General features: G+C 38.9%; 5 protein-coding genes across 7 annotated transcripts; 4 read left to right on the top strand and 1 right to left on the bottom strand.

Moving 5' to 3' along the window:
- The first annotated feature begins 41376 nt into the window (after positions 1–41376).
- LOC311087609 (laminin subunit alpha-3) lies at positions 41377–59195 on the top strand. The gene is made up of 31 exons (XM_084120947.1): positions 41377–41673; positions 43002–43112; positions 43196–43314; positions 44482–44562; positions 44905–44999; positions 45293–45346; positions 45441–45592; positions 46760–46870; positions 47010–47121; positions 48021–48188; positions 48306–48499; positions 48585–48701; positions 49233–49387; positions 49613–49754; positions 50954–51053; positions 51174–51290; positions 51597–51767; positions 51891–52033; positions 53122–53328; positions 53436–53584; positions 56130–56277; positions 56392–56519; positions 56685–56835; positions 56933–57043; positions 57138–57280; positions 57390–57507; positions 57630–57764; positions 57993–58123; positions 58356–58487; positions 58662–58786; positions 58883–59195. The coding sequence occupies exons 1-30, from the start codon at positions 41434–41436 to the stop codon at positions 58753–58755; spliced, it is 4029 nt and encodes a 1342-aa protein (XP_083977073.1). The 5' UTR covers positions 41377–41433; the 3' UTR covers positions 58756–58786; positions 58883–59195.
- Positions 59196–68360: 9165 nt separating this feature from the next.
- On the top strand, positions 68361–77033 carry LOC311086997 (uncharacterized protein). Its single transcript, XM_084120255.1, has 2 exons — positions 68361–68523; positions 75608–77033. The coding sequence occupies exons 1-2, from the start codon at positions 68493–68495 to the stop codon at positions 76642–76644; spliced, it is 1068 nt and encodes a 355-aa protein (XP_083976381.1). The 5' UTR covers positions 68361–68492; the 3' UTR covers positions 76645–77033.
- Positions 77034–82495: 5462 nt separating this feature from the next.
- On the top strand, positions 82496–84243 carry LOC311087616 (uncharacterized protein). Its single transcript, XM_084120950.1, has 4 exons — positions 82496–82687; positions 82857–82950; positions 83245–83332; positions 83416–84243. The coding sequence occupies exons 1-4, from the start codon at positions 82552–82554 to the stop codon at positions 83776–83778; spliced, it is 681 nt and encodes a 226-aa protein (XP_083977076.1). The 5' UTR covers positions 82496–82551; the 3' UTR covers positions 83779–84243.
- A 4844-nt stretch (positions 84244–89087) lies between these two features.
- On the top strand, positions 89088–99754 carry LOC311086502 (uncharacterized protein). Of its 2 annotated transcripts, XM_084119416.1 has the most exons (5): positions 89088–89106; positions 90417–90490; positions 92152–92356; positions 94703–97725; positions 98095–99754. In XM_084119416.1, the coding sequence occupies exons 3-4, from the start codon at positions 92272–92274 to the stop codon at positions 96328–96330; spliced, it is 1713 nt and encodes a 570-aa protein (XP_083975542.1). In that variant the 5' UTR covers positions 89088–89106; positions 90417–90490; positions 92152–92271; the 3' UTR covers positions 96331–97725; positions 98095–99754. The 2 variants fall into 2 exon arrangements, with proteins under 2 accessions (XP_083975542.1, XP_083975543.1); XM_084119417.1 differs by lacking the exon at positions 89088–89106 and having other exon boundaries at positions 90415–90490; positions 92155–92356.
- An 8681-nt stretch (positions 99755–108435) lies between these two features.
- Positions 108436–127253, bottom strand: wrnip1 (WRN helicase interacting protein 1). Of its 2 annotated transcripts, none has more exons than XR_014607294.1 (7): positions 126608–127253; positions 123528–123722; positions 120735–120967; positions 117144–117367; positions 111546–111701; positions 111344–111451; positions 108436–108905 (listed from the first exon to the last, which is right to left on the bottom strand). XR_014607294.1 is itself a non-coding variant. In XM_084120824.1 (7 exons), the coding sequence occupies exons 1-7, from the start codon at positions 127196–127198 to the stop codon at positions 108624–108626; spliced, it is 1761 nt and encodes a 586-aa protein (XP_083976950.1). In that variant the 5' UTR covers positions 127199–127253; the 3' UTR covers positions 108436–108623. The 2 variants fall into 2 exon arrangements, 1 of the variants encoding a protein (XP_083976950.1); XM_084120824.1 differs by having other exon boundaries at positions 111344–111423.
- Between the last annotated feature and the right edge of the window lie 16926 nt (positions 127254–144179).

Here is a 144179-nt window from a genome sequence, read left to right as displayed (position 1 = left end):
TATTAAACTTTTTAGACGAAGCATGCATCAGTATGTGGCAGGATGGGTTGTTACCCCTCCTAATTTTTTAATTTGAGGTTCGGCCAATGGGCTGGGACCATGGGTGTATAAGACCACGGGCTGCCAGTCGTAGGCGTGCGTCACTTTTCGGGGCCGTGACGTCACCTACGCGCCCTGCTGCTTGTGCTGGAGAATCAAATGTAAACATTTGATGCGGTAAGGAAAACATGTATGATGATATTTGTGTAACGAGATTCCTGTGGGTTTTAATCGAGTGGGTACTAATCTGTATGCTTTATGTAGTCTAAAGTTCATCCGCGCTCTCTGCCGATGAGATCTGGCTTCATGCATCGCTAGGAATTCGGGATATTAATCCCAGTGCAGCATCTGTTATTGTGAGTATGTTTGCTCGAGCCGGAAGCCATAGGGAGAATGAATGGCAGTGTAACACTTTCTGTTTTGCTTATAGGCGCGGGACAAGAGCAATGGTGGCGTTCTGGTTAATTGTTATAAGCTCTGTGCCTCATCACAGAGATGCTGGTCGCTCCGACGCTCCGTGCTTCATCATAGAGTTGCTGTTCACTCCAATGTTCCGTGCTTCATCATAGAGTTGCTGTTCGCTTCGACGCTCCGTCTCACATCATAGTTGCTGTTCTGTTTCCATCGGATTCTGTTTCTATGAGACGCTCTCAACGATTTTCACCTGTTTTCACGAGACTGAGATGTTCTTAACGGATTTTCATCTCTTTTGTGCTTCCTAAGCTGTGTCTAAGTCATATGTTTTGAGTTGTTTTTGTTTTCTTTATTTTTGTTTACTACTTTGATTTTAATGGTTGGGTATTTTTGAATTTGTATTTTGGTTTCAATTCATTTATTGTGATTATTGAATATTGGTTGTATCTAACCATTTTTTACAGTTGACCTATATTGCCAATTTATTTAATAATTTATTTAAATTGAGTATGTTTCCTTTTGTTATTTTTGATCTTAATTTGTGACGATCCGATTGGAACTGAGAAGTTGGTTCCTTCCCGGAACTGCATTGAGTACTTTGTTATTTTGTTTATGCATATCTCTACTCTCTTAACGTTTTTTTCTTTCTGGTTGTTGCCAGGACCTGGGCACCCGGGGGCAGACGAGTGACCTTTTGGTGGTGGCATCCTTCACTGTTTGTCGTGGTCTTCTCTGACCTTGGTCGCTGTGTGTGTGCTAGTGTGTGTGTGTGTGGGCACTGTGATTTGAGTGATTTCCATTAAGGGTGATATTCTGAGACTGCCCCCGTTGGTAAGCCTGGGTTCCTTTGCCACTAATGATTGAACTTACAATTGAGATGAGTGTGATTGCTGGTCAATGCCTCTTTTAATGATGACTGTTGCTTAAATAAAATACTTTTGTACGATTACTTATGTCTCTGACTCCAACGGTGATTGGGACCTGTGCGTGCCTTAGCTTAGAGATTATATTAAATTCTTGGGGTGAAATTCCCCAGGTGGCGTAGTCGGAAATTACATCAATTTGAGTCAAACCACGCCCACTTTGCCACATTTTGGCGTAGTCGGCAGGATTATTGCCAGATTGGGTCAGAGACAATAGGCTGTCTGTGGTAGATTGTGTGTTTTTGATTTCTCATTTTTGGAAACAGAACAGCAGCGTGGTGTGAGCGTAGGTGGCTCCTTCTTTGGGGTGGTAAGTCCATTTCTTTTTGTTCGAAACTGAGGAAGAATTACGGGAGTTGGGAGCTCAGTTGAAGGCTGATAGTGCCAGGATGCAGCAGCTACAGGCGCCAGTGGCTGGTGTACCCGGGGATGATGCAGCCTTGCCTGGTGCCTCCGGTGCTCCACCTGTTGTGCCTCGGCCTTCTGGTGCTAGTGCACCGGAACGTTTGGTTTTCGTGTGTCGGTGCCCAAAATTTAACTGTAAATCTGGGTTAAGTATTGATGAATGGGTCGAGGAGGCACGAATGTGCATGAGAGCACGATATAGGGGAATCGCTGAACAAGTCTTTTTATTTGACCACCTAGAGGGGGAGGCCCGAGAAGCGATTCGATATCGTCCTGAGGCGGAGCGCGGAGACCCCAGTAAAATTACTAAAGCGTTGCAAGAGCTGCAGGGTCGCTTAGTTGCATGTCCCGTTTAGGTTGCCCTTTTCCCTATCTTGTCAGATAGATAGGTGGATTTTAAGTACTGTGCGTGACCGACACGAGCTCTGTGTTGAGTCAATGCACGGGTAGGTAAGTGGCTGGTTCGGGTCTTGTAACATGTCCCGTTTAGGTTGCCCTGTTCCCTATCTTGTCAGATAGATGGGTGGATTTTGAGTACCGTGTGTGGTCGATATTAGCTCTGTGGTTTCTATTGTTACTGAGAGTTGTATCTGAAAGCTTTGGAACTATGGGGGCTGGAAAGACGTCAGCCGTGTCAGTGGTTGTAGCTGCCGGCTGGTTATGGGCCGTTAATTCCTTATGGTCATTTGGGATTGGACAAGATGGCCCTGTTCTTTCTGGTCTGTCATTAGCCCTTGAAGTTCACTGTTTTATTATTAGGCATGAGGTGCTGTTTAGATAATGGCACCTGTAATGTGATTTTAAGCATGTTGTCTTCTAGCTCCCAGGTTGATCGGGTGGTCGCCCCTCAGCGAACAGGTCGAGTTGGAGTTGGTCGGCATGGGAACTTGTACCATCCTCCCCGGGTAGTGGGAGAGTTGGGAAGCAGGGTCACAGTTGGCTCTGAGGTAACCACCGCTGGTATGTCAGTTTTGTTTAGGCCTCGGTCATCAGTGGTGTTGGTGGCTCCGTATCGAGTCCATCGTCGGGCCGCCGATGCAAAAGGGAGGAGAAGATTGTGGCAGGATGGGTTGTTACCCCTCCTAATTTTTTTATTTGATGTTCGGCCAATGGGCTGGGACCATGGGTGTATAAGACCACGGGCTGCCAGTCGTAGGCGTGCGTCACTTTTCGGGGCCGTGACGTCACCTACGCGCCCTGCTGCTTGCGCTGGAGGATCAAATGTAAACATTTGATGCGGTAAGGAAAACATGTATGATGATATTTGTGTAACGAGATTCCTGTGGGTTTTAATCGAGTGGGTACTAATCTGTATGCTTTATGTAGTCTAAAGTTCATCCGCGCTCTCTGCCGATGAGATCTGGCTTCATGCATCGCTAGGAATTCGGGATATTAATCCCAGTGCAGCATCTGTTATTGTGAGTATGTTTGCTCGAGCCGGAAGCCATAGGGAGAATGAATGGCAGTGTAACACTTTCTGTTTTGCTTATAGGCGCGGGACAAGAGCAATGGTGGCGTTCTGGTTAATTGTTATAAGCTCTGTGCCTCATCACAGAGATGCTGGTCGCTCCGACGCTCCGTGCTTCATCATAGAGTTGCTGTTCACTCCAATGTTCCGTGCTTCATCATAGAGTTGCTGTTCGCTTCGACGCTCCGTCTCACATCATAGTTGCTGTTCTGTTTCCATCGGATTCTGTTTCTATGAGACGCTCTCAACGATTTTCACCTGTTTTCACGAGACTGAGATGTTCTTAACGGATTTTCATCTCTTTTGTGCTTCCTAAGCTGTGTCTAAGTCATATGTTTTGAGTTGTTTTTGTTTTCTTTATTTTTGTTTACTACTTTGATTTTAATGGTTGGGTATTTTTGAATTTGTATTTTGGTTTCAATTCATTTATTGTGATTATTGAATATTGGTTGTATCTAACCATTTTTTACAGTTGACCTATATTGCCAATTTATTTAATAATTTATTTAAATTGAGTATGTTTCCTTTTGTTATTTTTTATTAATTTGTGACGATCCGATTGGAACTGAGAAGTTGGTTCCTTCCCGGAACTGCATTGAGTACTTTGTTATTTTGTTTATGCATATCTCTACTCTCTTAACGTTTTTTTCTTTCTGGTTGTTGCCAGGACCTGGGCACCCGGGGGCAGACGAGTGACCTTTTGGTGGTGGCATCCTTCACTGTTTGTCGTGGTCTTCTCTGACCTTGGTCGCTGTGTGTGTGCTAGTGTGTGTGTGTGTGGGCACTGTGATTTGAGTGATTTCCATTAAGGGTGATATTCTGAGACTGCCCCCGTTGGTAAGCCTGGGTTCCTTTGCCACTAATGATTGAACTTACAATTGAGATGAGTGTGATTGCTGGTCAATGCCTCTTTTAATGATGACTGTTGCTTAAATAAAATACTTTTGTACGATTACTTATGTCTCTGACTCCAACGGTGATTGGGACCTGTGCGTGCCTTAGCTTAGAGATTATATTAAATTCTTGGGGTGAAATTCCCCAGGTGGCGTAGTCGGAAATTACATCAATTTGAGTCAAACCACGCCCACTTTGCCACAAGTACAACTCACCTGTCTTCAGTCGCATTTACCGCGAACTGAAGGAGAGCAACCGGAACCGGAACACAAGTCTTAAAGGAACCACGCACCGTATTGAACAATAGTGTAAAATGACCATCTAACCATAGAAATATGACATCTCAGTTAATAGAAATCAATATTAGAAGAATAAATTCAATGAAATATTAAAAGAATAATTCCAGAATACAAAATAATGAAAGAAATTAACAAATGATAATAACACAGGGAGAGATTTTGAGTGAAATTAATAAATAAATATAACACCCGTTACACCCACATAGAAACCCACATTTCAACGATCTCGACTCTGTCCTCTGCGATAGACCGGCATGCCAGGTGACCGGGGCACTGAACTCGGCAACAATAATGCTGGAGTCAATGGTGGATGATTCGCTGCAGCAAAGTTGCACTGATCCTGGTAAGTTCTGTTTTTACATTATTTTACTTGTTCCCAGCGAGTTATGTGTTTCTTAGCTGTTTAGCGAGGTACTAATTTCTCACATCAGTGTTTGCAATGTTGCTAGCTAGGATTGTCTTTGATTTCACTGTATAAAGTATTACAGAACAGTGTATAAAGTGTAGTGGACAAAAATCTGTTTTTTGAAGCACTGTCTTCTTGTTTTTGTTTATAGAATTGTCTGCCATCAACGGCGGTGATGACAACGTTGAGTTACCGCCACCGCTAGGCTGCAGCTCTCCCGCGCCGGCGTGTAGCAGCTCTGGAGATGCATCTTCAGAACGGCATAAGACTATGGAGGCAGAATAGTCTCAATTATAATTCACACAAAAAACATGATTCACACATGCGTAGACAATTTCACATGCATGAAACCTAATTCACATACACACACAAAAAATTCACGCGTGCGTGAAAAAAATATATATACACAAAAAGCAATTCACATGCGCAAAATAAAAGTATATATTCATAAAAAAAGATTTCACAAATGCAAAACACAATTCGTAGATATACAGCTGTGCACAAAAACCTTTGAATGTTTGAAATGTACGAGTTTATCCTTGAATGCGAATGTACAAATCGTCATTCACGTGTGAATCGCCTTGGATTTGTGTGTGTGTGTTTTTGAGACTTTCCTGGCAGCGAACTCCTCCTACACAGAGCAGTCGTACTCTTTAGCCAATCAGATTTAAGCTTATCAATCGACCAATCGGTATCACGTGAGGGCGGGCCTACCGGCATGTTACGTCATCAGCTTTCGACCAAGAACCGGTTCGTGGCTGAGCAGAGGTATGTGCACTGCAGTAGATCAGTTCATTTCTGTGTTTACTGAAATTAAAGAGTTCGAGATCAGTTGAAGCAATAGTTTATGAACTATTAACTGATGTAAGCAAGTGCTGTGGTAATCAGATGTCCCATATCGTGTCAAAAATGAAGAAGAATGATACTTGTTTTGTTGTATTTTAGCCGCAGGTACAGACAGCTCTCTCAGCTTCAACAATCACGCTAATGAGTGCAAAACAATCATCTAATACCCACCCTAGCTCTCTTAGCACTGGCCTCATCGAGATTGTTCTTTAAATACTAGTGAATAGACCTATTTTAATGAGCACCCATTGTTTATTTGCCATTTGTGCAATTTGTGTATGTTGGTAAATTATTAAACGCTTGTTGTTTCCCTGCATTTTTCAGGATTACTCACCTTTGGCATGACATCTGGATAGCAGTCACACACATCTTAATTCATACTGTTTCTTTATTCTCTTTTATACTTTACTTTTTTTAATTAATGTCTTAATTGGTAACACTTTACAATAACGTTTCATTAGTTAACATGAACTAATAATGAACTGCATGTATACAGTTTTGTTAATGTTAATTTCAACATTACCTCATAAAAATCTTGTTAACATTAGTTAATGCACTGTGAACTACCAATGAACAGCTGTATTTTTAACTAACGTTAAAGGGTTAGTTCACCCAAAAATGAAAATTCTGTCAGTAATTACTCACCCTCATGTTGTTCCAACCATGTAAGTCTTTCGTTCATCTTCGGATCACACATTAAGATATTTTTGATGAAATCTGACAGAATTCTGACTCTTCCATAGGCTTTTCAGAGGGACCCAAACTCGCCGGCCCAGAATAGTTATTAAAAACATCGTTAAAATTGTCCAAGTGACTACAGTGGCACTACATTAAGTTTATCATGCGATGACAATACTTTTTGTGCGGAAAAACAACAAAAATAACGACTTTATCCAACTATTAGTGTTCCTCAATGTGGACCTCTGACGAGAGTTCACGGGAGCGCCAGGACGCATGCGCGAGAACTGAGCTTACGGAGTTCTTCTTCTACTACTACTTGTTACTGGCTGCTCACTCCTTGGGAGTATTACCGCCATCTACTGTACAGGATACAGTGCGCGTCTTCTTCGGCTTATGAACAGACCGTTTTGCGCACCCGGCAATGTCGGGACGTCATCCTGTACAGTAGATTATCATCAGTTGAATGTGTGGTGGACAGGACATGAAAATCCATCAATACTAAAAATAAATGTTTGTTCACATGTGGACTAAACAGCAGTTAATAAACTATTCATTAATAGCTTCAACTAATAGTTAATAACTTCAACTGATCTCGAACTCTTTAATTTCAGTAAACACAGAAATGAACTGATCTACTGCAGTGCACATACCTCTGCTCAGCCACGAACTGGTTCTTGGTCGAAAGCTGATGACGTAACATGCCGGTAGGCCCGCCCTCGCGTGATACCGATTGGTCGATTGATAAGCTTAAATCTGATTGGCTAAAGAGTACGACTGCTCTGTGTAGGAGGAGTTCGCTGCCAGGAAAGTCTCAAAAACACACACACACAAATCCAAGGCGATTCACACGTGAATGACGATGTGTACATTCGCATTCAAGGATAAACTCGTACATTTCAAACATTCAAAGGTTTTTGTGCACAGTTGTATTTCTACGAATTGTGTTTTGCATTTGTGAAATGTAATTTATGAATATATAATTTTATTTTGCGCATGTGAAATGCTTTTTGTGAATATATATTTTTTTTTCGCACGTGAATTTTTTTTGTGTGTACGTGAATTAGGTTTCATGCATGTGAAATTGTCTATGCATATGTGAATCATGTTTTTTGCGTGAATTATAATTGAGACTATTCTGCCTCCATATAAGACTTGGTGTGCAAATGGTCACCTTACATTATGCAAACATTGAGATGTGTATATATATACTGTATCTATTACTATCAGGTACTGAAATAATGTTTATATTTTTTCTTCATTTAACTTAATGAACATCAATACAAAATGCTTTGATATGTAATATTAATTAAATTTGATTACACTACCTAAAACAAAGCCAAAGTCTTGAAAAAACAGAAGTTAATCTGACATTAACTTGCTATATACAATATAATGTTGATGATCTATTATGGGACATGATAGTGATGTAGTATGATGAAATATAACATAGTAGTATATACCGGTCACAAATAATATTTGATCATGTAGCAGATGCATACGCGTAATTCCCTGCAGAAAACAATTATTTGCAATGCTATGACAACACATTGATGATCTGTCATCTGCTATTATTGTAGTACACAGGAAAAAGGAAGAGAGACAGTACCTCAGAACTGGTGCGATATTTGGAAAGGGCAGATGAGAGATGTGCAAGAACAGCACATCAAAGAAATGGACGATGCCTTGCGGCGGGACATGAGAGCGGACACACATTCTCTGCTTGGACTCATGGGGCGCATGGTGGCCGTAATGGAGGCACAAGCGCAAAAATGACTGCAAATAAATCACCACAGTATTTTTGGTTGTTTCTTTTTAAGTATGAGACTCTACAGTCAATTTTAATTTAATGGAAGGGTAGGTTTAGGGTAAGGTTTGGGGTTGGGTTGGGAGGTTTTTAGCTATAATTACCATGAGTGTACACGACCGGAGCAAACGTAACTTGTAAGTAAATCAAAACATCTGTGAACATTTCTTATTTGCTTTTTGAATATTGTAAGAATATCATGATGAGGAAATGTTTTAATCGTTGGGAAACGCTGTTTTTTACGCAGCGCTGTAAAGTGTGGCATTTCCCCGGTGCTTTTGAATGCCATTTTAGCGTCACTGCTTTAGTGTAATTTTAACGTCAAAGAAGGGCAATGATGTTAACATTAGATGGCATTTTTTCCTGTAAACGCAGTACTACGTTTTGATTGTGAGCTAAGTCGATTGTTGAGAACATTGGTGGCAAATGTTTCTACGATCAACTTAGGCTTACGATGCTTTTTGGGAAACGCAACCCTGGTGAATGTGATTTTATGCAGTCTGTGTTTTATTTCTATGCAAAAACTAGCCGCTTACAGGAACTTCATCCAAGACTAGGTTAAGACTAATACACATAAATGAATTTAGCAGTATATTGGTTTAAAAAAAACATATATTAAGTTTAAAAAACTTGTAGTAAATCTTAACAAACATTCTTTAATTGCAGGCTGAACTGGATGCTGCATACTAAAGAATGAGCCTCAACTCTTAAGGTAACTTCTGTTAAGTTGAAGTGGAAGATGTGTGATGTCTCCTCAGATAACAGGACACAGACTTGTCTTTCTCTTTTCCAAATCCATTGTTGGTTATACACTTACTTGTATGTTGTTGTAAAAAAAAAAATACAATAAGTGTATTGTGATTGTCAAAACATTTTAGTAACTAAACTGAATTTTATTAAGTTTAGTGACAACATGTTACAATGTTTATATGGTACAATTTCTGGTAAGCTACGGGTTTTTTTATTGCTTGACACAAATTTCACGATTTCAATTAAATTCAATTCTTGTGATTTGATTTAATATTGACTCATTTGGATAAATATTAGGTACACAAGATAGGCGTTAATTTTTCTCAAGAAAAAAAAAATCTCAAATTAAATATAATGTGTTTTTTATTATAATAACAACTTTACTTAATTAAAAATATAATAAATATGTAATATAGTACACATATTTAGCAAAATACTTTCTATAGCTCTTTTCTTCTAGCCAACTAACGTGCTATAGCCTATATTATGGTCATTAAATGGCTTTCCTTATGTGACGTAATTGTTCTCCAGCTGTTTTATTGACCCTTTCCGCGGATGAAAAACACTGATTGATCAATATGAGGAATATACATTTCGGTAAGTTGTACTGTTTCTTTCAACATTGTTCATTCGTGTTTATTTACTATTAGCTAGTAGAGATGATCGGTTCACGTGCCGCTAGCGATCTGTCAATCACATTTACAAGCGCCAAAACGGCATTGTTTGAATTTCGTAATAAAATTGACAGAATCTGAGAGCTGAGGTTTTTTTTTTATATATCATAAGTAACCTGCCCTGTGTAGTCTGTCGGTCTCAGAGTCCTCTTTGCTTCGCGATTTTTCTGTGCGTGAGAGTTGGCAGCTCTAGTATCAACTGTTCGTGATCAAGCTTACAGTCTCGGAGCCATAGGCCCAGCAAACACATTTACGCTGTGGCAACATCTGTGGCACGTTGCATTTCTGCTATGGCAACGTCGCTGTCTACGTGCTCGCAACATTGTAACAACGTAGAATTGTAAGACGCGACAGGGCTGTAGCAACGTTGTTGCGCAACATTCAGCAACTGAGAGAGACGTTCTGACAATTTTTTTTTATGCTATATAGGCCTGTAGATATTCCCCATTTAGCATTTTATGTTTTGAGGTTAATTTTTAATTAGTCAGATGTTAGATAATTATATACTTTTTAAAAATTGTTTATCCTTATTATTATTTATGGGCCTAACAGTAAATTAATTATAATCAACACCTGCAAGTGTACACTTTGAAGAGTAAAAATGACATAGAAGGTTAGCTAACTCAACTTTATTAAAAATGCAAATGGTAATCAAATTGCACTTCCAAAAGTAATACATTTTGTGAGAAAAACCCCCAAAACATATTATTCAGGGAATGGACCAGTGGCGGCTGGTGAAAAATATCTTTGGTAAGGCTGTGCCATATTCAGTCAGTTTCAATAGTTTGGTAACCATGGGAGCCATCAGGTCTTTTAGCATTGTGGCTCTTCCTCAAGACATCCGTCAAGCATCCACCCTTCTCTCCTTCAAAAACCTCTTTTTCTCTGAATATTACTCTTCAGCTCACAGTCTGTAAATTCTACCTTGTTATTGATGCCATTTGCTTGAATCCCTCTTTGTTTGTATCTTTAACCTAACTTTGCAAGTGACCTCTTGTATATTACTTTCTGACCTTGGTATATGTTCCTTTTAACATCCTTCTTATACGTACCCCCTTCTCTGCAGTCACACCTTTTTCAATAAGGGACAATATTTGCCCCCTTAAATCGATTTTTTCCAGTGCATTTTTTACTTTTACAAATACCTTTATAAAATAAATAATGCTTTAAATAAAAAAAAAGTTCAATAGAGAAATATGCAATGATGGTAAAAAACGAAGTGATGCTTTTAAATATTAAATTAAAATCGCCAGTAGGTGGCAGTAAGTCACTGTCTTTATGAGTGAGTCATCGAGTCATTCATTCATACAGTAACGAAGCAAATGGCTGTAATTATGAATGAATCATTGACTCTCACGAATTCGTTCAAAGCCGCAGATTCGTTCACAAACACTGCTGTGTGCTGCAGTTCTGCTGTGAGCTATTATTTTGTTGTAAAAAAATACTGACAATAGGCTACTGTGTTGAAAATGAACATCACTTAATATTAATACCTTTCGTTTGTTGAACTGTTGTATAAAATCAATGTCACATTTGCAATCGTGTGGATATTCGTATAATGTGATTAACATTAAACACAGGATCTCACACAGGGTTTTTGATCTAAGAGAGATTGAATCTTAAATCGATCTCTATGCACAGTCTGTGTCTTTATTTATTCTTCATGCTATTAAGTGCTAAATCCCCACTTTTGCAAAGGTACATGGTCATGAAGAGGAGGTTGATTGTGTCTTCCCTATTTTTGGGGGGGAATATTGCCTGCCACAGACTTACATTTACTTTTCAGTATTTACTAACCTCAAAGACAACTGGTGTCAGCTTGGGTGAACCATTGTGACATTTGACACAGTGTCTTGAAGATGGCACTGTCAATGTGGGGGCAGTAAACACAGACTGAGTTGTGTCCACAGACACGTATGTATGTGGTGGGTATTCCAGGAGCATCTATTATTACTGAGAGATCATCCAAATGCAGATCTTGAAGAAATAGAGGACCTTGAGGAGAAAGAACTAGAGAAGGATGATGAATCACAACCATCAAATGAGACAGCATCAGCAGTGATTCAAATGACGGAGTACTTTTTTTAGGTGCAAGAGAATTCCTGAAAATCTTCCACAAGACTTAACATTAAAGGAAATGTCAGTACCTGAAAGCTTTGTGCCTAAAGAGACACAATGCCCTTACTGCCCCGGACCATGCTACCCTGACCTCAGTGAAGCAATACTGAAGACAAAGCACGCTACCATTTATGCTTTGTTTTCTGTGCACAGAGGTATTTGTCACACTTTGTGAGTTGTAGTGGAAACATATTGTTGTTGTATATAATTATATATATTTTATTTATTTATGTATTTTTGTTCAGGTGTTGCAGTGTACATAAATAAATGCCCTATTTGTGGAACCCCAGTCAGATTCCAAGAATACGATTCTGGATTTCACAATTTCAATAACAAAGTGTTCCTCACAATCCCTTTGTGCTCACTTTCGACAACAGGTCTTTCTGTAAGTCTGTGAATTTTAGGCAACAGGATTTAATATTTACCTGAACATTCTTACATTTTGGCCTAACTACAATGTAAATTTGTCTTTACCTGCAACAGAACCACATTGCTGTCGGACGTTTTTTGCGTACATTGGGGAAACACAGTAAAGTGCACATTCCACACAACACAATAAGGAAAGCTTTTTACCACTTCTCTGCTTTGAGGAGATACACCTACAATTATTTCTGTTACCGCTGTGGCCATCATCCTCCTATTTTGATTGCTGACACCAACTGGAAAGTGGCCTTTGACTTACCAGGTAGGAATTCAGTGTACCCATTCATGAAAAAGCTGCTTTACCCTCAAAAGTTGGCAACAACAGTTTCCACTGTCTGCTCTTAAAATACTAACTCTTTCTGTGTAGTGCATCTCATGAGACGACCAGACCTGACGAACACCACTTCACAGGACACACAGGTGATCGTTTCAGCTAAATGGGAAAACCTTGAGAAGGAGATAACTGCAACAGGACTTTGTGAAGGTAAGCTGTTTAATATACTTCTTAAACATTATGCCTACTTGCTTTAAATTTGATTTACAGTTCATTCCTTCCTTCCCTCCATCCCATATGTCATTCCTTCCTCCCTACTCCCTACTTACTCACTCACTCACCCACTCACTCCCTCCCTTCCTCCCTCTCTCAGGGTCATCTCAAAACACATTTTCTAGCTCCCTGACAGATGCTGCCTTTACACCATGGATTGGACAGTACTCCAGAATATCTGGTGTCATACCAAAGACTGAGATTTTGAAATGCCTCTCCCAGAAAGACAGATTGTGGACAAAGAGGACAGATGAGGAATTTGATGAGAACAGAATTATTTTTTACCATACGCATGTTTTTCCCCATTATTATTAGCCTCGAAGAGAATATCTTAAAATGGCATGCAATGCTCTAGGTATTTCAGCAAGTGGATCACAGTCTGACCTAGCATGGTACAGAATGGACAATACATTTTTTTAATACATCTGGAGATTAAAAACACGGACATTAAGGGAAGAATATCTAAATGCAGCAGTTTAATAAAAGAAAAAAAGCTATCATACTAGCATACAGTATTCTAAAAGTCCCACAGAAGACAAAAGCACGAATGTTACCTCCATCTATCATAACCATTTTGCCCTGATTAATAATGATTCATAGACATTATTGACTGCCAGTTACTGAAAAACAATACATTTATATTTTACATTTGACTGCCAAACTATATAACTCATTGTGAAAACATATTACATGAAATTAGCAATTGATCTGCATTTTCCCCATTTTTTTTCCCCACAGGAGGGGTTCTGCATCTTGGGTGCACCCATGGTGTGGTGTACTATCAGTCACCCCAGTGGTGGCAGGAATCTGCTTGAGACCATGGAGATGCTCTCCTGAGTTTCAAATGTCCACCCACGGTCTTCATCTCTGATATAGCTGGACGTGTTGCCAGACATGTCAATAATAGGACTCATCAGAGGTTTTTACAACCACATGATGACAGGTTATGTGCTCCAACTGCAGAAAATATTCCTGCTGCATTGGGAAAAAAAAAACTTACAGTGCAGAAGGAATGGGTGAATACCCTTCAAAGCTCTATGGGCCCAAATATACATGAAGATCAAACAACTGACAGATTCGCCTGCCCTCACCCTCTGACTGGAACTAGTGAACGGTACTCCCTCTAAAAAGGCCTGAAGAGAGACTGAGGAGCATAAAACTGTTGCCAGATCTTGCCTGTATTGTTAATTCAGCTTCAGCAGAGCAAATTAACAAAGAGCTGTCACCATACCAGCAGATATTTCCTCTCCCAATTGAAGGACATTCATTACATGTTCGCCTTGCGGCTGTGTTTCCGTCTGCACAACCAGAGGATCAACAATAACTTGCAGGACATTCAAAAAATCATTGTTTCCTATAAGTGAACAAAATAAGGTACAGACTGGCTTTTTGTATGTTTAACTTAAAAAGAAAAAAATTACAGTAACAAAAACTACAACTGTAGTATTTTCTGCTTAATTTACATGCAATAAATGGCTTCTGTTTTTGAACTACAGGACAAGCTGAAACAACTTTACATTGCCTGGAGTAGAGAGAGACAAATAATTCACAGATTTTCAGCATATGCAACACTGTATATTGTGGACTTGAGAAGTGTTTGCCCCTCTTCTCTTTAAGAGGAAGACCTAAACAAGAACTTGCCTTGGTTAAATGACAATGTTCTTATGTTTGCTTTACAATGATTTATTAGGAACTCAGTACATGACTCTGCACACAGTTCATATAATATAACTAAACTCACATTCACAATGTACTCATCACATTTTTATTTTTTTTTTATATTAAAGTCTGTGTCATTTATTTAAAGGCTGTGAACTGTCGTCTTGCTCAAATTGCAGCAGAAACTCAGAATGTAAGTAACTGACTATTCAATGTCTTTGCAGATATGCAATTGTCTCGTGAGATTTGTCATGTTGCTCTGTGAATGTTAAAAACATAGTATAATTAATTTCAGTTCACTTCATGCGCAGGTTGTTGCCTTATACACAGATGTATACATTTTGTGGTACAGAGAGTGGACAAAATCAAAGCCATTTCAAGGTCACATGTGCAAGATCTTCAGGTATACTTGAGTAATTGTATAACAATAGAGGTTTTCACATATATATGTATTTCACATATATATAATTTTATAACTGTTTTAATTTCACCTGCTTTTATTTTGTGTCTATTTTCTATGCAAAGCTCTATGAATTTCTATAGTGTGATTATTATAATTCCTTTCTATGTAAAACTTTTGAATAACTGTTTGAATTTTCCTTGCTTTTATTTTGATTATTTTTATTCCTCTCTATGTAAAGCACTTTGAATTGCCATAGTGTATCAAATGTGCTATATATATATATATATATATATATATATATATATATATATATATATATATATATATATATATATATATATACACACATATAATATATATATATATATATATATATATATATATATATATATATATATATATATATATATATATATATTATATTATTTATATATATATATATATATATATATATATATATATATATTATATAAAAATAGACTTGCCTTACAAAAATGGAGTCTACTGAACTTATCTGGTTTTACAGTGTATTAATCTGATTATATAATTTATTTTATGTTTTACTTAGCTGTTATTTCATACTTCATAAGATTCGGAAGCAAAATAAGTTAGCCTTACAAACATTGCATACATTAAACATAAAATAATTTACTTCAAAAGATTGTTTTAGTCAATGACATCCACGCTTGTTTCTTCACGGGAGGCGTAACTAGTAGGTGTAACCAGGGGCGAGGCCAGAAATGTTAAAGTGGGTGGGCCTTCATAAAACAGGGTGGGCAGTGTAGTGTACGAAAACTGCACGCCAAATCACCAAAAAAAAAAAATATATATATATACAACGCAGCATAACGTTCCATAATAGCAAATAACAACATTTAATATAATAGCGAATAACAACATATATACTCACTATATGCACATATACACTGTAACAAACACAATAACAGTCATATTTTCTGTCAAGTAGGCCTATACATATTAGCCTATATGAATTATTGTTAGATTTTATTTACTAAAAATATTTTTTACATCTACCTTCCTCTACATGTCTCTGTCAATTCACGTTCAAAGGAGAGAAGAGATAAATTGTTTAGGCGTCCAGTAAGCATTGAGGACCGTAGACATGTTTTTTATGCGGGTTGTAGTGGAGAACAGTCTTTCAACACTGCATGATGTCATTGGCAAAGTAATCAGTGCTTGTATCATTTTGTTAACGTTTGGAAAGAAGTCCTCAGGACTGTTATCCAATACGTCCATAAGTGATGTGAAGCCCTGTCCAGCATCCACCTCCTTTTTTTAGTTGCTGCATGAACACTGCAAGCTCAGCATCACCAGTGTCTATGCTATAATGTTTGCATGCAACTGTTAGTGAGTCAATGTCTCCAAAAGTGTTGGCACCAGGTAAACAGCCAACAGCAGCACGCATGAAGCCATAGGGGTCGTCATGGAAACGGCTGTCCGGCTCCATGATCTGTCGATCCAACACCTCATTCCACAGATGCCTTCATCACTTTTAATGTTGCCACCTTTTCCAAGAGAGCTTGTGACTACGGAGGCAGACAGTCTAGCAGGAAGTTTCCTTCCTCGCGAGGCAGTGATGTCACATTTGTGTATGTCTTGTTTTTCCATCAGGTCTTGTGTTAATTTAAGCACTTTTTCAAAATCGTGCTTTGTGTTGTCCCTGGCACTTTTAAATTTGATTTCAGTCCCTCAATTAAATGAATGCAGTTTGTGACCGATACAGCTGGTGATTGTAAACCTTTTGTTGCAAAATTGTTTGCATCTGTTGCAAAAGAGAGTCAGTTTCTAGTTTAGTTAGACCATGGCTAGTTTCGGCAAATGTTTCTAGGATCGCATCGAGTAGTGTCAAGATCTTGGTGACTGAGCCCGACTTAGAGCCCCATCTAGTGTCCACGGATTCAACTTCTTTTAAATTTCCATAAATCGTGCATGACGGCTGCTTCCAGTCATGAAGCCATGAACAGAATTCAGTGTTTCAAAGAACATATTCACGTGTCAAGATGCTTTTGCAACACTGCTGAGAACAAGATTGAGGCGATGTGAACAACAATGTACATAAACACCATGAGGAAAAGTACGTTTAAGGATGACCTTTTGCACCTGACGTCACTGAGGCGCCGGCAAAACAAAATCCCACGCACAATTCAGGGTCCAGGTTAAGTGGTGCTAACACTTTAAGTATTTTCTCTGAAATCGCATCAGCTGTCATGTCATATGTATCCAAAAATCCAATGGCCCTTTCTTTCACAAGTCCTCCATGCAAGTATCGAATGCAAACTGCAACAAGCTCTTTTTTCGCGAGATCTTTACACTCGTCTGCCAAAATGGCATAATATGTGTTCGGTGTCGCTTACAACTCTGTTCTTCTCTTGCGCAGCAGCAAGGAAGCGGCAGACTCAAGTAAATCATTCTGAATATCTGAGCTCGTCATCGTCGCATTTTTAGGCAGCTGGTCAAAGCCCTTTTGAATTTCCTGATCATAGTTTGAAAGCAAACGGAACAATTCCAAAAAAATTTCCCTGTTTAATGCTTCCTCACTTTCTCTGTGACCAGGCTATGGGATATCTTGCTTGGCACAAAAAAGTACAATATCAAGCACAATTTTAATGTGTTCCCGATTTCTCTCCACAAAAGATGCGTTTACTTTGTCTCTGTTTAGCTGATCGTGCACTGTACCTCTGCCAGCGGGCTGTTGACTTGTTTAGCCAGTTTAGCTTGTGAATGCAGGTGTCCTTTATTGTCCTGATGCTTCAAACTGGCTTGGCTCAGGTGTTTCCAATCTTTAAATCCATCTTCTGTAAATTTTGCTTCACTTTGCTCAGGAAAGTGCCTGCAGGGCTTACAGAAAACCGCATCACTGGATGTACTGTATTCCAACCAGCCGAATCTCTCATACCATCGAGAAGAAAAACATCACAGTTTTCACAATATTACTGTGAATGGAAATCGTTGCAATTTAGGTTGCACGGGGGGCTCGTCCAGGTCAGATGGTGGGGTTGGAGGTTGACTCTGTTGGTTCATTAGATGCCCCATCTTTAATTATGGCTGACGTGCCAATCTCATTAGCAGGAGATGCAGGTTCAGCTGCAGGTGGTCTAGCTTCATTTGTAGATGGCCCAGATTCATTGGTAGACCTGGTTTCTTCGGGTAGTACACTTGAAACATCCAATTTAAGCTTCTTGAAAAATCTACTGATTGTTATTTGCGTCGCCATTTTCAAATTCAAATCTACAAACGCACGAATCGGAAAACTACAAAACTTGCATTTAATATTTCTTTTAACAAACTTTTAACTATATAAACTTAAGTGTGATAAGAAGTTTATTCTTATTCTTAGTATTGTTTTTATTAAAATTATGTATACATCTGTTTGGAAAATTGCCAACTTCTGATTGGGTGGGCCACAACTCTAAGTAGCTTCGCCACTGGGTGTAACTTGGAGTGCCATGGGACGCAGACAGACCTTTCTCCAAAAGGTGGCAATTTTATAGCTATAAAACATCATCTGTGGGGTATTTTGAGATAAAACTTCACATACACACTCTCCCCTTTAAAGACTGTGAATCGCTGAGAAAAGTCTCAATATGTGTAGTAAGCGGTGCATGAAAATAAATGCAAAACGGCCTGTATAGAACACGAAAGTGCGTTAAACTTGAAGTTGTTGAAGAAATGAAGCATATCATCTGCAGAATATTTTGCTCCACTTTTACCTGACATGATCTGTCATTAACGCTGCAGCCCAAAGGGTATAATATGCAGTCCATATTTCAAAGTGCAACGAGCCATTAAATTTCCTTTAATGGGAAAAGTGTACAGTAGGTGCATTGGAGTGTTTTAGGAATACACTAAATTAATAAAACATGAATTTCTTTCACCATTTCAAACTGACTATATGTTGTTGTCTTTATTTGTCATAATTACATATATTTACTTTTGTAACTACTTTCTATATAAAGCTGCTTTGCAACCATGAACATTTTTGAAAAGTGCTATAGAAATAAATAAATAAAATCAATTAAACAATTCCTGATATTCAAAGTGTGGTTAAGGTATGTTCTGGGCTGCGTTCAGCCCCGACAAAACGTTGCACAACGTTTTTTAAACAGAAACAGTGATGCGTTGAACACACTGTTCTGATGACGCAAGAGTTGCAACTATGGCAGCTGAGAAGGCCATTCTTTGTGTTCTTTGTGAAGAATTTTCGGAGCCTGATGAAGTCGGTATAAATATGTGTTTAATACTACAAAATATGCCTGATGTTACAGTTACTGCACTTGCCGCCCAGAACAAAAGAGAACATCCCAATCGAGTGAAGGGATTGCTGAAACTGAAATGGAAGCACCTAATTCAAACTAAAAAACATCTATTTAGCCTCACATAGGCTACTGACTTTATTTGTAGTTCATACTGTTTTAATAGCCTACCCTGTATTTTCTTTCTCATTTTTAGGAAAATCACTTAATTACCATTGTTTATTTCTATACCAAATGTCATACACTTGCAATGAAGCTAAAAATATAAACCACTACATCATTATGTTGATATCCTATATTTTTACAATAAAACTTACGACAAACATGTCTTCTAATATCCTCAGTTGTTGCGTATACCGAGCTGCACCGAACACATTTGTAAATTACTTTCCTTGAACCCATTGTGCGAGTTCACTTTAATACTGCATGCTTTATATACATGTTGCTGCTGATTGGACTGCAGTTCTGACACACCCACCAAACAAGAGAAAACGTATCTCAAACCCCGTTGCACACCGGTGCACGCCGTTTCCAGGAAACATGACGTTCAACCCGGAAACCGTAGCAAAACGTTGCGCACCGTTTTGAACTTGAACATGCCCCTGTTTAGTTCATGGACTTTTCGTTTGTATTTATTCAGTTCCTGTTTTCCTTGTGTTTTCGCATTTCAGATGTACACCATCATTATCTCACCTCATCTAGATCAGCTGTGTATCCTTCATTATCTCGTTTGTGCTTGCTTTATAAGTTGTACCTGTTCCTTCACCCCTTGTCCGATCACTGTAATGTGTGTTGCTAAGCCTGTTTGCCTGGCTTCTGGATCGTAATTAAAACTTTAGCCCTATTCGCACGGGATTAGTATTACCTGGTGACCTCTAGTAATTTGTAATAATTGCGGAGGTTGTCTGTGATCTTAATCCCGTGCGAATCGGCCATGTCTGTAATTTGTAGAGTAAAAATTCCCCCGCAAATGACCTACCATATTTCGCCGAACACCGAGGTCCTGTGATAATATTAGTCCCGTGCGAATCGGCATCTCTGTGATTTGGCGGGGTCGTATATCATTTTTAAAGGTTTTTGTTTCCTGTGCGCTTTTTTATCCATCTTTCGCGAATAATGCAGGCTGCGTTGGAGTGTTTTGATAGTATTTTGGGTGCTGGTTCATATCGCTATACACCATTCAACTATACACAATTTGCATAAAGAGAAAGCTGACAACCATCAGAAGAGCAAAAAGAATGATTAGATGGAGATGAATGACACAGCAGCATGCGGTAAGGAACATTATTCTGTTTATGACGATCTAATGAAAGGCCTATACCACAAATTTAATTTCTCGTGCTATTTATACGCCAAAAATGTTTTTTTTTTGTTTTTTGTTTTTTCGTGCATATGCTACGCACTATAAATTTTAGGATTAGGAGTGTGGAGTTTGTGCGTATTACACGTCATAAAGTGCGTATCATATGCACGCGAAAACTGTATCATATACACGCAAAAACTATTTTTGCCATATAAATGGCACGAGAAATTTAATTTGTGGTATAGATACGCACTTTCATGAGATCGGGCTGGATAAGTCCGTAAAATCAAGTAAAAATCACAGGCTTCGTTTATCCCGTGCGAATGCGCCACACGAAAATCAGATTCAATTTCACACGTGGTCCCCAGATAATACTAATCCAGTGCGAATAGGGCTTTTGTATTGGAACAAATCATATTTGTCTGCCTTCCTGCAACTCACTGTGACATCATGATTATGAATAAAAAAAAAAAATTGCAACTCAAAACACATTTCCTGTAAACTTTTATCTATACTATTTTTATACTCAACAAACTGAACTCAAATACAGTTCATTGTATCACTCATTTAATCATAACAGGTACACTGGTACAACATAATTAAATTACTGAAGTAGTACTTAAATATTTAACAAAATAAATTATTTGATTTGCAAATTGCTCATTGTTAGATTGCACTGTGGGCAAAAGTTGTGTTTTGAAATTCTGTCCTTCTGTCCTATATATATATATATATATATATATATATAAGCATGAAATCCTATTCTAGTAAATTCTTTAAGCTTATAGAGGACTATTATAGCCTTTTACAAAGTCTTGATTTTGTTTTTGGGCTTTTTGTTTTTGGGCTTGAATATTCAAAATGTGTTTTCTCATGTTCTCCATTGTTGCAGCTCCTCTCTTCTCAGTCTCAGTAACGCTCTGTTTAGTTCCTGTCTCTATGAAGCCCCTCCTTCTGAAATGCATAATGTGCTCTGATTGGTCGGCTGGATCAGTGTGTTGTGGTTGGTCGAGCACTACAATTGTGTTTAGAAAAATGTCCCGCCCCTTTCCATGTCAGCCAGTTTCAACACACTGCTAAGTAACTCTAGCCTGGGTTTCCCCATGCTGCCTTGCGTGCAGCGCGATTTTATTCACGCTGCTAGGCAGCCTGGATTCCATGGACCAGATTTTCGCCTCAGCGAGGGGACCAATCACAGAACGGGGAGGGAGCAGCAAGACGATGACGACGTCTATGCGACACATCAAAGCAGTTTGTTTATATCTATGGATCCAACATGGGTTGGTGTGTCCATATATACCTTCTACCCTCATGTTTGTCTTGCACAAACGGCAATAGTCGCTGAACGCCATCGTGTACACCTAAATCTCTGACCCATCATCTTCTTCCTCGTCGAATTTCTGTCGCTCTACATACGTCATCTGGTATAATTGAAACGATTGGCTATGAGCTACGTACAGGCGCATTTGATAGACATTCGTAGCGCCCAATAAACGGCTCTGGGCATTCGTAAACCACGCCTCAAATACAAGAAAACGAACATGTGGTTCCCAGACCACGTCTCAATGAGACGAGGTCTGATGTTAGCCAGGCTAAAGTAACTCAACCAGGCCTGCCCCTTTATTCTGTGTATGAATTATTTAAATGAGGAATATTGTGATGTGTTCATTTCCGGAAGAAAACTCAAGACTACAATGGAGGCGTTTCAGGGAGTTCAGAAACAGTGACACTGATATAGAGAATAACTGGAACTTTGCAGACCTTTTTCGTGCTCAAACAGCAATATGCATAATGCATAAAAGGTCCTTTTTCCTTTTTTTTTGTTTTGTTTGTGATAAATGGTGTCACCCTGTGCAAGCTGAAATGCTGTGTTTCATTATTGATGAGTTGAAAGAGTTCTTCCTCATATTTTGCTTATATCATGTTTAGTGTGGGCCTATCGTTTATAACAGTAAGTTTCCTCTGAGTCACCACTGAAGACTTTCAAAAGATTTTAAAGACTGACCTTGCTTTGGCAAGGAGTCCCTGAACATTTATCTCCTACAGCATATTTTCTAAAAGCTGTGTCACGCGTAGGCTACTCAATTTTCCTATAGACACAAACAGAAGAGAAAAACTCTGATGAAAAGGGCCCATAATAATTGGTATATTCACAGATAGAGCAAAATTAACAATTAAATGTTTTGCTAACACATTCTGTGAGTCTGGGGAGTTTTGTAACTCAAGGTAAGCTGGAAACATCTCGGTTACTGATGTAACCCTCATTCCCGGAAAAGGGAACAGAGATGTTACGTCCCTCCTGCCACAACCCTGAACCACTGCTGAATGTCTGGGATCCCTGTCTCGGGTTCCTCAGCAAAACATGAATGAGTGAGTTCAAGCCGTCTTTATATACCTGTATGTCTGGGTAAGAGTGGCTCTCCATGCAAATCTCACTGGCCAATATCCATTGGCCTGTTTAGTTACCATTCAAAGGTGATTAGGCTCCCAGGAGAGACCCCAATACATCAGTATCAACATATTGTCAAATGTGACTGACTGAATGGGAATCCCTGTCATTCATGATGTGGTATCTGTTAGGAGTTATTAGACAGCAATAAAGCACATGAGAAAGGAGTAGCAAACTTCTGTTCTCACACACACAGACCTGCCAACCTTTACACATTTGGGATCCTCTTACTGTTTTCTTTAAAAATGCTGGAAAGAAAAAGAAGACAGAGCCCTCAGGTTCCTCCAAGCTGCCAAAGCCTCCATCTGGTCTTACCCAGAAGCCTACAGCTTCACCCTCCACCAGCATACCAACTACAAAGCTGGCCCCACCAAAGCTGCCCACACCCCTGAATGGCTCTACCCAGTAGCCTAAAGCCACACCACTTACCAGTCTACATGAAGTTAAAGCTCCTGCACACCTTTCTGCAGAGTTTGACTTAACCCAACTTAATTGGAAGGAAAGCTGCAAAAGAAAAAAATTAAAGAAAGAATCAAGAAAGAAGAGAAAAGGGATCTGACAAAACATGTGAAGATACTTCAGTTTCTCAGCAACCCCATATTAAAGGTGTATTCACTCTTTCTGAAGAGAGCCATACCTATTTTTTGACATCGGCAACCAAATACTTAAAAAAGAAGAGCCTTGCATACATATCTTGCTTCCAACATCGGCGCTACAACTGGAAAAGGTTTTTCTTTCGTTCTGTAAGCCTGAGTATGTGATCACTATGATGAAGGAAATTGGTAAAGGTATCATGCCAACCATCACAAGGGAAAATCAGCAACCTGATGAGGAACTCTAAATTGGACATGACACTGAAACCTTTATTGAAAGCCAAGAAAAGTGGATCGAGTGGAAAATGATTTCCGCATGTATCAAACCACCAGCTCTTACGACAGCATCCTCAACAACCGTATTGATGAGGCCTGGCGAGACATTGGCCTGTTGAAGAGGGGAGGCAAGGAGGTCTTCTCCAACCTTTCAGTAGTAATGCTTGGGATATTGGTTGTCTTTCATAGCACTGCTGATTGTGAAAGGGTTTTCAGTCTTGTTATAAAACACAAGACCCAGTACAGAGCCAGCCCGAGCACTGACACGATAAGCGACTTGGTGACAGGAAAGGAGAGCATGGCTGCAAAGGGGGGACTGAAAGCTCTAAGACTCAAGCTTCAGCATTTGACCTATTTTATTCTGAAAATCTTATAGTGGCAGTTATGTCTTAATTTGTGTCAGGAGTTATAAAAATGAAAAAAGGAGTCGGTACCTTTTAATATGAATTATGAGCGTTAGCAGCATCCATTGAGGGAAAAACTCCTTTTTCTCTTATCATGAAAGACTTATCATGAAAGCGTTTTATGGCTTTTAGTTAAAAAATGTGCAGATTTTAAGAAATATTGATAGATTCTCATATGTTTACGTAAAATATCTATAGAGAGGAGTAATCAATTTTAACAGCTCAGAGAAATTCTGAGACTTTTGCCATGTTGAACTCCACAAACTGCTGAAGCCCAGACCAGATGGCTGTCATTGAGCGAAGTTGTGTGTGTCCGCCCAGTGGAACGCCCTCCGGCTTTTTTTCACGGACCAGTGGCTCGAGGCCAGATTGACCGCTGCAGAAAATATTTTTCACTCCCTTAATGATGACTCTCTTCGCCTGTACTACTATTTTCAAAGTTAAAAGGTGGTGATTACTTCACTGAAGAGCAAGGTCTTTGAAACCTACACAGATCTTCTTCTCACCTTCATGGACAGAGACTACGTTCTGCGCGCTCCATTGAATCAGATTGACATAAATGACGGCCTAAAGCTTAGACCACTAAACACCCTGTACTTGGGTGTAAAAGTGTCCAGAAGGCACCCTGACAGATGTTCATATGCGCTGTCAGAATTTTCTCCGGGTTGCCTGCGGAGAAATCAAGAAACAGTTTGACTTTGAAGATGCCCTCTTGACCCAAATCGTGTGCCTCTCCCCAGCCACTGCGACTGATGCCAAGGCATGAGTCGAGTCTCCGTCTTTTCTTCCCTTCATGAAACAAGTGCCACGGTGGATTGACATGACAGACGCGGACCGTCTCCAAGCCATCGATGACCAGTGGAGGTGATTGCCATTCGTGGCTTTAAGCGAAGATACAAAGGCAATGGATATTGATGAATTCTGGTACCATATCTCTACTTTGGAGGATTTCGAGGGGGTAACCGTGTTTAGCGAATTGGGAAAGTTTGCCCTTGATGTTCTCGTTTTCCCCCCCCTTCAAATGTGTCATGTGAACGTGTTTTTTCAAAAGTCAACCTCATCAAAACAAAGCCACAAAATTGGCTCACTACAGAAACTCCAAATGGGCTCATGCACACCTCAGAGTGTGTTAAGAATGTGTGAGGTTTTAAGCCAATGAGCGGTCCATTACGGCATCAAATATGTACCGTAAAAGGACCACCTAAACATCTGGCAACACGCAGGCTTCAGATGACAGTGACTCAGAGGTGAAGTTTGGACCTTCCCACTAAGGTACGCCTAGTTATTTATCTATTGTGGTAATTTGCAGGTCGTGTAAAATAGTTGTTGGTCAAGATAATTAGTTGTTTTCTGTACGTTAGAATTGTGTACAATAATTTTCTTCTCTGGTACGATACTTGGACATTTCCAATCTGGCAACACTGATATCATGTGACATTCCAGGAACTCATTTACATAAACAAGGCTTTCAGGGGAACAAAACATGAATGTTGCGGGTGGGAGAAGGTAACAAATATTTTTACTGGAGCAGGATTTAAAAATCCATCCCGTGCAGGTCTCTACATCAGATCACAGAAGGTTATTTAAAACACTCGACTTGCGTTATAAGCTTGAAGCAAAAACATGGTTTTAATCTCACAAATTGTGGTGTATTGGTGTGCTAAGCTAAGATGCACCTGCCACCTAACTGAGCAAATATGTTATTTTTATGAAAAATTTTGAATAGTAAAGCTCACTGAAATGTTTATTTTTTTCACTAAGGGAATTTTGTACTGTTTCAAAGAAGGAAAAGTGAGAAGTTTGATCAAAGAAATGAGGGATTAAACCAGTGGGAATTGAAAGTCAGTAGTAATTATAATTATAAAGAAGACAAAAGAAAAGAATAGTTAGAGCCACAACCAGGCCAGAGAGGTGTGAATGTGTGCAGGGAAGACTGAAACTGAATGGGGCAATTTGCACCACAAAACAATAGAGACAATACACTGAATGGATGCTTAGAAATTGACAATAAGCATCGGTTAGCATTTAAGAATCTTCTCAAAATAAAATAAAGACTTTTCAATAAACTGCCGTGTGTCTACTTTCAAATGAGACCATACTTATGCTTTTAGTGCAAAGGGTTCATGAACATCTGCAGGGGTGGAAAGGAGTTTTTCATGCCTAAACCGATGAAAAATTACCTGCGCAGTGCAATGGGACAAGAACATCTTTCTGAATTGGCACTGTTCTCCATTCTCCATTGAAAAAGCCCTTGTAAAAGAATTAGAAGGAAGAGGCTCATGGTGGTATGAGCAGGTGACAGACAAGTTTAATTCCATGAGGGAAAGAAGAGTGGACTATGAAGTCTGAAATACTGTAAAAAATGTTTTTTACAGATATAGGGAGATTTTTATTATTGATATTTAAATTTATTACTCATTATTTACTAATATTACTTAGTCTTTTGGTTTGTTGATCTGTTCCATTTTACAGAGAAGAAATATGTTGAGAGCAGACAGAAAAGGCAGTGAAGTGAGTTCAGGGTTTCAGAATTTAAAAATGTTCTAGTTATGTGGAAGGTAGAAGTAGTAAGATTACTGGTGAGTTTGAAATGGTCAGTCATTTTACATTTAAAGACATTCCATTGAAAACATTTCCTGTTGCAGAGGTTCCATATGTCTGGTCATTGATACCTCTTAGTCCGCCTGTTGTCAGGCTCCTCCAGCCTGCATCTTTGTTCAGATGTGTTCATAAACTTTTGCTTGTGTTCAGTCAAGAAAGAGATAGCAGCAGAGCTAAAGTAAGTCACATTGCTTGAGATCATATTTGATTTGATGGCTTAAATGCTGTGAAGGTTTCACTGCTGAATAGTGATCTTCTGGAGAATAACTCAATCATTTAGAATGATATTCCTGCTTTCTGCATTCTTTGTTGTATGATGCAACATTAATTTTCAAACACGAATTGTGTTAATATGTATTGTGCATCTTGTGGCTTCCTTTTTCGTTTTATGTATCTATTTTGTCAGTATTCTTTGTCTCTCTATACATTTTCTGTCTATCCAGCACTATAAATTTTTACAGCAAGTGCTATAGGGGTGTGTGATATATATAGTCTAATGATGTGAGATCTGACATTATCGAGTATGTCCATCGCTTAGCAAAAATACAAACAAAAACATGAGTGCATGCTTTTCACTGTGTGATTTGATCTATTAAAATGCAGATATAATGCTGACCAAAAATTCAAGACCTCTGTTTGAGGTTTGTCTGGAAAATAAAAATAAAAATGGACCAAAAGAAAAACAAAAACAAAAATCAAACCACAGTCTATCAGAACTAGACATTCTCAGTACAATCTGTAATTAAGACAGATTCTTACTTAACAAATAGATTCAACCAAGTATGTTTAAGGCCAGGGTTTTTTTTTTACCATGGAAACCCAGTATTAAATGATAACTGAATCAATCAGAGTAACGAGGACATCTGTTGGTTGCAGGGGGAATTGTGAGACTTGTGATTAACATGAATTCACTTTGGTTTTATAACTATGATCAAACAACATGTTGGCTGGCCTATGCTTTAGTATGATATAATCAACAATTTACCCTGTTAAAATAGTGATATGTTAGTGCAGAAGTGCATTTTGTTGAGGCTGACAGAACTAGTTGACATAATATCAAGAGCTTTCTGCCAGCTTCTCCCTGTTTCTGATGATCTCGATCTTCTTGCTGTGGTGCCTCTCCGGGGAAGCCAGGAATCGTGGTTTAACTGGAACGGTTGTAATTCTCAGAAATTCAGCATTGATCTGTAAGTTAAACAGACACAAAATTATCACAAACAGTGAGATTAAATCCTTGGCTGCAGTAAATGTCAAGTTTACTAGTGTTTACTAGTCTCTTGTCTTGGCACTGCAGTTTCCACACACTTTACTGACTTCAGCCATTAACTACTCCATTGTTTCTTGAAATCCATCAGGCAGAAGAATTAGATTCCTGGTGTCATCAGGATTCAGAATAATTGACAATTTAGCTGACCTTTTCACTGTCTTGTCAGCCCATTCAAAAGGATCTAGTAAAAGCAAGGATTAGTAGTATTAGTTATAGTACAAAGTTGACCATAACTTACATATAATTCACATTAACAAATTCTTTGATTCATTTAAATATTATTTTAGGATATTCCCAAGATTTGTCTATGTGAAACTGCTTAGGCCTTATGTTACGTTTAGCAGAGTCTCATTTTTACAGCAAATGCTGTCTTTCTCTTTCAGCATTGATATGCCATATGGCCCGAAGGAATGATACTTGCCACCAATATCTCTTGTTCAGTATAAATACAGGCACGCAAGAATTGACTTTATATGCAAAAGTATTTATTCATAAATGTTCAAAAAGTATTTTCCATTTACCTTTGTAGTACCTAGAAGGTGTACTTTTATATTTTGTGTATAGTTAACTGGTTGTCTGAATCATACTGACAAATTCCTATAATAACCGATCCCAACAAACAATTGCCTTAACATTATACACAGGTTACTATGTAATTCATACACAATTTTACAGGGAACCATTTAAGGACATGTCTAATGCTCACTACATTTTCTAAGTGCAAAGCTATTCAGCTATGAAACACATGTTAGTCTGTTGCATAGCTGTATCACATACTATGAAAAGTATGTTAGCCTATTTAATCAGAATTGAAGGACTGATTTAGGTTATGGGGACATTCTTAGAAAAGAAAGTACATTATCTGGGAATTAAATAGACATTGATAAAATAAAAAGTAGAAAATTTCTACATTCCACACTATTTTTCACACATACAAACTTCAGAGAAGGGTAGAGATCTATCTATTCATGTGCCCCAACAACCCACGCCCGAGCCCGCCACGGACCCTCTGCCGGTGGAAAGTTCTGCCAGCTGCCATGTCCGTCCTAAAGGTAGACATCCTGGAATAGCTTTTCACCCACATACCAACTCCTGGGGTCTTTTCTTCCCTGCCGATCCCGCCCATCTTAATGGACACTCTCATTTCTTCCATTCCGATTCTGCCCAGCTTAATGGACAGTCTAATTCCTCCCAGTTCCCAGAACTTCCTCCTCAGCTGGTTCTGTCTAGCATCCAGTCTCCTTCGTCTCTGCTGGTTCCGTACAGCTCTGCCTTGGTCCTCGGAAACCCTGGCTTTACCTCGGCCCTCAGAGACGAGGAATCCACCTTGGGTCCCTCGTCCCTCTGGCTCTGCTTTGGTCAGTCATCACCTCTGCTGTGCTATATGTTGAAATTATACCTTTAAAGTCCGACGTTGATTTCCATTGCATAAAAGACATTTAAATGTTGTCAGTTCAGTTTGTGAGGATGGCTGATGACATCGTGACAAGTGGCTCAAAAGTGCATTCCAAGTCTTGCTGGTACGTGGACAGTTGTTATTAGAGAGAATAACAAGGTTTTCCACATGAAAACAAAAGTTGACACTGAACAATGAACAGAAAGAACTGAGGGCTTAAATACACACAGGATAATTAACGTAACAGGAAACAGGTGCGAAACAGAAGACCACAAACTAGTAACAAGAACTCAGGAATTCAGTGACAGGGAACAATGAAAACAAAACCAAAACACAATGAAACTTAACATAACTTTTTTTATTCATTACTTTTTTCTTCCCTGAAATTAATGGGGTCATGAACTGTATTATTTTATAATAAACGTTTCCTGTTTATATTTTAATTACAGTTTAAATAAGATTTTCATCCTACTAAGAGAAACGATGTGAAGTTGATCTTTTAGTCACTGGCTTGATTTACTGATGCATAAACAGTATTGAGCGATTTTGAGAATTAATCTGTCTGAACTTGATTACACATCAGACATCACTGATCACAGATTAGGCATTGGAATAAACATGGTTACTTACGTTTTTGTGGCGTTGCTGGCAGACCCATATCATAAAAGTCTTTTTGCAAAGCCTGCGTTGAAACTACGACTGAATTACCAAATAATTCACAGTGAATTGTACCGAATACTAATGCACTGCTGAGACATTCACATTGTTGAAAAAAAAGAAAAAGCACTTTCCAAGCATTAGGATCCTTTGGAAGGTAATGGTATTGATCCTGTCATCGTCGATCTTTTCTCGTTCTCATGTAACTATTCACTTTACGCGCCAAAGACGCGGTGATGTAGCCTGGTTCTACCAGACTCTCGTACATTTCATTTTTACAGAGAGTCTGGCCTCTCTCCATTGACAAGCGTTAACTTCCTTGTAGGCGGGTACTCTGTTGAAGTTTAAAACTATTGGATCTGACCAGAGTCACTCTGAATCTGCCATAACCAATCGCTAACTTTTGGTCGTGACGTATGTCAACTCAAACTAGTGCACGATCTCAACGTCATCGTTCTCAGCCACTCCCTCTGTTCGCTGATTGGACCGGTTAAAAATTGATCGGAGAAAACCAAAGAATACACCACAATCCCAGACGGAGTTACTGAAGGAAAATGAAATTGAGCGGAAGTACGAAGGAGGGCGGAGCCAGGCTAGCGGTGATGTAGAAGTAGGCGTTGATCTTCTTCTGCAAAGGCGGTCTTTCGCTGCCCTGTGACGTCACAAGTTTCCACTTTTGAGATCCTGTCATTTTCTGGCCCTGGTTTCAATAAAAGCACCTTTTGGAATAACAAGGAAGATTTGAGTTTTTAAACTTACTGGGTATTTTTATAGTGTAACGAACTCTTAACTGTCAAAAGATCAAGGAAAATTTGAATTCTCAGTTCATGACCCCTTTAACTATAAATAACTTTGCAACTACATGTCAACACTCTCATTAGAGCAGTGGTTCTCTTTTTGTAGAGAAAAATATTTTCAAGTAGATTCATCATCTGCTTTACCTTTACCTGACACCAGCATTCTTTCACAATCTTGTCCATGCTTAATGCAGAACCATGCATCATTAATTTATATTTTTACACGACTCCCTGCAATACTCAGTTCTGATTCTTCAGTCCCGGCATCTACCGGTCTGTTATTGCATGACAACAATCACTGGGAAAAGTTCCTTTGTTTAAAAGCTGACTCATTTGTATGATTGGAGTAAGTTGGCAGTTTGTGTCCCTTTATGCTCTGATTAATATAACAAGCATACAATGCATTCATGTGTGGCAGCATTAACTGGTGGGTGCACTAAAAGGTTTAGTAAATTCATCTTAACCTACACGGTAGCATGGATCAACAGACCACGGAATAAGGTGGGCTGCTACAAAGTCACCGACTACGCCACCCCGGGGCCTATTTCCATGGAAACGCCCTTAACATAAGAGCAAGGCTCACAGGTTTGTTTCGGCTGAGTCAGGTATCAGACATGGGTCGAGTACAAAAATAAAAAACTTTTATTCTCAATCAATAAGAGTATTGCATTTTATTTAACACACAAAACACCAACCAATCAAAGAACTCAAATCACATTCACACAAATGATACACAGACGTTACCACTTTGGGTACTGGCACTCCTAGACAGGACAGCAATCATACGTGCACACTCACACCACGGCACGCCACACCTCACTGTGAGCACAGCATTCAAGCGAAGAACCCACCACCACAACACAGGGAGACGCTTATCCTCTGCAGCTGGCCGCCCCGATTCTGAAGGAAGATACAGAATGACACAAAACACACGCTAAACCAATTATATAAAGAAAACACATTAATCAAGACATACGTCTTACAACACAGTTCACCGCGTCAGTTCGGCCCATCTGATCGAGGTGCCGCGTCAGGCGACGACACATTTCTTTACTGACTGGAACAGGTCAAAAATCAATCAACAAGTTTACAAAAAAAAGAAACACCTAAAACAATGCAATCACTATAAATCACAATAAACAAAGAAATATATAAAGCAAACGACTTGAATCAAAATCACCAATAAATAAAAGAAATATACATACAGTACACAACAACAAAATCAATTCACCTAAAAACAAAATACAAAAAAAGACAAAGCCTGCAGAACCTACTGGTGACAGCTAAGTGGCTGATCTTCTGTTGCATGCTGCTTAATTCTGCTTAAGGCTTAATTCAAGTTTATTACTCACAACACATTTATACTCGATGGTGAAGGCACCACGCCACATGCCCCAAATCAACGGTCCAGCTGATCCTGCGTATTAAACACTGTGAACGCAGTCAACACATAAGCTCAGTCAAAACATACCTGTAACACGACTCACATGGCACCGAAACTGTTGCGTATTAAACGCATATCCATGGGAACGGATATAATTGAAGGCATCCCGCAAAGCTCCTCAAGTCCACCTTTTGACAACAATATACTCATGAAACCCTGCACGACAAACCAACAAATGAACAGACCACGATACAATCACGACCAACAGCTCCTACCTCGCGGACATTCACGCGAGCCGCTGGAAGTACAGTGACTCGCTCTCTGATCAAGCGAAGACGCACACACACTACGACCACTTTTATACATCACCCAATGAGCTCAATTAAAAACACCCCCTTTCTTATTAAGGGATTACCTCAGAGGTAGACAGTAGTGCTACACATTCATGGTTACATTATCTAGTGGTTCTACCATAAAACGGTATACAGTACAAAAGACACTATACAAGACAGTAAAATGTCCTGGGGATATGCATGTTCATTCATAGAAGGTTTTATATGAATGAATGGGGGCATTATGGAGTCTTTTCTATGGCCTGTGCTTTCACGTGTGGCCGCCTTCCCCCAACCTGGAATGTCTCTGAGGTCCACTTGTTGCTGGACTAGTGTTAGTGTAGCGGGACGCCGCATTGAGGTGAGAGCAAGCAACCTCTATACGATATAGCTGACTACGCCACCCTGTTAAACAGGGAAATATGAATATTAATGAATTTAACCACCTACAAAGGACACACAGGAACGCGGTTATCGAAAGAAGGGCCTGAGACGTGGATACCACAAGATACAAAAGTTTTATTTCAATCATCAAGCAGTAATCTTAAAACATTAAAAGACTTAAGGAGCAGGTTACACATACAAACATTAAAGAAACCAAACATGAAAAGGAGGCTGAGGCTTAAACTAGTTTAATGAGCACAAGACTCCTATACCACCCTGTGCACAGGTCTCACCACAACACACGCACACCAATAAGGTCAAGCATGAACGCACAGCACTCCATGACAGAATCCCACCACCGCACACGAGGGCCTATGAGCGGCCTGCCCTGAAGCCTCGGCTCCTGTAACGAGAAACAAAATTAACAAAATGGTCTCCAAATAAACAAAACAAATAACAACAACAACTGAAACTTAAATAAAGTTACAGAAGAAAAACATTTAATTAATAAACCTGAGAATCATGCATCAAACCACGCTGAGGTTAAGAATTGGGCACCAAAACTGGGTGGATATTCACTCCACTTTCATACTTCACCAGCAACCCAGCGATCACATAAACAATATATGCTGGAAAGCAGGTGTCACGTCAAGTCAAGTCATCTTCATTTATATAGCGCTTTTAACAATGTAGATTGTTTCAAAGCAGCTTTACAGAAATAAACGTATAATTTAAGGTAAGATTTTTCCAGCTAAAGTTAGTTTTGATTGATTCGCTTCTGTCACAACGATCATTTGTTATTAAATTATATATAATTTTTTATATATAATTATTATAATTTTTGATACAGAATTTTATTTTATTTTATCAATAGGTAAGGTAGGTAGGTACGCGAATTGAGTTTTCCCGACGACGCTTTATCTGTAGAGTGGTAAAGGGATCCTCCATAGGGAGAGACTAGTTGGCACTTCAGCACTGCGTTGTCATCGGGTCCAGGCGAAGGTCCTTCGTCAGATCTGGATACGGCCTGGATACGGCAGGCTGCGGGAAAACCTCGGGATAAACAAAGACACTAAAATTAGCGTAGATGCCATTCTTCTCATGATGTAACGAGTACATCAGGATTTATGGGAAGTGTTCCCGGTTCCGGCTGACCTAATCTATGCAGCCTAACATTGAATTATAGAAGTCTATAATGCATTATGTGAATGCTAGGTCAAAGAGATGTGTCTTTAATCTAGCTTTGAACTGACAGAGTGTGTCTGCTTCCCGGACAATGGTAGGAAGACTGTTCCAAAGTTTTGGTGCTAAATAGGAAAAGGATCTACCGCCAGCAGTCGATTTTGATATTCTAGGTATTATCATTACAATACATATGAACCGAGCGCACAGAGCGAGCGAGCGACGAGCGAGTTTGTCACAGGAGAAATCAGGGTAGACGACACAAACAAAAGAGATACAGCAATGGCACTGAAGAACAATAAAGTAAATGTACAAAAAGCAAAGAAAGAAAAACACAAACATGAACCGAGCGCACGCGCTAACGAGCGAGTTGTCCAGGAGAAACCAGGATCGACAAAGCAGCAGCATCACATAGTGTTGCCCCGCAGGCCTCACTGAACGCACGGTATCCGAGAACAGATTATTCCTTCATTCCATAGCGGGTCGCAAATCCAAGTCACGCACACAGAAGACTATCGCCATGCCAACAAAAGCACAGGAATGCAGGAGGGGCATATGAATAGCCGTCGCCAACAACCCCCAGCAACGAACCATCCGCCATAATGCTCAAGCGGAAGGGATGAAACAAACCGGAATGGGCGGTCCCCGGCAATGACGCACAGGCGGTGACCACACACACCAAACGGTGCATTCGAATCCCTTTTTATACACTCCCTCGTGGAATATAATTGGACACTACATTACACACAAGCATTAGATTAATTAAAAACGAAACTCTGTACGTCCCACCACAATCTACCCCCTGCTTTTGCATTGCCGACCCGACGATGAACTACTAAATGGCAACCATACCCCTCAACTCCAAGGCCTGAAAATAGTAACTACAGAGTTAAAAAACAAAGTCCGTGGAGGGTCCAGCCCTCTCGGTGCGAGGGAGGTAAGGAGTGGTATGGTGACCAGCCGTTACCCATCTTGTCCATCGTATTTAAAATTCATCTACAGAGAACAGTGGATATGCATCACCGTACTCAAATTGTCTACAGGGAACGATGGATCTGCTTCACATCCACTGAGACGACGCTGCTGCTTTGTCTCCAACACTAGATTGAAAAAGAAAAACACCAAAAAAAAAAAAACCATTCTCCATTCTCAACGTACAAATCACAGTCAAACATTCACCCAAATCAATAAGCATCCACGTCCTAGGCCCTTCTTTCGATAACCACGTTCCTGTGTGTCCTTTGTAGGTGGTTAAATTCATTAATATTCATATTTCCCTGTTTAACAGGGTGGCGTAGTCAGCTATATCGTATAGAGCAGGGGTCTCCAACACGTCGCTCGCGAGCTACCAGTAGCTCGTGGCCTGATTGGAGGTAGCTCGCCAAGGGCCGTTCACATATCGCGTCTTTTGTGCGCTCAAATTCGTTATTTCAAATAATTGAAGCGACGCGCTCATTTTTTCCAGGCGCAGCGAGTCAACATGAAGGATGGGGGTGCACCCAAACACTACGGGTGTTTTTTTCTTCTCCGTAAATAAATCTGGTAGCAGAGCTTAGCAACAGCAAGCGTTTTTCGGTGGTGGAAATCTATTAGCTATTAAAACTTCTTTGTCATTGTGGAGAGCGCATGGTGTGGAACCTTATAGCAACGACAGACGCCACAGGAAAATCGGACCGAATTTTACTATTAATAATAAAAGATAAGCTATTGTAATGTATTCAGTTGTAATGGATAATGCATTGTAAATGTCAGTAATTTATCTTTTTTGACTCATTATTTTTATAAAAATGATTTAAAGGCTGAAATATGCAAGGTTTATCTTTTTATAAAAACTTTTTTTGTCAAAACTTTATTTGAACTTGTACATGTTAGTAGATAACATGTTGCAAGACACTCCTTTAAAATCTGGCCATCATTTTTAATGTTATTATTTTAATGTTGATGCTAAGTTTATTTGTTATTTGCTGGTTTTCGACATAAAACTTGGTGAATTGATTTTATTAGTATTAGTACTTTTTGAACAGGATTCTGTGATAACCGTGATCATTTTGGTCACTATAATCATGAAATGAAATTTTCAGGCCATTTCATCTCTAGTTATCATGCACTATAAAATCAACTATTATACTGTTTTTACAGTATAATATACAAAGTACAATTCTCTATACTTTTTTTTAAATCTCTGAGTCTGTTCTTTTGACAGACATAGGCCTAACTATTTTAGGTCTAAAACAGTTTGGATAGTTGTTAATATGAGAGTTATGAGACATTATTTAAGAGATTTAAGTATTGTATTACATGAGTAGCTCTCGTCCACTTTCATTTTTAAAAAATAGCTCTCAAATGAAAAAAGGTTGGAGACCCCTGGTATAGAGGTTACTTGCTTTCACCTCAATGCGGCGTCCCGCTACATTAGCAATGGGGAGTTAAAGCTGATAATGATTAGTGGGAGAGCCGACATCTCAGAGTCTATGTGGGCCTACTTGGACCTTTGCTTGTTACGGTGTTGAGACGTCTGTTGGATTATTCATTAAATAATGAATAATTGTGTGTCTGATCAGTCCAGATGCTACACACCCCTTTAAAATGCATCTTATCACTCTGCACAATAATCTAGAAACAGCGTGAATCAACACCGGCAAATTTAGCAAAACACAAAATGTATGTCACTGCCAAAACATAGACCTAGATGAGTAGAGAAAGGCTACAGGAAAGGACAACTGAAGGCCCAAACAAAGGAAGAGGTGCAAACTCTTAAAAAAAGATATGTTCTGTGAGAAATGTGGGAAGTAAAGGCTCAGACTTGAATATACTCTGCAATAGATCGAAATTAGTTTAGAGTTTAAGAAAAGGTATTTAAAAAGTACATTTCATATATTGTAATGCACATATACAAGAAAAGTGGACAAATAAACATTTGTGTATCATCAATTATTTTAATTAATTCATTAATAGGACACCTATTTATTTGAAGAAAACAATAAATTCCAATACGAGTCATTTTGACATTTTCTCCCCTCGTCCCACCATCTCATGGCACTTTAAATTTTAACATTCACATATTAATATGTGATACAAATCACTGCTCTGAGACTTGATGAGCGATCCAAGAGCAGCCTTTATTTAGGACAATCCATAAGAATAGTCAAACACAGGTGAATGATCAAATACACACGTCAATCAAAATAATTTAAACTATGGCAAAATCCAAGAAAACAGACGGAGAAAATTGAAGACTGGAACAGGGAACTGGAATACAGGTGCTCAGAAATACCACAGCAACATTCACAAGACTACGCAAAGAAAGCAAGGGAGAACACAGCTTAAATAGGCAAACTCATCAAGCAAATGATCCACAGGTAATGAGTCCAGGCTATGTATTATGGGGAATGTAGTTCATAATGGGAGACCAAGAGAGTCTGGGCGAGTGCCCTCTGGTGGAGATCATGGGCACTCCAGCTGAAGGATGTAACAGTTATGATCAAAGGAAAGATTACAACACTTCCCAGCTGTCATCTGATATCAATAACACTGTATTTGCCATTTCATATAAAACAATAACAAATATTATATGTAAATATGTAGACTAGTTTTGCATTTAATGACATTATATATCAGTTAAAGAGATTCATATGAAAAAAAAAGTGTATTAATTATAAAGTGCAATTAATATATATTTAGATACCAATATTTTATTTTAAAGGATGCTCTAATGACAACACTATTATTTAAAAAATGAAGTAAAAAATAATGATGTATTCTTAGCAATACTTTTGTGGATTTTAGGGTTCCCCTGCCTCCAAAATCCCAGTTAACCCCTGGTTATCACTGGTATTATTGGACTGTTGGGATTTATGTAATGGTAGCATTGTATACTATATGGAATTACAAAATAAGGTTACACTTTATTTTAAGGTGTCATTGTTACAGTGTAATCATGTATTTAAGTACTGAGTAATATTAAGTAACTACATGTACTTACTATAGGGTTATGGTGGGATTAGGGTTTGGTTGAGGGTTAGTTGCATGTAATTATGCATAATTTACTGTTATTACTGTGGTAAGTACATGTAACATATGTAACAAGGACACTAAAATAAAGTGTTACCCAATATAATTAGTGTTAGCTCATGTTTGCCTATTTCAGTGCATTAGGTGAGGTTAACTATTTGATAATATTAGTAAATAATAGTAATTCTCATTTCTTTATCACAAAACGTTAAAAACTGGCACAGTTCAGAGACAAATTCTCTCTCTCTCTCTCTCTCTCTCTCTCTCTCTCTCTCTCTCTCTCTCCCCATCTGTTGTGTGTCTTATGATTACATTATGATTTAAAATGGTGATGAGTGTACTGAATACAACTTTTTCATCTTTTCATCTCTGTTATAATCTTTCCTTGTTGTTTCGGAAGATACATTTTATCACTGATAAGTGATGTATTTTAAAAAGTTGGCAGTCAAAATTAAAACATTGGAGGCCAAAGATATTCTTCATTCTTTCTGACAAGCAGCAAAAGAGAATGTGAATTACAGTATGTGTACAGTGTTTTCAACATTTGTTAAATTGCAGTGTACAGTGTTTATTATAACTGGGTAGAATCCGCAGCTCAGTACTCACTACTCAAAACTCATGAGTACTTGCAAAAAAGCTGCTCTTTAACTCTTAGATGGAGTAAAGAAAGACACAGGACCACTGGACATTACCTTCCAACGGATCCTAAAGCCAGGATAGTGGTTATTTATTTTTAAGTATGGGAATGTCGCAGTATTATTTGTTTTTATTTATTCTGTGCATTTCACTGTCGAATCTTTGTTAAATCAGTTGCATTTTGGCGTAAGCTTTGCAAACAGACTTTAACTGTAAGATATGGACCCGACAGTAATGCCACAAAATTTAAGTTACCTAATCTGTTGCCTAATCTATGATCACAACAGTGATTTCTGATATGCTTCATGTACAATCATAGCCTGACGTCGTCTTACTCAGATTCTAGTCAGAATGTGAGTCTGATACTGCTCCATTGTTGATCATCTGTCCATCATCGTATAAAGCCCGCCCTGACAATTTGATTGGTCCGAACAGCTTTTGTTCGGGCATAATAGCTCCACAACGGTAGCCTGGTTAAAACCAGACCATTCTCAGTAGTAACTGAGTTATGGTCTGGCAAAGCTTCATTAATAACTCATTTCCAAAGGGGAGTCGCTCAAATGCCTCTGGGCGCAATTGGATAGACCTAAAACCAATCAGAGCGATCGTCATCGTGTAAAGCCCGCCCCAACGTTTCTGATTGGTGCCGCGATTTCGACGGATTAGAAATGGGCTTGAATGAGCTCTTTGCCAGACTACTTGCAGAGCAAATCTAAAGTTTAGTTGTCTGGGTTTTCCCAGGCTACCACAACGGATTAAGTCCAGACCAAACTTCCCAACCTAAAAATGTTGTGGGCGGGGCTAAGTTCAGCTGACATCCAGGCACAGTCATACAATGTTTCAAAACCATTTATTGCTGTTTATGCGTCAGTAAATCAAGCCAGTGACTAAATGATCCGCTTCACATTGTTTCTCTTAGTAGCATGAAAATTGTGATTAAATTATATACAGAAAGCGATCAAAGGGCACTCCTTTTACAATCGCTGGAGCTGTCAATCAAACAGCAGGAGTTTATCAATGACTGAGTTATGGACTCTCGCCAAAACTCCCGTTTATAATCAATGATGCTGAATGTCTACACTCTTATTTACATCGTGTTTGAACTGTTAGTTATGATGAAAGCATTCGTGAGAGTGCAGAAATTGAGTTGCAATGACGAGATCACTACAATCATGTGCTCAACAGACATTTCTGTCATTGGCTACAATGCTCATCACTGCTTTGTATGCCATGGGAGTACATCTAAATATATATATATATATATATATATATATACCTAATCTGTTTGCTGGATCTGTGGTGCCCATAAAGGTAGTCAGCGCTCAAATTTCTGTGGTAACCCATAAGTCAAATATTTTTATTACAAGCATCTTGTTACATTCTTTCCCCAAGTTTCCACAACTGAAATGTATAAATTTTTATTGCTATTGAAGATATATAAGAGACTTTAAGGGCCTGTGGTTACGCAATTTTATATTATCTACAAACCAGCTAATACTTATTACCTGAAAGATATGTCTGAATAGTTTTTGTATATGATGGGAATGGTAAATGGGGTGATAAGAGATCAAAAGACATTGAATTTTTTGTATGAAATTGCATGTTAAGGTATAGTAATTATGGTCTGCCGTACTGACTTGCCCTATCACACCCAAGAGCACTAATATCACTTCATAATTTTTAAGATATCGAGTACAATATTTACCTGAATTACACACAAATGGATGTACGGTCAAGTTAGAAGAAAGTAGTAACATACGAAATGAGGTCCGGGCCTCAAATTGTGTATACTTACAATAAAATAAATCTGGATTTTATGAAATAATCCTTTCCTTTAATAAACTCAATAATCACAATCCCATTGCTACCCCAAGTTGTTTAACATGATTAATTCATGTAATTTTGAAGATAAAATATATATCATTCCACACAATATATTTTATTTTCACCAAAAAATATTTAATTTCATTTTCAAAATGAGTGGAACAATCCCATTTCGATATGCTTTAAAGTGACTTCACAACACAGCAGAATGTGTATTTCTTTTGTTGGATTGTTAAAGAATTGAAGCACTTTTCCATTGCATTTCCAGAATCCTTTCTGTAGCCATATCCTTCCCACCACACCCTAAATACATTTTGTTTTCGGGACATGCCTATAAAGGCAAGGGAAGACCTGTGAAGTCTGTAACCGGAGGGCATGTTTTCTTCTACGTACGGGGCGTGTGCTGACTTCTCTAGACTGGGTGTGGAAGAGCTGACAAAACAAACGGTTGCTGAGTCATTCTGATAACTGTGGAGCTGTGTCTTAAACACTCACGGTTTGTCATAGTTACAAACAATGATTAAACACCGACAGTGAAGAAATAGTGAAATAGCAACATAATAGCAAACAAAAGAGGTTATTGAGAGAAGATATTAATAATAAATGAATACCACAACCACTATCCCATGTTCTGATAAAGTGCTGGGGCATTTTTTCTGGGTCTTTTAGTTCATGTCTTGTTTACTTTTGAGTGAATGTGTGTAGCTGAGTTATTTCTCCAGGTGTTGAGTCCAGCACACATCTCTCCTCACTCACATACCTAAGTGTGACTCAATTTCCTTGTTCATTTGCGGCAGCGTGTCCACGACTGATTCACGTATGAGAGTTTGTCTGGGGCGTTTACTCCCTCTTTAAGAAGACCGTACCTGAGAGCAACACGAGTTATTTCACACGCATCAACCGGTCAGGAATGTCAGAGTCGATGGCATGGAGGAGTGCAGCACTGAGGGCCGTTGTGTTCGTGGCCCTGCTAGCGCTGGGGTCTGGAGGGCCCCGACCCGAACACAGGACCCCAGACCATCCTCGGAGAGAACAGGCAGAGTGGACTCAAAGAGTTCAGTATCCAGCACTAAATGATGCTCAGCGCGTTCAGTACCCTTCCATCCACGACACACAGCAGGTCCAGTTTCCTTCAGTGGATGATGCACAGGTAAAGAGGAATATTATTGTTTACAAGTATTGCTTTTTATGTATGTGTGCGGACGAAAACAGGTAATTTAAATTTGATTATGGATGATTGGTGTTTTTGTCCAAATAGCTTTCATAATTGCCAGAACAGATTTGTTTAATTTCTATAGTGTATCCAGGGGTGTGAAGTACTTATTACATGTGCGATACTTGCAACTCTTCCATTTAGAATTCCAGAGAACCAAAGTTATGACATAAAATACATCCTATTTTTTACACTGAGTTTTAAATCAAATTATGCTCTGAACGCTTATAGCCTGTGACATTCATTTCAGAGTAAATTTTATTTGGATAGTAAAGAGATATTTCAACAGTTACTAAAGCAATATGTTGTAGTTGTAGACGTTGCTGAATGTATTTAAAAGATATTTGCGGCTTTTTATCTCACAATTCTGACTTTTTTCTCACAATTCTGACTTTTTTCTCGCAATTCTAGCTTTAATCTCACAATTGCGATTTTATTTTGCAATTCTGACTTTGTTTTAAAGTTGTTATAAAGTTCAATTCTGAAGGGAAAAAAGACTTTCTCAAAATTTCTCAAAATTGTTTATACCTCGCAATTCTGACTTTGAAACACAGCAATTGCGAGTTTATATCATGCAATTGCGAGAAAAAAGTGAGTTTTTTCTGTAATTCTAGCTTTATTTTCTCGTAATTGCGAATTTATATTTAAATAAATTAATTTATTTCTTATTTCTCACATTTATAACGTTTTTCTCGCAATTACAAGTTTATATCTCACCATTCTGACTTCTTTTCTCTGAATTGTGAGATATAAACTCGAAATTGTGACTTATAAAGCCCAATTCTGAATGGAAAAAAGACTGACAGAATTTCTCAAAATAGTTTATATCTCGCAATTCAGACTTTCTAACTCGCAATTGCAAGGTAACTTGGTAGACTTTTGCACCAACTCTATCTATTGCTTTTGTGAAGCACTGTAACAATGGCCACTTTAAAAAAAGGAACGCTAATGCTGAATGACATTGGTAAAACGTGAGTTAAAAGGAATACGTTTCAGCTTTGAGTCTATAATCTTTTTGGGGTCACTGTACATAATGTAAGATACTGTTTCTCATTTGCCTAATTTCACACATTTTTTCTTTTGTGTATTGTTTTACCCGTAATTAAAAGCTTTAAAAAGGGATAATTTTCATTGGTAACAATTTATTTTACAGTGTCCTTGTTCCACGTTACATTGTATCAATAACACCTTAAAATAAAGTGCAAGCTTTTTATTTCTTTTTTCAACACCCCTTCTACAGTACATGTGTGTTTCTCTCCTATCAGGGATGTGCTGCTGGTCACTATCTAGACAGAAGAGGTCAGTTTGCTCGCTGTGTTCCCTGCTCCTGTAACGGCCACTCGAATGAGTGTGAGCAGATCACCGGCCGATGTCTAGTAAGTGCTGCACTGACCTCCAACGATGTGCTCTGTTTGCCTGTGCTCATGTACTTTTAACCCCAATGCTCTGTGTTGAACAGAACTGCCAGGATGACACTGCGGGAGAGCACTGTGAGCGCTGTAGAGTGGGATATTACTTGAATGCAGCGCAGAGAAAATGCAGGGTGTGCCAATGTCCTCTCAGCAATGAAGCCAACAAGTAAGTCTCGCATGTGTGACGGAAGAAAAGTATAATGCAAGTTGAGTTTACTTAAAAAACCTGCCTTAAAACTTATACTTCATCATGTTTGGGTAGATTACATACATTCTTCGTATTGATAAGTTGTGTGTTTGTATTGGTAACCAGAAATTGCGAGTATTCGCGTATTGACAACGTGAAATTAGTTCAGCCATCATAGAGCATTTAAGCATGCTTTTTGTAGAGGCATGCCATTTTTTTTACCAGGAATACCACAGGTGTATAGCAAAGTGAACCCCTTTAAACTTCAAAACCATTTTAGGGAATCAACATTAGTTTATGAAGTAAACTTATGGTCTCTCAAAAATGTCATATGTACTGACAATTTATCAACATATTGACCTTTTTTCTTGACAAAATGGTACTCGTAGAAAATCATTTTTAGCGTTTTATGAGTAACAAAGGCATGTGCAAATAGATTTTTATAATGAAGTTCAACAAATTGTTGTACATTAAAGAGGACCTATTCTGCTTTTTAGTGTGTAATTTTGTTGCTGTTTGAGCATGAAAAAGTTCTGCAAAGTCCCTCCAGAAGGAGTTAATCTCTACATCACTGTCAGTGTTTCTGAACTCCTGAAACGCCTCCATTGTAGTCTTGAGTTTCTTCCGGGAACGAACGCGTCACAATATTCCTCATTTAAATAATTCATACGCAGAGTAAAGGGGCGGGGCCTGGTTGAGTTAGTTAGTAGTGTGTTGAAACTGGCGGTTATGGAAAGGGGCGGGACATTTCCCAAACACACTCGAAGCGCTCGACCAATCACAACACACTGATCCAACCGACCAATCAGAGCACAGTGTGCTTTTCAGAAGGAGGGGCTTCATAGAGACAGGAACTAAACAGAGCGTTACTGACAGACTGGGAAGAGAGGAGCTGCAACAATGGGGAATATGGGGGAAATAATGTGATTTTTTTTTTTACATTCAAGCATGAAAACCTGTTCTAATAGAGCCCAAAAACAACATCAAGACTTTGTAATGGCATAATAGGTCCTCTTTTTTTTGTCAGGTTTCCTGACAGTTTTAAGTGGATATTGTGCCATATTGTAAATCTTTTTATTTAAATTTTACCTAATGATGCGCCTTCTCTTATATGATGCATTTATGATGTGGCATATCTTTCTGCAGTTTTGCACTGAGCTGCTCTGAAACACGTGGCAGATTCCAGTGTCTGTGTAAAGAGGGTCACACGGGCGAAAGATGCGAGCGGTGAGTGGTGCAGGATGAAATGCTACAACTTGAATTTCCTAAAATTGATATCCCTGTGTGCTTCACATACTCTCTGCAGTGTTTCTGTAAAAACTCAAACTCACTCATGTCATCTATGACTACTCATCATCACTGCTGAAAAGACTAGCTTTTCCAGGCTGCTTTATGCTGGTTAGACACTGGTATAAACCTGGGCATCCAGCACGGTTTCTGTACTGAAGCTGGATGTTCAGAGAAGTCAACACATTGTGAATCCAGCGCATACGATCACCTCATGACATCGGTCTGCTGCTGTATAAGAGAAGAAGCTGTAATGAAGCGTTTCTGACCATGTTTCCTCAGATGTGCCCCGGGATATTACGGTGATCCTCTGGTCTACGGTGGGCGCTGTCGTCTGTGCAACTGTCCTGGAAACTTGTGTGACTCTAAGACTGGAGGTGTGGATTTATTTGTTTAGTATATGCATTTAGCTCTTCAAGGGTGAATGTCACATTTCAACTTAAAATAATACAAAAATAGCACCATTAAGTTTTTCAAACATATGCTATATCCCTCCCACCCTCCAACACACTCATTTTCTCATTACCGTATTACAAAAATATATGCTTGTCTGCAGGAGATTTAATGTAGTAATGCAATAGTTACTAATACTTCTGTGAACACTAAATAAATATTCAATAAAATATAAATGTAAATATCTTCATTCACAACATGTCTTGTTCTTTCACAGTGTGCAGGAATTCTCTAGAGCTTCAAGACACAAACACAGAAGAACAGTGTGAAGGTAAAGGATATTACTGGCATCACAGGGTTACATTATTTTTAATATTTCCTTTTGTGTACTATGTTCTTTTGTAACGCCGTATGTCATTTTTCAGAGTGTGATAACTGTGCTCAGACATTGCTGAGCGATCTGGAAAAGCTTGATGTTGAGCTGAGAAGAATCAAAAATCAAATGGATTTAGACTCTCTCAGACCTTCATCTAAAGAACATCTGAGAAAGCTTGAAGAAGCCATTGCTGCCACAATGGTATTTCCCTGGTTTCTCCTTTTTTTATTCCTCAGTGTTCTGTCCTGTGACACAACAAAGCTGTAGTTTTTTTTTCCTAGTAAGGGCAAACTGCACATACAACAAGTGTGATCATGTTAACGTTAATTGTCTATATTACATGGCTTGGTTGAATTCTAATGTAGAATGCGGTGTGTTATTTCTTGATAACCGCTGCTAAGTATAACACACCGTTGCCATGCAAAACAGAGCGTTGCTATGGACGCAGGATTCTAACCGTAGAGACGGAACGGACTATTTTCTTTAGCAGAAGCAATACAATCGTTTTTAAATCAATAAACTCCTTTTTAAATCAATATTTTGTGTCAAATTATTGATTTATTTGGTGGGTAGCCATGTAATAAGCGGGATAATGTAGAGCGAGGCGGTTGTTATAGCGAATACAACCCCGACAGGCTGATTCAAGCTCCGCTTCGCCTGTCGGGGTTGTATTCGCTAATAACCGCCTCGCTCTACATTATCCCTTACATCACACACACACACTCATACACACTGCTGTTCTTTTCTGAAAGTTTATTGCATTAAAATAAGTAGGTGGCTCAAAGTATCATAGTGATTATCATTTACCTCAGAATCCACATCCAACTTAATGATCATGAAAAAACATGTAGTCTGGAACGTTCTGTGGGTAATTTGGTGAGTCAGCTAAATTTTCAGACATGACTGAACAGTCACAGTACTTGGAAATGTTTCTCAACCATTAAGGCAAAAGCACAGCAATTTTTTTGCAAAAGCAAATACTTTTCTTTTTTTTTTTTTTACATTTTATGACTTTTGATTTTGAAATCAAACAAGCAGAGTCAGAAAAATCCAATAACTGATGCGATGAAATAAAAATGTGTCTTACATATTTGCATTTTATAAATCTGCCCCAATTGACACATTTCAGTCATCTCTTGTATTTTTAATAGTAAAGATTTCTTCTTATTTAAACAGTAAAGTCCATTTTGAACTGCCTTTAAGATGATGGAGTGAATGACTACACTTTAATGTTTTAAAACCTTTCCCAAACTCAATAAGCATCATCTGAACAATATATGACAATATGTTTCAAAGAACATAAATTAATAATTACATGAATAGGCTAATATACACAAACTCTTTATATTCATGCTTTTTTTTTTTCAGAATCTGGTGAATACATTCAGCTTCACAGTCAACAATCAGATGCCTAAAGTTAACCAACTGGAACAAGATGTGATCAATCTGGGCGATGATATGGACAATCTAAAAGAGCAGGTAAGACTTTTCTCTGATAAACAGATTCAGATTTCATGTAGAATACTGTGTTTAAGCAAGTTAGAATTGATTTAGTGTGTCTAAATCTGTCTATTTTCATGCGGGAATCAAATAATTCACCAAGCATTTGTATGTCCAGGTCAGGAAGCGATCAGACGACTCTCAGAAAGCTCTTGCTAATGCTGAAAACAGCCACCAAAGGGCAAAAGATCTGGACACTGAGGCACAGAACCTCCTTGCAAAAATAAAAGGTAAAAACACAAACTGTTTTTTGCTAATAAGAATTGACCTGTAATTCTGTGTGATAATGAGGACAGCGGTTCAGTTAATAAACCTCAGTTTACATGGAGTTAACTTGGCAAACTGCATTAGCAGCGCTCCATTTGTGTCCTGAGTTGAAAAATCCCCCAGGTGTGCAGTTTTTATGCCAAATCGATGCGTCTCATGTAGCAGGCCTGTCCTAACAGATCCTGTAAACAATCCCATATTGCACTGACCCTATGAATGTTCCCAGCCACAGCTCCTTTATTTTAAACACCCACGGTACATGGGTAGTTGTCTTTTTTTAGATTCAAATTCAACTATTGTTTTGAAGAAAGTTTAGAATTTATATAAATTTAAAAAAAAAAAATCTTCTAAGTGCACAATAGTGATTAAAGTCCCCCTGTAGTCAATAATTGTATCCCTTAAAACTCATCTTTGATCACCAAAATTACATATTTAAATGTTTTTTTCCTTGAAGAAAATGTCTTCATGCCTTAAATTAGCCTGAATGTAACTCTAAACCCTTCCCTGATTAATACGCGGTTCTATGAATATGCAAATGAGCCCCGCCTCCACTCACTCACTCAGCTCAGAGATCCACTCGTTGACGATCACACGTTGATCTGATTGGTTACAAGGTAGTTTGTGACGTCAGAAACACCAGTGATTTCAAACCGTGTTTTTGAGACTGTCTTTGGTTCACTGCAGTTTTAAGGAGAAAATACTCAGCAATGGAGTTAACTTTACACATGGTTTGTCTTAAAGCACATTAAAAACACCACATAGACATAAAACAACATTAAAAGCTTGATTTTCACCACAAGGGGACTTTAAGTAATCAAATCTGTGATGTATTTGAAATATAAATACTTGATGTGTTGTTCAGAGCTCCTGAAACAGCTCATGGACTCCAACAGCAGTGGAGCGGCTCTTCCCTCCGCGGATTTAGCCAAACTTCTGGAACAGTCCGAGAACATGGTGAAGGAAATGGAGAGGCGAAGCTTCACGACACAGAAAGATGCAGCCAAGAAAGAGCAAGCTGAAGCAAACAAATGTATTTATCCCCTAATCAAACTACCGATGTGAATGTCTAAGCTGCTTATGCTAACATGTAGGCTAATAATTAATGCCATTGGCTACATTAATGTGTGGTTATATGTTTTCATTACAGTTCTAGAGGATGTTAAAAACATCATAAAGCAATGCGATGAGAATGAAGTGGCATCCAAGCGTGTTGATAGCCTGCTGAGCAACTATGAGGCCAAGCTGAAAGAGTTAGAGGATTTGCTCAAACAGGCTGATAATATGGTGAAGAAAGCCAGCAATCAGAATGACATCAATAGTGAAGGCCTTAGAGACATTCTGGTAAGCATCAAGAGCTTTAAAATCCTCAAAACACGTTCTATCAAGAGGGAATGATGTCCATTAAGGTTTTTTCTTTCTTTTTTAGAATCGAGTGAAAGATTTGGAGCGCGAGAGAAACACTGTTGGGACTCAGATTGCTCTTGCAGTGAACCAGCTGAAAGACACCAAGGACCTCCTGAACATGTTCAATGACAGTAAAACGGTAAACATTTCAGAAAAATGTGCTTAGTTTAAGAAACTACAGGAGATTTGGAGCTTAATTTATAATCACACTCATACACCTTTGGGTTTGGATGAATTATGAGACATGACAGATTAAAAATCATTTTAAGAAACTATCACTTGCATACAGTATGTAAAGCATTTTTGTTTTTTTGACAACTATGTTTTTTTGCATTGAGCATTTCCCCCATAATAACACAATGCTAAGAAAGTATGGATTGTCCTTGCCTTCGTTTTATTTCTGCATTTAATAATGAAAATAGAAAGTCACTGTCCACTGGCAGGTGTGGCATAAAGTTAGTTTTAGGCCATATATATATATATATATATATATATATATATATATATATATACACACACACATTTTTCATCAATATTTATATTTAATAATATTTTAAATTCATTAATTGGCTTTTTCTAACTGGTTAAGTAGTACAAGTTACAGATGAGTTATTTATCAGTTACAGTTTTAGTGATTTCACTGGTGACAAATCCTCTTGTATTCCCACAGGAGTATGAACAGCTTGCCGCGCAACTTAACGGTGCAAAGACTGAACTCAAGGATAAAGTCCAAATTATCTCACAAGCAGCAGCCAAAGAGAGAATTGTGAAACAGGCAGAAGAACATGCAGAGAACATGTACAAACTGGCCAAAGACCTCCAAGAGTAAGAGGTTTTATTAGTTTACTGACACCTGCGTAAGATCATGAGTGCCTCTCATGTGACCACAAATCTTCCCGTGTCACTCAATCAGATAAATCATGCCAAACTTTCACGCCCTTTTCACCTTCTCATTAAATTTCAGGTTTTCCTCATACATGTACATGTATATCTTCCACATGATTTTTCTCCTTGTTGATATGACTAGCAGTGATATTTTCTCTCGGACAGGGCTGTGCAGAATGTGAGTGGGCGCTCTGGTGTGCAGACCGCTCTCTCCGGGATAGAGGCGTACAAAAACATCACAGACGCTGTCAATGCTGCAGAGGAGGCTGCGAAGGAGGCCAAAGAGGCGGCAGACAAAGCGCTTAATGTAGGAGACCTTATCTAATTAGCATAAACCTCAAAGTTAGGATACATACATTGTCCCAAAAAGTATTTGGACACTTATGTCAAACTTCTGAATGCCAATGTATTATATAAAAACAGTAAATGAAGCACACTTTTCAAGCCAAGCATTTCACAGAAAGAAGTTTAAAGTCCTTCTGTAGTCAATCATTTTATACATTAAAACTCATCTTTGACCACCAAAAGTACATATTTAAAGTTTTTTTCTTGAAAAAAAAAATTTCTTCATGCCTTAAAATAGCTTGAATGTAACTCGACACCCTTGCCTCATTTAGTATGTTCTATTAATATGCAAATGAGCCCCGCCTCCACTCACTCACCCAGCTCAGAGATTCACTGGTTGACGATCACACGTTGATCTGATTGGTTACAAGGTAGTTTGTGACGTCAGAAACACCAGCGATTTCTAACCGTGTTTTTGAGACTGTCTTTGGTTCACTGCAGTTTTAAGGAGAAAATACTCAGCAATGGTGTCGACTTATGAATTTACACATGGTTTGTCTTAAAGCACATTAAAAACACCACATAGGCATATAAATAACATTAAAAGCTTGATTTTCACCACAGGGGGGACTTTAAGGGGCCGTTTACACGACACCTTTATCAACTAAAAACTGAAAACTTTGTATGCGCTTTGGCTGTTCATTTACACGACAATAGCGTTTTGGGGGCCTGAAAAAACAAACTATTGAAATCGGGTTTCAAAGTGCAAGTTTTGGAAAACGATACCGTTATCGTCCCCGTGTAAACTACAAAAACATGAATTTGTGAAAACAGTGATATCATGCGCATATGTATTATGTGTTCAGTCTTTCGGTGCGTAGCGTTTCTTTACAAAGTGACATCGCCAACTACTGGCCGGGCAGCAGAATACAGCGTTTTTAGTTGTTTTTGCGAATTTGTGTGAACGGGATCGTTTTGACAACGTTGTTGTCTATACACGAAAAACCTTTTCTGTATTTAGTACATTGTTGTCGTGTAAACGTACGTTCCCAAGTTAAAAATGTTTAAAACAAAAGATATAGTGTTGTGAAATGATAGCTGAACATGTCCATAGTTAATGTGATTAATTACATCTATGGGAACTGTAGGGAACTGACTTAATTTTGATATTTTGTCAGTAATACATTTTTAAGTGTGACTTTTGTTGATTTTTCTTTTCAGGATGTCAGTCAAGGGGACTTAATCAACAGGGCAAAAAATCTGAAAAACAATGGCAGTAACCTACTTAAAGATGCCAAAAACGCAGCTAAAGATCTTAAAGGTGACACACGTGTGAATTTAAAATAAAAACTTAATTCTACAAAGATCAACATACATATCGAACTTGACTTCATTTGATCAATCATTGGTTGCTTAAAAACTGTTATTCCGTCTTTACCAGGAGCAACCAAAGACCTGGATTATCAGAGGGATCGTTTGCAAGACGCTGAGCAGAAAAAGAAAGCACTAGAAAAGGAGCTGCTCACAGTTCAGGATGGTTTGAGAGGAATTCAGCGAGGTAAGAAAAGAGCATTGTTTGAAACAACTAAGCCCAATGCTTACACAAGACAGCTTCATATAACCCGATGCTTTTGGTAGCGGAGTTCATTGAGAAGTTTGTTTACAGAGGCTTTATGAAAGGACAGGTGCTGGCGTGTTTGATTTTCATTCATTGTATCTAATATAGTTTTCTTTGCTGGGTAAAAAACGGACATCTAGCCCAAACCAGATTAGTCTGATCAATGGACGCAGCTTAGTTGTCAACTATAGACTTTTAGGATTATGAATGTGCTTGAAAATATGTTTTCATTCTGTCTGATCACAGATGACATTGGTAAGATCATCGACGCGGCTAAGAAAGCGGTGGCAGAGGCCGATCGCAGCACAAGTGACACAATGGACCAGCTTAATGACATCAAAGCAGAAGTTGCCAACATCTCTATTAGTCCTTCAGTTTCAAATATTGACAGTGTTCTCAATGATGTGGAAACGACTGGTAAGTGCTGGTAATGTTAATGTCAACTTTAACGGGCTGTAGGTGTTGTTTTTAATCATTTTTCTTCAGCAGCTTCCACTTTTGTATTGTTCACTCACTTTCTCTGCGCTTTCCATCTGACAGTCAAAAACCTGAGCGGCTCCGTCCCGTCCCTGCTGGATAAAATAGAAGAGTTGAATTCTCAGATTGGCTCCGGGAACAATGTGTCTGAAAATATTAATAAGATAAAGGAACTGATTGAGCAAGCGCGTGAGGCTGCTAACAGAGTAAGACTATTTCTTTTTATATCCTACACATTGAAATAGCTACAATTAAATTGACATAAAATAGGCTGCAGTATTTTCCAACCACATTTGAATTTAATTAGTTGAGAAATTCTTTAGACTTTAAGCAGACAATCTACTAATACTCTAATGACTGATAGTTGGGATGCACCGATATGAAAATTTTGGCCGATACCAATAACCGATAATTCTTTATATTTGAAAAAGCCAATAACCGATAAACCGATATTGCCCAATAAATCTAAATATGAATTTGTATATAATTGTTTAGATGATTGATTCTGATTACAAAAACAAAGCACACAATGTCCCAAGCACACAACTATAATGTTCTCATTATAGTTTTATGTAGTCAATTTGACGGACCTGCGTTGCACAAGTTGCACTTTTGAAGCGATTCCAAATCATATTTCAAGCAATTCAAAACCATCATGACCAACAGTGTGCAGCTGAAGGAAAATCCATTATTTATCGGCTTTAATATTGGCCAAATTTTCTCATTGAGCCGATAACATTAAAAAAGAACACATATCAACCATACCAATATGGTGGCCGATATATCGTGCATCCCTAACTGAGAGTTGACAGGTAGTTACAAAGTTAGTAGAATGTATGTTGGGAAGCATCAACATAAAGTGTTACCAAACAACAAGAGAAATAGATTAAAACGAAGATGCTGTCGTATTTTTTTTCTCCTTAGCTTATATACATTCCTTTTAAAATTGAACCTTGATTTGCTCTATAAATGCAGTTATTTCTTCGATGGTTCAGAAAGTAATACAGGATAAGAGTTTAATCTCCCTTACAGACCAAATCTGAATCTGAACTTCAGCTGCCTTCAGCAATACATCAGGAAAACCTCATGTGGTTTACTAACTCATGGAGTGTTTCACTATTGTCAGGGTTGTAGACATATATTTGACAAGAATGAACCTTCGAAAGATTGTACTGTCTAAAGGTTATAAGACCTGTCTAGTTTTCATGACCCATAACTCATGATTTATTTTGTTTCAATAGAAAGCTTTAGCATAATGTTGCATGGTCCTCTTCATGTCTTAAATGTGTTGCAGATTGTCGTCCCTATGAAATTCTCTGGTAATGGATATGTGGAGATGCGTCCCCCAAGAGACTTGGATGACCTGCGGGCGTACACCTCTCTCACCCTCTCCCTCCAGAGACCCGAGAACCCCGTTCGAGGGGACGGCACCAGGCGTCGTCGCCGTCAGACCCGGAAGGGCAAAGACGATCTGTTTGTGCTTTACCTCGGAAAAAAAGACGTGAGTGTGATCACCTGTCCTGTCAATTGTGTGAGGATACAAGCTCATTTTAGCTCGAGCCTACTAATTGTTACTCTCATTAATGCATTACCTGAATGTTCTCACAGGCATCTGGAGACTTCATCGGCATGGCTCTTCGAGATAATATCCTGCATGTCATTTATAAGCTCAATGGAGTGGAGAATGACATCGAGACAACCATCATCACTGAGTCCTCATCTAGCCTGGCTTCCTTTGACAAAATCGACCTTTACAGGTATAGTAACATGCGGTATCAATTAAAAAAGAACCATTGGTATTTATTCTGTTTGTTTCTTTTAGGCAGAAACAATTATTACAAATAGGAACGTTTTCATAGTTCCTATAACTATTGGAGGAAGTACCCACTTATTGGCGTGTTCGCACCGCAGGAACTGGGAGGGATTTTAGTTCTAGGAACTCCTTTTGGGGGAACTACATTAGCTCCTACTTCAGAGTAGGGTCTAAACCATGCAGCACAATAGGAGCTACCAGGGATGTAAGTGTACGTTAGTTGGCCGAAAGCATGTCGTACGAAAAACCGGCAGTAAAACACACACCAGTTTACATATGCTTACTCCACAAACTAACATACAGAGAGTTATCAGCACAGAAACATACAGAAAGCTAATGTTAACTGCATTCCCCTTTTTCTGCAGCATTGTGTTCGTTTCTCAGCCTCGATGAAATGTGGAGGTTTCGTCTCTTAGCCCTCCTTTTTGTTCTTTCAATCGCATCCCATTCCCGTTTATCATTAAACCCACTACAGATCAAAAACACATCTCCGATCATGGCATCCTACATCCTCCAGGTGTTGAACGACACGTTTAAATGACGTCGTTGTCGGCAAGCTTACGTCACTTCAGACTTCCTACTAGCGGTGCGAATGCAACCAGGAAAATAGCCATAGGGGAAAATTTAGTTCTTGGGGGACCCAGTGCAAAAGGCCCTTAAATGAATCTGTTATTATGTCCTACAGTGTCTATCAGGTTTTACTTATGCATCTCCAAAAAAATTCAAATACAATCAAAGCAATGTGCTGAATGCATAATAATCAAACATTATGAGTTTGATGTTGAGTCACAAATAGCTGCCATTAAGTATGTTCTAGTTTTGTGTCTATTTAAAGGTGCATTGCGCAACATTTCATGTTAAAAATACCCGTTTTTCTAACCCATACATGCTTAAACAATTGCCTGATGGGCTGAATGAGCCCTTCTCTGATCACTGCGATTGCCTCTATAATCCTGTACAGTAAAATAAATAAGAGGGATTCGGGACGGAATTTGAGACTGGGCGTGACGTCATGCGCGTTCACGCTCTAATGTCTGTCTGGCAGGTTTGTGTATTCGCCGCGACGTCGCCATTCTCCGTATCAGCGAAGACAACTCGAGCGACAAAACTTTAGTCAACTTTCGACAAAAGTAAAAGATGGATTCAAAGAGACCGGCTTGTAGTTCATTCCAAACCCCAACGCAAACTCCACGTAAGACAAAGAAAAGAAAACTTTTGTCTAGTGCCACAGGCGTCGGAATAAGACGAGAGTCAACATCGGGAAGGCTTTCAACAAATGGAGAGATCTCCGGTCTGCACACACTAGGAAGCGCCCGCGCCCTCAGATCACTTGGACGTGGCTTTGTACAAAAGGTAAAAACTATATAAATACTGTTCGTTGGAATCTCCGGTCTGCTCTAGGGCTCAAACGGGATCCTCAGTTGGCTTTTTTCTTGATAAAACGGTAAGATATAGCCCAGTCTCTAATGTCTGATACGGCAAATCTATGACAACAAATGATGTAATAATCTATGAATATTACCTTGAGACATTTGAGTGTACTTTGTTGACCAACTGTGTATGGTATGATTATTATTTTGAGCTTTTACAAAGTAATAACAAAGTAATAACTTATATTGTTCATGAACGTGTTTCCATAATAATACAATCATAAGTGGATACAGTAAACACATAAAACAGTTCAACATGGAGATAGATGGAAACAAAAACCGAAGTTTTCTACTACCCCCGTTTTCCCCTCACACATAAGTGTGTAATTTACTCAAATGCCTTTCCTTTCACATATTTAAAATGACTTGCAGATTTATAACTTTATTACCCCTGAAGACATTATGACTGTAAACAAAAGATTTGTGCGGCTGATGCTCATTTGGTTATGAACAGCTCGTGCTCGTGCAAGCGTGCGTGTGCGTGTGGTCCATGAGCGTACACACCTCTGGTTGCAGTTTAGCTTGTCGCCAGAGGGGGCATAGTTCTGCAAAAACTCAGAGACTTGCGCAATGCACCTTTAAAGGAATAAAATATGTTGATTTGTCCTTTCATATGTTCATATGCCATATGTTTATACAAGTTACAACTAAAAATACCATTACAGCTGAAATGTTGTACTTGCATTATATTGGTAACACTTGATAAGTCAATGGGTTCCCATTAGTTAACATTAGTTAATTAGCATTAACTAACAATAAAAAGTATATTTGTTGCAGTATTTATTCATCTTTGTTAATGTTAGTTGATAAAAGACAACTGTTCATTGTTAGTTCATGGTCCATTACATAATATAAAGTATTTTTTATTTAATAATGTATTAGTAGCCTAAATGTTGAAATTAACATTAACTATGTTTATTATATGCTTTGGAACCATTTTCCAGTTATTTTTTACTAAAGTAGTTTACTAATGTTAACAAGCGGAACCTTATTGTACAGGTTTACCATTATTTTTTATCTACTATATGCACCTGTTTTTTTTATTTGTTGCCTACCTAGAATTTATCAAGATGCACAAGTCGTTCATGCACAGCAGTTCAAGCCTGTGCAGATGAATGAAAAGCTGGGAGAGCTGACGCATAACCTGCTAGATCTCAGTCCAGATAACATGGTCTTCTATGTAGGAGGTTATCCAGATGACTTCACAGTAAATGCCTTTTTTTCTCCTAGTGTCAATGGATTTTGTGTGATGATCTCTTTAATTCTTGGTTCATTTTTAATACGTTTATTTATTAAGTCCATTTGTCTTTGCCTTTTTTAGCCACCAGACTCACTCAACTATGGCAAATACATTGGCTGCATTGAGTTCTCCACCTTTAATGACAAATTTATCAGTCTGTACAACTTTAAGAATGCGGTTAATATCAACACAGAAACCCCTTGCAAGAGGTAAGCTCTCAACGTGTGAATGGTTTGATGCTTATGTACTAATAATTAATAATATATTAACAATAACACCAGTCATGTTCATCACATCACTACATTTGCATGTACAGCAGGCAGCACTTTCTAAAAATGAAAGAAAAAAATCTGCTTCTCTTTTTGTTTGCTCAGACAAAACACGCTGTCAGATTCAGAATACTTTCAAGGCACTGGTTATGCCAAAGTCCTGATTGAAAAATTCCTCAACGTTCAAGTGATCAACCAGAGAGTGCGAACCCGAGCTAAGGATGCTCTTTTGTGGTATTTTGGAGATGAGAATGATGTAAGAATTTGTTCATACCTACTGAACCTTTTTCTGTTGTGTCTTTTATACCAGTTTTGAGACCTATTATTTATTTATTTTCTTCATACCCTATCAGGACTTTTACTACAGTGTCTCTCTTGAGAGAGGTTACATTGTTCTACGTGGCCGGAACAAAGATAATATTTTGGAGCCCGTCATAAGTGAAGATAAACCAAGCCTTTTTACGGTAAGGAAGAATGAGGCTGACTTTTTCTCTAAGGTACTGGACATAATCATGGCAGAAAAAAAAATAACTCGCACTTTTTTCTTCCATATTACAGGATACAGATGTGAGAGCCTACATTATTGCTGGGAAGGAGTTTAGGGTCCGAATAGGGAACACCGAGGTCAAAAGGACAGACGTCATTCCACAAAGGTTCAAGCACGCGTACATCGGTGGCATACCTAATGCTCTGCGTGAGAGGTCTGTCTCTTCATGTCTTCTCTTTAACCTGTTTTGATTAACCAAGTGATTCAGACCTTTTCTAAACAATCATATGATGGTTTACTAATTCTGAATTATTGTACCCTAGATACAACATCACTATCCCTCCTCTGAAAGGGTGTGTGAAAATCGGCACTGCTGGTGGTGCAACACCAGTCTTTCTGGAAAAAGTGGGGATTGGCAAAGGCTGCTCTAATGACTCACTGGTAATCAAGTTAATATTTTATTATTTGCATTGTGCATTTAAAAGAATAATGCTTGATTTCGGCAAATGAAACACAGAAAGGTATAATTTATTAACCATAATCTATTTTCACCTCTTTTCCAGATGTTCAGGAACGCTGAATTCAGCCTCGGCAGTGCATTGGACAAACTCCATGAAGACTTCAGCTTAGACGATTTGAACCTTTCACTGGGCTTCAAGAGTACAAAAGACGGTGTCCTGCTGCAGAACAGCAATAATGTACATCCCTTCCACAGTTACACACACTATATGGTCAGATACATCTGACACGAACAAAACTTTGGCCAGTGGCATAAACATAGCCATTATGTGTCTAAAGAACTAGTCTGACTAACTGGGCAATCAGGCTTACTTTTCCTTACATTTCATTAGCAATTTACAGACTGTAGTAAAATATCAACCTCTCATCGTGTTTTTAACATTGGCTCTGTGATTTTTCTGTGGTAGAATAATAACATTGAACTTTCCATGGAGAAAGGATATGTGGTCCTGAAATTCCAAGGCAACATGTGGAAATCTACTAAACAGTACCAGGATGGCAAATGGCATTATCTCACTGTTTTCGGACAGGGTCAACAGTAAGATTCATTTGATTTTGAAATCAATTTTTGTGATATACCAAAATCGGTATGGAAACCTAGCTATTGTAACTTTTGTAAGGAGGGTTTGCGTTCTATAAATTATATTCTGACACCTCTGCTATGAGAAGTGTGACGATAGCCAAATGAATGGTTCCTGTGTGGCTATAGATACTGATAAACATGAGTCTCTTAAATTGTAAATAAGCCTTATTTTTCACCTTTGTTTTAGAACTGAACTTCGTATTGATGAAAATGATGTTGGACAGAGAGCGAGGGACTCTTCATCCGGCCTGTATTCCTCAAGCGTTCTCCTGGGCAAGGGCGCCTTTGAGGGCTGCATCTCCAACCTTTATCTTAGGAGGTCACTATTTCTAACATTTATTCAACCTATTATTTCTGCACTGGAAGGTTTCCCCACTTGCCTAAATTTCTTTCTAAATTCACTTGCATAAACATTACATTATCTCTGGGTTTATAGCAGTAAAAATGTGTAATGTGTCAGCTCTTACATTTTTGTGTGTGTGTGTGTTTGCAGACCTGAATCTCTTTATAGAGCAGAGGACCTGAGTACTTACTCTTCCACCGGAGACGTGCTGTTGAACACATGCAGTGCCACACAATATATGTAGTAGCTCCGAACCATGGCGTAGCTGTTAGTAGGTTGGTTTATTTTTATCACCATTAAAACAGCATTTCAACATTGTGTTTTGTCTTAACAGCAAACTCAGTGTTCTGTTTTGTGTTTTTTGTATCCAGAGATGAAGAGTACCTGACACAAACATTTTACAGGGAGATATTTGGAACCAGCGCTGTTATTTTGTCAGCACAGTCAGGCTACCTTAACCGTCTACTACGCTGTTGTTATTTTCATAATTAAATACATTTTAATTGCATATCTGTTGTAGTGCTTAATGTCATGGTGCCATGAATGATACAAAAAAAATTATTGTAAAAGAATACAATTAAAATCTTGTGATATTGGAAACCGTAGTTGTGTTATTGAGAGGATGCAGCTCATCTAAATGCTGATTGTGCTGCTGATATGAATAAAAATACATTCATAAAATTTAATTGCGTACTTCAGTATTATTCAAAACAATATTTCTTCTTTTGTCTTAACATTTTAATGAATGAGTGAATGAGTAAGTTTCCCACCAAGGTGACATTAATGTAGGTAATGTTAGTCTCCAAAAACTTTCTTTGCTGTTACCTGTGAAGTTTAGATATAGACTACAAACCCTACACACTTTACACAGGGGTGTGAACATGAAATCAGACCAGATGAGAATTACACCTCACCGTAAAACTGTAAGAGATGAACCGACAGTGTCATTTTTTTTAGATCAGTATTTGTTCAGCAACTAAATATTGACACAGATCCTGACAAAATTCTTTCTGTGGGATGAATTTTATCATTCATAATGAATTTTATTATTTTTATGTCAGGTGATTCAGAGTATGCTGATAACTTGAATTGATCTTGCACTGGAATTTTTTTGTCAAATGTTTCTTCACAATTTTGACAAATAATGTTTTTAAGAAGCTTCTTAGTTTCAATTCAATATAGTTTTATTATTTACAAGTTAACTAGTTTACATATAAAGTACTAATATATAAGAAACAAGACAAAACAACATCAAAAGTAAATCGTTTATAAGCGCTGTCTGTCAGAGGCTTCAAAGGCATGGCATCTAACACCGGAGAGGCTGTTTCTAAGAATCAGCGTCTGCCTTCATCTTCTCCTTTCAGCCTTTTATAGACCTTCTGAATTCTTGAGGTCGTCATCTTCGGAAATCCCCTCATAATTCATTATCTTTATCCAATCCGAAGTCTTGAACTGTCATAAGTTCTGGACATCCCTTTCGGACCTGTCTATATAAAGCCTTTGGCCTCTTCATCCTTCTTCTTCTGACTTTTTCTTATTTGTTGCATTCTGTGTGTCGTCCGCAACACATCTGACGGTAATGCTTGCATTATTCTTCTTTCTTTAGCAAAGCTCTTTCTATTACATGTTTTGTTACTCACTATGCTTTTTAATAAATGCTTAAAACATTATCATTAAACATTAAAACATGTTTTTCTTTATAAACCACTTTCTCAATAAACCCTTTTATAATAACAATTTCATTGTTTTCTTTATAAACCATTTTCTTAATAAACAAGTTTCAAGTGTGGTTGATTACAATACAGAAGTGTTCTGCAGACAAAAAGGCATACTTGTAACAGGACAATTGCATATTTTCCACAACAGTACTCAGACCGCCTCCCGAAATGGTCTCGGTTTGGTTCGCTTTAAAGGGGTCTGAGATCGTTTGGTGTGTTCACATATGGTCCAAAAATCATGCAAACTACGCTCAGACCCCTGAAAAGGACCAAGTGTGAAAACACCCTAAGAAGAGGAAGGTTTGTTTTCAACCAACCTCTGATGTTATTGTTGTGGTTTTCCTTGTGCTGGTCATGATGTCTCATACTTTTGACCATTAGTCTTGGGTTAACTGCCTTTAGCTAGGCTCATCTTTACAATCTTGCATGGCCATAAAAGTACTTAGCTAGGGGTTAGTTAGCTCAGACTGAATGGAGTTGTCTGATTTAGGTTCCTACATGTTGATCAGGAGTTTCTATGAAATTCTGCTTCTTGATAAGTCTGAAAGATTCATTTGGGTCCGGTTCATTCTCAAATCCTACAAGGGGCTGTCGCAGGCTAATGTCATTGTCGAGTTTGATACACGTACTTCAGACATCGTCATGCCAGAGGCATTCCCGAAAGTGTCTTTGGACGCAGTGTCTTGTTCCCCTTTCGCAGGGAACCATAGGTAAATGTGTAACCTGAGACGATATCCCTTGAGCTAATTTGCTACATATGCCTGCTGACCATCGCTGTTTTCCTGAAATGTTATGATCTCTATACACGTGGAACTAAGTAGTAAGAAGACTTCGTCAACTTGGACTAAATCCATGTCTCTATGAACTGCCTAGTAGGGATGGCTCGATACTACAATTTTGGCTTCGGTACGATACCAGAATCTAATACCTCGGTATCGATACTAAATCGATACCACAGGTGACCAATAACCAGCCTCAAGTTAAATGAATTGAAACAATTTTATTAAAAAAACACTACTTGAAACTCTGCTGCACCAAATGTACAAACCAAAAGTATCAAAAAAACCTACAGCCAGGGAACATACAGTAGGTAAAATTTTGAAAAGATACTATTAAAATAGTTTAATATCTTCATATCTTGTCAGTCTTTACTCCTTATCACATGGTGCAAAAAAACAAAAACGTATCAATGTAACAAACCAAAAAAACCTAGACGGAACATAGGTTCAATTTTGATTTTGCAGAAAGAAATTCTTCCTGCTCTGCCTGAGTTGAATCCATCACTGATTGTATATTAGAGAGATCAGCTGTGGCAGCTTTTTGCAGTAGTACTTCTGTCACTTCCTTCTCCCTAGTTACAAATGTGTTCTTAAATCTAGGATCAAAGAAGGTGGCTGAATTAAGAAGTATTTGTAAATTTTCATTGCTGTATCTCATTTCCAGATCTTTCCTGATCTCTGTTTTCATGTTGCAGGTTAGCACTGAGTCTGTATCACTGTCCTGTACATGTGAAAGTATCTTCCACATCACAGGGATGACAGAAGAAAGTGTTGTCTCTTTTTCTCCACACAGGGCATCAGTAAAGGCACTTAGTGGGCCCAGGACCTCTCGCACTGTCTCCACTGTGGTGATGTCTGTGTCAGAAGGCATTAGGCACCACTTATTTCTGTTTTCTGCTAAAGCAGCACAGATGGCTTGTTGCTGTTCACAGAAACGGTCCACCATGTCAAATGTAGAACCCCAGCGTGTAGGTTCATCGTGAACCAGCTTGTGGTCTGGGAGGTAAAGGAGCTGTTGCTTTTCTTTTAAAAGCCTTGTCATTTTGTTCGATCTAGAAAATGCACATATAGTCTTTCTGAGCCTGGACAGACACGATGCCACACGGTCCAGACTTGTAGCCTTGTTCACTGCCAGATGTAGGTTGTGGCCAAAGCAAGGAACCCAGTGGTAAGAATTCTCCTTAAATGCTTTGATGTTTGAGGATGCATTATCTGTTGTGATTCCACTCAGGCGTGTCATATCCAGTTTCCATGTTTGAGTTATTGTTTCTTCAAGGACCTCCCTGATGTTCTCTCCTGTGTGATCTGAAAGCATTGCAGCACATCCCAGACACCAGGACTGCATTTCCCAAGAGTCACTAATGAACTGAATTGTAACAGCCATATATGCGTCTACTGTTCGACTCGTCCAAAGGTCTGTAGTACAAGCAAAGTAAGGCTGGTTGGACAGTTGTGATTCAAGCACAGACCTTGTTTCGTTGTACAAAGTGGGAATCTCTTTCTCAGAAAAGTATTTTCTCCTTGGCATCTCATATCTTCTGTCAAGCTGTTCCACAAGGTTTCTGAACCCGGTTTTATCAACAATAGAAATGGGAATTTGGTCCATGCAAATAAACTCTGCAACAGCTCTGTTAAGTCGTTTTGCTTCTTTGGAGTGGCTTTCATATTTCCTTGTTGTTGCTAGCACTTCTGAAATAGTAGAGCCAGCCTACTAAAGCTCTTTATTCATTCAAATTCAATTAATATATTATTGTTTGAAAGTGCAAAAATTATGAGACCTAAACTTCATTCATTGGTTCTAGCGTGTCATGCAAGCACATTTGAGCTTTCGTGTTTACCGTATCTTATTTCATTGATAAGCAGTTATGTAGGCTATGTGCGCTGATCAGTGTTGTGAATAAAAGTCTAAATAAATCAGTTGAATGATGGACTCACCTGTCGATCTCTGAACTCCTTGAATAAGTCAGGATGAGCTAGAGACAAATGCTTTGCCAGATTTGAAGTGTTGCCTCCCGTTGCGACACATGATTTCAAACAGCGTTTGCATAGTGGTGCATTCACGTCTGTAGCTTCACCTTTTTCATTACCTCTGTAGGCAAAATAATGCCATATTTCACTCCTACTACCTTCTTTATTGATTAATTGCGGGCATGTAGAATTAGCTCGATCAGTTCGATCCATCTTGTTTCTCCGTTGTCACTTTTTGCCGGTTTCAAGTGACCCGCGTCTGTTTGGGTAGCGCACTGCCGCCTAGCGGTGAACTTCGAAACTGCAGCGCATCAAATACCGAATTGAGCAAAATTATGATATTGTACCGTTTGAAATATAATATATACCGGTATTTTTGCAGTACCGGTATACCGCGCATCCCTGCTGCCTAGGTGGTGATACCTTCGATAGCTGCGCCAATAGCGTCCAGCCTCAAGTCACTGGGGTTATAATATCTAACCCAAGGCGGCTTGATAACAAGAAGTTAATAGCCAAATGCCTTATCATCTAATTAGTGATGAGTAGAGCTTGACTCTGGTCTGTGAAGAGACATTAGGGGTGTAGATTAACTTATTTTCTTCCATTTGCTTTTCTGTTTCTAGCTAGAGAGGTTTCTAGAGATTAAGTGAGAATGGACGAACGAGATTCCAACTGTCCCTACCTGCTATCTGGTGAAACCACAGCCAAGAAAACAAACTTGGCAGAGTCAGCGGGAAAAGAAGATCCTGCTGAGCTTGACTGTAGTCTGGCACTGTGAAGAGACATGAGGGCTTTAGATTACCTGCCATCTGTCCCTACATGCTATTTAGCGAAACCACAGCCAAGGGAACGGCTTGGCAGAATCTGCTGGGAAAGAAGACCCTCTTGAACTTGACTAGTCTGTGAAGAGACATGAGGGCTGTAGATTAGCTACGCTAATTATTTTCCATTTGCTTTTCTGTTTCTACCTCTGGAGATTTCTAGAGATTATGCCAGCTCCAGTTTGAATCCAGCCTCTTATGAAGATTTCAGATGACCCAACACATGTGAAGAGATGATGCCAACCTCTGCAAGGACTTAAGATGACGCCAACTCTGAATTAACATACAAAATTGCCTTTTTTTTGTGTGTGTGAATTGAAATTTCTGTCTGTATAAAGTAATTTTTAAAATAATTAGTTGCATTGTGCAAGTTATCATTTGGAAAAATGGCAGTATATATACTTTATACATAATATAATTCTTGTGTTTCTGTTGTTTCCACGCAGATTCCAGCAGTTTCTCTCCTTTTACCTCTAACACTCTTAGCCATCTAACACTTCCATCACTCATCAGTGGCTTCCCCACTTCTCCTACCACGCCTCCTACTACTTCTGTACCTTCTTTGTCTACCTATCCACTTTTTCACTAGAGAGCCAACTCTGTACCTCATTGACTTACCAGCAATGAAGTTGAGCTACCAAAATCTCTAGCTGAGCTGGGGGCTAGGGTACAGATGGCCGTGGACAAAAGCCAAGCAATTGACCAAGCAGTTTTATTTGCAATTTGATCAGGCAAAAGTGGTAAGAAAATGGGCAACTCTGGAAGATGCATTTAAGAAAATTAAAGACAATAACAAATCAACAGTACAAGGTGTCATCAAATGAAACTTCTACTCTGAGATGGAAGAACTGATTGGAAGTAAACATGACATCGACTTCCCAGTAATAGGTGATGCTATGAATGTCCAAATAAAGAAACCGGAGGCACTCAGAAAGGATTCTTCAAGGCCCTCTTCTCCCTGGCCAAGTGATGTGTCTCCACAACATTCCTCCTTCAGCAGCAGGCCACCATCTCCTGAATTTGAATGCAAATCTTCTGATGCTTCAGCCATCAGTTGCCACAAGAAGAAAAGATTGTTGGTCAGCATGAACTCCTCAATTTTCTCAAGGAATTTGAGGAAGCAACCCAGAGGCGCTATGATGAAATAATGACGTAGATGACTGCATCACAGAAAACTTTATACAACCTTGTACAAACATTTCTGGAGAAGTAATAGAACATGTATCTGTAATGTGGCCAAAATGCATGTGATTTTATCTGCATAAAATAAAAAAAAAGCTTAGTGTTTGTGTTCCTTTGTTATAAAGGTTTAACTGAGCACTTTTTATGAATCGTGAATCGTCACTTTTAATAGTAAAAACGTAGTAAAAGATTTTGAGAGAGAGAGTTCCACATGTAATACTATCTATTTCATATTCAAACATGTCAGCCAATCACAGCAGTGGGCGTTAACTCTAAAGTCTCACAGCGACCAATCACAGTAGTGGCCTTTTACTCTAAAGTCTCACAAAGACACGCCCCTTCAAACAGAGCGTTCAAATCAGAGGCTAAAATAAAAATGCTTTTTATTTCTAAATTATTTATTCAATTGTTGATGTAAAAATCATACTAACATTATAAGGGCACCGCAGGAAACATTATAAAATAATTAAATCCAGTTCATGAACCCTTTAACCTGAAATGTTATTGTTTATTGTGGTATTTTATGTAGGGATGTCCCGATCAGGTTTTTTTGTCCTCGAGTCCGAGTCATTTGATTTTGAGTATCTACCGATACCGAGTCCCGATCCGATACTTCTATAATACATAAAAAAAGAATAAAGAAGAGCGAAAACACAGATCCAGGATGTTCCTTATTTTTTATTTAATTCACCTTATTTTAACATTCAACAACTCTGTTAACAAACAGAGCACTTCTGTGAGGTAGCTTGAACAATCAAGTAATAAATAACATAAATTCTTCACTTTTGGACTTTAGTGCAACAGTAAATATAAAAAAGTCTAATATATAAACAAATAGCACCTCAACTTAAAATATCCGGTAGGCATGTAAACAAATAAAAAATAAAAGTGCCACAGTGTTTGCAAAGCCAGTAATATGCTTTTAGGAACTGCACTCCTAACTCTTACGCCGGTTTCACACTGCACGCGTGCAGTGCGTATTTTTTTCGCCGCCCATGTTAACAGATTAGAGCATTCACACCGCACGCAGAGGTGGCGCGGCAGTGCGTAGCAGAGCAGAAGCAGCAGTGCCGCGATCGTTTCGGCGCCGAGTCTATTTTTGCTGCGCTGCTTACGCTGAATTAAAGTGACAATGCATTGATCATGGCCAAAATACACCGCAGTTTTATCCAAAAAGTGCATTGATGATTATCTATTGTGTTTTAAACAGTCAATCAAATGACCAACAGCAATTTAAAAAGAAAACAAATGTCCAAAAACAAACTTGTTGCCAGAACAATAAAAACAAAGATGAACCAAAAGTTATATGAAATTATTAATAAAATAAGCTTCTTGACAAGTCTTTTCTCTTAAATGTATTTGAAAACGAAATAAAGCAATGCCAACTTATCCATTATAGAGTACTCTGTCTGTACACAACCCGCGGTTCAGCCGCGCATGACAAACACACATTGTCAGTGTGAAAGCAAAACGCGCGTGTCCTGCTCCTGCTCACCATACGCACTGCTCCTGCGCTGCTTACGCTCTGCTAATGCGTGCAGTGTGAAACCAGCGTAACTCTGTGCCACCGCATAACTATAGATGGGTTAAAAAATAATGAGAATATATATACATATATATCCGAGTTCTGATCGGGAGGTAACGTCCGATTCCGATCGAGTCTGAAAACACGTGATCGGGCCCGATTTCCGATCATGTGATCGGATCGGGACATCCCTAATTTTATATGCTGCTGCTTAGTTATAGGTCTTAGATTTTAATGTTTTATTTTGTCCAGTTTAATTCTTTGTCATTGTTACCGGGACCTCATTTCTTCGTTTCATTCCTCTCATGTTCTTATGTTATTGAATGTTAATCAAAATCCTTGAATCCTTAAATCCACATGCACTCGTCCTTCCCAAAGGCCTGCGTGACTACGACCCTCCCACGGCTGATTTTCATGTTCCTTTGCACGTCATCATCGGTAAGTGCACCATTATCACACTTGGGCGTAATGATAAAGGGATAGTCACCAGAGAGAGATATGCTGAATCACCTAGTAGGCAACTTGTATCTTTTGCTGCCAGTTAAGAAGCATCCTTGGTCATTCACAATGCCCTGTAGTAGAAGAGATTAAGAAAGCTTTTCCTATTGAGATAATTCACCTTCACCTTCTCAATTAATTATTGCCATATAGAAAAAAAAACTTTTTACATGTCACATTTTACATGAATATGAAAAAAATACATTTAAATAATGCAGATCTTCACATATAGGCCTAATGCAGAATTTTACATATAATGTTCCCATTTTATATAAAAATATGAAATAAATAAAAATCTGAATAACGTTGAGGCAAATAAATAAAAAGGAACATCCCTCCAAAACCACTTAACCAAAAAATTAGTAATATTACTATTATATATTTTTCGAAAATGTGTTCTTCTGTCTGGGGTCGAGCAGCTGTCAGGGGGTTAAAGGGGGTGTTTTACAACACACTTATTTTATTTTATATTATATTTATCATCACATTTTATTTTTGCCATGGTATCATAAATGGGGCGCATCTTTGTCAATTTTTGTTACCACAGTGTTAGGGGATGGACTGACAAAATGGCAACAGTAAATCCACATTTGGGTGCCTGGATTTCAGCTATTGCACTGATTTAAGATCAGCCAAAGTTTGCAGTTGACAGACTGGTTTAATGGCTGACAGCAACGTGTTCTATAGTAAGAGGTTTTACCTGGCAAACATCATTCATCAATATTTTTGTAATTTCATCAAATATTTGTCTTGATTATGCGTTGATTTTGTCTTTCATTTCGCAACATTTAAAGTTGAAATGTTTCATTAATTTTGCTTTGCAAACGAAAAACCTGAAACTGCAGTCTAAATTCAGATTAGTCAGTGTGAAAGTCAGTGTCAAATATTATGACCAGTCATTGTTTAATTTAGATTTACATTTAAAAAAGAACAGATTTATTTAGATTTGTTTAAGATTAAAATTAAAACAGAACACAACACCTACAATTAAGTAGGCTAGGCTACAACACATGTTGAATGGCTTGATCTAAACAGACGATTAAAAATTACAAACATGACACTTGTAAATAAAATTACTTTATATTTATAATTGAAATATATATAATATAGTTTTGTTTCAATCGTATGAGGAATTAATTCTGCCTTGAATCATTGAACCTTTTTTTTTGCTGTTACACGACTTTAACCAGCAGATGTCCTCAGCTCAGCGTGCGGAGTTTTGATAAGATGAAACTTGTCAAAATTTGAGCAGGGTTTTTGAGACGATAAAATCTGTAGATGGCGGTAAAGCACTGTATGGCGTTCAACCTGACAGAAAATACTAGAGGAAGAGGAGCTACTTACACTAGTTCGCTCACACACACACACACACATACAGTAAACAACAGTTATATCGGGGATACGGGACTACATGGCGCTCATCCTCTGCGCCAGTCACTTAAACACGTCTTTAGTCGTTTTGTCAATCAATAACACTAACTATAACAACTATGGACGGCGAGGAAGAAAGCAAGATTATAGGTAATGCTTGTAAATATTCAGTGAAATTTGTTGTAGTTGCGTTTGTCTATACAGCGTCTGTATAGTGAGTAATCATTTCCAAAATAAGTTAGTTAGTTAAATGAAACTATTACTACATTTACCTGAACACTGTCGTACAGGCTCTTTCAAGGAAAAACAAAACACTTTAAAATGCACGTGTTAGCAGTGCATGCTGGAGCAATAGCAATACTTCACTGCCAAATCATAATAAACCAGAGGCAGCCAGAGCTTTGATATGTTGCCAGATTGGGTCGAGCCAAATCTCACCATAACCCGCCCACTCCAAGAAAAACTGGCCAAAACATTAACTGCCAAAATAAAAGATTATATTTCCATGTCAATCAAGAATGATAAGGACCATTCTTATCTCCGTAAAACAAATAATGACAAAATAAATGGAAATAAATCAATTTCCCAGGAAAACAGATCAAAATAGGGCAAATACTTTAAAGAGAATGGCCAGATTGAAACTTTTAAAACTACAATGAATCAGCAGATGCAAAACACATGCATCATTTTCAATGTCAACAGTAAGAATAAGCCAATTTAACAACAAAAAGTGCCCATTATAAGTGAATGGAAAAAACAATATAATTAATAGGCATTTCACACAGGTTAATGCACCCTCTACAGCCAAAATGTGCCATTCATTGATACATAGGCCTACTGCTCAGTTATTATGAATGTTGAAACGGTTGTGCTGCTTTATATATATATATATATATAATTATATGTAATTATTATTAATTTTGGAACCTGTGCTACTTTTTTTCAGGATTCATTGATGAATAAAAAGTAAAAAAAGAACAACATTTATTTAAAATAGTAATATTTTCTCTTTTATTATTATTATTATTATGCTTGCTGAATAAAAGTATTAATTTCTTTAAAAAAAAAAAAATAAAAAAAAATTGGCACAATATACACTACCATTCAAAAGTTTGGGGTAAGTATTTTATTTATTTTTTACTTTATTTTTTTTTTTAAATAAATGCTGTTCTTTTTAACTTTTTATTCATCAGTGAATCCTGAAAATTTTATATATATATATATATATATATATATATATATATATATTAGGGGTGTGACGAGACGCTTACTCCACGAGACGAGAGACGAGACACGAGATTGGGTTCACGAGAACGAGACAAGACGAGATTTTTACACAATTTTTAAGAAATCCTCAATGATGAAATATATGAATGGAAAATAGTCTTTTATTCAACTGAAAATCACAAAATGCAAAACAATTTAGGTGCATTTTGAAATCAACTTGTAATGAATGTTATTTTACTTCTATTTTAATGAATTCTATGCAGTAAAGGACATGCAAACACTGCAAAATGTTTTGCTATAAACTCTACCGTCTGGCTTCTCCCCTGTACGATTTCACATGAGAAATCTAACTCCTTTCCACAAATCGAACATAAAAAAAATAAAACAGTATAAATAAAATAAATATAAATAACTGAAATAACACTTTAAATGCAAACAGTGTGTATCCATAATCAAAGTACTGCTCTCTCAAAACTACAAGTTCAAACAGAAACAATTTTTTTTCTTCAAGCATGAAAAAGAGATAAATTAACTACACAGAACAGCCTAAGATTATGGTCATGTTCTTTTTCAAGAATATAAGCATGTCGACGATTTCTGGCAGCAGTTGAGACCTTTGGGCAGTAACTTAACTAGGGCTGCACGATATGAGGAAAAGCTGCAATGTGCGATAACATTGTTTAATATTGCGATGTCGATATGACTTGTGATATGTGAATGTTAGCTATACTGTTCCCATGTCTTAGTGCTTTAATAGGTTCTTTGCGCGATAGGTCAAATGTTTATTACCTGCCTGTTTCAGATTACACTATTTTAGCGCGATTTTGGCACGATCCGTTTCGTGGAGATTCGTAAAGGACAACGGGCGTCGGGACGCAAGATTCGATCGTTTCATTTCTTATAGTGTGTCATAGTGGGCGACAACCTACGCGTCTGCGATGCTTCACGACATCACGACAGAAAGACTAGCATGTTTAATTTTAACGGTCCTCCACGACGGGTTGAGTGTGAGCGAGAGTGAGTGTGCGCGAGTGAGTGAGAGTGCGAGCAACAGTGAGTGTGCGTGTGTGCGCGCGCGAGTGAGTGAGTGAGCGAGCGAGGGACAGTGAGTGTGTGTGTGTGCGCGGAGTGTGTGTGTGATTGGCCCGGCACACAAATGATTTAAAAGTGGCAGGGGCATCTTCAATACTAATTTCACCCTCACGCTCCATCACGCTGACATCACAACAACTCACGAGACAAAGTTTCACCTCGACGAGAAATCTCGTCGCGTTTTAATCTCGCGAGATCTCGTAACACGAGATCTCGTCACACCCCTAATATATATATATATATATGTGGAAATATTAATTGTGATAATCTGAATCATGGAGAGGATGTGTGTAAGATGTATGATCTAGTTGTGGCTGGATTAAAAGACTCAAGTAAACCTTTTTGTAAAAGAAGTTTTAAACAACAAAATGCCCGATCTGGATGGAATGAGCATGTAAGGGACCATCACCAGCAGGCTAAAGTGGCCTTTATAAATTGGGTTGCTGCGGGTAAACCAAGGACCGGACCTGTATTTGAGCATAAAAAACAGATGGATAAGCAATTTAAATGTGCTGTACGGTACATAAAAAGGACGGAGCATAATTTGAGGGCTGACTCCTTGCGAAAACTGTTGCAAAATAATGTGCAAGACTTTTGGAAAGAAATTCAGGTTGTGAATGCTGCCAAAGTTCCTCTGCCCTTTAGGGTTGAGGGAGTTACAGGGCCTGATAATGTTGTGGAGCTGTGGAGAAAGCATTACAGTGATTTATTCAATTGTGTAGAAAGTAAAAACTTCAGTATTGGTGATGTCTCCCCTGACAATGTGAGTTTCACTATTGAGGAGGTAACTAAAGCCATTAGGAAACTATCAATGGGTAAATCTTGTGGCTTGGATCAAATCACAGCGGAGCATTTAAAATTTGCCAGTCATAGAGTTGTGGTATTACTTGCTTTATGTTTTACTGCAATGTTAACGCATGGTATATTGCCCAGCTCTATGCTGTCTGTTGTACTTGCACCTGTAGTGAAGGATAAAACAGGGAAAATCTCCAGTATTGACAATTACAGGCCAGTTGCATTGGCTTGTGTCATATCAAAGGTTTTTGAAATTGTACTCCTGGATAGATTTCAGAAATATGTTGTCACCACTGATGAGCAGTTTGGTTTTAAAAGTCAACATGGAACTGATATGTGCATCTATGCCATGAAAGAGGCTGTGAGGAAGTACGGAGGGCAGAACTCCACTGTGTTTCTGTGCTTCTTGGATGCCTCCAAAGCGTTTGATCGCATCAACCATGGCAAACTGTTTGAAAAACTGCAACAGCGAGGGGTTCCTCCCTACCTAATCCGGATCCTAGGTTTTTGGTACACACATCAAACAATGCAGGTTAGATGGGGTAGTGTGTTATCAAGACCTTTTTCTGTGACTAATGGGGTGAGGCAGGGTGGGATTCTGTCACCCATGCTTTTTAACCTTTACATGGATGATCTCTCCCGAACATTGAAAAACTGTAAGACCGGCTGCATGATAGGGGAAAGACTATTAAACCATCTACTTTATGCTGATGACCTGGTCATTATGTCACCCTGCTCTGCAGGCCTCCAGCAATTGCTTGATGTGTGTACTGAATATGGTGAACGATATGACATCAAGTTTAACCCGAAAAAGACTGTTGTGATGATTGTGAGGACTAGAGAGCAGCGTAAGGCTGTATTTCCCATTTGTCAGGAGGGGATTTGTCAGTTGTGGAAAAAGTGAAGTACCTCGGTCACATTATAAGGAGTGACCTCTCTGATAATGATGACATCCAGAGGCAGTACTGTAAATTGTATGCACAAGCTAATATGCTGGCACGGAAATTTGGAATGTGTACAGAAAATGTAAAAATAGTCTTGTTTAAAGCCTACTGCACACCACTCTACACTGCCCACCTGTGGTGTTGCTACACAAAAGCTGTATTTCACAAGTTACAAGTAGCATACAATGATGCTCTTAGGATTCTTTTGAAAGTCCCTCGCTGGACCAGTGCCAGCCAGTTGTTTGTGCAGAATGATGTGACCACACTAAATGCTGTAATAAGAAATGTTGTTTATAAATTTATGATGAGACTCATGGACTTGCAAAATGAAATTATGATTGTTTTTATATGGCCTGACCAGAGCAGTACTAGGTACAGCTCGCTGCTTTGGAGGCACTGGAGAAATTGTTTATATGGATTATAGTAATCCTTTGTTTTTTTTTATTTGTCTGTCTGTCTCTTTTACATGTTTTTTTATGGACCTTTTTGAGTCTGAAATAAAGAAAATTATATATATATATATATATGATCCTGAAAATTCAGCTTTGCATCACAGAAATAAATGATAATTTAAAGTATAATAAATTGAAAACCAATTATTTTAAATTGTAATAATATATCACATCCATCCATCCATCTTCTTCCGCTTATCCGGGGCCGGGTCGCGGGGGCAGCAGTCTAAGCAGAGATGCCCAGACTTCCCTCTCCCTAGACACTTCCTCCAGCTCTTCCGGGGGGACACCGAGGCGTTCCCAGGCCAGCCGGGAGACATAGTCTCTCCAGCGTGTCCTAGGTCTTCCCCGGGGTCTCCTCCCAGTGGGACGCGCCCGGAACACCTTCCCGGGAAGGCGTCCAGGAGGCATCCGGAACAGATGCCCGAGCCACCTCAGCTGACCCCTCTCGATGTGGAGGAGCAGCGGCTCTACTCTGAGCTCCTCCCGAGTGACCGAGCTTCTCACCCTATCTCTAAGGGATCGCCCAGCCACCCTGTGGAGAAAGCTCATTTCGGCCGCCTGTATCCGGGATCTTGTCCTTTCGGTCATGACCCAAAGCTCATGACCATAGGTGAGAGTAGGAACGTAGATTGACCGGTAAATCGAGAGTTTTGCCTTGCGGCTCAGCTCTTTCTTTACCACGACAGACCGGTACATCGACCGCATTACTGCAGAAGCTGCACCGATCCGTCTGTCAATCTCTCGTTCCATCCTTCCCTCACTCGTGAACAAAACCCCAAGATACTTAAACTCCTCCACTTGAGGCAGGAACTCTCCACCAACCTGAAGTGGGCAAGCCACCCTTTTCCGACTGAGGACCATGGCCTCGGATTTGGAGGTGCTGATTCTCATCCCAGCCGCTTCACACTCGGCTGCAAACCGTCCCAGTGCATGCTGACGGTCCTGGTTTGATGAGGCCAACACGACAACATCATCTGCAAAGAGCAGAGACGAAATCGTGTTGTCACCAAACCTGACACCCTCCGGCCCCTGGCTGCGCCTAGAAATTCTGTCCATAAAAATTATGAACAGAACCGGCGACAAAGGGCAGCCCTGCCGGAGTCCAACACGCACCAGGAACAAGTCTGACTTACTGCCGGCAATGCGAACCAAGCTCCTGCTTCGGTCGTACAGGGACCGGACAGCCCTTAGTAAAGGACCCCGGACCCCATACTCCCGGAGCACCCTCCACAGGCCGCCGCGAGAGACACAGTCGAATGCCTTCTCCAAATCCACAAAGCACATGTGGACTGGTTGGGCAAACTCCCATGAACCCTCCAGCACCCTGTAGAGGGTATAGAGCTGATCCAGTGTTCCACGGCCCGGACGAAAACCACACTGTTCCTCCTGAATCCGAGGTTCTACTATCGGCCGTATTCTCCTCTCCAGTACCCTGGCATAGACTTTCCCAGGGAGGCTGAGAAGTGTGATCCCCCTGTAGTTGGAACACACCCTCCGGTCCCCCTTCTTAAAAAGAGGGACCACCACCCCGGTCTGCCATCCCAGAGGCACTGTCCCCGACCGCCACGCAATGCTGCAGAGGCGTGTCAGCCAAGACAGCCCCACAACATCCAGAGACTTGAGGTACTCAGGGCGGATCTCATCCACCCCCGGTGCCTTGCCACCGAGGAGTTTCTTGACTACCTCGGTGACTTCAGCTTGGGTGATGGACGAGTCCACCTCTGAGCCCTCAGCCTCTGCTTCCTCAATGGAAGACGTGACGGCGGGATTGAGGAGATCCTCGAAGTATTCCCTCCACCGTCCAACGACATCCCCAGTTGAGGTCAACAGCTTCCCACCTCTACTGTAGACAGCGTTGGTAGGGCACTGCTTCCCTCTCCTGAGGTGCCGGACGGTTTGCCAGAATCTCTTCGAGGCCAGCCGATAGTCCTTCTCCATGGCCTCACCGAATTCCTCCCAGGCCCGAGTTTTTGCCTCCACAACCACCCGGGCTGCAGTTCGCTTGGCCTGCCGGTACCCGTCAGCTGCCTCAGGAGTCCCGCAAGCCAACCATATATCACAATATTACATTTTTTTTTTTCTGTATTTTTGATCAAATAAATGCAGGCTTGATGAGCAGAAGAAACTTCTTTCAAAAACATTAAAAATAGTAATGTTTCCAAACTTTTGGCCTGTACTGTATATAGCACAGATATAGCACAACCGTTTCAACATTTATAATAACTGAGTAACATATAATCATATTAGAATGATTACAACTTTTTATTAATCAAAGAATCCTGAAAAATTATTACAGGTTATTAAAAACAACAACAACAACAACAAACAACTATTAAGCAGAACCACTGTTTCCAACATTGATAATACATCATCATATTGATTTCTGAAGGATCATGTGACACTGAAGACTGGAGTAATGATGCTGAAAATTCAGCTTTAAAGTATATAAAATACAAAACCATTGTTTTAAATGGTAATAATATTTCACAATATTATTATTATTATTTTTTAAATAATAATTTTTTAAAACATTAAAAATAGAAATGTTTCCTAACTTTTGACCGGTACTGTAAATAAAATAAAATAAAAAAAACTTTCATATTGCATTGTGTATCGGCACTTAATTCATTTTTTGCATGGAACTTTTATTTCTTTTTCACCTTTTATGGTTTCTTTGATTTTATTTAATTTTTTTAACAATTTTATATAATTTAACTTCAGATCTGATGAAAGTGAAAGAAGAAAGTGAAGAACTGACTGAAGTGGAGGAGATGCGTCAATATCAGGAACCAAAAAACCTTCACGAAACCGTAGCCAACGATTCTTTCATCTGCCCTCAGTGCGGAAAGAGCTTCACAAAGAAAGCACAGCTGAAGGATCACACGAGAATTCACGTTGGAGTCAGGCCTTTCACGTGCCATCACTGTGGAAAGAGCTTCAAACAAAAAACAAACCTTAAGAATCACGTACGGATTCACACTGGAGAGAAGCCTTTCATGTGCCATCAGTGTGGAAGGAGCTTCACACAGAAAGGGCAGCTTAAAACCCACTTGATAGTCCACTCCGGTGAGAGGCCTTTCAGTTGCCTACAGTGTGGAAAGAGTTTTTCACATAAAAAAACCCTTAAGGATCACATAAGAAGTCACACTGGTGAGCGGTTATTCACATGCCCTCAGTGTGGAAAGAGTTTCATGCGTAAAGGCGTCCTTAAGAATCACCTGCGAATTCATTCTGGAGAGAAGCCCTTCATCTGTCTTCATTGTGGGAAGAGTTTCACCAAAGCAGAATATCTCAGAATTCATCAGCACACTCATTCAGAAGAACGGCCGTTTGACTGTGATCAGTGTGGGAAAAAATTTCTTTCAGCATTACAGCTCAAAAGACACTTGAAAATTCATGCAGATGAGAAGTCTTGCCCGTGTTCTTTCTGTGGGAAAACTTTTCCAATGATTGAGTATTTGAAAAAGCATGAGAAAATGCATACCGGTGTGAAAGCTCATGTGTGTTCTGAGTGTGGAAATGTGTTTTCCACAATCACTTTCTTGAAAGAGCACCAAAGAACCCACACTGGAGAGAAACCTTACACGTGTTCTCACTGCGGAAGGCGTTTCACTCATTCGAGTACTTTTAAAAGACATGAGAGACTGCATACTGGAGAGAAGCCGCACCGCTGCCCTTTATGCATGAGGAGTTTCACTGCATCAAGTACTTTACTGAGACACAGAAAAATATGTTGCCACAAGCTGATGTCACAGTGACCAAAGCAAATATCAGGGCTTGATCAGATTGAAAGGGCTGGTTTATTCCTTTTCTGATCTGATCGAGAGGACATGTAAACACTTGATCGGGTTGAAAACTGAAACTGAAAGGACTGCGTATGTGCAATGTCGTAAAAATAGCGTAATGATGTATGACGCTCATTGTCTCCAAATTATGACCAGAAATGGATAAATATTAAAGGACATTTTGCAGGGTTTTTTTTTTTTTTTTACAAAATTAATATAGAACCTTGTATGAAAATACCATATGAAAAGTTAATGCAGGATTTAAAATGTTTTACCAGACATGAAAGCACAAATTTAGTAGAAAAAGTGACAGTTTCCTTGACTGTTATCCAGCAGCTCTTGAATAAAGTTATTGTCCAACTAAAGTTTTTGATTGATTCACTTCCGTTGCAAAGATCATTAGTGGGGGCCGCTAACATGACACCGTTTTAACTGAAAACAGAAAACTTTTAATGTGTTCTGGCCGAGAATGCAAACTTTGAAATAGGTTCCAAGGTGCAAGTTTTGACATATTTTTTTGAAAAACGTTATCATCTCTGTGTAAACTTCAAAACGTGAATCTGTGAAATGGTGACGGCGTGCACATGCATATTACGTGTTTAGTCTATAGTTATGAATATATAGTTTGAATATATATGTGTGCAGGTGCGTAGTCTTTCTTTACAAATTGACATCGCCAAATTACTTGTCTGGCATGCATAATACAGAATTTTTAGTCGTTTCCACGGATCCATGCGAACTGGAATCACTTTGACAATGCTTTATCTGTACAGAGGTGAAGGGAAGGAGGCCTTCACAGTGGAGAGTTTAGTTGACACTTCAGGACTGCGTTGTTGTCATGTCCAGGCGCACTCTTCATCAGATCTGGATATGGCTTGGATCCAGAGGACTGCGGTAAACCTCGGGATAAACAGAGAGACTAATATTAGCGTAGACGCCATTCTTCTTATCAGGGGTTATGGGAAGTGTTCCTGGTTCCGGCTGACCTAATTTATGCAGCCTAACATTTTACATGAATTTGAATTTAATTATAGAAGTTGATAATGTGTTATGTGTATGCTGGGTTAAAGAGATGTGTTTTTAGTCTAGATTTAAACTGACAGAGTGTGTCTGCTTCCCGGACACTTTTCCAAAGTTTAGGTGCTAAATAGGAGAAGGATCTACCGCCAGCAGTCGATTTTGATATTCTAGGTATTATCAACTGGCCAGAATTTTGAGATCGCAATAGACAAAGGACTAATGCGTTTAGAGCTCGCTCAAGTACTGCGGAGCTAATCCATTTAGTGCTTTGTGTGCACTATAATCAGCAATATTTTAAAATGTTTACGATGTTTAATAGGGAGCCGATGCAGTGTTGACAGAACCGGGCTAGTATGGTCATACTTCCCGGTTCTGGTAAGAATTCTAGCTGCGTTTTGGACCAGCTGTAGTTTGTTTATTAAGCGTGCAGGGCAACCACCCATAAGAATGTGTTTTTGCAAAATGGATTTAAATACAATCTTCAATTCCCGCGCTATATGCAGATTTAATGGAGTGCATGTCACCGAAAGCAACAGATATGAGCTGCATTTTATTGATCATCAGCTAAAATTTCTAAATCAAAGACCGCAATAAGAGAGAGCGGCAACAGCCCTGGTAAGATCATTTAGTTTCTTTACTTTTAATGATGATGATTGTGTGTTAAGCGTCTGCGGCTTACTTTCACTTTGATTTGCGATAGTTTGCACATTGGCTTAATGAAATAGATGCTCAGCTTCTCATCTGCGGTGATGCATGTTGCATTAGCGTCGCCATATCTGGCTATAACATTACATATAGACTATAACACACTCTCACACGTTTATTTTTTTAGCATTTTTGGGAGGAGTAAAATTTACATATGTGGTTTCAATAACCAGATGCATTTACACTTTCGTCTGGAATGTGGCCCAGAACTCCTCCTGAAGTGGTTTGAGTGATCGGATTCAAATCCGTCTCAAATGCATTTCGGAGGGCATTTACACCTGGTCTTTTCACGATCGGATAGCTATCGGATCACAGAAAACGCATGAAGTGGCCAGGTGTAAACAGCCCCTATGTGTTGGGATTTATCTGACTTCTGTGATGTGAGACAGCTAGCAGACGGTCGGTTTAGCCAGTCTGTCTGCTTCCTGACCTGAGCCCCAGTTAGTCAAGGATCAACTCTGAGACTATGTGGTAAAGTAGCAACCGCATCACCAACGCCGGTGCTACACTCAGCTACACTTTACCAGCACAGTCTTATTCCTTACAAGAAAAAATAAGTTCAGTCCTTCAGTCCCTGCAGCACTGACTTTCCTCAGCTGTCACCATGGCCTCGCATTTCCCACATAAGCACCTATGAAACGAAAATGTGTATCTGGAAAATGTTTATCTCTCCCTCTCTTATGTTGATGAGAAACTGCTATATATGTTAACGTTAGTGTGGACGGATATTAACGAGTGTGACATACAAAGTTTATTAGTTTCTGTTATTGGTAAGTATCAGTACTCCTAGATGACCAATACTAGCTTTGTATTGGTCAATTATACTACCAATATAATCTGTACAATACTGTGATCTGAGCATAGTGTTACATATCGTCAGCTAACGTGTATCTATAAACTAACGCTGGTCTCTCACCAAGACATCTGCCCTGTTCTCCACTTGTTCTCCTCACACCACAACTCAATTTGTCTCCTCGGACCGTTGTTTTATCTAATCCTGACCTGTCCCTGGTCTCTTGGCTGCATAGCAGGCTCATAATTGTATGGCTGTGGTCCATCCTACGAGTAAACATTTACAATTTCCTCAGCGTCCGAACTGTCATTGTGACCCATCGCTTTCCTATTGTTTAAATTTGCTGCAGTCACTTCCGTTACTTCTCTTCCGATTTGGCATTTTTCAGATGCGGAAGTAAAATGTTCTCACAAAAATGACTCCAGAAGCATTATTAGCGTATTTATAAGTAAATATTTAAAGAAAATCTAGTTTCTACATTATTTTTCTATACATTGACTCACTGGGGGCTCTAACCTGCAATATGCCCTTTACAGTGAGGACAATAAGTATTTGAACACCCTGCTATTTTGCAAGTTCTCCCACTTGGAAATCATGGAGGGGTCTGAAATTGTCATCGTAGGTGCATGTCCACTGTGAGAGACATAATCTAAAAAAATCCAGAAATCACAATATATGATTTTTTAACTATTTATTTGTATAATACAGCTGCAAATAAGTATTTGAACACCTGTCTATCAGCTAGAATTCTGACCCTCAAAGACCTGTTAGTCTGCCTTTAAAATGTCCACCTCCACTCCATTTATTATCCTAAATTAGATGCACCTGTTTGAGGTCGTTAGCTGCATAAAGACACCTGTCCACCCCATACAATCAGTAAGAATCCAACTACTAACATGGCCAAGACCAAAGAGCTGTCCAAAGACACTAGAGACAAAATTGTACACCTCCACAAGGCTGGAAAGGGCTACGGGGAAATTGCCAAGCAGCTTGGTGAAAAAAGGTCCACTGTTGGAGCAATCATTAGAAAATGGAAGAAGCTAAACATGACTGTCAATCTCCCTCGGACTGGGGCTCCATGCAAGATCTCACCTCGTGGGGTCTCAATGATCCTAAGAAAGGTGAGAAATCAGCCCAGAACTACACGGGAGGAGCTGGTCAATGACCTGAAAAGAGCTGGGACCACCGTTTCCAAGGTTACTGTTGGTAATACACTAAGACGTCATGGTTTGAAATCATGCATGGCACGGAAGGTTCCCCTGCTTAAACCAGCACATGTCAAGGCCCGTCTTAAGTTTGCCAATGACCATTTGGATGATCCAGAGGAGTCATGGGAGAAAGTCATGTGGTCAGATGAGACCAAAATAGAACTTTTTGGTCATAATTCCACTAAACGTGTTTGGAGGAAGAAGAATGATGAGTACCATCCCAAGAACACCATCCCTACTGTGAAGCATGGGGGTGGTAGCATCATGCTTTGGGGGTGTTTTTCTGCACATGGGACAGGGCGACTGCACTGTATTAAGGAGAGGATGACCGGGGCCATGTATTGCGAGATTTTGGGGAACAACCTCCTTCCCTCAGTTAGAGCATTGAAGATGGGTCGAGGCTGGGTCTTCCAACATGACAATGACCCGAAGCACACAGCCAGGATAACCAAGGAGTGGCTCTGTAATAAACATATCAAGGTTCTGGCGTGGCCTAGCCAGTCTCCAGACCTAAACCCAATAGAGAATCTTTGGAGGGAGCTCAAACTCCGTGTTTCTCAGCGACAGCCCAGAAACCTGACTGATCTAGAGAAGATCTGTGTGGAGGAGTGGGCCAAAATCCCTCCTGCAGTGTGTGCAAACCTGGTGAAAAACTACAGGAAACGTTTGACCTCTGTAATTGCAAACAAAGGCTACTGTACCAAATATTAACATTGATTTTCTCAGGTGTTCAAATACTTATTTGCAGCTGTATCATACAAATAAATAGTTAAAAAATCATATATTGTGATTTATGGATTTTTTTTTTTTTAGATTATGTCTCTCACAGTGGACATGCACCTACGATGACAATTTCTGACCCCTCCATGATTTCCAAGTGGGAGAACTTGCAAAATAGCAGGGTGTTCAAATACTTATTTTCCTCACTGTAAGTCCACTGTTTAAAACAAGTAAAGAACTTGATTTGCAGCTTGATTTGCAGCTTGTGTGACATATAAACATCAACCCGATCACTTGTTTTAGCGTTCATGTATACATTACATTCAGATTCATCAGTCGGAATGATTTCAGTCTGATTGAAACAAAAGTTGTGTATGTAAACATAGGCAGTGTGACGTGCTTTAAATTGTGCCCAAAATTCTATAACATCCCTGTGAAAGTCAGACACTACCAATCTACCCCATTTAGATATGTTTAGAAACTAACATACAAACTTTCATTCACCCTGCTCATAAAAAAACATGCATGGTTTTACATGTGGATACAGTGGCCTTCTTCACAAATACACAGATATTGTAATAGCTGTAATGCAAAGCAGAATCAAGAACTTTGAAATCTGAGTCTGAAGTCTGAATCTCCATTATCTATGCAACAAGCTATCAGTTACACTCATGTCATTATGGTCCAATGATTTTTGACTGTAAGAACTCCCAGCTCAGTCCTACTGCCAGAATAGTTTAGGTTGTCCCTATATGAATGAAATAGTGTACATCACACTTTATAATCTTTTTCTGACTTTTAATATTTCAGTGTTCCTGTTCAACCTACACTTCACTTTCTAGGCAAATTGCTGTAGCATTTCATTAAAAAACATGAGGCAACAATGTGGTAGTGTCCCAATGGGGGACCATTTCGTAAATTGTTCCAGTCCTTTTGACCATGAGAAATTCTTGCCCATTCATCCACCAGTTTGGGGAACCACTTCTTTAACAGATGTTGTTGGACAGAGTTTCTCACCTCTGGCCCTCAAGGTTCGCTTTCCTCCAGAGTTTCGCTCCAACACTAATCAAACACTCAAATGGAAGGCTGTGTCCTTGTAAAGCTGCATATCTCTCCTGCAACATCATCAGGCGCCACCAAAGGCCATCTCAATTTGAAGGATTCTTGGAAAGGAGCTTTCATTTCGCGTCCTTCGTTCAACTTTTGAAGGATGCATTAGCTGCGTCCCAATTCAGAGGCTGCATTCGAAGGCCGATTGCATCACTGTGGCGTGATGAAGGCTTTCCCTATTTGAAGGCTCGTTCGAATGCGACCTATAAATGTGTCATTATCTGTATCCCAGTTTGAAGGCCGCATCCCTCTAAGGCTGCATTTGAAGGCTGATTGCGTCACACCAGCACAATAAAGGCTGTCCCAATTCAAAGGCACCTTCAAATGCTTCCTTCTTTCCCCGGGCCGCAAAGGATAGAATTCATTATTATAGGATTCATTGCGCCGGTGTTGACAGGATTTTTTTTAAAGCAAATGGCGGGTGATAGTTCCCTGGCGGCTGAAGAATACACTTATAAATGTAAGTATTGTGTTTTAATTAACTCAAATAGTTAGTGAAACAAGTGTTAAAAGCCAGTGGTCTTTCTTTCTTAAAAACGTGAACTTAAATAAAAAATGTTACCACTGCGCGACTTCATTTGTTAGGTGGTCTGAGGCTAAACTTGTTCTAACATTTCTTTTTATTTTAGGGAGCAAGGAGCAGACAGCTCAATTTATTAAAATGAGGGCCGAAAATGATTATTTATTTACCGGGGCCAAAAACTCAGCCAGCGTGGCTTGGAGGTAAGGCCTGTTTCCACTAGGCTCTCTTGTGTATTATAACAAGAACCCCTCACCCTATTCAAAGCTCACAACAATAAGACAACCAGTATAAGGCAACAGTCTTTCACTTTTTTTTTTTTTTGTAGTGCTGTCATGCAATACATGTCTACAAATGTTTTAACCAAACTTGAGGATCCAGAAATATGATTTCTGGAGTATTTTGTATGCATGTCCTGCTGTTACATTTTCATCTGTTTAAGATTACACCCTTGTCTTAATATTTTTCACAAGTGTTTCCTTTTTCTCTTATTTTAGGACAATACTGGAGAAAATGGGCCTGCTGGGGAAGGTCACTTCCTTTCAGGCCAAAAAGAAATGGGAGAACTTAAAAAGAAAATACAAAGTATGCAAATTAATAGACACATCTTTGCTGAAATTTGTTGTGCTGTTGTTGTAAACAGGTGTGGTTTATTTGATCTGCCTTAGGATTGCAAGTGTCCTGGGACAGTTGAGGGAGTGAGTGGGAAATCCACTGCTGAAACGTGGCCGTGGTTTGTCCTCATGGATGAGGTGTTGGGACAGAGGCATCCCAACAACCCCCCTGTCCTCATTACCTCTATCCCTGAGGACACATCAGGGCCGAGTTCAGTAATGGATGACCAATATGAGGAGGAGCCAGAGCCAGCACCAACACCAGCCAAGAGGAAAAGAGACCGAGAGGATGAGCTGATCGAGCTAATCAGGGAGGACATGAAGTTTCAGAGAGAGACAGAGGAGAGGAGAGCACAGGAGCGCAGGGAGAGAATGGACAGACTGTTTTCTCTTCTTGAGAGAATGGTTGAGAAATAACAATTTTATTATACAAGTTACAATTTGTAAATGAAACAAATTGTTCTATACAACGGTTTTACAACTATTTGCAACATAGCTTGCGTTTAAGATCAGAAAAACAAAATAAATTTTAAATTAACAGTATGGAAGAAAACAACATTTCTGTACACTTTTATAAAGCTGAGCAGGGATAATCTGGTGGAGCTGCTGGGCATGGATGGGCTCAGGGTGCCAGTGTGACATCATCTGGGATGAGTGCAAATTTCCACTGTGTTGTCTACCAACAGGTTTGCTTCTTGCAGAAGCTCAAACGTGCTGCATAACACGAGAATGAACCTCATTGGTTCTCGCTGAAGCTCAAACGTGCTGCGTAACACGAGAATGAACCTCATTGTTTCTCGCTGAAGCTCAAACGTGCTGCGTAACATGAGAATGAACCTCATTGTTTCTCGCTGAAGCTCAAATGTGCTGCATAACACGAGAATGAACCTCATTGGTTCTCGCTGAAGCTCAAACGTGCTGCGTAACACGAGAATGAACCTCATTGGTTCTCGCTGAAGCTCAAACGTGCTGCGTAACACGAGATTGAACCTCATTGGTTCTTGCTGAAGCTCAAACGTGCTGCGTAACACGAGATTGAACCTCATTGTTTTTCGCTGAAGCTCAAACGTGCTGCGTAACACGAGAATGAACCTCATTGTTTCTCGCTGAAGCTCAAACGTGCTGCGTAACACGAGAATGAACCTCATTGGTTCTCGCTGAAGCTCAAACGTGCTGCGTAACACGAGAATGAACCTCATTGTTTTTCGCTGAAGCTCAAACGTGCTGCGTAACACGAGAATGAACCTCATTGGTTCTTGCAGAAGCTCAAACGTGCTGCGTAACACGAGAATGAACCTCATTGTTTTTCGCTGAAGCTCAAACGTGCTGCGTAACACGAGAATGAACCTCATTGGTTCTCGCTGAAGCTCAAACGTGCTGCGTAACACGAGAATGAACCTCATTGGTTCTCGCTGAAGCTTAAACGTGCTGCGTAACACGAGAATGAACCTCATTGGTTCTTGCAGAAGCTCAAACGTGCTGCGTAACACGAGAATGAACCTCATTGGTTCTCGCTGAAGCTCAAACGTGCTGCGTAACACGAGAATGAACCTCATTGGTTCTCGCTGAAGCTCAAACGTGCTGCGTAACACGAGAATGAACCTCATTGGTTCTCGCTGAAGCTCAAACGTGCTGCGTAACACGAGAATGAACCTCATTGGTTCTCGCTGAAGCTCAAACGTGCTGCGTAACACGAGAATGAACCTCATTGGTTCTCGCTGAAGCTCAAACGTGCTGCGTAACACGAGAATGAACCTCATTGGTTCTCGCTGAAGCTCAAACGTGCTGCGTAACACGAGAATGAACCTCATTGTTTTTCGCTGAAGCTCAAACGTGCTGCGTAACACGAGAATGAACCTCATTGGTTCTTGCAGAAGCTCAAACGTGCTGCGTAACACGAGAATGAACCTCATTGTTTTTCGCTGAAGCTCAAACGTGCTGCGTAACACGAGAATGAACCTCATTGGTTCTCGCTGAAGCTCAAACGTGCTGCGTAACACGAGATTGAACCTCATTGGTTCTTGCTGAAGCTCAAACGTGCTGCGTAACACGAGATTGAACCTCATTGTTTTTCGCTGAAGCTCAAACGTGCTGCGTAACACGAGAATGAACCTCATTGTTTCTCGCTGAAGCTCAAACGTGCTGCGTAACACGAGAATGAACCTCATTGGTTCTCGCTGAAGCTCAAACGTGCTGCGTAACACGAGATTGAACCTCATTGGTTCTTGCTGAAGCTCAAACGTGCTGCGTAACACGAGATTGAACCTCATTGTTTTTCGCTGAAGCTCAAACGTGCTGCGTAACACGAGAATGAACCTCATTGTTTCTCGCTGAAGCTCAAACGTGCTGCGTAACACGAGAATGAACCTCATTGGTTCTCGCAGAAGCTCAAACGTGCTGCGTAACACGAGAATGAACCTCATTGGTTCTCGCTGAAGCTCAAACGTGCTGCGTAACACGAGAATGAACCTCATTGTTTTTCGCTGAAGCTCAAACGTGCTGCGTAACACGAGAATGAACCTCATTGGTTCTTGCAGAAGCTCAAACGTGCTGCGTAACACGAGAATGAACCTCATTGTTTTTCGCTGAAGCTCAAACGTGCTGCGTAACACGAGAATGAACCTCATTGGTTCTCGCTGAAGCTCAAACGTGCTGCGTAACACGAGATTGAACCTCATTGGTTCTTGCTGAAGCTCAAACGTGCTGCGTAACACGAGATTGAACCTCATTGTTTTTCGCTGAAGCTCAAACGTGCTGCGTAACACGAGAATGAACCTCATTGGTTCTCGCAGAAGCTCAAACGTGCTGCGTAACACGAGATTGAACCTCATTGGTTCTTGCTGAAGCTCAAACGTGCTGCGTAACACGAGATTGAACCTCATTGTTTTTCGCTGAAGCTCAAACGTGCTGCGTAACACGAGAATGAACCTCATTGTTTCTCGCTGAAGCTCAAACGTGCTGCGTAACACGAGATTGAACCTCATTGTTTTTCGCTGAAGCTCAAACGTGCTGCGTAACACGAGAATGAACCTCATTGGTTCTCGCTGAACCTCAAACGTGCTGCGTAACACGAGAATGAACCTCATTGGTTCTCGCTGAAGCTCAAACGTGCTGCGTAACACGAGAATGAACCTCATTGGTTCTCGCTGAAGCTCAAACGTGCTGCGTAACGCTTATTTGTGGATGTTAACTGAATCCACCAGCAACAGCTATGCTGTTTACTTCTGAATATTATATTTCATTCTGGTGCACTTAACGTTATCACTACTGTGTACTGTGTCTACATAGTAGCCTATGCTATTCACCAACTAAACATATCCTATTCAATGCGTTCACAGTCTCTTTCACGGGCATCATTTGTAGTAGCCTATTGTTTGCTATTAGTAAACTGTTTGCTCAAGCATTAGCGTTTTACAAATAAAAATGTCACTGAACTTTTGCTGTGTAATTGTAACAATGAGCACTCAAACACATCAAACCAACAATTACTAAAAACACACACAAAAACTGATTTTGCACAGGCATTTTGCATAATACACCGACCAATTGTCATCTGGCACAACAAGTTCAAATTTCATTGGACAATGAAGTGGAGCGGCAATTTTCCAGTCATTCAGAAATCATTTGAAAATTACAGACGAATTTACATTTATGAAGCGATCTGAATCTGCGTCGTTGAAACAATGGATGTTAACTGACTACAAAGCACTGCACAAAACCAGCACAAAAAGTCGCTTTAATCGTAAGTAGTATTCAAGTCACTTGTATTTAGCCTATGTAAGTTATATTGATACACCGTTTACCATTTGAAAACTATCATAGTTGGTTAAATGAAGCCCAGGCGCCACCTACAGGCCTATTATGTGAAGTGTAGGCTGACAACAACACGCAAAATGGTTATGTGAAAGGACTTTATTATATTAACATTTTTGATAATTATGCAGAAAAATACAGAAAACAATTATTATATATAATTTATTACTGTGATGCAAAGCTGAATTCTCATCATCATTACTTCAGTGTCACATGATCCTTCAGAAATCATTCTAATATGCTGATTTATTATCAATGTTGGAAACAGTTGTACTGCTTAATGTTTTTGTGATACTTTTTTTAGGATTCATTGATGAATACAAAGTTAAAAAGAACAGCATTTAATTAAAATAGAAATTATTTTATAATTCTTTACTATCACTTTTTAGCAATTTAACACATCCTTGCTGAATAAAAGTATTACTTTTTTAAATAAATAAATAAATAAAATTACTGACCCCAGCCTTTTGAACAGTAGTGGATATTGGTACAACATTTTTCTATTTGAAATAAATGCTGTTCTTTTTGTAACTTTTTAAACTCAGAATCCTGAAAAAAGTATCAAAGGTTATAAGTATATTAAAATAGAAAACCATTATTTTAGATTGTAGTAATATTTCACACTATTACTGTTTTCTTCTGTATTTTTTATTTTTTTTTAAATGCGGCCTTGATGAGCATAAGAGGCTTCTTTCAAAAACATTAAAAATAGTAATGTTTCCTAACTTTTGAACTTATGCCCCTTTTTTACATTTGAGCCCCTGGCCTTGAGGATCTCTGCACGTCCCTGACGAACATGCGATGCAAGAGTGGCTGTCTCTTTATCATAGACATAGCCCTGTTTCATCGTGACTTTAACGATATAATTATCAATCTAAGTGAAATCTAAGAGTGTGATTTGTGATGTTAACTGGACCCAGCCTATATTGATATACTAATATAAATGTTTTCAATCAATATTCATTAGGATAATCGCTTGAAACCCTCTGGGAATAAACAAGCTGATCCAGTTGGGTGTGTATGAAAAACAGTCCAGTGGTTTGGCCAGGCTTTGTGGACAATGCCAATCAAAGTTAGCCAGAACTGATTGCTGGGAGCAATGCTCAGTTTTCACTGAATTAATAATTTTGGCACAGATATGTTTTTTTTTTTTTAGGATTTTCTTTCCTTTTACACTTTTACAGTCATGAATATACACACCTTCATAAATTAATCTCCAGGACTTGTAGAGAGTCCAGTCTACATTCAAAACTACTGTATTAATGAGAATAATTAGAGAAAAACAGCATACCTTAATGCTAAAATGCAAATCTTAATTTTCTTAGAGTTATAAGCTTTGAAATTAAATGTAGAGATTCAGAGCTTGCATTAAATGTTTTGGCGTAAGGTTTTCACTTTGAATTTTTTACAAAATGAAATGAACAATCCCACATCTGGCAGTACTACTAAATTCTTATAGTTATATTGTTTGTCATTTGTAAAAATGTTTATTTTTTATTTTTATTTTATGATTACTTGCATTATTGTCTCTAGCTAATCAAACTATTCAAAAGCCCAGTCACAATTAACAATATAAAAATAATAATAGAAAATTAATGAAACACATACATAATAAATAACACAGGATAGCAGTGTATTTTCCTCCCCTTCTCTCTGAGCTCATTCCATTGTAATTGCATTGCATTGTTTAGTAAATTTGACAGAGTGTGGGTGAAATTCAGATAACAACCATTTTGCATTTCACCAAAACAGATTGTATTTGATTTTTATATTATATATTTATTTTTATAGATATTTTTATTTTAATGTTTTGATTTGAGTCACTGATAGTTTATATATGTTTTGAGGACACGGACTTTTATTTCGCCCCTGTACGCGTTTAGGTCATGGCGTGACGTCACGGTCACGTGGCTGCGCCTCGGCTGCGAGAAGGTTTGTAATGTATTTAGGGCTTCATTTAATGTCTATTGACAAACATAACGCGTTCATAAACCGTTAGAAGTCGTATAAATGCGCTCCAACAACATCATATTACTGACTTAATACTGTCATTGAAAACATTTAGCGTTGAATGATGACATGAATGGACATTATTTTCATTGAATGTAATACAGCAATGCTTCATTCATTCGAAGAGCTGCCTCTTATTTTCATAAATTGCACATTTATGAATTTTACGTTCCTTTCTTTATTGATGATCATATTGATGCATTCCTGTTTTTACATGAAGGTTGATATGATGAATTTGTGCATCTGTCATCACATTACGTCAAAATCTTGGATGGAAAAAGACATGAAATCTGTAATATGATCACTGAATGATAAGCTGCTTGTCATCAAGTCCATCGTTAATGTATGATCTCGTTTCAGTTCATAATTCAAAAGTTTTTAATTTAAATCAGTTTAATTTAAACTTTAGTAAAGTTTTATTATATTATTAGTTATTTCTATTCGGGGTTGGTTTTCCCCCTGATACACAAACAGTTTTGGATGAATTGTCCTTTATATATATTTTAAACACTTTTTTTTTTACAAAATATGAATTTTGCATTGGAGGTGAATATTTTGCATCTGGTGGGTTTGCTGCCAAAAAGCACTTTTTTTAGTTTCATCTGACCACAGAACTGAGGGACATTTGTACTCCAGTCGTGTCTGACAACTGAATATGCTGGAGTTTGTTTTTGGATGAGAGCAAAACCCTCACACTTGTGGTGATGTTGGTGCGGTTTGATACACGTTTTAAGGCGTTCTGACTCAACTAATCTCTGCATTTCTCCAGCTGTGATCCTTGGAGAGTCTTTGGCCACTTTGACTTTCCTCCTCACTGTGCATTAGGACGATACACACACGTCCTCTTCCTGGAAGATTTACAACAGTTCCTGTTGATGGGAACTAATTAATTATTGCCCAACAAGCTCAACAATCTTTTGCTGCACATCAGAACTCTATTATGTGGTTTTACTCATTGTGATGAGATGATTAAGGGAATTTGGTCTTTGTGTTTCCTCATATGTATACTCCTTTGAAACAAGAAGTCACGACTGGATAATTTAATGTTCCTAGTCACCCTGGTGTGCTAAAATGCATGTCAATTCTACTCTAATTTGGCATTTTGGACACTTGATACAGAGTTTCACACTCTATTGCTCTGTGTAGTGAGTATGCTCGGTTTGAATCTACATTTTGCTCTCTTACTTTATCAAATAAGTATAACAAAATATCTTTGTGTTTATTCGCATCAGTTTCCACCATGATATCGAGGAGTTCCACTGTGATATCTGAAGATATGGTGTATTGCAAGAAATCATATAAAGATGTGAGTATTTTCTCCTTATTTCTTCTCGAGCCATGTTTCCAAAGTTGCGCATGTATCTCTCTAGACATGTTTCCAGTCATTTAAGACAGTTCTAGGAGGGAATTATACCGAACTACTCTGACGAAGCATTTCAGATGCTGTGGAATGAGATTGGCCCGCTAGTTGGTCCAGTTTTGCCTTCCCATTGCAAAGTCGCTTTTTTGATGCGCATCGAGGATTTTATTCGGTAAATGTGTTTCCATCGTAGTTTATGTGCATGTTTTCTTATCAGTTAAAACATTTGACTCGGTTGAGCGCATATGTTTGTTTTTTTTGAACAAGGTCTGTTTATTCAAGATTTTACAACATACCAAAAAACCCAAAAGAAAACTGAAACGTACAGTATACAACAAAACCCCAACACAACCCATCCCTCTACCCATCAGACAAAAATTATTGGATATATACAATCGGCAAAAAAAAAAAAAAAAATGTAGAAAAAGAAACATAAATATACATACATACATACACACAAAATAGATAAATCAATTTTGGGACTGCATTCTCTACTTGATTTTTTCAACAAATGTCAAGAAGGGTTGCCAGATTGCATAGAATCTCTGGACAGACCCTTGAAGAGAGTTTTTTTTTTTTTCTAGTTTAAGATACTGCTTAATCTCCTTAATTATTTATATAGTGCAACTGAGTTGTGGAAAAATACAGGAAAATGGTCGCAGTCTGGAGCCCTGTAATGTACAGTACTACAATACACTGCAAATATAATAATATAGCCTAAGTATAAATAACATCTAACACTATTTACACTTGTGATTCAAGAAAATACTCTTGACTTAGTGCAGATAGCCTCTGCTATTTCTTATTTTATTTATTTTGTCCACAAAAAAAGGGAATACACCAATGAAGTGTGATGCAGCCAGTTTCACTGTATACACCAATGAGCCAAAACATCAAGACAACCTCCTAACATGTTGTTGGTCCTCCACATGCTGTAAAAACAGTGCAGTCCCACTGAGGCGTGTCGCCAGTTTGTGGTTTGTCCCTCCTCGGACCTGTTGATAAATTCTCGCTACTTCTGACCGGGAGCAACACACAAGTCTTTCCGTTTCAGAAATACTCCGACTCAGTCGCCTTGCCATAACAATTTGCCCGTTGTCAAAGTCACTCAGATCTTTAATCCTGCCCATTTCTCCTGCATCCAGCAGGTTGATTTGGAGAACTGATTGTTTGCTTTCCATCAAATCTACCCAGATCTTAATATGTGGCCGTGTTAGGAAATCATCAATGATATTCGCTTCACCTGTGACTGGTCATAATGTTCTGGCTCATCAGTGTGTATTATATACAGTGGAGAAAATAATTGTTTGATCCCCTGCTGATTTTGTACATTTGCCCACTTACAAAGAAATAAAGGGTCAGTAATTTGTATGGTAGGTTTATTTTAACGGATAGAGACAGAATATCAACGAATCATCAGGGGATCAAATAATTATTTTCTCCACTGTATTATAACTCAAACCTGTGAAAATGTTTACTGTTGTGATGCAAGAGGCTTTAAGAGATGAATTTGGCACCTGGGATTTTTGAAACCTTTTCTTTATCAGTGTGCACAATGTTTAAATGAGAATGTATGAATTGTTTTTTCTTTTTTCTTTTCTTCACAGCAGTTCACTGATAAATGCTTGGAAGTATTCCGTCATTCTACAAGTAAAACGCATATAAAGAAGCAGTAGGAATTACCTCAGATGTAACTATAGGAATCTACATGACATGCTATTGTAATCATGGAGTTTATTAAAGTGGAAATTGAGGACAAGAGTGAACAAGAACCATCCAGAGTGGAAAATGAAAATATTGAGGAACAAAGAGGTTGGTATCCATTCTTGATTCTTCTTTAAAGTTGTCATATCATGGAGAATCCAATTGTCTTTCATCTTTTGAGATGAAAGTTAATTATACACTATGCGATCTTATGGTGGAACATTTTTTAATCAATTATTGATTATTATTATTTAATCCATTAATTGAATATTCCACATCTTCCCCTGTGCTGCCCTTCAAACTACTATATGTCAGTAGCCTCGTTTTTATTACCCTTCAAATTGCACAAATTGAAATTGCGAATTGAAAAGACTGCCAATGAAAACAAATCAATTTCCCCAAAACTCCCATATATCGCAACAAAGTTTTTAAGCTTGTATGAGGTGGTTTTTCTGGCAATTCGAAAAAGGAGACAGTAAAACTGCAAAACAGTTTTTTCACATTTGCAGGTCACCTGCCGTACGTAAAAGTTTATCATTCTTTAAAGAAGGCGCAGTATGTTTGGACGGAAGACGAGACAGAGTTCTTTATTAAATTCATAAAAGACAAACATATTACAGGAATACTGGACTCTAAACAACAAAGAAATGCCACAATTTATCAAGATCTCGAAGCAGATATATGAGGGAGAAACACCCAGAAACTCCTCATATGTGCCGCTCTCAAGTATAAGAGTCTTTCCTTGCCATTAATACTTGGATACACGCCTACGTCTCCTTCTATTAATAATAATGGCTAGTTGCTGGGATATATGTGAACCTACCAATATCCGTTGCCATGATTTTTGGAATGACTTGTCGCGAGAGGAATAAATTATGTTTTAGTCGCATAAAAAAAGTCGTTTTTTATCGACATTTAGAACATCCCACAAAAGTTTTGTGCAAATCTGTAATGGAAGCCCGGCTACTGGCGCTCAACCTGGTGTTTTTACTGTACAATTATACAAATCTGAAAACATTTGTGCATACGCAAACTAATCTTTTTTTGCATATTACACACATTTTTATTATAAAATCTACGCAAAGGTTTATACATGAGGCCCCTGGTCTAAACAAACAAATTACATCTTGGTCACATTTTCATGTATTGTAACTTTTTTTTTAAAGGGGACCTATTATGCAAAATTCACTTTTGCATGTTGTTTGGACATAAATGTGTGTTGGCAGTGTGTGTACACAACCACCCAATAGTGATGAAAATCCACTCACTCCTTTTTTATTAATCCCCATAAATCATCAGCAGTGTCTCCAAACGACCTGTTTTCAGAATGCTGTTTTAGTGACGTCACTACAGCACAGGCCCCGCCCACGATTGTTGACAGACACTGCCGTTCTAACATAGACCCGCCCTGATCGAGTTCACAGCTGCTGCACTGACGAGAATGTCTCCCAAGCGTTGTAGGTGTTGTGTGGCTGGATGTATAATCCACATAGCTCTCTCTATTTACTCCCGAAATCTGAGGCAGCCGCTGAAGACGAGGTGGAATTATTTTGTTTTTAAAGAAAATGCTCCCTCAACTCTACCGAAATTCGTTTATGTACTTCTTATACTGTGTTTACTCAGCTCTTACGGTGATTTTCTGAAGTAAAACTTGCGCTTCATCTTTTGTGTGATGTACTAAACTCATCAGTATATTTTTGATCATCATTCGGACCTGGTCCGAAACAGCAGACTTGTAGGCTATTAATAGTGGATACATACAAGCAGATGACAAATACGTTATAACCGTAATTAAACTACTAAACTATACCTGTTCCATCTCCATACAGCACTCTGACTCTGTAGGCATTATTGTCTGACTCCGGGTCGAAATGAACACCGTTACTGAGAGTTTCTGATATTATCATCATTCCGTGAAATGAAATTGTCCTGAGAGACTGAGCGCGAGCTCATGAAGCTCCACCCCCTGTGCCGTGCAGCAGCAGCTTATTTGCATTTAAGGGGCACACACTAAAACAGCACATTTTTCTGAGCACCAAAAAGTGACAATTTAAACATGCTGTAAAAAATGATCTGTTGGGTATTTTGAGCTAAAACTTCACATACACACTCTGGGGACATCAGAGACTTATTTTACATCTTGTGAAAAGGGGCATAATAGGTCTCCTTTAAAATGTTGCAAACGACTGAGCATAACTGTAGTCTGCAACCAAACTCTTGGTGTGGAGGGCCAAGGTTTTAAGTTAAGTTCGTACCCTGAACTGACCTGTAATTTTCAGATCTTGATGACCTTGAGTAGATTGTTCAGGTCTGTTTGATTAACTAAACTGAAAGCTGAAGAGTCCTGACTTAAAGAAACTTGACCACTGTTGCTTTCTGAAAAAGTGTTTTAACTTTATTTCACGGTTGTCCCTCTTTAACTGAATATATAACAGTTTAATATGTTCATTTTAGACCTGATGGGAGTGAAAGAGGAAAGGCAATATCAGAATGAAGGGGAGGAGGAACATCAGTTTCAAAAAACGCATAATTTTATAACTGGAGAAAACTCTAGTTGCTCAGTGTTTGCCAACAGTTTCTCACAAAAAAGAATAGAAGCCACAACGTCTTTCTCGTGCCATCAGTGTGGAAGTATGTTCACACAAAAAGGAAGCCTCAAGATTCATTTAAGAATTCACACCGGTGAGAAGCCTTTCACATGCCTTCAGTGTGGCAAGAGTTTCACGCGGAAAGGAAATCTTAAGGATCACATACGAGTTCACTCTGGAGAGAAGCCTTTCACATGCCCTCAATGTGGAAAGAGTTTCACACGTGAGAGATACTGTAAGGATCACATGAGAGTTCACACTGGAGAGAGTCGTTTTGCATGCCCTCAGTGTGGAAAGAGTTTCACGTGTAAAGACCATCTTAAAGACCACATACGGATTCACACAGGAGAGAAGCCTTACGTGTGCCATCAGTGTGGAAAGAGGTTCTCACGTATAGGAAACCTTAAGGATCACATGAAAATTCATGCTGGAGAGAAACCTTTCATTTGCCCTCAATGCGGTAAAAGTTTCAGGCGTAAAGGAAATCTCAAAGGTCACATACGAGTTCACTCTGGAGAGAAGCCTTTCACATGCCCTCAATGTGGAAAGAGTTTCACACGTGAAGGATACTGTAAGGATCACATGAGAGTTCACACCGGAGAGAGTCGTTTTGCATGCCCTCAGTGTGGAAAGAGCTTCACATGTAAGGAAAATCTCAAAGACCACATACGGATTCACACAGGAGAGAAGCCCTACTCATGCCATCAGTGTGGAAAAAGGTTCTCACGTAAAGGAAACCTTAAGTATCACATGAGAATTCATGCTGGAGAAATGGCTTTCACTTGCCCTCAGGATGGAAAGAGCTTTACTCATGAGGGACACGTTAAAGATCACATGAAAGTTAACTCTGGAAAGAAGCCTTTTGCATGTCTTCAATGTGGAAAGAGATTCACACGTAAAGGATATTTTAAAGATCACATGAGAGTTCACTCCGGCGCAAGCCCTTTCACATGCTCTCAGTGTGGAAAGAGTTTCACACAGAAAGGACACCTTAATGCTCACACACGGAGTCACACTGGAGAGAAACCCTTCACATGCTGTCAGTGTGGGAAGGGTTTTACCCGGGCAGCATATCTCAGAAATCATCTGCGTTCTCACTCGGGAGAAAAGCCGTTTAACTGTGATCAGTGCAGTCAAAAATTTATTCTGCCGAGACATTTGAAGACCCATCTTAAAATTCATACAAACGAGAGGACCTACTTGTGTTCCTTTTGTGGCAAGACATTTTTATGGCTTAGTAATTTTACTCATCATCAGAAAATGCATACTGGTGTGAAAGCTCACTTGTGCACTGTGTGTGGTAAAGCTTTTACTAGAGCTGGCGGCTTGAAAATACACAAAAGAATCCATACTGGAGAAAAACCATACGCATGTACACATTGTGGAAAGGGTTTTACTGAGTCTGGAAAGCTGAAACAACATGAGCAAGTGCATATTGGAGATGCGCCTCTCCTCCATGTGGAGAGAGTTTTGCACAGTCACTTACTCTGCTGACGTATATATATATATATATATATATATATATATATATATATATATATATATATATATACTGTATATATATATATAAAAATCATTGCTCCAAGTTGTCACTGTAACAAAAGTTTATTCGTCTTTGGTTTGTTTTCAGTTCCACCGTCACTCCTTAGATTTACTTTTTAGATGTTCACTTCTTAGTAAAAAAAAGTTTCAGATCATGTGACGTTGAGGTATGTAAGAAAATAGCTGTTTCTGTGAAATGCTAAATAAGGTAAATGTTGAATTTGCATGGTAGCGTTTGTCATGAATCTAAACTTGCAATGAGATTGTTAGAAGAATAGAAGAGTGTTGTGTTGTAAGAAGCGTAACCAGTCAACAACTGTGGAGATAGCATAGATATATTTTGCAACCAAGACAAGTAATGTGCATTTACAGTGAGCTGATTGTATGTCTAAATTAATAAAGAATGTTGTGAACTTGAAATATTGTTAACATCTACTTAAACAAGATTCACTAAAACCTTGAGATTGTAAGTGCATCAAAATCACTCAAGTTTTTTGCTCTTTGCTTCTTAAATTCTTGAGGTGAAACTGGTGAATTAACTGAAAATTGGGTATTGATTGTGATGCACAATAAAGACAATTCTTGATTGAAACTGAGAATGTTGGGCATGTTAACCTTGCAGTAGCCCCAAAAATAAAATCTATGAGTTCCCTGTTATTACTCAACACAGGATCCATCCCAAAGCATGCACACAAAGTTGCATCAACCCTCATCATGGCTACCCCAGATTTTCCTTTGGCAGCAGTTCCAGTTCCAGAAGCCAGGCATGCAGAGATGGTCTTATTACTGGGAGATGCGAGGGTCTGTGGCTCTAACGTAGGAGGAAGCGTGCTTGTGGAATGAGCTTTACTGAGCAGAAAAAAGAACACAAATTGAGCTATTAGCTGCAGATTATTGGGCTGCGTTTACACTTGGCATTAACATGCGACCTGTATACGGATGTTGTCCACATACACATTGAAAAGACAAGTGTAAACGCGCTTCAGATCGGAGTGTTGTCCGATCAGCGTGTCCTGGTTCGGAGGTAGACGAGGACGCATTGTGATCGGATCTCAGTGTAATGTAAACGCAATCCAGCCATCGTGACTGCATTCACAGGTGGACGTCACACAAGACGAAATCCACATTACGAGAGAACCTGGCTCCAATGCCACAGAAAAATTAAACATTTAAAGACGAGCTACAAAAAAGCTAAAGATGCTAACAACCACAGCGGGAACGGAAGGACAACTTGTCCTTTTTTTGACGAGCTGGATTCTGTACAGTGTGACGGACCCACTACACAGCCACTGGTTACTTTTGATTCAGCTGTGCCAGTGGACGAGGAAGGAGATAATGAAGACGAAGGTAAGTGTAAAACAGAGTTAAGCAGGAATGTTTTGCTAGCGTGTTAGCTGACCATATTGCTAGCAGGCTACATTTCTGCTCAAGCATAATGTTTCGGTTACAATGTAATGTACTGATTCATTGTGCACACATTTTATCAAGTGAGCACAGTAACTATTAAATCTATAAATTACGAGCCTTAATTACACAACAGCAGAAATTCTGCATTAGTTACTAATTTGCATAAAAGTACAGATGACAGCTAGTATGCTCTCTTTACCTTCTCGATGAAGTTCTTGTATATTCATAATAAAGCTAACTTATATACATGAATTTTTCTCTTGAATGCAATGCTAAGAAATTACAAAACTGATGTATTTGCTTCTGCAGCCACTGGTGAAGGGTCTGCGGAGTCATTCGACTGCAGAACCACTGAAGACACTCCTGACACTGGCTCTACAGAGGCGAGACACCAAACTGGACCAAGTGGAAGACGTTGGTCCCTCAGGATTAAACATGCATAAGTCAAATGTTAATATAAGCTTTGCATAACCACTCATTGTTTAGTGTAACCTACTATGTTATTACAGTTTTTCTTTTCAAAATATATATAGATAGTACAGGAGTGCTTTGTTTTATCAATTGTGGGGCAAACATTCTTCCATATATTTGGGACAAATTTCTATAGAAATAATTTTAGATATAATAATTTACGTCTCAGAAATATGTGGTGCAGAGAGCATACAAGTTGTCATCTGTATTTTTTGTTTGTTTGTTTTTGTGCAAATTTGTACCCAATTCAGAACGTAGGTTACTGTGCAGTTACATCTTCAGCTTTTTTTTTTTTTAGCTCATCTTGAAATGTTTAATTTTTCTTTGGCAGTGAAGGCAGGTTCTCTTGTAAACGTGTTTACACATACGCTCAGCAACACCTTCATATTTTCTTTGGTTTCTGTAGCTACTTTACAGTTTAGCTGAGTTACATGGAACTTTTGATACCAAGTGACTTTTGCAAACAAGTTGCCCTTGGCATTTGCTTATAACTAGCATCTTCAGAAAACACATATATATTTAAGCTTGTGTGTACATGCATATAACGTTCTTTTGTGTTTATCTGAAAGGTGCACGTCTCAGTGTGAAAAGAAAGCGAACGAGAATTGAAGCCAGCTTTGATGCTTTAACTAAGGCCATGACCACCCAATTTGAACAAGAAGCCAAGCTGTAGCTTCAAATGCAGGCGACTCAACATGAACATGAATTAAGGCTGTTCAGTATCTTTGTGAATACTTTTTCCACTGGTCATCCCACGCACATCTTGCACCACAGCACAACTCAACTCCCTTTTACAGGGTCCCTGATTTCCAGCCTCCACCAGTTACTCATTTTGCTTTTCCCCAAACTCACTTTGGGCCTCTTCTCCTTCCAATGTTGTCCTCTACCCCAAGGCAGCTGAACGACAGCAATGAACAGAGTAGTTTGGGTGAGAGTAGTACACAGCTATCATATTAGTATTTTCTTGTTCGTTCCTTTTGTATTGATATTGTTGTCGTGGTTTTATTATTTTTGTTAAAACCAGCAGAATAAGTTTCCCGTTTCAAGAGGGTTTTTTTTTTTTTTTTTTTTTTTTTTATCTGCTGTGTTTGTTCAGTATTTGAATGCTTTTATACAAAGAAAGTGGTTTGGTCTTTCCTGACATATTGAATGTAATTTTTGTTGCTACTTGACCAATGTTTAATAAAAGCCTTTATGAAGAACATTTTTATTTTATTGTATTTTTGGACAATTTCCACATAAACACTAGGGCTGTAACGATATGCGATATGAAACCGAAATCGCGACACTCAGATCCACGAACCTGTGTTGCGGTGTGAGAAGGCAGAATCTCGACACACCCCTTCCAACTCGCAGAGTTATCCTTCCTGTCCAGATCCAATGCGACCACATCTTTAAATTACTATTGGGCAATTCCAGCGTTATGGACGTGACATTTGCAGTCAAAACTTGAAATATAAATTCTCAGAAAATGCATTTAATACCAATATATTGAAACGTCTGTTTATTTATCCATACTCCCTTAATAAAGATTCCAAACATTAGAAAAATATCAGTCTACACATGCGTTTTATATTTAATATGAGGGAAATACACGTGTAAGGACATGACTAGGGTCAAAGAGTATAGAAGCCCAAGAGGCGAAACTCTGTTGTGTTATGGGTAACAGTCTGTAGATGGCGCTGCGGAGGCGCGTCCGCCATTATGGACTGAAAGCTGCTGAAATCGTTAGCGCCAGTCAATGGCAAAATCCATTTTAGTAGGTGTTTATAGTTCATGTGTGCACTTGCTAGATTGCACATCTTTTTTGTACCTTTCCGCCTGTAATAGGACATTCATAGATTGTTTTTTTTTCTTGCCATTGAAACGTTCACTGTGTGCACTTTCACTGAAGATGTTGAAAAAACAAGTTGTTAATATTTTGTGATATTCTATGTAAAAGAAAAGTCTTTAGAAATGTTCATTTATAATGTTATTTATTTATTTATTTTTCCAAATCATATATATGGTGATGTTCACTAATTTCAAAATCAACATTTGAATAAATATCTTATTACTGTGTGTCTGCCTATATATTATTTCATGAATTTCTGTTGTTCATATAACAAGGAAAATGCATAATAGAACATAAATATTGATAGATTAAAGGTTTGCAGTAATTTTATAATTGTATCTTTGCAAACCGTAAGTGGTAGGCTAATGAAGCCGATTCGGTGGGGGACATACCCTTACGAAAAAGTACTATATAGGAATCTTATAGTATTTTGGGACAAAATATTATAGTAATCTTATAGGAATACTATAGTAATTTGGGACATACTACAGAAGTACGATAAGACTACTATATAAATACTATAGCAGCTTAAAAATATTATAGAGGTATACAGAACATCACAGAAGTATGTTATGTTCTGTAATACCTCTATAATATCCTAGAGCCGCTATAGTATTTCTATAGTAGTCTTATAGTACTTCTATAGTAATATTTTGTCCCAAAATACTATTTTCCTATGGGTAATTAGGCCATGCATAACTAACACATAGACGTATATTTTCTGTCATTTAACGTCGGTCATCTTCATTAATGTATTTTAAATTGTTTTCATATTTAGATATGACGGCCAGAAAAAATTAAGTTATGTTAAGTTTTTGTTTTGTTAAGTTTTTCAGTGCCATTGACTCCCATTATTTTTCGGCGTTTTCCTTCAGTTTTCAGTCCATAATGGCGGCCGCGCCGTCACGTCATGGGGGAAACTGTTGCTATGGAGCGTTCTATTGAGTTTCGCCTCTTGGGCTTCTATACATGACACAAAAAAATCTTTAACTTTTAGGTGCCAAAATATTTTTTAGTAATTCTGTGAATTACACTGCGCAAACCAAAAAGTAATACTACCCACCGGATGAAGAAGGGTTGTCTCTCCACAGAACATAAAATATTTATTTTATTTTATTTTTCGTGTTCACATTTCTGAGGAAAAAACAATGTTACAGACGTGACCGCTCTTTCACTACTGAGAAGATCTTGAGTCAGCATCGTCAACTTCATCTTTGCAGCCGACACTGACACAGAAAACACTTGTTTATTAATAAATGACACTGACACAGAAAACACTTGTTTATTAATAAACAATTGAAATGTCTCCTTGCTATATTTGACATATTCATAATCATTACTTTTGCTGGTTCTTTGTGACAGCTTTTAGGTGCTTTATTGGCAGCGCCACCCTTACACGTTGCATGAACGTGTCACCACCGCTCAATAGTTAATATTGTTCTTTGGTGTTCAGTTTATACAGTTTTTTCAAATGTTATTTAATAAAAATCTTTTTTTTTCTCAAAATCTCTTTTTTTTCTCTCCTCCAACCAAAAGAACCGAGGTTTGTATCGAATCGTGGGTCAAAAATCGTGATACGAACCGAATCGTGGGTTTGGTGTATCGTTACAGCCCTAATAAACACAGTTGATAGACAAAGTTGATCACAGCCTACGTCATACTTATTTTTTTTTTTTACATTTACAACTCACATCTAACTTCTACTTGTTTAGGCACATCACAGGTCCTGGCTAAAAAAAAGCTGTTAGAGCTTCCCGAATGTGATTCGGACCCAGTACACTGTGGTTGTCCATAACATCAGGAGTGTCAGAAGTGTAGCCACAGTGGGTGTGCCACTCATTTTCAAACATGTCTCCTTGTATCTCACAAATGTTGTGAAGAACACAGCAAGCAGTCACAATGTTTGCAACGTTCTCCAGATGTACATCAAGTCGCTTTCTAATGCACCTCCACCTTCCTTTTAGCCTGCCAAACGCACACTCAACAGATACTCGTGCCTTGCTGAGCCTCTGGTTGAAGTACTTCCGTGCCCTTGTTAGGTTTCCATTGTCATGGTAAGGTTTAATGAGCCAACTCAACAAAGGGTAAGCAGGATCACCCAGTAACAGTAAGGGTACAGCTGTTCCTGATATGTTTTTTGTCACCTTAAAAATATAAAAAGAAAAAAGACAGACTACTGTTAGAATAAATTACAACTGTGCAGCTTTAGCTGACTATGGTATATAATTGAAGTCCAAAATACTGAGTAAAATGCATAAGACTTACAGCTGGGAAAAGCTCTCCACGTTCTGCGAGATCAAATATCACAGCGCGTCATGTACGCTGCCCGGCCATCCAATGTTTATGTTTGTGAAACTGAAAGTAGGCAGTGAACTCGCCTTCATTTATATAGCACTTTATACAATACAGATTGTTTCAAAGCAGCTTTGCAGTGATGCACAGTAATGGTTATAAAGATCATTATAAAATAACGATAAATAATGCATTAATTCTGCTGCAAATCAGCTCTAAAAAGACAATGTTGTCATTCGACTCAGTTCAGTTCAGTGTTGATTCAGTTCAGTTCAATAACTGTAAAGTGCATCAATTATGGAAAGCGCAATTCAGTGCATAAAATAATACTGGTCACTATACTTGACAACATGCAGTTGATAACAAAAATTCTAGAGTCTTATTAATAAATGGTTCCAATCTTACCTGCCTCCATGATCAACAGCTGCTTGTAGTAAGATGGAATGCCAGCCTTTCCTATTGTAGAAAACGAGCTAAGACTAACCTCACTTTTGTTGTTTGTTGAGTTCAATATATACAGCAAAGTCAGCAAAGAAAAGTTTTAATTAGTTTTGAGACAAGGACATAAACATCCTTTCCTTTTCCCAGGCTTCTCTCACACCTGTAAAATGAAAAATAAAGGGAAGCACCGTCTTCCTCTGTATATTTTGTGATATTGAATATGGAAGGCGAGAAAAAACAAATGTTGGTGTAACATCATTTTGTTTGTCACTTAATGTGAAAGTGCCATAATGACTTCAGCATGTACCTTCAGCAAAAATGAAGCTGATCTCTTGTTTCACTATATACATACATTAGTCTGTGTCGATTGTGGAGTCTGAGGATGCTGGGGTTGGTGTGGAGGCTGGAGCAACAGGAGAGGGTCCTGCCAGGGTGGAGCTGAATGGAGAGCCTGTGGTGGAAATGCAGATGGACTGGAAAGCTTTTTTAACTTTCGAGGAACTCAGTAGGTCATCAGCATGGTGATCAATATTAATTTTGGGCATAGTCACACCCCTTGCATCCTCAAGATCTGCACTCTTGCTTTCCAAGCAAGTAATTGTAAACAGCCCAAGGTAGTTTGCTTCAAGTTTTCCCCCTTTTTGTTGCTCGGCTCTGATGTTTCTCCACCACACCTTGTCCACAACTTTTTAAAGTTGTGAGAGGTGACTTCAGACTTTTTTGTACATTTTCTTGGCTTTTTCTGATGTTCCCCTTAACATCTGTTAAACCTTTACAAAGACTTAGAGCTGACTCTGTCACCTCCTCAATGAATACTGTGTCCTCCACAGTCTTGTCAATCTGAAAAGAAAGTTATTATTTTGCTTAGCATTTAGACAGGTGATAGTTAACATCCCTGTTTGAAAACTGAAAGAATCTGCAGTTACCCTGTAGTGCTCGGCAATTTCAGAGGGATAACGGGCCTCTCTCCCAAACATTAAAAAAAATGGAGCCGACTTTGTGGTCATTTGAACTTTCGTTCGTAATCCAAACATGACTGCGTCCAGGTGCCTGTCCCAGTCTTCCGGCTGATCGTTCACCAGTTTGCAGAGGGCTCTGAAGATGTAGTTCAATTCAGTATATTATTGAATATGACAACCATTAAATCTTGAAACATTTAACTCTTGCGCCATGTTCTTTGATTTTATAAATTATGAATGCATTCCATTATAAATACATAAATCTTAAACATTATAAATACATTAATTGACTGAGAATGAGTCTTAGACACGCCATTCCATGTTCGAACTAAGTTGACCTACAGTGTACTTGTTTTGTTTGAACCACGAGAGGCGTCAAAGCTTACGCTGCTACTACATCCTACGTCATACATCGTCAAGTGTTACTCTTTTGGCATAAGTCGATTTGCGTAGGCAGTCACTTCAGAAGGCTTTTATTAACTCACCAGAGCCGTGTGGAGCACTTTTATCATGGATGGATACACTTTGATCTTAAATTTACACTTAAATTATACAATTTATTATTAAAATCTATTATCTATTAAAATATACAACCGATCACTGCCATTATAAAGCTTGGAAGAGCCAGGACATTTTTTTTATATAACTCCGATTGTATTCGTCTGAAAGAAGAATGTCATATACACCTAGGATGACTTGAGGATGAGTAAATCATGGACTAATTTTCATTTTTGGGAACTATCCCTTTAATATGATTCTTCATCTGTTAAACTACAGCAATGTATACAACTGACTTATGCAGCAGCCAAACAAGTGCAACAACCCCATTGGCAACTTTTAATTAGAATCAGTATAAAATATTTAAAAACCACCTCTGGATCATTGCATTCATTCTTTTAACGAGTGCATTGGTCTGCGGGTGATACGGGGCGCAAAGGGAACTTTTAATGTTGAGCACCTTGCAGACAGTTGCATTGAGCTGCAATTATAAAAAAGAAAGATGTTTACAAGGACAACACTTCATGAGATCAATAAACTACAGTTTTAACCAACTAATGTATTTATGTAAATGTGTGCATGTAAACTAACCTCTTTGACAAACTCTTTGCCTTGGTCAGTGAGTGCCCTTTGAGGGGCTTCAAACTGATAGACAAATTTCAGTAAACACTCTGTTACTTCTTGCGCCCTTTTAGTTTTTAGTGGGTATGCCTGGGGCCACTTTGTCAGGTAGTCCACTTTGTCAGGTAGTCCACTTTGTCAGGTATTAACACAGATGTACTGGTTGTCATTACCTGTAACTGCGAGTTTGCCTATCAGGTCCATCCCGATCAATTCGAAGGGTTGTGTAAGCCAGTACAATTTACACAAGAAACCAACATTAATCCACAGTAATATCAAACTTTCCTAGAAATATTTTGAGTATTATCAAAGTTTATACAGTTTGTCTTTTTGAAATTTTTTTGGATTATAGCAACATCGTGGGGGTTAGATAGAACGGTTATGGGATGATGCCACGGGTGGAAGAGGCTTTGGCCAGCTACTTCTCTGTCATCATGCCTTAAAGGTCGCATGACATGAAATGTCCACTTTCTGAGGTTTTTTAACATTAATATGAGTTCCCCTAGCCTGTATATGGTCCCAAAGTTTCTAGAAATTTTAATCGGTATAAATCGAGCTTTTGCTATTTTTCTCTGCCTTTGAGAAAATGGAAGCTCAACCGGGCTGATCTTGAATCTCCTCCTTATGACGTTATAATGAGAAATGTTACCTCCCCTTTCTCTGCTTTGCCCGCCCAGAGAATATTTCTCGCCTATGAGAAAATGAGCTAGGAAGTAGAACGCGCGTGCGCGATTTTAGTTTGTCCACGAGAGATATCATGGCTTTTGAGCGAGCGAAGCATAATAATTGCTCAATAATTGGATGTACAAATGAACACCGAAGGGTACACACAGCTACACACCTCGGACAAGTAAGTCAACAAATGATATATAAGTGTGTTGCTTTACTGTTTATGGTTACCTAGCTTGTTACATGTAGAATGTGGCTGTCACATTAGCTATGCAGCTATGCAGTTACTTGCGCTAATGTAAAGGTAGACAGCATCAAGTTACACATACTGTAACGCGAGTGTTGTACATTTCTTTGTTATTTGGATAACCGTTTTCCTGTTGGTTATATGGCGCGTGCGATATCCGCATTTCAAGATCGCAGAGCTTGATGTAATTGTAATAAGATAAATTACAGACGTTACAGATCTCTCGTCTCATGGCAACAGTAGGTTCGCGTTAGCTACATGATAATAACTGTAAACCATCCGAATAAAGTACCGTATCCAGACATAATATTTTAAACTAACCATTCGGAAACGGCCTGCTGGAGCCGCTGAGTTGCAACTTCTTCATCCGTTGCTTCTCCATCTGGATCAGATTCTGGGTCAAACTGAAATGCTTGAACGACTGCGTGTCTTCATGCCATTGCAATATATCCAACATAAACAAACATGCATGGTACCGTTGCGCAAGATGGTCATAGGCCACACCCACCCTCCGCCTTGCGCCGCCTTTCTCCTCCTCATTAGTATTTAAAGCTACAGACACCGAAACGGCCCGTCTGAAGGAAGCTCATTCTGGAACTGGCTTGTAGTGGCTATAATTCTGCACAGAGGCTGAATTTTTGGAAAGAGATTTCAGATACAGTACTAAGGACCACTAAGGCCCCGGCACTGCCCACCAAACCCTGCCAAACTACATCTGCTTTGGTGGGCAGAGCTTATATAGCATCGGGTTAGGCTGGTGCGAGCCTGCATACTATGGCCATCTTGCAGGCTTACCAGGCCGACCTGTTAAAAGATCTTGATGAAGGCGAGGGTCCTACAGTTGAAGATATTGCCGAGCTGTGTAAAGCCTCAGATCTGTCTCTCCGGTTTACTAAGGAGACGGCCTGTGCCATCGGAGATACACCTGTGGCTTAATCTGTCGGGCATCAAGGAGAAAGACAGGGCCTTCCTCCTTGATGCCCGTCTCATCCACTGGCCTGTTCGGTGACGCCATTAACGGTCGTCGACAGGTTCCAGGAGACGAAAAAGCAGTCGGCAGCATTTAGCCAATATCTCCATCACCATTCAAGGTCTAACAAGGCTGCCACCAGGGGGCAGTCTAAGCTGTCATCGAGCTCCTCGTACCGGCAGGGTCAGAAGGAGAGCGTCGCCTCTAGAGGTCCCCCTCAGAGAGCCTGGGACTCTAGGCGGCACTCTCGCCCACAGCCTCCTGGGAAGACGGATCTGAGGACCGTCCTTCAGGCCAGGAAGGCATCGGAAAAGAGGTCCTAACTTGCCTTGGGCCCTCATGAAACTGGTGTCAGTATCCCGCCGCCAGTGGCGCTTCGGGACACATCAGTTTCCAGCAAACACACACTGCTCTGTCTGCCCCACAGGCTTCAGGAGAGGAGGAAGCTAAGGCTCAAAGGGGAACACCTATAGGGTGCTTGAAGTACTGGATTCTTTTTGAGATCCAAATTGGCCTAATCTACATGATAATCAAGCAAGAACACAAAGTTTTGCCCCTTGATGATACATAAATAATTATAATATAATTACATAGGAAATATAATTGATTATTTTTTGTTATGGGAAACAGAAAACAACACTGGGTGAAATATTACATGAATGTGTAACAAACCAATGAATTTAAGAATGATGAACAAATGTCCATGTTATGTGTAAAGTTTGATTAAGTTTGTGCCACAACTATGTCTGAGAACGAAGGATAATGAGTCAGGATAATTGCATGAAAGGGGTGTTTTAATATAGGATAATATCAAGAAAATGCAATTACCTGCCTCCTTGTTTATTGTAGATGCCTTTTTGTTACACATATTTAGCTAAAGTATTGAATATAATGCATTGCATTCAATGTTATTTATTTTTGTTTGTAAAAATTGTCTTATATTGTATTGGCATAGATGTAAAGTAATTGTTCGTTATGTATGTGTGTGTGCTCAAGAACACAAAGAACTGTGGTTCTACTCCTAGAACCTTAAAAGGAAATCAGCCATCTTGGTTGAGTTTACTGGAGTTCACGGACATGAAGAGGTGGACAGCTTGCACCTGCGAGGCCTTGAGGAGGATTCTGGGAAACTCTGAAAAGTCACAACTTATGTCAATCAAAAAGGTTAGAACCTAACGCCTGTGGTAAACAACAGGAGTATAAAAGACTGATGAGCTGATTGCCTCTTTGGATACTGATATGCCAGTACCCCTGACGCCTAGAAGCCCAGAGCTGAGGACAAGAAATCCCAAGCGGAAGACAAGAAGCCCAGAGCTGACTACAACTTTGATTCAAAACGTGATTATTGTATTTTATACTTTAATGATGAAGTTTTATTTGCCTTTACATTTTTGTTTATTATATAAAGAAAAGTAACCAATTAAAATAAATGTAATTGATTACAAAAACTGCCTGAGGGTTCTATGTATGTAAGTGTTCTATGTGTTGTAAGACTTTTAATAAGAACATACCACATAGAAGTCTTATGACCAAATTATAAGTGATTTTAAAATGCTTATAATTTATGCCAGACTCAAATTACTTTACCTAACCTGAGAATAATAAATAATCAGGTTAAAGGTGTTAAGATCAAAGTACACACCGCAAATCAATTTACTACTTTTTTATTTCAAATTTTTAATTATATTAAACCATTATTAGCAGCATAAGAAAATGCAGATTTATTGAAGATTCTGTGAAATCTCGTTGTAAGAAGTGGAAGACACGACAACAATGACGAAGGCAAAAGACTGCAAACTTAGAAGTCCATTTCTCAAGCAGCCAATATGGGAACAGTCATCGATTGGAGGGCGTCCAGGTAAAAAAGTTGATGCCATGAAGTTCCTCAGGAAGGTAATCTTGGTCCACTGGCCCATTGAAGTCTGGGTTATATTTGTATCCTTTGGCATAGCCCAGATTCTTCATTAGTTTGGTGGGGGCGTTGCGTAGGTGGAGGGGCACGGGCGGTAACGGGCCCTGATGGTTTCTCAGACAGGCCTTGACGTTATTATAGGCCTTGTACACCTCCACAGACTTGGGCGCTCTGGCCATATAAACCACACACTGGGCCAGAATGACCTAAAATAATTCAAGAAGAGATGTAGGTGAGATTGAAGGTGAAAAGTTAGTAAGAAAGATCAGGCATATCAAAAAACTACCTCAACAATATATAAACTTTATGGAAGCTTGTTTCTTGCACTAAATTAATTTTTTTTTAAAGTAATTGTAATTGCGAATTTTTAATCTCACCCTTTTTCTCGCAATTGTGTGAGATGCAATTGTGTTGAGTTATAAAGTCCAAATTGTGAGATATAAACTCACATTTGTGAGAAAGTAGCAATTCTGAGAGAAAAAAAGAGAAATATAAATTCGCAAATCTGACTTTTTTCTTGCAATTGCACGTAAACGTAAATACAAGATATACAGGGTTCCCACACCTTGGTTAACTTCAAATTCAAGGTCTTTCCAGGTCCAATACCCTCAAATTCAAGGACTTAATGTGGGGACACATTTTGAGTGAGAGCAAGGTTACATCATGTACCATGTAAGATAACTTTAACAATGTTTCATGTGTCAAACAAAACTATGCAAAAAAGCTTTTTATTTTGCATTTATTTTTGGCCATATAACAGAGATCTGTTATGTCATATTTCTGTTTTGCATAAAACTAAAGAATATTCAGTACATCCTATACTGTATTCTAAAATGATCTGATATAAACTTTTGCTTGGATTTTATTGAAAAAAGCTTAGGCTCATGTAACCAGAAGTTTTAAGATATATGAATATAATAGGTGTGTTCGACATCGGCTGCGGCTGGATGCAACCGATCGGCGAGAGTAGCCGCGTGCAGGCGGGGAGGAGCTGCAAACGGAGACGTGAAGTCGGACACTTTCTGGTTCCCGTAGTGTTTGCATACTTTACCACAGCTGAAGTGAAATAAATGCAATATTTGCCAAATAATACACAGATGTTTCTGAGACATTTTCATTCAATACTTTAGGCAGACTGCTTCATACAGCGTCTGTTTGAACAAGAATAAAGTTCAACATAAGCTATACTATCAATGAAGTGGAGTCTACGTTTTTTAAGCAGTTTTAATTTGATAAACATGACACAATATAACATGACAACGACATGAAAAGAGTGTTTACTGTTATAAAAAACTGATTTGTGAACTTTAGAGGAACTAAGGTGTTCGAATAAACACGAAACACACGTGATCGTTATCATGCGGTGAATCCGGCCAATCGTGGAACAGCTGTGTCGTCATCAGTCCTCCTGCAGCCCAGTGCAGCCGCTCTTGAGAAGCTGCGCTGGCTGAGTTCTCCGGCTACTCTCGAATTGCTCTCGCGGTACTTTGATGGCATACGTCACAGTCACGTGGTGTCGGCGCTGTATCAAGTCGGACAAAATTTCTAACCGGCATGCACTGCTTCAAGTCAGATTATCCAAATTTAAAACAGAAACAAAAAAACAATAGGCCTATACCTTTAAAAGCACGGTTTTGTCACTGCATACTGCTTTAAGTCAGAAGTCCACCACACCACGTGAGCAAATGAAACTCTGCAGTTCGCCTTACGTTCATCATTAGTTACTGGACAGACCCATTGATACCTTTTTTCATATCTGGAGAGGACGTGAGCTTGCATTACGCCCGCTTATAGCGCATGTTCTCTAGACTCCGTCTGTATGGAAACAAAGATGCTATCACCTGCAAATGCAAAGTGACATCACAAAACTTCTCTACTACTTCTTGTGAAATTTATATCATTATAATTACTATTAGTATTATCCACACTGCAAAATCCTTATTTGTTTATTCAACTATGTGTGGGTCTATGTAAAATACATATTTCTGTGTGTATTTAACAGTTTAAGGTTCACTTTTCTTGTCTGGTTTCCACTCTGTCTCGGAGCGCGTGCACAGAAAGCCACTTGGAGAACAGTCTCACTTTCACAGTTTCAATAACTCTTATTATTAATCATGCACACCCTGCAGTTTAGCAACAGCAGACTGCATTTTACGACAATCACTGGTCTAGCTGATTTGGACGTTAAGTTTGGGCTTGTAGGGAGGAACGAATGTGCACCGAAAAAGAAATGCACTAAAATCGCACAGCCCTAGTTTCTTGCTGTCGTTGCAATGTCTCTGATCTCTGCAAAGGTATTGCAAATGTATTGTCCTTTTCACCTGGTAGAGCTGCCAGACCGCTGAAAGTAGTGAAGCAATCTCAGCTGCGCATTGAGAAATTGTCTTGCGAGTTTTCTGTCATCTGATCGGCCTTTATAGAGACCACTGATCAAACTATATAAAGCTATTATCGGCTGATAACGATCTGCGCCCGATCAATCAGACCACCCTTAAATAACAGTTAAAAGTAGTTAAACTAATGTAGAACAAGAATTGTTTTAGTATCTGATTGTGACTCCCAGAATCTAAATTGGATCGAATGGTGATGTGCCTAAAGATTCCCACCACTAGCAGCAACTGCAGTGTATTTGTCTGTGTTGTACCTCACATTCGGGCATGCCCATGAAGTGACAGGCCTGGAACGCTGATACAGCCTGAGTGAGCGCCACAGGGTCCGCCAGACCTTTAGAAGAGTCCACAACAGATCCAGTCTGTCAAGATGTTAACTTTTGGATCACACACTAATTATGAAGTTACTATTATGGTAAAACACAGGTTTTGGAAAACAAAGGACCAGCTACTTACCAATATCCTCACTAGCAAACCGGACCAGTCTGCGAGCCACATACAGGGGGTCTTCACCTCCCTCCAGCATCCTTCCCAGCCAATAGAGGGCAGCATTAGTTTCAGATCCTCTCATTGACTTGTGCAGGGCTGAGATACAGTTATAGTGCTCCTCACCTGTGTGACACAGAGTTTACATGTCTAGTGAACCGTGGATCTGACTCAGTGTATTGTGTGCCGGTGAGAGTTTGAGTACAACTACCTGTAAACATTTATGTGCATTATGACAATATGCAGTAAACGTATAAACGTTAAGCTCAACACTGACTGTTCATACAACAATGAACTCTATAATTACTCTGTGAACACAAAGTTACAATGACTTACTCAAGTCGTCACCTTTATTTATATAGCGCTTTTTACGATACAGATTGTTTCAAAGCAGCTTCACAGAAATAACAGGAAAATAATGCAACAAAGTTTTTTTCTAGAAGATAGAAAAAGTCCAGCTTAAGTAAGTGATGTCTGACTGAGTGAACTGTGATTCACACTGACTGAGGACAATTACCATTATTATAGATGTTTTTGGCAATAATTTACTTAAGACAAAACATGGGAGTACAAATGCTCAACCGCTCTCGTGAAACAGTCCTATTGATATACATTTCATGTTTATAAATTCCTAGAATATATTCCTTCATAGTAACGCTCACTTACCTGGAATGTATTATTTTTAATAAAAATGTGCAGAAAAATTCTGAAAACTATTGCAAGTAATGTAGGGATAATCTGGGATTAATTCTTGCAACTACACATTCCTGAGGGATTAAATCAATAAATTCAAATATATTTTTTGACAGTTCAAAAACATAGTGAGCTGCATGCAAAATATCTTATAAATATATAAATAAATAAAAATTATTATAAATAAAACGTTTACATCAGCATGTTGCTAAACTAATAAGCTAGTGTTGGATTACATTTTTATTAAATGTTTAATTTAGTTTTTCCACTGCAATAGTATCTAAACTGATAAAGTTTAGTAGACTGATTTATTGAGTCTCCAGCAAAGAGTCTCCGTTCCTGCCAGACCTGTTTTCTCTATTGTGTTTTAAATGAATCAGATCACTTGATTCTCACCTTTCGGAGCCCATACGTTGAATCGTTAGGTTGATTGACTTTCACCTTTTGTCTTTAACGGCTCTGGGATGGCTCTTGGAATTGGAGCTCCTGGCCAGTATCAGCATGTGAATAGTTATGCTGATTCAATTGGACTCAGAGTAGGGTGTGTTCCTACTTCATTTGCATGCTTTGTTCAGAGTCTCCACCTCTATGTAATCCCTCCCCCTTGGAATGTATATAACTACAATGCATACTGTATTAGAGTTAGATCATGTTGGACGTTTCTACAGCCGCGTATGGCGGAGTTCTCAATAAAGAATAACTTCTGTTGAACGCGATCCCGACTGTCTCACTGGTCTCTGCTTCGAACAAAGAAAACTTTACAACAGATGGTGCCCTGTGACCCGGATGGAGAAGAAGGAAACTCAAAGAATTTTAAGCTCAAAGAACTGCATCTTGAAACTTCAAGCTCAAAGATCTCAACAAAGCTGACTGAGTTCCAGACTGAATCTTCTGAATCCAGATTGAAAACTTCAAGCTCCAAAAAGATCTCAAAGACTGAATTTTTCCAGACGGAATCTTTCTCTACAAATGAAAGACTCGGTGAGTTTCACTCCATTAAAAGAACCAATGCAGACCAGTACAAATGTTTTCCTCTGCACCGTTCAGAGAAGTAGTTAACAAACAGCTGTGGAGTTTGGTTAACTAAAGATAAGCCTCTAAAAAGTTTTCTTTTAGAGATGAAATTTACCCCCTGTTGTTGGCAGGGAAGATTAACAGTTACATGTTAATATTGTGTGTATGCTCTTGCTAGAGAAGACCTATCTGTAAGCTAGAGAATTAGCTTTAGAATTAGATTTAGCCTCATGTGCTAATAAGATTGTACCCTCTGTTTGCAAGACAGTAGAGAGAAGTTTTTTTTTAGTGTTTTGTTTGTGGTAACAGAAATTCACAAAATGTTTAGGAAAAGTACTAGACAGATTACACCTTTTTGGACAGATAGTGAATTCAAGTCTTTGTTATCAGAGCACATGGACTCAATCGTGACTGAGGAAGTCAGATTGAATTTAACAAAGAAATTTGGCATTGATCCAGTCAAAGTTTGGTCAATCGAAGATTGTAAGAAGGTACTAGGAGAAAGTATTCGCAAGAACAGTGTCAAAGGCATTATCTTCTGTCACAGAGAATTTAGTTTATCCATTGTACAAGAACAAGCTCGTTGTATAGATAAGTTGAAAGAACAGAACAAACAATTGCTTACTCAAGTGTCCTGTTTCACGAAAACGGTGGGCCTCAAGGCCTCAACCAAATGTGACTCAGAAAACCAACAGTCAGATGAAAGCTATCCTGATTTACAGTCTTTTGATAGTATAGAGGGCAATGTCAATGCAGATGTAAATGCAGTTGAAGTGTGCGTAGCTAGACAAAAGCCTCAGGGAAAAGGTGTTGATACAGTTTCATTTGCAACCCCCATATTGCAGCCACAAGCAGTCAAAACATCTTTATGTCCTAAAGATATTGAGAGAATTGCTGAAAGTTTGCCATCAGTGCAAAGAAATTTTTCTGAGTTTAGGAGAGAGTTGTCCAAAAAGATGCGGCTCTACGATATGTCTCTAGCTGAAGTCACTCAGCTAATATCACAGATCTTGACTGAGTCAGAATTCAATGATTTTGAAAGTGCTGTAAACAATTCTGAGTTTCAAAATGCCAGAAAAGATGAATTGAGAGATGGAGTTTTGAGAGTGTTAACGAACATTGTTGGACCGAACGTGGACTGGTCAAAGATCACTAGTTTGGTACAGAAGAAGGGGGAAACTGTTTGTGATTACACAGAAAGATTTTGCCAGACCGCTGCCGCTTACAGCGGAATTGCTGACACGCCAGAGAAGGTGTTAGGTGATAATGGCCCTTTGGTTCGCACATGGTTTCATTGTCTTTTGCCAGAACACAGAAAGGCGTTGCCTTACTTAAACATCACATGGTGTACGAGAACCCTGGAAGACAACTTGGACAGTTTAGCTATTTGGGAAAGAGATTCTGATGTCAAAGAGAGAATAAGAATTGCAGCAGTTTCTGTTAAGGTCAACTCAGAGAAGCCAAAGAAACGCAAAAGTCCTAGAGAAGCCAGTTGTTCTTACTGTGGCAAGCACGGACATTTTGGAAATGAGTGTAGGAAAAGCAAAAAGAACTTTAAAGATGTAAATAAGGTTACTCAGCTTCTGCTTAGCCTGCTTGATACTCTGAAGCAACCCCTCCCCTCCTCGTTAGACTCGTGGGGCAACTTGATAAGGTGTTAACCATTTGGGCTGTGAGTGCTTAATTTCCCCAGAAACAACAACAAAGATGAAAGACTGATTTTTGTTTAATAGAACAAAAGGAAAGTGACTGTTTCAGCCTTCTTTTAGGGGACCCTGGTTAAGTAAGACTCACAGCCTTAAATGTTATGCCATAGAATATTGCAGTCAGACAACCATCCTCTGTTAATTATGTCTAGTAGGACTGATGTTTCACTGGAGAATGAAAATGTGCCAATTTTCTCACACACTGTACAGTGTGTACACAACACAGGGACAGAATAGGACACGGTTCAGTGAGGGCCCTGGAAAGAACTGACGCAACAGGCGTTCGGGGGTGAACCCAGGGTGAAGACACTACCTCATAGGCCTTTCCCCATTTAGTCCATCCTTACCTCACTGGTCCATAGGTGTCAAATAAATTAAGAAATAGGGAAAGAATGAAACAACAACAGCAGACTCTGAAAATGCTACAACCCTAGTGTTTAAACAAATACTGCTACAACCCTAGTGTTTGGACAAATACTGCTCTGTCGTCTCTTGTTTTCTTTCTTCCTCTTTGCAGATAAACACTTGATGGCTCTCCTGAGACCCATATGCAAAGACCTCCTCACCTGCATATGAAGCCACAACCTCAAGAAAACAACTAGACCCACTGCCGAGCCAACCAACACAGAAGAAAAATACACAACGCAGAGACATACGAAACCTTCAGTCATCCATCGACATGATCAAGACTACAAGCCTGCACCATTACATGAGTGCTGCACTAATGTCAAGTTAACCAACAAGCAATTTTGATCTTTCAACAAAATTACACACCAGATGACTGAAGATAATTCTTCATGGTTCAGAAACTTGTTCACGAGAAAATGAGTTCCAACCATAAAAGAAAAAGAAAAAAATACACAGCGCAGAGACTTCACGGACCCTAATCGCATGTTCGTTTCTGTGTCAACATGCAATTACAGAAAATCAACACAGAACATGTGCGACTTATGGAAGAAGGAAGTCCATGCATGAATACTGCTGGTCTGCCGTTTCTTTGTTTTATTGTGTTACAGGTATGTGTGTATGCCATGATGTCTTCACAAGCGGCATCCTGGTATAAAACATCACCTCAGATTTCCATGAACAAGCCTCATGAGGGACAAGTCATCAGAGCGACTCTACGTGACAAATGGACTCTACAGGAAACAGACTTCACAGCTATTCAGGCGCCATGGACTTTCAAGACTTCCACTCTTATGCTACATGGTTTTCTGTGTAATCATGTAGTTTATATGACATTTTACACCCTGCGTCGCAGGTGTCAACAGTTATGGTTTTGAGAAGAACTATGACACTCATGTAAATCAAGGACACAACACAGAATAAGTTATACGTGCCTGTAACTTACACGAATTAACTTTTAAGTGTATAAATTTGTATTTTTGTGAGAGTTATTAGAACTCTCAAAGGGGGAAGTGTTGGATTACATTTTTATTAAATGTTTAATTTAGTTTTTCCACTGCAATAGTATCTAAACTGATAAAGTTTAGTAGACTGATTTATTGAGTCTCCAGCAAAGAGTCTCCGTTCCTGCCAGACCTGTTTTCTCTATTGTGTTTTAAATGAATCAGATCACTTGATTCTCACCTTTCGGAGCCCATACGTTGAATCGTTAGGTTGATTGACTTTCACCTTTTGTCTTTAACGGCTCTGGGATGGCTCTTGGAATTGGAGCTCCTGGCCAGTATCAGCATGTGAATAGTTATGCTGATTCAATTGGACTCAGAGTAGGGTGTGTTCCTACTTCATTTGCATGCTTTGTTCAGAGTCTCCACCTCTATGTAATCCCTCCCCCTTGGAATGTATATAACTACAATGCATACTGTATTAGAGTTAGATCATGTTGGACGTTTCTACAGCCGCGTATGGCGGAGTTCTCAATAAAGAATAACTTCTGTTGAACGCGATCCCGACTGTCTCACTGGTCTCTGCTTCGAACAAAGAAAACTTTACAACACTAATGACAAAATACTTTAATAAGCTTAAACATATATGACACAAATTCAAGACCCTAAAAGCAACACCACAATGGGAAACGGTTGCACATTTGTGGTAGCCTAATTCGTGGAAGTGCAACAACTGGACATCTTTTGTTACAGGTTAGTTTAGCCACAATAATTGCATTAGTGTCTTCAGTGCAAACCGGCCATACCTGCTTTGTCATAAAGAATGTGCGATCTCTGAAGGCCCTCTTTAATGTGTTGCTCACGCACGATTATCTGCTGAGGGCCGCCGTTGGGTTTGGAGGAAGCCGCGCGTGCCTGGACAACACACGCCTGCACCGCCAGCTGAAGGCCGTTGAGAGCGGCTCGGGCATCCCCATCACACAGGTGCGCCACAGTGTCCAGGGCTTTCTGCTCAACACACACCTGAGATCTGAAGACAAACAGCACACTGAGTTCAGGCCTCTTTAACAAACCAGTGTTTACCAACCCTTTTCATTTCAACATTTTCAAGCTTTAAAAAGACTTTGCAAAAAGTAATCCATATGAATCGAGCGGTTTAATCGACGTCTTCTGAAGAGGCACTTCCCTCCACAGAAGACAGTCATACAGGTGTGGAACAACATGAGGGTGAAATGATAGATTTTTTTTTTTTTTTTTTTAAATGAATGGACAGACTATCCCTAAACGAAATCTTTCCAAAAGACACCTTGGAAATCACTTAAGGAACACATAACTAAGCTCAATTATTATGTAATATATTAATATTCTTCACAGTCATTCATCTCAATTAACTGTGTGCAGATTTGCATTATCAATTGTTTGGAATACTGAGTCAGTGCTTCTAAGAACCTACATTCACTCCAGTCTTTCTGGAGGTAAAGTGGTTTGCTCAAAGGTACAATGGTTTTTATCACAGTATCAATAAGAAAAAGGTGAAAACTAGGGTTGGGAATCGAAAATCAATTCCAATTCTGAAATCGGATACATTTTAATGTGATTTCAAACCATTTTCAAGTGCAAGACGACGACAAAGAAAACTCGATTCGGCACTTGCGCTGTGTGGTGAGCCGCTTCTCCTATAGAACACGATACTGAATTGAGTTCTTGTCTGCGTCTTCTTGCTCTTGAACGTACAAATACACACAAAATTGTCAAAATATCTTTATAAACACAGTCAGTTATGTCTTAAGTGAATGCAAACAGTTGAGAAAAAAACACATATGCAACAGTAGATTGGATCCTGCATGGGCTCTTAAAGTGACAGAGGCCTAATAAACCTGCTGCCATCTATGTCATTAAATTAATAGTTGTTCCTCAAGTTGTTTCAAACCTGTATGAATTTCTTTCTTCTGCTGAGCACACTAGAAGATATTTTGAAGAATGTCGGTAACCAGACAGTTATCCCTTTAATGTTAATCAAAGAACAAAAGAAAAATAATCTCACTCACTGATCTTGACTGAATAACTTTTGTCACTTTAATAAAGATTTAGTTTACGTTTGATTTCAATTTCTGTACCTGAACTTTGTTCAGTTGTTTTTATTTGTGCAATTGCAAATTTGTTTATTTCTTCTTATTATTATGGTTTACTTGTCTTTATTAATCTCTGACATTTATATTAGTTAGTCCAGTTGTTTTAGTTGTGGTATTTATGTTAAAACCATAGGAAAATGTGAGTGTTCTTTAGGCTGCTGATTTTTGTTCATGAAAATCAGCTGCAACAAATGTTTCCAAAAGACACAGAATAAATATGTTTAATATACATGTTTGACAATGTTTTTACCTTACTGGAATCGAAACTGGGAAACAATAAGAATTGAAATTGATAAGCAGAATAGGAATTGCTAAAATTCAAACAAGTGAAAACACATTTGCATTTACTCGCTGTGTTGTCAAGCTCTGTTAACTTATCAGTGGCTTTTCCAAATTCCAAACCACTTTTAATGCAGGCCAGGAAGCAAAAACAAACCAAACAACCCAAATCCCCACTGAAACGACATAGCAAAGCCCTGGCTCCAGTGATGGTGGAGTCAGAAAATGTGAAAATCTATTTAATTAAGCATGTTGCAACTTAGGATCTGAGACATTGCTATTTTTTTTTTTCTATTTTTACTTTGTTTTCGTTATTACCACTTAACACATAATAACTGTGTCTCAAAGCTGTCTGTCCTTAAACCATACACCAGCATGGGTGAAGGAAGGGACTGTAACACCCATAATCATTAATGAACTGCTGCGCTGGTTTCTTTTCAGTTCTGACAGTTCTAACATTATAATATTGGCCGAGCGCAAGAACAGAGCGTCCTACGAGACGAGACCAGACGAGAGAGAGAGAGTCTGGATCTTTGCCCTAATGTTTAACTGGAGCACAACTCAGATCTCATCTTACCCGCATTTGTGACAGCGTCCGTCCATACATGCAAGTTAACAAAAAATAAAAATCTGACTTGGCATGCAGGGCTACTATATATTTAATTATTAAATCTTATTCTGATTAATTGTATTGCTTTCAGCTTTACGACATTCAATTACTGTTTGCGGATACCATTTAAATAAAATAAAATGGAAACAAAAACTCTGTGACTTCTCTCATAGTTGCCATGAGTTCACATGCACGGAGCAATAAAGACTTTTTGCCCATTACAAAAGTCTTGGACAGGTTGGATATAGTGGCCTCTTAATGGTCTTCTAGGACATCTCACAGGCTTATGGCACATTCTCAAGCTCAAGGAGGCAGTCCAAAACAGTGAATCTAATCACAATATAGGCAAAAGCTCACTTCAAGAATGAATAAAGTGGCGTCAGGGAGTTTGAATTAAGGTATTTGGGGGGAAAAATAGCGCAAACAGAGAGAAAAAGTGTAATCCATATTATTTCTCTAAATGAAACATATTTATTCAAGCCACAAAAACAAACCTGTTACTGAAAAATGCATGATACACAGTCTCCTATGGTGAAATCAGTACGTACATATATTTGTCCTAAATTGTTGTATCTTAATGGAAAACAGTGTGAGTGACGCTGTGGTGCGGTATGAGTTTGAGCAGTCACAGCTGCCGTAGTCGTTTCTCTCAGTGTGCGACCCTCCTTGCGTCTTGTTTTGCTATTGCTTGCGGCTCCTTTAAGGGAAAGGGCTCTAACAGCGATGCCATGCAAAGTGATAGAACATAATTTATGAATCATAACCTGCCCGAACTATAAAGCATGGATAGAAAATCATGATGTTAATGTTTATAATATCCATATCATCATGATTTTCTATTAAGCTGCATTGAACTTGACTAATAAAGCAATAGGTCAATAAATCAGTATGCTGCAGATTACGTAGGGTTGTTCTTAGGCTTGAAACCAGCTGAATCTGGAGAGTTTTCGTGGGATATAACAACAATTAAACAATACTACGTAGCTGTCATTAAACATCTTCAGATCTTTCCGTTTCTACACTAGTGGTCCTACTCATCAAATGTTTTATACTCATCCATAAGATCCAAGTCACAGATTGCTCTTCAGACTGAGTCTCATAAAACAATGAGAACATTCGGTTCATTGAAACTCAACACCGGCTCCTAGCGTTTGTGTTTACGGCAGACGCTTCCATGACTCCTAAGGGCCCTAAAACCTGATCCGGAGCAGTTCATAGCTGGTACACTTGAGGTCAGGGTTAGAGACAACTGTCCTACTTACCAATCCCAATGACTAACAAGCCAATAAATCATCAAAATGAGGCATTAAGGTGGGTGGAAGAGCCATCTCTGTTTCGGGTGATACACTGTGATAACGAGCACAACTGACACTTACTCTGAGCAGATCTCCGAAGTGTCCCGTTCCACTGCATCCCCATTCAACACCTGCAGTCCGAGGAAGTCTACAGCCCGACGCAGGATCAAGCCCATCGCTTCCACCGACAACCTTTCCAGCACCAGAACCCTGCACCGACTCAGCAGCGCGCTGTTGACCTGGAAGGACGGGTTCTCCGTGGTGGCCCCAATAAGAGTGATCGTCCCACACTCCACGTGAGGCAGAAAGGTGTCCTGATGCCAGAACGGGAAGAGGAATATTGAAGTAAGGTAACATTGTGGGGAAAGAGAAGATACCAAGCATTCCCAAAAAATGGCTAAATATCAAAGGTGAGTCAGTTCTAGAAGCATCTTTGTCTTAGAAAAGCTACATTTTTCTTTTTAAATAGGCTAAAACTTGACAACACTAGTCTGAAAAAAAGTGCCAACTTCGGTACCAAGTTGCTACTGAAATGTTAAAAATGTGACGCTTTGAGCGGAATCGTAAACGCCTCTGATTGACAACACTGTTTCAGACCTGTTTTCAGTTGCATTTTCTTCTTGGTTTGGTTCGCTTTTACAGGGCAGCATTTCAAAGAGCACCAAAATGTGTCCATGCAGGTGACGCAGGTAAAACTGTGCTTTCATTGGTCAGAGTGCACCTGTTTATGTTCCTCATCATCATGATGGATTGACAAGGGTTTATTGTGGCTTTAGCTGTCGTTACACTCACTTGTACAAACGTACAGAAGCATTTATACCCTCTCAAACTGAGGTATAGAGTGGGAATCAAGGCTTGGTCTGGATTGTTGCAATACACTGATTTCGGAGGAGTGCAATTACATGACATTTTAAGATGAAGAGGCGCTCATTGGTTTTCAACCATGAAAACTAATGTGCTCACCCAGAGAATATGACACTGCTGCTTTTTATGGAACAAATTTCCCATTATGAATTATAATACCGCTCAGCTCAATGGTGTGTTGGGTCTGATTGCTTCGTCATCACAAGCGAGGTGAGAAAACGGCCTTAATGAATTCTGCAGAACTCAACACTGCATCAAGGTGCGGTCAATATTTAGACTTTTTCAGCAAATTGTTAAGGTCGGAAATCAAGTCATTTCCGTGCGTTCTGGAATTTCACTTCAGAGCAAAAGATTTCCCCATGCAGACTTCGCATTGTAGTCAAGTAAGATGGTTGTATTGAAAGAAGCTATTTGTCTGATTAACTGGACAGGTTTGCACTCGGTGACACAGATGAGGTACACAATTATCTTTATCTTCCTGTTGACCTCATCTTTTGACCACATATTTTCTGTCTAATAGTTTCCAGCTTGAGAGCCTCAATGAGGCACTTTGGTATTCTGGCAGCACACAATAAAGAGGCGCAATACATTCCAGTATAAATATATGTCGCTCCTTTTTTTGTGGGGGGGGGGGATATGTTTCAGGTTCTTTGAATCCAAGCTAAATAAGAAGGAATGAGAAGGGTATCCCCATGCCTGGCATATTGTCTGCTGCATTTAGAAATATAATTATGGGTTTATTTTAAGGCCACTGGCGCTGTCGTGAAGGATAAACTGCACTGGCTGTCTGGCATACACAAATAAACATGTTTCCAGGGTGATCATGTGCTAGCTGTACCTACACAATAGGGCTGGGAGAAAAAAAATCGATTCACCTAGCTATCGCAACTTTTTTTATTTTTTTTTATTCTAAGATAGATTTTTTTATTCCAGAATCGATATTAATTCAAATTCAATTACTTTATTTTTGTCCTTGCTTGTAGACGAGGTTGACAGAAGTTAGCCACTTTCGTTTCAACAGTGAAATGTGTCGTTATCTATGAGTGACGTAATATTCCTTTCAAGTGGACGCGTGGAAGCGACGTGAAACTGAACACACTGAAAAGCCCTCGCGCTGCTCAAATGCTGAGAGAGAGATAAGACAGTAGAGCTGCACGATTCATCTCTAAAAAAGACTGATCTCGATTCAAACACTCACGTGATCTTTCAATTCGTCAGTCTATTAAACTTTGACAAAATCATATCGCAACATTCAAAGCTGTGTTGGCGCTGCCGCTGACCCGGAGAGAGTCGTCATGAAACAGCTTCACAAACAGTCTTTTCAACCTCATAGTATCATTATTTCTGTGATGCAATAGTTTAAAGTTCAAATATGAACACTGATGTCTACGATAGCAATCAAAATCAGCTTTTGATAGAAACTTGGCACTTAAAATAACATTTATCGATTACATTGTTTCGCTTTTGTACTGTATGACGCTTCTGAAAGAAAAGTCAGAAAAAAAGATGTGATGAATTGTTTTTGTAAATATGACTCATCTTATACATCATGCACAGTCTGTATAAGTGTATGATTCAACTTTTCCCGATGGTCTAGTGTTAAAAAATATATTGCAATATCGAAATCGCATTACTTGTAGGATCGCAATTCTTGATTTTTTTTATTATTATTTTTTATCCCAATACATATTGTATTGGCACCCAAGTATCGTGATAGTATCGAATCGTACTTGGAGAGCTGCACGCAAAAACATCTGAATTTCAAATCCAGTGTCTGTATCTAAAATGCTATGAGGAATCAGCTGACGTTCTGGGGTTTTTTATGGATGTACCGTATGAAGTCAGTTCTCCTCAGGTGTCCTAGAGAATTACACGAACTATCATCATGTCCCACTAATGTTTTACAACCACAAAATGGCACAAATGTCTAATGTGCACTAATGTGCTGACATTCATAAATTCTATGGCTTTAGCATCCAAATACTGTCTCTCTAATGTAAGGTAACTGACCTGCTGGGATTTGTTGAAGCGATGTATCTCGTCGATGAACAGAACGGTCTTTCTCTTGCACAGACGAAGCTCGTTCTGGGCCTGTTTGATGACCTCACGCACATCACTGGTTGACGCGCTGGTGGCGGAGAGCGTCACAAAGCGTCCTGTACCTTTCTTCTTTACAGAACTGGCAATAATATGGGCCAGGGTGGTCTGTGAACAACAAACAGGATGGGGTTGTGATATTTACAAGAATCTTCTCATGATTGCATCAAATGTGATCACTTTTGACTCAAGATCAAGTTCCAATACGTTTGTTGTTTGCAACGTATCACTTCCATTTGAAATAGTTGAGAAAGACAAAATTTGACATGAGCGAACTCAAGTAGAGGGGAACAGACCCCCAACATGTGACACTGGCTCTGCTGTAGATCCATGTGACAATCTATAAAATACCAAAAATAAATGAGTGAAACCAGATAGTGGACACAGGAAGGTCCCCGTTTCTGAATCCCCCAAGTCAGTTTTCCATTACACATCACAAAGTGAACTATCCATCACAGCAATCGAAAATAAGCTTCTAGTCTACACTGAAAAGAGTCTCGACATCCATACAAGTACTGAAGGCATGATAATGACAGGGTGAACGTCACAAAGAAGTGTCTGAGCCACTCAAAAATCTAAAGGGAAATAAACAGAAATGACATTCAAGCACATTACATTCTCATTACTATAATGCAGTAATGAAAATCATCCTGTCCCACCACTATCTTTTCAGAGTAGTATGTTCACTGACTGACCCCTAGGGACATTACTCTAGCACATGCACCTGTCAACAGCTAATGTGACCCTTTTCACACGTCTTAACACGTCACTTCAGAATAGCATACAATTGGGTCAACTAGCTCAAATGAAACCAATGACATTCACGTTGTCATATCTCAAATGTCATTACTTTTGACCAAAATCAATTATTCTAATCGTAATAATGGAACTGAAATAAGCTCACGTCAACCTTCTACAAAAGATCTTTACTGTATAGAAGACATTAAACGCTCTATTATGGCCAAAACATTGACACACATGACTTTTTATAAACTCTCAGGCTCTGTTTACACCTGGTATTAAGATGTGTTTTGGTCGATCGGATCAGAAGTAGACGAGGGAGACACATTCCCATTTAAAAAAGGTGTTTTAATCCATATTATGGATATATGAACGCACCCGGAGACAACGGAAAAACACACAGAGAGCATCAGCTTTAGTTTCTGCTCTGACAGACACAAGACCAGCCGAACGCTGTGAGTGTGTGTTAGAAATCAGGAATGGTGAGAGAACATTGTGCTTGGTACATTTTTCACCTTTAAACCAAACTTGGGTCTCCAGCCGACAAAGTTTAAATCCCGTCTGGCTCGAGCTCTTCCCATAATGTTACTCATGAGGTCAGTAGACGGAGAGAAGACGGTCTTTAGTGGCTGTTTGAACACATGTGTTTTCAACTTCCTCTGGAAGTGGTGGAAAGTGGACAAGCTCAAAATGCATTAGACACCATTTGCACCTGTATTTAGTGTCGTCCACATGTGATCCGATCGACCAAACACATCTTAATACCAGCTGTAAACAGGGCCATAAATATAAAGGTTCAAAAAGGGGGTTTTGGTTGCAATGCATTAGAAGAACCTTTTTTTTATTATTATTATGAAGACCATTTTAATAATCCAAAAAACCTTTAGTGCAATGAGAAGGTTCCATGTGTGTTCTTCATGGAACCATCAATGCAAATGAAGAACCTTTAAGAGTGTCACTGTAATGAGACTGTTTGGGGGAATTATGCGTAACTGATACTGTTATATCACATATAGTGACTATCACGTGCAATATTCTTAAACATAAGACCATCACAACTAGGCAGCATACAGTGTTTCCATCCACAACAAAGACACTAAACAGGGAATGGAAAGGTTGCATTGCAGTCAGATATCAAACAGTGAGCAGAATGAAATGACAAGGCCAAGAAAGCATCATTCCCTCTGGTGTGACATGAATCACCGAGGCAGTATTTCACGTACGGAATAATTCCTATAAAATTCCAGATTAAAGAATCTGAAAATGAAAAGTGACTTTAATAACAATGACATGACAAAAATGTGACATGCATGTAACATTTTGGAGAAATAATTAGAAATGTAAAAACAAAATTGTGTGTAAAAAGCCTAATTTATTTTTTGATAAATGCAAATATTTGAAAATTAAATTTTTTGGAAATATAACGAAGGATCGGCCTGATATTTAAAATGTAGAGTTCAGCCAAAAATGTTCAATTCTACATCATTTTGGGCAAGTCTTTTGTTTGTGGAACACAAAAGAATTCTGAAAAATGGGAAACGGAAAAATATATATATATTATTATTTTGTGTTCCGCTGGAGAAATAAATCCATACAGGATTGGAACATCATGACACTTACATAAATGGTGACAGAATTGTCATCTTCCGGTGAACTATTCTTTGGCATATTTTCAAGCTGTTAAAATTATTTTTTGAGGGTTAACGAAGTAAACAATCAGTCTGTAACATTCATTAACATATATCTATATCTGGAGTCTCAGAGACCAGGATAAAGGACTTTTGAAACACATTAAAAACAAGATGTCTTACTTGATGATATGTTTTATGTATTCGATACCACACGTTTGTGAGTATCTCCCTTAAAGTCAGCATGAAATTAAAGTTGCGATTTTGCTTCCCAATTGGGAAAAAGCTTATGAGAAAACAAAAAAATTAGGTTTTGTCTATGGGAAATGTATGTGATCGTTGTTGTCTGCTATTGCCGTGATCTCATGCGAGTGACGGGATGAAGCTGAAAGTGGAAGGCAAAGTTATTTTGAATAAAGATTATGAGGGCACATGAATAAAAGTTTTAACAAAAAAACAATACAATTATAATGATGTGTGCACGGATAAAAAACTGATAATAAATACTGCAATATTTCATAATACATAAGAATTATCCATTCTGATTTCATGGTGACTTTGATAGAGCCTAACACTTGAAGGTATATCTAGTGCAAATGGGTGAATTAACCACAAACCAGAGACCTTTCCACAGCCTGGCGGCCCCCAGAGTATCAGAGATGGGATGTCCTGTGACAGAAGCAGGGGTCTCAGCAGGGTCTGCTCTCCCAGCAGTTTATTCTGCCCGAAATACTCCTCCAGGGTGCTGGGTCTCAGGACCTCTGCCAGGGGTTTGTCATTATTCAGACGTAATGCTCTGGGTGAAGATGCAGCGGGTGCGTCTGGACTCTCAGGTTTCACGTCTGGACTGATGGACACTTCTGTAGCGTGACTCTCTGTGCCCAAAGAGGCGGGCTTCTGTTTCTGGTGATCAGTCGCTTTAGATCTGGGTTGAAACACGGAGAACACTGCAGAAGGGCGGGTGTCAGTAGTGCCAGTGCGGGGTTTTTTGGAGGGTGGTCCAGATGTTTGATGATGAGCATCATTGCCCTGTAAACACTCATCCAAGTGCGCATTAATTCTGCCCGGGTCAAAGTCACACGCGCAAACCGGACACTTCACGACACGATCATCTGACGCATTCTCCGCCATGCCCACACTGAACTCCTCTGCGTATTCCCCGAATATGGTGTGTAAATCGCCTGTCGCGCCTTTCTTGTTGACATTCACCCACATGTAGAGATAGAGCGCTCTTCCGAGAGATTATTGTGACGCGGGAGAATGAAATCTCGTCTCGCGAGATTCTGTAGTGACAGCAAAGTTAACTTGAGTTCCACTTCCACTGAAGTTCCACGTGAAGTTCGAAGTTGGAATTTAGAACGTCGCTCTTCATTCGCGAAACAAACACACTGCACGGGTGTGTGTTTTACTTCGATTCATAATGAAATGGCTCTTGTGAGCTGGAAACGGTGTAGACTTGCCGGAAGAAATTTAAATTAACGTAGCCTACTCATATGTCAACATTATGATGTAAAACAACACGTATATCAATTAACGTTATATAAGCCATGTGACAAGTTGCAATTAAATTATGTTGCAATTTTAGGAAATATTTTTTTGATGAAAAAAAAAAAAATCCCTACAAATTTTTAAACCCTACAAATGCATGTCTAGTCATGTTTTAATAACCATAAGCAATTAGGCTAAGTTATAATATCTGATTAAAAACAATTTAATTCATGTATTTGTATAGCGCTTTTCACAATACATTGTTTCAAAGCAGCTTTACAGAAAACACATGTGTCTACTACATTACAATTTAGAGTAATCTTTTATCAGAGGTGACCTGTGTCAAAGTAATGTCCATAGGCCTATGTCAGAAATGTACAGTTCTAAGATGATACAAACCATGCATTTAGTTAACATCATGTATTCATTTTAGGAAGGAATGAGCTCATGAAAGTAATTATTACAAGTTGTGAACATAATAATTACAATAGGCTATAGAAAATTTGGTGTCGGGGGTCTCCTGCATGACTGTCTTCTTGTTGTCTGCTTTGATGATTTTATTTTAAACAACAGAAAGTATTGTAGGCTACAATTACAGTTTTCATCATGGCTCATGTCTAACAACTAGCGTAAGAACAAGATATAATAATATCAACAACATATGAATGCTTTTTAATTTCTTTATTTGGAATTGAGTACGTTCACTTCCTGCTGCAGAATTTTACTGATGAACTAATTCATTGCAACTTTCTTTTTACGCATCTAGCCCTAAAAAGCAACCAAGCCACGAGAGGCCAGTGACTGAAGTGACCCTGCTCACAGAGACTCCAGATGAATCTGCTCCATTCAAACAGGCCAGCATACATTTGGGAAAACTGGCCTTTTTCCACTATCTGGAGAGGGTTGAGACCATGCGCTGCTTCTGGGAGCTGAAGCATATTGAGCTCGAGGGCAAACAGGTATAGGCATACTGTGCACACACAAAGATTATTATTATTATTATTTACATGTGATTTAACTTAAGCTTTTGAATTCCATGCCACTCATGCCCTGTCTTCCTTTAGCTGTACTTACTATACTTAGGGTGACCATACGTCCTCTTTTTCCAGGACATGTCCGGCCGGGATTTCGAGATCGCCCAAAATATCCGGGATTCGGCTTTTGCTTTCTCGTCGCCATTCATTTTGTTTACATGCACACCTTTTGATTCAATAGGACTGAATTAATTCCGATTGGTGAATCTGAATGTAGTGTTTACATGAACGCTAAACAAGTGATCGGTTGATGTGCGTTTTAGCATTGCTAAGAAAATTCCTGTGTTTTCGTCTCGATCGGGATCCGTGTGAAGCAGAATGCATGACCTGCAAAGCTGGCACGTACGTGTCAGTGTCAAATAATGTAATAATGTAAACATAATGAATGGTGACTGTAGAAAGCAAAAGCCGAATCCCGGGCATTTTGGGCGATCTCGAAATCCTGGCCAAACATATGGTCACCCTAACTATACTGCTATAGCATGGCACCATTAACAGTAATGCCACTGGTTTGAATCTTATAAAATGTTTAACTGCAATGCAATTAGCTTCAGATACAAGCATCTGCCAATCCATGAATGTGTATTTACCATCTAGTTTGAGATTTCTCTCTCAAACCTTGGTTCCACAGTGATAAAACATGGCACACGGCTGCCATCTAGTGGAGTGTGATGTGCAACTTCAACGTCTACACTTACATTAAGCACATTAAGCTAAATGTGAATACATGGAAATCAACTATTGATAAATGTATTAGGTCTATTTTTTCATTGTTTTATTTTATTTTCAATGAGTAAGAGTGCATTCCAATCCAAATGACAGCACAGATATTAAACAGGTTGTAATGGTAATAAGATAAACTTAAATAATTGTTAGATTAACTTTGTAGTTTGCACTTATGCATCGTAGAACATCTGCACAAATTAAAACTGCACGAAATTGTGTGTTTCTGTTGTTCCTGGCTTGTTATGAATAAATAGTTGATAATAAATCCTTAAAAACGCATTACATATATGAGAAATTAATTAATAGATTAATGAGTAATAAATGAAGAAAGTAACCTAAACTGATTTGTACGTATATGGTATAAACACAGTAGAAGTGCAGAAATGCTTGTTGAAATGCAACTATTACATGGGAATGAGCCATGCAACATCTTAACGGGGACCTATTATGCCCCTTTTTAAGAGATGTACAATAAGTCTCTGATGTCCCCGGAGTGTGTATGTGAAGTTTTGAAAATATGTTCGTGTGTGGTGTGCTGTCTTTGTCACATCATGGCACAACACACACTATAGGAGCAAAACGGTTAAATCTAGGATTTTTTGTCCTCATGTTTGTGGTCTATCACATTTTGAAAATCTTATAAGATGTAAAAAATCTTTTGGTGTGTACCCAGCATTACTGTTTAAGTAATTATATGCTTCTGTGCTTTTCTAAGCTCCTCGCTATTGACACCCTCAGACAAAACAAGATAATTGAATATGTCAGCATATGTGACTGCTGGCCATTGTTTCATATCATAAATCCAGGAGGTAGCGCTTGTCAACTTCGTAGGATGAGGGACAGACAAAGTTACGTTGTTTACGGTCTTCGTTAAATAGTCTTGCCCGTGCTGCCACCGCAAACTAATGTTGCCATTATAGACATTAAAATGAAGTAAAACAGATTACAACCTTCATTTCAGAGTCGAGCGTCAAGCTGTGAACCGGAAGTTTTGAGCATCCTTCCTACATGCACGCACAAAGCATAACGGGTAGTTTCGTGTCCCGTGAAAAAGGTGAATATGATAGAATTGTCTGTTTTATGTAACAGGGGTTCCCCACAAATAACCAGTTATAGCTCAACCTGAGGGTGTCTATGTAGTATTTGTATTTATTGAGATACAGCTGTATGACGCTTCATATGCACCTAGAGCTTATCATTTCATGTGCACTGAACTGTAGCATTGGTGTCTCAAGTAGAGGGGAACTGGCTGCCTCGTCAAGCATGAGCTCATTGCATAGCAGTTGTTTAGATATCACAAGGATGGTAAGTGAGAGAGAAAAGAGGGCAGCCAATTCAAACAGCCTTATCTCTCCACCTGTCACTCTTGTGTCACTAGAGACAGATGGGTTTGTCCCCTTGGTCCTTCCAGTAGTCACACAATATAGGGGAAAAAAGGGGGCGTTGATTTAAGGGAGGCCCTCACACTGCAAAATCCACATTCTGTGCTTATCTAGACGCCCACATAACAGTCCTATGAGAAGAAATAACAAGTAGTCAGTGACAATGTATTGTTTCATCAAGGGCAGAGAAACTTGGATTGTTGGCAGTGTGTGTATTATGGCATCGTATCTTTGGCATAAAATCTGGGACTTACTCTCATACCGGAGAAAAGCCAGATCCCCCTCTTCCATCAACGAACAGGTACATGTTTGTTTGTTTGTTTTCTTTACTGTAACTGAAAAAGCTGAACAACTGTATTTTCTGGTCATTTTATATCTTCAATTTGCAATCTGATGCATTTGCAGCTGCTTAAGCAAATCATTTTCAGGGTAAGGTGGACAGCAACTCAACCTGCCAGCTGTATTTTTACAGATTCAATGGTTGCTCAAGATAGCAACTCATATGTCCCTTTCAAGTAGCTCATAACTCTGCTTTACAAACAGTGTGCCACTGGGCACAGACTTGTACATTTTTAAATAATTAGTAAATAATTAATTTATACAATATTTGATTTATTAACAGGAGTTAGTGCCAAGGACCCTTTTCTAAATTATACAATGCTATATATAAACATATCAAGTGTAGTCATGCGTCTGGAAACAATGTAAGCTTTTGGCAGTGCACACCATGTCAGTTCATCACAGACTAGATGTGTAACAGTCGCAGAAACTCATTCACCTGTTTCCCAGAGAGAAGTTGAGCAGCAGTGACGTAAAGAAGTTGTCAGCACCTGATGCTGTGAGTCACGTAGCTTTAAGACTTTACAACATGTTGACAAATGCCATGTGGTGAGGTCGGAAAATCTCTCGTTTCATATGACTATGAACTGGAGTCATGTGTAATCCATTGATCCTTGAGATCTGAGTATCTGATAGTCCATTTGTTAGCGCCTTTATTTCAAGCACATCCATCAGTTAACATCAGGCTCAATCTGTAAACAATTACAGAACAAATTAAGATTTTCTTTGCCTAAAGTCAAGTTTAAGTTAATTTCTTGAATGTACCTTACTTGCACGAAAAGTGGAGTTGCAAACTGTTGTTTGGTATAATTTCTCATTATCAGTTACTCATGGTTAGTTCTGCACGATTAGCCGTTAAAAAATCGCAATCTCGATTCAAACACCCATGTGATCTCATTCGTAAATGACCATGATTCACCTGTGTCTATTAAACCTTTGACAAAATGACACCGGAACATTCAAATCTGCGTTGGCATTGCCGCTGTCTCAGAGAAAGCAGTTCTATCTAGACTATCTATATATGAAAACGGTCTTTTCAACCACACAGTATCCTTATTTCCATGTTACATATATTTATATTATTAATAATATTATATTTAGGGCTGAACGATTAATCGCAAAAAAACCGCACGCAATTTGCGATTATTTTGTGCGCAGCTTGTCAGTGGAGTGCGGCTGATTAGTAGTAAATACTGCCCCATCTGAACGCCAGAGGGCGCTCTCATGCAAACACGCTAAATATGCCCCACCGCAGAAGTACAATAATGCGCATCATTCCAGGAAATCCCTATCGCTGTAGCTGAATAAACAGAAGATTGAAACGCTTTGATTAAACATGACTTATAAATACACGACTGCCTTATTCTGTGTAAGAAGGCACATCATCTCACAGAAGGAGGAGCTCAACTGTCGTTATGAAGTGAGTTTGGAGTTAATGCATGTTATTAATGTTGTTGGACAAGAGGTTCATAAATGCTTCTCATGTTTTGTAAAGATGTTTGACGCGTGTTGTTTTTTCAAATGCACGTTATAAGTGACTCAAACTCACAGTGCTTTCAGATGGAGCAGCGTTTACAGAGCCGTACATCAATGACAAACTGCGCATAAAAAATAATCGCAGCCTTTGCGATTTTAAAATCGCGGTAAGCCATCTCGATTTAGGTTCGATTACATGGAAATCGATCAAAATAGAGCAAATCACCTTCTGAAAATAATGTGACGCTTCAAATAACGATTGTATCAGTTACATCTTTATGCCCGTAGATGGCGACAAGTGACTGTTAAAATGTATTTGTCATTGAATCATTCATTAAAAAGATTCACTCAAAAACGTAGATTCATCAAGTAATTAAACAAGTGAAGTATTTATGAGTGAGTCATTAAATCATTCATTCAAACCTGTTTTTTTTTTTTTATAATTCATTCAAATTAATTCAACATTTTAAATAGACTGCAGCAATTGACATTTTGTCAGAACCTCTAGTAAGTTACATGTTACATTTTGTTGAGTTGGCAGAATTGTGATCTCTGTTTGAAACTTAAAAAGAGTGTTTCTCAGTTCTTTTTCTTTTTTCTTTTTTTTGTAACTGGAAACACGACCTCTGCCCTAAGAATGAAGCAACATAAACATTTCTGTTATGTAATTTGAAGAACAGTGCTTTTTCCACATGTTTTATTTGCCATTTATTGTGGCTATATGATTAGCGTTTGATTAATTTATATTTATTTATCTGTTTGTTCTGAGCTAATTTTGTTGAGTTGTCGTATTTAGCTTGGATGGTGAATGCCATTCTTTTTTTTCTCCCAGGGCCACCAAAAGGAGGCTGAGCTATGTAGTGTCAGGTGATTTAGTGCTGTCAGACAGTTGGTATGCTCATTGTCTGCAACTAGGATAAATGGGATGGCCACCCTATATTGTCATGGGGCTGAATTTGAAATAGTCACCTATTCTGATGTTCACAAACAGTTGCACCATCCATCACCCAATTTATTATTAGGGGTTCAAGCACGAAGTGCTGAAACCCTATTGTAATTGTACCGATTTTTAGGGGTTCAAGCATGAAATGCTGAAACCCTATTGTAATTGTGCTGATTTTTATTATTATTATTATTATTCCGCCGTAAAACGCATCGTGCAGCCTAAACCGTAAGTGCTAGAGACTTGAAACTTGGCCAGAAGGTAGTACAAAAATCGAGGAGAGGTTCAGAGAATATGAGCTAGATTGGCCAATAGGTGGCGCTACAGTGCAAAAAACAAAAAAATTGCATATTTTTGCTTAAATCTCATCAACCCTTTGTCACAGACTCAAGTGTCTTATATCTTTGGAATCCTTGGGTCAAGCCGAACAAAAAAGGCCTCAAGGATTTCATTTCCGGTATGCAAATTTTTCCGCCATTTTGGATTTTGTCCAAAACCTACTTTTGCGAACTAGTCCCTGGTTTTTCGCCCGATCGGAACCAAACCAGTGCAGAAATATTCACAGGAGTCTGAATATCAATAATTATCGAAAAAAAGTTAAAATTTCGATCCACGGTTGCTAAGGGGCATCAAAACGTTCGCAGGAGGCGGAGCTAATTATACAAAAATGGCTATAACTCGTGAACGAAATGAGATATTTTCACCAAACTCGGTACACATATGTATGAGCTCAAGTTGAGGTCACAGTAAAAAAATCGCGGTGATTGGCCTCATGGTGGCGCTATAATATGAAAAAAACATAAAACAGGCTATAACCACCTGACCGTTAGTCCGATTGACTTGAAAATTGGTATGCAGTGTCTTGGTCCAAGGTGCCATGTATGTCTATGAGGACATTGGTGTATCTCAAAAAACATGGCCGCTATCGGCCAATGAAGTTTGAGCACCTATTAGACAAGGTTAACGGAGGCCGATCGGAACAAAACTCAGTGGGCATGTTCGGCTCAAGCCCCTAGAGGTCTGTAAGAATTTTGAAAGAAATCGGCCACTAGTTGGCGCTAACGAGTTTTATGGCTCTGTAATCACGTGGTGTTACACTTATCGTCACAAAATGCATATCATATGATAGATCTGCTCATGCTGAACAACTTTGCCTCTAGAACCATTGCTGTCAATCAAACAGTTCATTAAATATTCATGAATATGTTAAAAACCTACTTTTGCGAACTAGTCCTAGGTTTTTTGCCCGATCGGAACCAGACCAGTCTAGGACAATTCTCTGGACTCTCTAGATCAATAATTATCAAAAAAAAGTTGAACTTTTGCATTTGGATGGCTGTAATAGGGTAATTTATAAAATGGGCGTGTCAAAATACATTAAAAAGCCTATAAATCCTAAATAAAAACAAAAATTGGTCAGCATATGTGACATAACATCATTAACAAGCATGAAAAATTCTATGGAGATCGGACGATAGGTGGCGCTATAACTGTTAAAAAGCTTTAAAATCATATATTTCCTATGGTAAACTGCCTGTATTGGCTGTAAATGGTCTTTTCCATCTCTGATCATATAATTTTCATATCATAATGTTAAAAAACTAGTGCAATACAATTCTCTGGACTCACTAGATCAATAATTGTCAGAAAGTTGAACTACTTCATTTGGATAGCTATAATAGGTTCACTTCAAAATCTGGCCTTTACCAAGTGTCCCCGAAAGCCTATATCTCTTTAATCAATGCTCAGACCTTCTTAAAAACAAGTCAGAACGTGTGAAATATCACCCTGAACAAGCATGAAACTTTTCAGACAGATCGGACAAAATTTGCCTCTATAACAGTTAAAAAGGTGAAAATGATATGAATTAATGGCATGTTAAGCCAATAAGTGGTATTTTACTGCCCCCTGCTGTTTAAAATAGTCATTTTCTCATATTGGTATTGGTATCAGCCATGGTAAATCATGATAAATGATGGTGTGTGTGTGTGTGTGTGTGTGTGTGTGTGTGTGTGTGTGGTACAAATATAACAAAGGTTTTATTTTCCAACATGAAAACAAACATAACAGAGTGCTAGTGCACAAACAATAACCGACAATGATAATGGATGAGAGGGGAACTTAAATACACAGATCAAGACAAGGACAACAGGTGACGGTTATGATGATGAGGAGCAGGTGATGATGAGGAGGGTGATGAGGAGCAGGTGCAGGTGATGACGACAGATGGTGAATGTGATGAAGACAGAAGGTGAATGTGATGAAGGTGAATGTGACACCAATATCACTGAAACATTTGTGTGTGTGTGTGTGTGTGTGTGTGTGTGTGTGTAGCATTATTGTGTGTAGCATATGTAGCAAGTATGCATTATTGAGTTAACATGGAAACACTGGTTTGCTTTAGTGCAGAAAACTGGTCAAAATCATGAGGTTTAAAGTGAAAGTGAGCCAATAAGTGGTCTTCTACTGCCCTCTGCTGGCCATTCTACTTATTAATTAAATTTTTCCACATGTGCTTGCATTTATACTTGAATACACACTAAAAATCACTTATATAGCAATTACTATTATAACACAATCATATTTTGTCAGTGTTAATCACTTTATTTGCACTGACACTTCAAATAATTGCTAGTAATGTGGTAAATCATGGTTAACTATGCTGTGTGTGTGTGTGTGTGTGTGTGTGTGTAAGCATGCATTGAGTTAACATGGATAAATTGGTTTGCTTTAGTGCAGAAAACTGGTTTAAAGTGAAAGTGAGCCAATAAGTGGTCTTCTACTGCCCTCTGCAGGCCATTCTACTTATTAATGAAATATTTCAACATGTGCTTGCATTCATACTTGAATACACACTAAAAAAATCACTTATATAGCAATAACCATTATAACACAATCATATTTTGTCAGTGTTAATCACTTTATTTGCACTGACACTTCAAATAATTGCTAGTAATGTGATAAATCAGGCTAGAAACATGGTAAATCAAAGTAAATAATACTAGATTGTCGTTTATCTCCTGGTAAATAATACTAGAACGTGGTATATCATGGTAAATCATGGTTAACTATGCTGTGTGTGTGTGTGTGTGTGTGTGTGTGTGTGTGTGTGTGTGTGTGTGTAAGCATGCATTGAGTTAACATGGAAAAACTGGTTTGCTTTAGTGCAGAAAACTGGTTTAAAGTGAAAGTGAGCCAATAAGTGGTCTTCTAGTGCCCTCTGCTGGCCATTCTACTTAATAATGAAATATTTTACATGTGCTTTTGCATTCATACTTGGACACACACACAAAAATCACGTATATAACTAACTATTATAACACAATAATATTTTGTCAGTGTTCATCACCTCATTTGCACTGACACTTCACATAATTGCTAGTAATGTGGTTAATCATGCTAGAAACATTGTAAATCATAGTAAATAATACTGAAATGAGGTGTATCAAGGTAAATCATGCTAGAATCCTAATAAATCATTCTGGAACATGGTATATGATAGTAAATCATGCTAGAATCATATTAAATAATTCTAGAATGTGGCAAATCGTTGTGGGAGGAGCCTATTTTACTCAAATGGCTATAACTCAAGAAGTAAATGAGATATCTTCACCAAACTCAGTACACATGTGTATGGGTTCAATTTGAGGTCACAGTAAACAATTTTATGGAGATCGGACCATAGGTGGCGCTATAACTGTTAAAAAGCTTTAAAACCATATAAATCCCATGGCAAATTGCCTGTATTGGCTGTAAATGGTCTTTTCCATCTATTATGTCAGTGGTTACATGCTTCCTAAATAAATCTTAATAACTTTTGATGCTTTTGTGCTTAAATGCCTTAAAGGCCTTAACTGCTTGAACCCCGATAAATGCTGCTTGCAGCTTTAATTATTATTTTTCTTCTCCGCTAAAACGCATCGTGCAGCCCAAACCGTAAGGGCTAGAGCTTTGAAACTTTGCCATATGGTAGTACAAAAATCGAGGAGAGGTTATCAAATTATGACCTCGATTGGCCCATAGGTGGCGCTATAGCAACCAAAAGCGCAAAACTGCTCATAACTCCTAGACCGTATGTCGTAGACTCAATTGTCTTATATCAATGGAAAGCTGGTCTCCTGAAGATAAAAATGTATATCTCCGATTTAATTTCCGGTATGCAAATTTTTCCGCCATTTTGAATTTTGTCAAAAACCTACTTTTGCGAACTAGTCCTAGGTTTTTCGCCTGATCAGAACCAAACCAGTGCAGAAATGTTCTCTGGAGTCTGAATATCAATAATTATCGAAAAAAAGTTGAAATTTCGATTCACGGTCGTTAAGGGGCGCCAAAACGTACATTGTGGGAGGGGCCTATTTTACTAAAATGTCTATAACTCCAGAAGTCAATGAGGTATCTTCATCAAACTTGGTACACATGTGTATGAGTTCAATCTGAGGTCACAGTAAAAAAAACGCGGTGATTGGCCACATGATGGCGCTATAACATGAAAAAAACATAAAACAGGCTATAACCACCTGACCGTTAGTCCAATTGACTTGAAAATTGGTATGCAGTGTCTTGGCCCAAGGTGTCATGTATGTCTATGAGGACATTGGTGTATCTCCAAAAACATGGCCGCCATCGGCCAATGAAGTTTTAGCACCTATTAGACAAGGTTAACGGAGGCCGATCGGAACGAAACTCGATGGGCATGTTCGACTCATGGCCCTTGAGGTCTGTAAGAATTTTGAAAGAAATCGGCCACTAGTTGGCGCTAACAAGTTTTATGGCTCTGTAATCTTGTGGTGTTACACTTATCGTCACAAAATGCATATCATTTGATAGACGTGCTCATGCTGAACAACTTTGCCTCAAGAACCATTGCAGTCAATCAAACCGTTCATTAAATATTCGTAATTATGTTAAAAAACTACTTTTGCGAACTAGTCCTAGGTTTTTCGCCCGATCGGAACCAAACGAGTCTAGGACAATTCTATGGAGTCTCTAGATCAATAATTATCAAAAAAAGTTGAACTTTTGCATTTTTCGCATGGGTATATTGGGTCATAAAGAAAATGGGTGTGGCAAAATGCACTCAAAAGCCTATAAATCCTAAACAAAAACTCAGAACTTCACGAAAATTGGTGGGCATATGTGCCGTACCATTCTAAACAAGCATGCAAAATTTCATGTAGATCGGATGATAGGTGGCGCTATAACTGTTAAAAAGCTTTGAAAACCATATATTTCCTATGGTAAATTGCCTGTATTGGCTGTAAATGGACTTTTCCATCTATTATTTCAGTGGTTAAAAGCTTTCTAAATAAATCTTAATGTCTTAAATGCTTATGTGCTTAAAGGCCTTAAATGCTTGAACCCCGATAAATGCTGCTTGCAGCTTTAATTTTATTTATAACTGCAGAGTCACAGATGCAACATTCCACTGTATGGTTTTTATAGTAAACAAAAGGGGTTTTACATTTGCATTTATTCAGTTAACAGATGCTTTTATCCAAAGCAACTTACAAAATGAGTAATGCAACAAAGCTATACAGTACATCTTAAGTAAATTTAGATCTTTTAGAAATAGGTTTAAGATGAAAATTACATCGAGAGTTGTCTAGAGGGATTCATTATATTCCAATAATTCCGCCAATGGAATGTGCTACAAAATGTTTTTCCAAACATTGTGCAATGTAATTGTCATGGGATCACCAGGTTCTCTCGCTATCATATCCCTGTCACCAGAGTACTAATCACCAGCACCTGTCAATCGTTACTCATCTCATCGGTCACCACTTATAAGCACACGCCTCAGTTCAGTCTTTATCTGGCCTTGAATAAGGACACAGACTCAACTCAGTGATCTCCATGTGAATCCAAGTGCCATGTGAAGATTCCAAGATGTAATCCTTGGTTGGGGGTTGGGGGCTGTGAATCTTTAGCCTGGAACACACCAAGTTTTTGTGCGTCAGCCGACTAAGTTTTCTCAGTGTGTTCCGCGCCGTCGGCTGAAATTGGTCCTCGTCGGCTTTTTTTTCGGCCGATTCGACATGTTGAATCGGCGTCGGGCCGTCGGTGAGAGAGAGAACTCTGATTGGCTGTTCGGCTTAGTGAACGAGTCACTGCATGAGAATAATAGCGAAACAGCGAGCAAAGAAGTCAAAACGGTACAGATAGAGGCTGTTCTAATGTTACGTCATCTTACCTGAGTGTTCCTTGGCGAATATTACAATATTAACACGAGCGGAGTGGAATGAAGAAAGTGTTTAGCAGGATTGATATTCAAAACGGTAAGCACGCTCTGCTTTGTTTACGGTTTTTGTATCTGCAGCCTGCAGTGGCCGTTAGAGGAACTGCAGCCAGTCTCATGCTCGTTCTCGGTGCGCACACGCTTGTACGACCACATCAACCAGGGTTGCCGCAGCAACCACTGACTCATTGAGATTCACCAGCATAATGTTTGAGGTAAGAAAACACCATTTGAAAACACTACCGATTGCCGCTGCTTACTAATAATGGCTGCCGTGCCGTACGGATGTAAGCCCAAGTAGACGAGAACGTGCATGACGTCACATTTTGTGAATTTTCGCGCTGATTCGGGCCCGACTCCTCCACACACAATTGAGCCTACAGGCTGATAGAGGCAACCGTGGTGGACAGTCAAGGTGTCATTATTTTTATTACATCATGGTTGGCTCATACATGTACAAATGAAAACTCTATCTTAAAGATTTTTTTAAGTAAAAACCTACACAGAGCCCCTTTAAATAAATAAATAAATAAATATATATATATATAGAAATGAATTCATAAATCTTTAAAACAATCTAATCTTTAAAACAATCTAATTAAATCTTGGGCACAAAACATTCAGCCAGTAAAAAAAGAAAACCTGTAGTATATATATATTTAGGCCTATCTATCTATATATCTATATAGATATACAGTATATATATATGTCTATATTGTCTAATTTATCATTGTAGCCTTATTTAAGTTGATTTTCTGTATACTGTGTATTTATTTTTGGACTAATAATGGTTAATAAAGTCCAATAATGGTGAGAGAGTGTCAGTGGTAATATCGGTCAGTGTTAGAGGATCTGTGTAACAACTGAGGCTTAGCCTGACAGTTAGCCTGCCCTGGACCAGGCTAGTTTCCCAGCATAAGTTGCCAGGGTAACTGAGTTTGAACTATTTTAAGTTTGCTTTATGAAACAGAAATCACAGACAATAAGTCTGACTAACCAAAATAAGCCTGGCTTGTATTCTAATCTTGTTTTATGGAACAACCCTCAGGCCCTGCCCCTTTATTTTGCTTATACTTTGGGTGTGAAATTATTTTATTGAGGAATATTGTAACATGTTCATTCCCAGGAGACAACTCAAGACTACAATGGAGGCGTTTCGGGGAGTTCGAAACAGTGTTACTGATATAGAGTAACTTCCGCTGGAGGTGCTTTGTAACTTTGCAGACCTTTTTCATTCTCAAACAGCAACATTACACGCTAAATAAAGTTGAACATGTAAAAAAGCATAATAGGACCCCTTTAATATAGATTAAACACAATAATAAAATTTGATTTGATGATGTTTGTATTACCCTTTGTGGCGGTAGCTGTGCCATTAATGGAATGAATACTTTTGGTTAATCTGTGGTAGCATCCGTTTCAGATGTTTTTGTTTTAGTTAAGCTTTTGCTCAAATAAAATTCAGAATCATTATACTGTTGGTAGTTCAATGCAGTTACAAGCCATTTGTGGTCCTTACATTAGCTACTTATCAAATCTTGGGGGTTTTCATCCAAATTTTTGACTTTTTTTTTCTTTTTTTTTCTGAAAAAGTCCACTCCAAATCACAACAGCACAAATGTGTTGAGGCACTAAAAGTCAATTAGCTCAAGCTTTTGAACTACTGTGCAATGACATGTGAAGACAGTTCTTCTCCCCTTATTTGATATTAAATTCCATTCTTCTACAAGAAAAACATACAGAGGTTGTATGTGTACTGTATCCACATGAGCTTCAGACTAAAAATCCACACTAATCTGTGTTTGATGTATAAGATCCTCCATGACACCGCTGCTCCTCCACTGAAAGAGTTCATATCTTTGGGCTCTGAAACAACAGCTCGAGCCACTAGATCTACAGTGCGAGGCGAATGCAGGATCCCTAAACGCAGGACAGCATTTGGAAACTGTGCTTTTTCTTGTGTGGCCGCTCGTCAGTGGAATATGTTGCCTATAGAGCTGATAAGAAGCACAAACTCTTAAACGTTCTCACGTCTGGCAAAGAAATGGCTTTTGTCAAATCAAATTTGCACCCACATGTGACCGATGTTGTGCATGTGAAGACTTGATTTTTTTTATTATTATTTATTTGGTCAATGTAAATTCTATTATTCATGTATGTATGATGTATTATGCATTTTATTATAACATCAGCCCTGCTCAGGGACTACGGGTGGAAATTAGCTCTTGAGCTAAAACCTGGTACTATGCATCTCTCCCCTTGAGGTTAATGTTTATTGTACGCTGTCCCTGTTTCTCTAAATAAATAAATAAACTACTACACTAGCCCTGAGCACAGCTCATATTTTATATCCTTTGGGCACGTGTCATGACTTGGTTCCGTCAATGGAAAGTTGAGTGGTTGGCAGGCAAACTGATACTGGAACTGGGGGCCAAGGGGTTGCAAACCACCCCCAAATGTCCTGGGACAAAGTGTTCTGGCTGGATGGAGGTGCTGCTCAAGGCTCCCCTGCTGTGAATGGGTGTTGCGACGTCATACTGAACTAACTCACACTCTGTGTTTATATGTGTCCATCTCGCTCTCTGTAATTCATAAATCAAGTATTATAGACAACATAAAAACTATTGCTATGCTATGCTATTGCTATGCTATGCTAAAATGCTATTCTCTCTTTCCATATACATACAGTACATTTACCCACCCTCATTCAGTTTTAAACTTGGCTACTACCTGCCTTGGTATACCTTGTAAGCTTTCATTGTAAATATACTGTAATTGGCGTTTTATTGTGTATAGTATCAAATGAGTGCATAAACTGTACAGTAATGTTAAAGGTATAGTGGAGGATCTTTCTGAATTTTAGATAAGACCCGCCCTCTCCACTTTTTGAATAAGTTTAAACGATTCACCAGAATGATTGACAATTAGGAGGACCAATAGTATAGGTGATCCACCCGGAAGTAAAAAATCCTCCGCTATACAGTACCTTTAACGGTCAAAACATTAATAGGAATGGTCATCTTAATCAGGTTTTCAAGAATACATTTAACATTGATGTTGTCTGATGGGTGACAAACGAAACAGATACTCAAACCCAATTTTCCATTAGATTTTTTTTCTAGCACAGGGTCTTCATGTGCTTCCATCATCCTGTAGCAAAAGCCCTCTTGTGTGGATCCGTTTACCCAACTTAAACTTTTCATCTTGCCAAAAGAACAATTCGTGCTTGGACTTGTTTGGGGATTTCAGCCCTAGTTCAAGCTTCAAAACATTTGTCTCACCTTGTCCAAGAGGTGACACAGTATGCCTCAATCTCTGTAGCTGCGTATTCATTACTGCACAACATGTGTTATTTAGCTGTCATATCAGTAAATTAATGGCCTGAATGCAGTGTATGTCATCTTGGGCAGCTGTGCAGCTTTTTTTTCCACGCTGCCATAACTAGCAGCGCAGCCGTGTTTGTCACTTGCTCACTGCAGCACCGCACAGTAAGACTTGGCTTAAATCTCAGTATGGCTGTATTACCTCCTATCTATCAAGTTTCATTGTAAACTGCTAGTAATATAAACTCAAGAGAGTTCTTATGCTAGCTCCTGTTTACTCATCAGTCTCACGGTTTTGTTGTCTTGAAATGGTACTGGCAATGGTACTCTGCCGTTTTGTGTTACTCTGACTCCGACTGTCCAAATTTATACTCTGGCTAAGATAGCTGATGTGTTTTACTTGGATATGCTGATGGGCTGCACATATCAAAATTTGCTGTCAATCAAACTCACACTGGAACAGTGGCGTCCTTGCCTGTACGCAGAGTACGCACATTGCGTACCCTGACAGCACCAACATTTAGATTTGATTTCTGTAACCATTGCTAAATCATATATGCCATTTACAATCATGTATGTCAATAAATATTTTTGAAAACTGTGGGTGACTTTTCCCTTGCCATGTTTGTCTTTTGAATGATTCAATGAATAGGTGATAATGTTTTGTGACAGTCTCTCATTAAAAGATGGATTAAGTCTACTAACTATGCTGAACATTTTTTCCCTTCTAGTTCTAATATGTTAGTTTGCCCTAACAATGTTTCCAGGTTCTTATACAAGGGTGCATTAAACTAATCATTTTTATAAAGCAGGTGTCGATTGATTGCATTTTGATTCCTTGAGTTGTCCTTGAACACATTCATGCTGCATTGTCACACAGTATCTATTTTGTCTTAGACAACATGGAGTGACTGCCGTCTACATTTCTACTTTGTTAGTGTCCAAGGACAGGTGATGCACACCCTGGTCTCACTTTGATCCCGTTGTTCACAGCACCGTCAGTGTCAGATGTCCACTGCCAGTACATTATGAAAATAGACAACAGAAGTCTGTTTCTCTTGAGACTCGCCCAGTCCTGGTTTAAACATACAATTTTGCGAGTTATTGGGTCAAATGATGCCTGTGACTTGGAAACGGTGACTTTGGTGTTGGGACGGCACCTCTAGCATTAGTGTTCTAATGCTATTCTGGGAAGAGACATTTTAGTCTGGTAAGAATGGCATTTAAGAAATATAAAAAAGGAACACTGA

The sequence above is a fragment of the Abramis brama genome (assembly GCF_963993115.1).
Source record: "Abramis brama genome assembly, chromosome: 7".
In the NCBI taxonomy this organism is placed as follows: Eukaryota; Metazoa; Chordata; class Actinopteri; order Cypriniformes; family Leuciscidae; genus Abramis; species Abramis brama.
Note: the sequence above shows the minus strand (reverse complement) of the source record. Positions and strands in the feature narration are given on the sequence as shown.

Coding starts and splice junctions, on each gene's coding strand:
- LOC311087609 (XM_084120947.1), top strand. CDS start 41,434: ATGTCAGAGTCGATGGCATGGAGGAGTGCAGCACTGAGGGCCGTTGTG. Junction 51,054..51,173: donor CGCAGCTAAAGATCTTAAAG/GTGACACACGTG, acceptor CGTCTTTACCAG/GAGCAACCAAAGACCTGGAT. Junction 56,836..56,932: donor ATTTTGGAGATGAGAATGAT/GTAAGAATTTGT, acceptor ATACCCTATCAG/GACTTTTACTACAGTGTCTC.
- LOC311086997 (XM_084120255.1), top strand. CDS start 68,493: ATGGACGGCGAGGAAGAAAGCAAGATTATAG. Junction 68,524..75,607: donor GGAAGAAAGCAAGATTATAG/GTAATGCTTGTA, acceptor ATTTAACTTCAG/ATCTGATGAAAGTGAAAGAA.
- LOC311087616 (XM_084120950.1), top strand. CDS start 82,552: ATGCTTCCTTCTTTCCCCGGGCCGCAAAGGATAGAATTCATTATTATA. Junction 82,688..82,856: donor TGAAGAATACACTTATAAAT/GTAAGTATTGTG, acceptor TTTTTATTTTAG/GGAGCAAGGAGCAGACAGCT. Junction 83,333..83,415: donor ACTTAAAAAGAAAATACAAA/GTATGCAAATTA, acceptor GATCTGCCTTAG/GATTGCAAGTGTCCTGGGAC.
- LOC311086502 (XM_084119416.1), top strand. CDS start 92,272: ATGGAGTTTATTAAAGTGGAAATTGAGGACAAGAGTGAACAAGAACCA. Junction 92,357..94,702: donor AAATATTGAGGAACAAAGAG/GTTGGTATCCAT, acceptor TGTTCATTTTAG/ACCTGATGGGAGTGAAAGAG.
- wrnip1 (XM_084120824.1), bottom strand. CDS start 127,198: ATGTGGGTGAATGTCAACAAGAAAGGCGCGACAGGCGATTTACACACC. Junction 120,968..123,527: donor GCTTCAACAAATCCCAGCAG/GTCAGTTACCTT, acceptor TTCTGGCATCAG/GACACCTTTCTGCCTCACGT. Junction 108,906..111,343: donor TGGGCATGCCCGAATGTGAG/GTACAACACAGA, acceptor GAATTATTTTAG/GTCATTCTGGCCCAGTGTGT.